Genomic DNA, 143,879 nt, shown 5'->3' on the forward strand with positions numbered 1-143,879 from the left:
ACAACGCGTTAATTTCATTTTTAGGAAAGAATAATTCTTAACATGCCAAAAATGCCAACTAATCTTTACAAAATGTCTGGCTGCACTGCTCAAGGTTCCCTTTCAAGAGGAAACTTTCAATCACTGAAGAAGTATGTTTCAGTATTACAGAAGTCAATGTATGTTGCATGAAGGAATTCTGGTGATTTGTTTGCAAGGCAGAAGAAGCAGGGATGTGCATTTAGTTTAATTTTCCTGAAAGGAAAGCAACCTTTCAGCAGTTTCGGCAATGTTCGGCTCATCTCATCAGAGATGTTGTGTTCAAGTACTTTGCCCTCAGAATTTATCTCCTGTGAACATCTGCTCACAGAGCATTACAGAAGTGGAACTTCTCTCTGAAGTCCTCTGACACTCTATAAAGGTTATACCCAGTTCTCAGAATGCATCAAACCCCTTGGCAACCAGACCCAGGATGTATTTCTCTCATTCCCCCCACTGATGCTGAACAACAGCCCTTTGTTTGGAGTGCTAGATGCAAGCATTTTGAGATGCCCTTCAGAAGGTTCCTTAACAGCTGACCTGTTACTTTGTATGCATTTCCTTTACTAGTGCTTAAGTAACAGACACTTTTTCGCTTCTACTAGAGCTTTGAAAATTGATTCATGTTACAGGGTGGCAAGAAAACACAGTCAGCAGTCCTGTCCACAGTGAGATATTATCCAGCTCTTTTGCATGGGGACACAACCATTGTGCCAGGGACACAATGGAGAACAAGCTTCCACATCTCCTGCACTGTGTGGAGAGTCTCCCGTCACAGCTGCACACAGTATTACATGAGCTCTGAAACAGAGAAGTAGACCTCGAAGGCAGAGCAAAGCACTCGGTCTTTCACTCGTGCTGCACCTCCAGACCTTACACAGAGGAGCACTTTGTCTCTTTCCGTCAGAAGAGCCCTTGCTGGGCCTCTCCCGTGAAACGCACTGTACGTGGCACACCCCAAGATCAGCAACGCAGCTCCCACCTGGGGAAACCTCCAGCCCTCACGATGACTGTCTGCCACTTCCAAAGTCAGAACAGGCGCATCCCAGTTACCTCCCCTGCCGCACACGGCGTTCTACCTGGCAATTTCACCTCAGCTCTTCTGCCCCTCAAAGCTGCCTCTACACGGAACCCCGGCCCCTCCAGCCGCCCAGCCCCGCCTCTCACACCGCACCCACCCAACTCCCCGGCCAGGCCCGCAGCCCGCCGGACGCCCCGCACTCGCGGCCCCGCGCGCGGGCGCCACCGGCCCCTCACGGCGACCGTTAAACGGCCGCGCTGTGGCCCCGCCCCAGCCGGCCCTCCTGCCCCGCCCCCACTATCGCCCGGCCGCAGCTGCCGCTCGGCGCTATCGCCCCGGCCCCACCGCCCCCGGGCAGCAGCGCCGCCGCCCGCCCCGGCCCCCGCGCGCAGCAGGCCAGCTCCAGGCACGGCACTGCGCGCCCGCCCCGATCCTGCGCCCGCCAGACCCCGCGCCCTCGTCCCGGGGCGGAGCAGAGCGGAGGGACAGCGGCGCCCAGCCCCGGCCCAGCCCAGCCCAGCCCAGCCCGGCCCGGCTCGGCCCAGCCCCGGCCCAGCCCAGCGCGGCACCGCCCCGCGCGGGGGCTTTGTTACCCCGCGTGCAGCGCCCGCCTGGAGGCGGCTGCTCCCGCCCGCCCCCGCCCCGGGCAGCGCTCGGCAGGCGGCGCGGCGGGGCCCCCCAGCGGCAGGCCCGCCCCGCGCGGTGCCCGCCGTCACTGCCGCTGGCGGCTGGGCCGCCGGCGCCTCCCCCGCCGCGGCGGCCTGATGCGGCAGCCGGCGCCGCCCCGCTTGGCTTCCCCGCTCCGTTTCCCCGAAACCCCTCCGCCTTGATATCTCTCGGGGCGAGGCGGGGACGGTGACGCCCCGTGCCCGGTGCGCCGGCCATGCGGGGCGCGGCCCCCGGCGGCCCGGCAGCGGGCGGCGGGCGCTGAGCGCGGGCGGCGGCGATGCCGATGCCGGGGGGCGGTGGGGCTGCGGCCGCCGCCAGGCGCCCTCTGGCCGGCGAGGCAGCGGCGGCGGCGCGGGAAGAGGAGCAGCAGGAGGAGGAGGGCGAGGAGGATCTCCGCGACGGAGGCGTCCCCTTCTTCGTCAACCGCGGCGGGCTGCCGGTGGACGAGCCCACCTGGGAGCGGATGTGGCGGCATGTGGGCAGGATCCACCCCGAGGGGGAGCGGGTGGCGCAGAGGATCCGGGGCGCCGCCGACCTGCCCAAGGTGAGAGCCCACACACACCCCCGGGCTGGTGCGGCGGAGCTCCCGGCGGGAGCGCCCAGGCCGGGCCGTCCTCTCTGGGGTGAACGAAGAGGGGAAACGGTGGCATCCCGCTCGTCTGCCCCGCTTGGAAGATGACGGCCCAGCTAGGGAGCGATCCCTCGGCATGAGGAGAGGTCCCCGGGAGTGCTCTCGCAGGAAGCAAAGCCAGGCTGTAACTAGAAGTGCGGGAGCGTGTCTGTGCAACTCTGCCCTGTCCTGGCGCTCCAGCAGCACCCTCTTCTTCTGAGGCCTTGCTGGAAAACAGTTCAGATGGGCACTGTGCGAGCCCCCTGGGAGGGAGATGGTTTGCCCTGAAGAGGCAGATTGGATAAATGATGAAAAGATGAGGAGTTAAATTTATAAGAGTCGAAATACTTTGAGGTACTGCAAGACCTGAAAAAGTCTGAGAGAGGATCTTATTAATAATGTTTACAAATATCTGAAGGATGGGTGTCAAGAAGAAGGGGCCAGTCTCTTCTCAGTGGTGCTCTGTGACAGACAAGGGGCAACGGACACAAACTGGAACACAGGAAGTTCCACCTCAGCGTGAGGAAAAACTTACTTACTATAATGGTTATGGAGCACTAGAACAGGCTGCCCAGAGAGGTTGTGGAGTCTCCTTCTCTGGAGACTTTCAAGACCCATCTGGATGCATTTCTGTGTGATCTGCCCTAGGTGATCCTGCTTTGGCAGGGGAGTTGGATTTGATAATCTCTAGAAGTCACTTCCAACCCCTAACATTCTGTGATTCTACGAGGTGGGAAGAGGTTAAGTGAGACAGGCAGAGGTGAGGCTTTGAACCAGAACAAACTAGATTTGGGTATAGTCTTCCACACCAAAAGGCATTCTTGGACAGAATGGTAGCTGTCCAAAAAGAGACTCTTGATGCCAAAGAGTTTTAAAGAGTTAGCAAATGCTTGTAGAGCTTGTTGCTTGTGTAGGGTCAGATGTGATTTCCAAGCGTGTTCCTGGCCTTGACTGCTTGTGCAGTACTGAAACATTTGAATTATTGTGATTGTTGCTATCCGTGTTGCACCTCAGCTGGAAAAGCGTCTCCCCCTTTCTTTGGCATCGTGTGAACAAAAGACACTGCAAACATTTGGTGTGTCACTCCATTGGCAGGTTATGAGAATATTCCCATCACTCTACTATTTTTGTATCTGAATTTTCTGTGTTAATTTTTTCTTCTCAGGCTTTTTTAGCAAGGACTTACATCCTTGGAAAGGTAATTTCAAGTGCAAGCACATGCTATTTTATCGTGTGCAGACAATCCATATGGTTTTCTATGGCGACCTCTGGAGAGGCATGTCATGTAACGTCCATTGTGCAGTGAAGTTATAGGCATCTGTGGCAACAACCAGAACAAATCTTGAACCCTGATTACAGTTCCTATTCTAACCCCACTAGACTTTTCCTTCCTTTTCAGATTTCCTTCCTCTCCTCTGACTTTGTCCTGAGCCCGGGTGAAGGCTGAAAACATGTTTCAGATTAATCAGAACACACACTACTTAATTTCCTGACTGAAAGGGCCGATTTGGCCAGGAGAGGTGAGGGAAATGAAGAAAGAAGTTTGCAAGCAAAGAGTCCAGTGCCTGAGGAGAGAGAAATACAGTGTTCAGTCTCTGGTTTTGATCTTATTGTGAAGTACTTCCCCTGTTTTCACGTTCTGGTCTTGGTGCTAAAGAGTTACAGTTAAGGGACACAAGTGGTATGAGCTCTTGCTTGTAACAGGTAAAATTAGGTTATTCATTTTTTGTGTGTTTGCTAGGGAACCAGATCTGTAAACTCTATTCAGCACTTCACAATCTAAGATCTTGTTCCCAAGCTCACCAGGCTTACAGCTGAGAGGATGCTGGGATGCAGGAAGCAGCAAGGATGGATGGGCTGTGTTTCTTTAGCTCCTTTTCCCCTCTAGGGATGTGGTTTTGTCTTTGAGGGCTGCTTATATCACCACCCATCTCCATGCCATCAAGTTTCTTCCAATGGTTGATGCAACAGATGAGAATTAGGGCAATGAGTGTTCTCCACAGAGCTAATTTTTTTGAAAAGCCAGATACTCTCCATCTCCTGGAGGGTGAATAGGCCATTTTAGGTGTTGGGAATTGGACAGTGCTTTGCCTACTTCAACATTTCTGGCTTTGAATCGTAGCCAGTATTGGGTGTTGGGGGAAACAGCTTTCAAAAAAGTTGTCCATAAACTAAACTTTACACTGTAAAATGATGACTGCAGGAGGCTGTGATCAGGCTTTATAAATAATGTTTGCAGATCAGCTTCAGGGGCTGTATCTTTCACAGGGATGTGAGAGCTCAGAGATCTCTGGTCTCCATTTCCTTCCAGTAGATTTGGGGTGAATAGGCCTTGAGTGAGCGGTGCCATGTTGGCAGGACATAGTTGATTGGCCATGCTTGCTAGGCTTGAGAGTGCCACCCTCCTGTAGGCTGTTTCTAGCAACAGGATGGAGTATTGCTTTGCTTGGAGCTGCTGGGAACATCAAATGGGTGGACACTGGAAATAGAAAGATGTGTGCTTGCCTCATTAAGAAATGATGGATTTTAAATGAGCTGGTTATGAGGGCAGAGACAGGAAGAGTTGCATCTAATGGGTTCATATAGAGAGAGGGAAAAAATCCTGTTTCCTTAGCCAGGCTAACAACTGGAATTGGTATTGCTCCTGTGTTGCTTGCAAAAGGAAGATTAGGGAGGGGCTTGGATACATATAAGCACCATAAAATAAATTGTTGCTAAGTAGGCTGGCCAAAAAAATACCTCTGTGATATGGACAAGGGTGAAGCTTTGTGCCTTGCTCCCATCTGTCTTCTCTCATGTACAGCATGGCCCACTTAGTACATGAAAATCTCTGTTGATCTCAGGATCCCCCTTTGAAAGCAAGACCCAATCCCATGCACATAGCCAGCCTGCTGGGGTGCATGAATCTAGGAGTGGGGTGATGCAGCCCCTCCACACAAGTGATGAGGAACCGAGGACATGTTCAGTCAGTTTGCTAAGCCTGGCAGAGGTACATGCTCTGGGAATTCTGGGCTCTCGTCCTAGCTCTCTCCAGCTTTCAGAATATCTAAAGGAAAAGTAAAATAGATCTGATTTTCTCTCTATTCTGTCACAAATAAATTCATTTCTGCTTTTTGGAAGATTGTGAAGACTGCCTAATATTTATAGCTGTTTTGAGATGTGTAGTGGATGATGCTGGGTAAGAACAAAGCATTAGATCTCCCATCCTGTCAGTGCTGGATTGAGGGGTGGAGACCTTATTCCTCTCCTCCTGCTTCTATTGCCCCATTAAAATGCTATAGACCTGATGCAAAAGAAGCTGTAGCCCAGTCTGGGCTGCAGGCCCAGATCTGAGAGAGAGAGTGCACACTGTACTTTCGTCAGTTTAATTACTTGAGGTGCAGGAGGCTGTTCTGCATTAACTAGTCCCCTGATGAATGGGTTGCTATTACCCTGTCTCAGTGTTGTACAGCCTTTTGAAGAAAAGGGGATCTAAGGATCTGTACTAGTAAAGAGAGGAGTTACTACCCAGAATCATTAGTCTGTGCTGTCAACATGTCCTTAATGCATCTGTCTTCACTCAAAAAGCACAAAAACATCCATGCTGAAGAAATTAAACAAAGTTAAACAGTCAGCCTGTCCTGGTTGTTACCTCTTTCATTGTTTCTGCCTGGAAATAGTTTCCTGTGACTCAGTATGTCAGCTTATAGCATCCAAACTGACTCAGCTTGTGCGGTTCCAGGGGTGGCTCCATCCCTCTGCTGCTCTCCAGAGCCTTCCCTGCTCCTGCTGTGGCTTAACAAACCCAGTTTCACTTCTGCTCCTGTGCCACCTCCTGCAAGTCAGCCAACAACTGCTTGCTCCAAGCAGGGCATGGAAACGAGGTGCTGGAGATGGCAGTTCGCAACTCCCAAGACGTGCTGGGAAAATGGGTACCAGTGGCTAAATGGTGCTACTTAGTTTTCAAAAACATGGGAGAGCAAATGGAAAGAGACAAAGTTTATCTCAGTGTTTACTTCCTGATAATGTTTGGAGTTAGACTGGAGATTATAATTTCCAGAGGCAGCAACAGCCCATCTCTCAAGGTTAACCAGTCTCAGGCCTGCCTCCTGTGCAGGCACAAGCAGAGTGTGACCATGTGGCAACCCAGGGCAGCAAACTGATCTGACTGAAAACCACCCATGCTCACTGGCTCAGCTTTCAGCTGGTCCAGGTGCCTGACCTGCTTCCCCAGTCGTTCGCACCAGCCCAGGGCAGAAGAAGGAGGAACAGAAATGAGCAGCCACAGAAATACACGTGGAAGGTGATGAGCGTCTTAAGCAGCGCTGCTGACTACAAAACCATGGCAAGCAGAGGCAGCTGTGCGCAGCAGAGTGGTTCTGACTCACTCTTTCTTAGCTGGGGATAGCCCAGCTCTGGGGGAATTCTGAGAAGGAACTTAAATGCTAAAAACCAAACTGCTGCAAAAAGCTGCAGTCTGGTATAAGAGGACTGTGTGCAAAGCGTGAGCTATCCTTCAACAGGAAAATGCTCTCCTGTTTCTCCAAGCATGTCAATCGCACCATATTTTTGTCTTCATTATATTTGTCCTGTGGACAGGACCCTTCTCTTTCCTTAGACATCTTAGCTGCTGACATGGCTGCAGTTATCCCCTGTGGGGCAAATGACTGGACCCATGAGGCTGAGGCCTCAGAATGCAACAGCAATCTGAACGGTGAACTTTCAGAAGTCATTCTCTGACCTTGTAATTCAAAACAACAGACACTGCAGCAGGGAGAGTCATGATGCTATCCAGCCCATGTCCTAGTCCATGCCAATTCACCTGAGATGCTGGGAGGCACTGAGGAACCTTTATATCCTTCCTTACAGGACTGTTCCATGCTCTGGTAACTTTGAGGAAACCCTCTGGTTTTGCCTCTCTCCTTATTTTTGTTTTGTGCCTTTCAGTTTTCATAATCAAATGAGGCCAAGCTCCTTAGGTGATAGCTTTCCTGTCTCACATCTTGCCTTGTCAGTTAATTTTATCTAATTCTACCGCTGTAACATAGCTTAAGTGCAGGACCCTTTCAAACAGTTTCTCTTGCAGCTCTGTGATGGTGCTTCATTCTGAATCCCTTCCCAGTTACCAGTGTCAGAACAGAGGAATATTCCTGGTGTGGTCAGTTTGGGCAGCAAAAAGGGGCTGGTTTCAGAGGAATGTGCTCCCTGTAGCTATGTGTCACTTGAGTTCAGCAAGAAGCTGGAGAGGTTTGGAAGCAATGACTTACATTCTGCTCCCCATTTCAGATTCCCATACCAAGTGTGCCTGTGTTCCAGCCGTCCACCACCATCCCTGAGCGCCTGGAAGCTGTGCAGCGCTACATCAGGGAGCTTCAGTATCCTTTACTGTTACCTTAGTCACTGGTGTGATAACCCAGGAAGAGGGAGCAAGGGGACTTGCTTTCCTTGTTAAGAACAGAAAAATCTCACTCTGTTGTAGCTGGAGGGGAACTGAAACTTGTTTTCTGAAAACAGGAAGCTGTACTTGGGATGATAGTTTCTTTTGCTGCTCTGTTTCTTTTCTGCCCAAGTTACCTTCTGATCCCGTTTGCTCCATGTAATAAATGGGCATGTTTCAAGGGGCTTTTCCCACTATCCACCCTTCTAGGTCAGTGGCTTTACAGTGCCATTTAATTAAAAACACACATACCTGAGACCCTGACAGCTAGGTCTCAGATGTACTACAAACTGTCACCTCACTGTTAAGGCACAGGTGAACTGTGAAGGTGAGAAAACTGCGTCTCTGTTCATCCTAGTTAAACACTCCTCTCTGTAGCTCTCTAAAGGACAGTCAGCAACCCTGCTTCTGTAAGGTGGCAGACCTTTTGGCACCTCTCATACATCTAAGGTGGTTGTGCTCTGGACTGGGTCCCAGTCAGGCTTGGAATCAGGCATTATGAATTTTACAATGTTCTGTGCGTTCTGTGCAGATGAGAACAGGCAGATAATTATCAAACTTTGTTCTGCCCTGGTAACTGGAAAGCTGAGCAGAGCATGTGCTGTCAGCATGAACCTTTTGAGAAATGGAGTGGAAACCTGTGTGGGTGCAGGAGGAAGAGAAGAATTGACAAGAGGGAAATACAGTGGATGTAATAAGAGGGGACACTTTCTTGCATTGCTGTTATATTTGTGGGATCATGACTTTGCTGTGAGAATAGTAAGTAACATGAAAGTTCTTCAGACAGGTTTTCTTCTAACTCTGCTTTCCAAGCTGCCAAGCCCTTAACTTCTTGCCTCCAGGTACAATCACACTGGGACACAATTTTTTGAGATTAAGAAGAGCAGACCTCTGACTGGGTAAGTGCTGACAGCCCTTACAGCATTTAAGTCTTGCTTTAAGATGTTTGGGCCATACTGTACTGACTGCTTCTTCCTCCATCCCCTGGCCAAGGTCTAGGTGGCACTCAGGGATTTCAGTACTGCAGCTCCATCCTACTTTAGGTGAATGTATTGTCTGTTGCCTGGGGCATGGCTGGGCAGAGCTGTGTCTGGCCTTTCTCAAGGACAAGAGCAGGTTTCATTGTCATGTATCAGTAATTCCAGTAAAATAAATGTATTTCAAAGATGTGCAGCTTCTGCCTACTTCTAATTGGAGTAATAATATGAACTTTGTAACAAGCTTTGTAAAAGCCAAGTATCTTTACAGGTTTAACTTCATAGCTTCTCTAAGTGCCTTTGCAGAATATAGGCTCACTAAGCTTTTGGTGTCTCATACTTTGAAGGAGAAGGGGGATTCTTTGTGTAGATTTTGGGAAGAGCTGTGCCCTGCAAGTTCCTGGAGATAAGCACCTGATGTTGACTCTCTTGGAGTGCATATTGAGAGTCTCCCAAGACTAGTGCCTTACTGTTGGTCTAGTCCATAGACTCATGTGACTGCAAATGTCTTGTGATCAGTGCAATGTCTCCTCCCCAGTATTAGTGGAACAGAGAGTAGGGTTAGTGCCAGAGAAGAAGGCTTCACTGTCCTCGAGCCTTGTGAGGCAAACATTGCTGTCTATTTGTCTTCTGATGCTTCTGCTTCTGTTCGCATTGGTGTCCATCCACTCACTGAGCCAAGTGCTGTGCTCCCCATGAAAACAGATGTTGGCCTAGTAAGCAGCTTTGCTGTAACTCACCGAAAGGAGTTCCTTGTAAGCAGCGAGAGCACATGGTAGAGACCTGGTTTGGATTTAATATCTTCCTAAAGAAGATATTTTATTCTGTTCCCTGTCCTAAGTGGGCCACCTTCTCTCCTGGAAACTTACATATATAGTGCAAAAGGGCTCAACCGGCCGTACATGCATAGCTCAAGCCCTCTAACTGTCCTCGTCTTTCCGTTGTCCCATTCTGCAGGTTGATGGACCTGGCCAAAGAAATGACCAAAGAGGCCCTGCCAATAAAATGCCTGGAAGCTGTGATCCTGGGAATGTATCTTTTCCTCTTGGAATTGTGCATGCCTGCCCATCCTTGTGTTTTCTCCTCTACACTCTTATGCTTTGTGGCTGCTGATAATATTGTCACCAAGCCCCACATCCCTCTGTTTTCTCTCCCCAGTTTTCCCAAAAAAAACCAGCAATGAAATCCAAATCCGAACAATTATTTGAAATATAAGAAGTAGTTCTTTGGAGCTGCTCCTCCTTCCCCAAGAAGGGTGGTTGTACTCTGGACAACTCTACAACTGAGGAAAAGATAAAAGGAAGGAACTAAGGAATATCGAAAGGAGGGCAAAAATACTAGGTAGAGTTGGGTCAGAAAGACCTTGGTGGATAACGTTGTTCTCTTACTGCAATGTTGCCTGCGTGTGCTCTACATTAAAATAAGTCAGGGATCTTCCCCAACTTCTGATTATGGTAGATGTCACTTTACTAGTATGTCTAACACTGCCTGCCAGCTTAGGCAATACCTTTATTACTTCTAGACATGTGTCATCTTTAATTACACATCTTTCCTAGCTATCTTCAAGGCTTACCCTATGTCACTCAGGCTACAGATTCTTGATGCACATGGGCAAAGCCACCTGGAGGGGCAGAGATGGCAAGTGAAGGTTCAGAAGTGTAGTCTGAAAAGTACTGTGTCCTGAAGGTTCCTCAGCTTCTATATGAAATAGTAGCTAGTACAACAGATTAAAACAAACTAACAAATACAGCATTTAACAGTTTGGAAGCTATGGCATCCAAGACATCTGAGGTGTTAGCATTGCAGCTTCTGCATCAGAACTCCCTCAAAATTAACTTCCCTTTGTTGATTGTCTTGTCGAAGAGGCCAAGTTTGGTTTCCCCATTATCCAGATGAAAATAGGGCAGCTTGCAGTGAGCTGGACTTTTTGATCTGGAGAAAAAATTTTGCCTGTGTGATGCCTTAATCAGTGGTGAGTCTGCTGAGCAGGGTGGTGGGAGGGTGTGGAGTAGAGAGGAAGTATCTTGTCAAGAAAATGGTATCACTGGTTGTTTCCTGAATAGTGGCTGCTGTCAGTTACCTCACCAACAACATGACCACGCTGGACCGTTTCCCCATCAGCTTCAAAACCCACTTCTCAGGGAACTACTTCCGACACATTGTGCTGGGGGTGAACTTTGGAGGCCGCTATGGGGCACTGGGCATCAGCCGACGTGAGGAGCTCATGTACAAAGCACCCGTCTTCCGCACACTGAGCGAACTCATCTTTGACTTTGAGGAGGCGTATCGCCGCTGCTGGCACACGCTTAAAAAGGTGAAGCTGGGCCACTGTGTGTCCCACGACCCACACAGCGTGGAGCAGATTGAGTGGAAGCACTCCATCCTGGATCTAGACAAGCTAACCCGGGAAGACTTTCGCAAAGAGCTTGAGAGACACGCCCGTGATATGAGGCTGAAGGTAAGCAGCAAGGTTGGAGAAGTAGATTGCTGCTGCAGCTGCTGTCTTGGCTGGTTGATGGTGTGCTGGGGTAATGAAGTGGTAGGAGGTTCTCCTAGGTGGTGGTGGAGCAGAGGGCGAACTGAAGGCTGGGGGCTCTTTTGCTTTGTATACAGACTGACCCCTAATGGATGCTTGTGCAGTACTGCAGTTGCAATTAGCTTGGGCTTTATACAGTCCTTGAAGCCATAGCTGTCACTGTACTTGTTCTTTCTGGCTTTTGCAATTTTGATGCACTGGCCTTGCCTTTGTGCCTTCTATTGCCATATAATTCATCATTGTTGGGCTTTGTTTCCTGGTTACTATTTGTATTGGTTTTCTGCTCATGTTGCTCTTACTTTAATTTTTCTGGCAGATTGGCAAAGGAACTGGGCCACCATCTCCCACCAAGGACAGAAAGAAAGATGTCTCCTCCCCACAAAGAGGTCAGGCCAGCCCCCATCGGCGCAACAGCCGTGGGGACCGACGGTGAGTGGGGCTGCTGGGCTGGAGACCTATCTAGACCATCACTGTTTTACTTGCAGACTCCACTTTGCTGTCTCGTTTTGGATCATTCTGGTGTCTTACTGGGGTTCTTTATAACAGGGAATACTTCTCTGACCTGCTGTAGCATTCTTCCATAGTCTGTGCTTTTTTATAATTGCTTAGGGAGTAGGAGGACAGATGGGTTGTTTGGTTTTTTTGTTTTGGCAGGGAGAAGGAAGGCAGCTCAAATACACAGGGATCTTGGTAGCTGATATTTAACCTTACACAAGGGTCTGAGCTCTGGTGTCTCACAGACCTGTGCCCCAAAGAGGTTCCAAAAATTACACTGCTGTCAGTGAGACTGTTTTCCTGAAACTGAGCTGGGGTACCAGAGTGGAATTCCTACTCTTCCTAACCTGCATTCTCTTCTGTGGAGATCACTGGGAGATTTACTGGAGGTTGCAGAATAATCCTTCCCTCAGTAGTGTAGGAGAAGTCTTTTCCTGTGCTGCCATCTCTACGTGCAGCACCTCCTGACTGAAAAAAAAAAGTTTCTGAATAGTTCCTACTATCTTCGTTCACAGGCCATCTGGTGAAAAGAAGCCCACTGATTCCAAAGCCATGCCAGACCTCAATGGGTACCAGATCCGGGTGTGAAGAGAGCTGTGCCTTGTGTGACTGGCTTCACAGACTTTTGGGGCCACAACTGGGACCTGGATCCATCTGCAGTGATTCTGGCAAAGGGGACAGGGGAGTGGGAGCAGAAAAGAGTGCTGATCTTGCCAGGTACTTCCTAGTGGGCTAATCCCAGACCTGGATCCCATGGGTCCCAGAGGATTCACCTGCCTGTTTCTGGGAGAGGTGTCCATCTTAATTCACTGAAACAAGTATTTAAAAAAAAAAATAGTCTGTATGTCGGTGGGAGTTTGCTGCAGGAAGAATATGAAGTCAGTAGAGTCAGCAGACTTGCTATCAATTTTTTTTTGTTGACAGCAAGTAGATGAAGCATCTTGTCAACAGTACTTCTTCCCTGTCTGTACAGAAGTCTTAACTCATGCAAGGCCTGAAAGTCTGAGGGAGAAGTGATGCCGAAATGAGATGGCCCCCACATCTTGTGCAAAAACTCCTGGTTTCATCATTATGAACACTTTGTTTAGCATTGTTCTTGTAAGAGACAGGGCTGAATTTGCTCAGCCTGATTTATTTATCATACAAGGGTTTCTCATCTGGAGAAACCACATCTTGTGTGTTTAGTCCTGCCTATTTCAAAGCATTTCATTGTCTCTGAGGGGTAGACGGTGGGATAATGATCCTCTTTACCCACTGCAAAGATGGGGAGCTGTTGCTGTAAGTCATTTTGTGGTTGAGTGGGTCCAGATGTACTTGTGCCATGTCCACATGAAAACAGTCACAGAGACCTCAGTTCTCCCAGCAGTGGAGGCAAGGGTAGGCAGGGGCTGGAGGGATGCCTGAACTTGAGTCATTTCTTTGTCAGCCTTCTATCCATTAACATCTAGTGACTGATACTGTGAAAGCTTGCAGAAGGCACTTCAGTCACTTAGGTATGAGTTTTAAGAGTAAATAGTTAAAGAAGGATTTAATTATGTGAACAGGTTTTTCAAGCATTTTTACTTTACGCAAGGGTTTTGTTCCCTCCTCACTGTAGTTTAGTGCTAGAGTTACAGACACCTGTTGGTGGGAAGCCCTGCATGAGGAGAGTGCAGCTGCTTTCCTGACAGCTCAGCCTGAAGCCTCTTGAAAGTAGTTCCCCAGCCCTGTCCCAGATAGCTGCCAGATTTCACAGCACCCCTCACGCTAGCCTTCCCCAAAGGGCCAGGCTGGGCTTACAGCCTTCACTGTTCCTGCACCTCTCTCAGAAGAGTGTTGTACTACTGGTTAAGCAGTGTGACGCTTGTCAGAAATACGGAACGTTGAGGCCTAGGGCCTGGCAACAGTGGGGTTGCCAGAAGTCAGAACAGCATGGCCTTGAAGTGATCTGGATGCATGCATCCAGGGGATGCAAAAATTGAGAGAAACTGAGACTTGTTTTATCACAGCACTGACAAGGAGCTAAACATTCTAAAATACTGCATCCTTAATTTTGATAAAATTTGGTTTATTCTTTCCTGTGAGCTTGTTAGAAACATGATGGAGCTTATCTCTACCAGGTTTTTTTGTTGCAGTATTTCTGTGCCATACCCTCATATAAGCAGTGCTATTTTGGTGGCAGAGAATAGGTTCTTATCCCCAAACAAATCCTTGAGGCACCACCCACAAGTGATTTAACTCGGGCCTTACAGGTTCCTAATTGTACATCCTTAACTGTGATGTAACTTACAAGGCATTATATCCATACCAGAGCAGTCTCTCCTTCCAAGCTCTTTGTAGTCTGTACTTTTCTGCTATGCTGTACGACCAGGAGGACAATCTGTAGGGGGTGACAGAACTTGCTGCTGATCCAAGATAAGGTGGATCCAGAAGAGGATGCCAGTTTCCACAGTGCAGTGCAACACCTGTCCCTTCCCTTGCTCTCCAGCCACATGCAACCATTTGAAATTAGACAGCAGTAGCAAGCCAAGCAACTCTGCTTAATTTTGTGGGGCTGTAAATTAACATATTTAGTGTCTGGATGCTAACAATTATGTTAGCTGTAAAGGTACCACAGTTACATATAAATAATATGGGTCACCTGGAAGCCACAAACTGCCTTTGCATAATGTTTGCTGTGCAAAAATTATGATTAGTTTGTTCGTTAATTCAGAGTAACTGGAAAGCTCTTAAGAATAACTGTTAGTTCATACAGAGCACATTCCATACCTGGACAGACTTGAGGCTTTTTAGGTGGAAAGAAGTGGAAATGTGTTGTGGGGAGGAAGACTTCAAACAGATGGGGCAAGTGAGGGATCAGCTGCAAGCTAATGATGCTTTCTTTAGAGCAGGGCAAAAGGGATGCTCAGCAGTGTTGGATCACCAGGGTAGAATAACTTAAAACAAAATGCTTTGTTTGACATGGTAATTAAGAGCTTTCCTGCAGGATGTAACAGAGGCCAATAGCTTAGAAAACCAAAGGAAGTGGATGTTTAAGGAATGAATGGCAGGTATCATTCAAGGTCTCAGCTGTAGCCAGACAAGAATATCCTCTTTCAAGATACAGTTGCACAATTATCTACATTAGGAGGCATTTAATTCTTATGTGTCTAATGTTGACGACTCCTCAAGATGGACACAGGAGCAGACACGAGCCCTCTACTTGAGTTACCATCACAGAATCACTATTTCAAGCCTTCTACTATTTTTTTCTGTGTGCTAGATTTCCTGCCTGTTACTCTTTCTGTATTTCCAGTTTAGCAGATGGTGCAAGAAACTGGAAAATGACCAAACAATTATCCCATTCTTGCTCTTGCTCCCTTCAACCATCAAGATGAATCACTTCAATACAAAGCTTAGCTTCCTTGCTAACAAACAAGACAGCATCTCCCTGTGACAAAAAGGATTAGTACAATCCAGTTGTATGCCATAAAAAATGTGAAGGCACAATGAAAGATGAACTTTTGCACTTCCACATCTTTCCTGTCTCATCCATATGCTCTGACTTCTGGCCTGTCTGCCTTTAACCAAAAGGGAAAAAAAGCTGGGAAGTAGTCATTTTCACTTTTGCAGTCTCTAGAACTACAGAGAAGGAATTAAAATAAGGAACTAGACTGTAACTTACACTCTTCAGTGCCTGCAGAACAAAAAAGATGCATCTTGAGGAGTCCTATTAATTATTTAATGTTAAATATTAGTATGATTGCTTTTGTAGCTGAGGTGTAAATTTCACTGCCCAGTAGGTCTCATGTCTGTTCTGCAGTACAAGTCCTTCTGAATTTGTGGAAAGGAACTGCATCCATAAACTAGGAATGGATAGACACTGCCTATGTGTTATGTCATGTATAGGTGAGCTTTGAAAGACTTGAACAAATGCTTACCTACTACTAGCAGAACTATTTTAAATTAAATGCAAACCTTGAAATAAGAGTTCTTCTTCATACTTTTATGTAAAAGTCCCTTGATACCTGGTCAACTGCAATTTTTTTAATGGATTAGCTGCAAAACTTTCTGCTACAGTGTCACTCTGATACAAACTTAATATCCTAAAGAGCAGGGTTGGGTGTCCATCACCCTGTGACACTCTAGCCTTTTTTTTAAACTCTGATATGATAAACTGAGTATTTAGGAACCCAAGGTATGTTAGCAAGTGTTTTAGGTGGGAGTGGAGTGCTTTTTTTCAGCTGATTATTTTAGCCATGTGTGGGTCAGTACAGGATATGATCTACTAGAATACATGACTCCAGAACCGTGGTAGAAACATAGTTTCTGTTGAAGCAGTAGCTGTATTGCTGTTACCAGATCTGTTTAACATGAATTTTTTTTTTTAAGTATTTCAGGTGAAAGCCTTAATCAGGTGCCTGCCCCTTAAGGCAGGCTCACATGTGGTGTTGTGGAGATTGAAACATGACTGTCCTTAAAACTGCAGAGTTTAAGAAACCATAATGAACAGAAGAATGTTCCTGTTGCCAAAGGGCAAGAGTCTGGATTAGATGGGCTTGACCTTGCTCCAGTGGCTCTGGCTAATCACTTCAGGTGGTTGCTTTTGCCACTTGCTCATTTTAAGTGAAGTATTTCAAGTGGCCCTGATTGTGATCAGACACTAGATCTAAGCAGGACATGCCCCGTGTCCCACACATACTGCGTGTGCAAGTCTGGCTGAAATAACACCGCATATTCCAGTGGTCTTGCACTGTTGTTCTGTGACCATTTAGATCTGCATTATAGATTTACAACTTAAGCTAATAAAGCAAGTGCTATTCTGGCTTGGAGTTTGCTCTATCAGAGCAAGGTGGAGATGGTCCCTCTACAGCCAAGCTGAACTCCTTAGGGAATTTAGTATTTTTGTCCATTTTCTGAGCAGATGTTTACTTGTGTCACAACCACTCTCCTTCAGTGGTGCCCTGGCCCTCTGCTCAAGAGCAACTCAACTTATGCCCAGAAGGCTACTGAATCCCCTGTAGTCTCTGCAGAGCAGAGTTTCCTTCCAGGTCAGGGCTGAGATGGTGCTAGTGGGACCAGAGTGGTCCCCCTCCATGCACATCAGTATTCTACTCTAGCACTGAAAGGGTGCTCCACAACCATTTACATCTTTATCACTGGTACAGCTCAGAACTAAGAAATTGAAGGTTTCTTTCTTTAAGAACAATATCATGTGTGTCTTTTTGTAATTAATCAGTGTGGTTCTGTGTTCTTATGTAGCCAACACAGAATCTGTATTTAGATTTAGTTCTTACTACATTTCCCATAGCCCTCATGTTGATACTTCTTCCTGCTTCCTTTGACACTTAGAGAATAAAATTCCCTCTGTACTGCTCTCAGCTTGTGCAGAGAAAACAAGATGTCTGTACTGTCTTTCTTTCCAATTTAAACCTTCCCATTGTCAGTCAGCTGAGAAGCCAAAGGACAATTGTGAGTGATGGTATCAGACAGATGATGTATAAACACCCTGTATTTGCAACACTGTGGACATGGAAGAACCCTTGTTCCCCTTCAATCATCTGAGTATGTCTGTACACACATAGGCAGCTGCCAGAGAGTAAGAAGTATGTATGTGCTGTCTTGCAAAGGCTAAAACTCAGATTTTCATCTTGAACTGCCACCCACCATGCTGGATGGGGGGAAAAAAGTGGATGCAGCAACAGAAATTTTGGTCTTGAAATACTGCAGGGGTTAACACAAGCCTCTGTTTGCACTCGTCTAGTCTGCAATGTGTGAGCCAGTCTCCCTTGCTGACTTGAAAAGCAATTCTGTTTAAGCTCTGCAGTTTAGCAGCCTTCCAGACTACTGACCTCACCAGGACTTCTGAAGACAAATGCTGGGTTAATAACGGACAGTCAGCTGCAAGATGCAGTTCATTTCCCCAGCAAGGGGGATCCAGCTATCATCTTTCAGGCATAACATATCCCTTCTCTCTAGGGAAATGAGTAATAGCTGGGACCAGGGCCAGGACGTAGGCAAGCCTACAGCATGTAGTGGAAAGGAATAAACATCCCCATACCAGTTACTCCAAAAAGAATGGCACATGCACTAGTCCCTCTTAGCTGAGTTAATTATATACCCTCGGGGGAAGTAATTGCCCAGCACCTAGTAAGTGGTATAAAGACACAAAAGTAAGTAGCTACTTCATAAGCCTGCAGGGCCTGTCCTCAACCCCAGCAATTGACAACGGACTTCAGCACCAGTCAAAGGTTTCTTGCTACCCTATTAAATACTTAAATGAATAATAACAGAAAAAAAAAAATCTAAAATGCCCTGACTTCTATAAATCTTTACTTAGATGCTTGCTTAAAAATGGCCTTTGTCCCACATTACAGATTTTGCAAAAAATCAGTTTAACTCCTTAACCTCCATAGATGGTCAAGACCTTCTGTACCCTCTTAAATCGGGACTTCCCTCTGCTAATTAGTTCCTGCAGTTCTAGGTTTTTCTATCAGTTGGAGATTACACTACTTGGACCCTAGTGAAAAACCTTAATGTGGAAAGGATACAAAACTCAGCAAAGCAGTAAATTAAAACCAAATTAAGACAAAGAAACCCAGCCAACTAAGCTGAGAAGCCCAAGACTACAGAAATTAAGGCTCTTGCATACCTAAAAGCATATAGAAATTCATTAGTGAGATAGTGAGACTGAGCCTTAGAGAGCATCATTCATGCAGAGATTGCAGGATTATGGAAGGCGAAGGCATATGACATGCTGTGCATAGCAGGTCATTGCAGACTTCAGTTAACTCAGCTGAGTTGGCTTTCCTAGATTATATTTTTACTTTAGTGGAGCAACTGCCATCCCATCTCCAACCTCATTCTGGGGGAGGAAGGAGGAGAGGAATAGTTTTAGGATAACTATTGCATTCACCTACCCCCAGTTCAGGAGCAGCTCCCAAAAGTGACCAATAAGTGAATCAAATAAAACTGCTGTGGAAGGATTTCCATCCAGAAAGAAAAGACTAAAAAAATGAAGAACACTGCTAAAGCATTGTCTTTTTTGTGTATAAAAGACTGGATGCAACAAATGCATCTTCTGTCGTAGTACATGCCAACATCTAGTCTAGTCCTTCTCCCATCTGCCACCTCAGCACCTTGAAAGCTGCTGTGTTTGTCTAACCAAAGGGGGGGGGGGGGGAAATCCAGCTTTATTATACAGCTTTCTTACTCCCTTAGAGCACAAGAACGCAGTCTAGATCTGAAATAAAATAAATACACTTTTAAATAAAGGAAAAGAGCTTCAAGACTAGAATGACATTTTCTGTGGAAGCTGGAGGATAACTTGCCTTGACAGGAGATGCCAAACTTGCACAGCTGACAAAAGGAAGGTGCTTGAGGCATGCCATCAGTTGTCTGTGGCAGGCGAGTTCTCTACAGAAGCTCAGTATCACACTTCACAACACGATGCAGCAGTGATCACATTTATGGCAGTGATCACGCAGCTTGAGCATTTCAGTGTGACTGCCACGGAAAGCCCTACGGGTCAGGGAGCTACAGCCTGGTAAGGAGCAGGTCAGAGCCAGCAATTCAATCAACCTGCAGGAGAGGAAGCCAACTGAAAAGAGATGGTGTCCCACTTAGGCTTGTGTGCTCCTCCTTTAATGAGCCACAAAAGGCTTCATCTGCATCTGGATGAACCATGGATATGTCTGCAACTTCCTAACGATGTCCAATAAACGTTCACCAGTGAGGTGGTAGCTATGGGAGGAGAAACTGCACTGTGGAAACACCGAACCCATCTGCCAGCACCACTCTCAAATATTATTAGAAGCAGGACACATATCTTGATTGGCTCTAAGATTCTCTCAGATATGCTGAACTGTTCTTAGAGACTGTAAGAGACTCCTCAGAGAAGAGGAACTAAGGTCAAGTCTATTTCAGAGTCCTATGCTTCACAGGTGGCACACAGGGCACTAATGATAAACTTTATATACACACACAAACACATATATATACATAAAACAAGAGCTTTTCCCATTTCAGTGTTCATTTCAGAGCTCCCACCACTACCAATTGACTCTTTAAGAAGAGAGGGAACCTGCTATCTTATGGCCTGACAGTTTATAGTAAGACTTAGACCTAAAGAATTCTACACGTACCTTTTAACTGAAGAAATACAGCTGCAGAAGAAAATAAAACACCAGCAACTCAGATAACTGGATATGACAGTCGTGGGAAAACAGCTGCTGGATGGATATCTCATAAGGAAAAGGCATGGAGAAAGAAGACCTCAAGCAGCAGCCAAGTCTCATTTACTGAGAAAAGGAAAGAAATTGGAGCAATTACATTGTTTACCACTCCTCCCATCCCATGTCATTGGGAAAACTGATTATAAGGGGCATCCTCCTGAAGTGCTGAGTTTAAAACTCTGAGAACATGAAGGAAATTCAACTTCTATCTAAATAGCATAACTAAATACAGCCTAGCGCTGTAGTGCAATCTAAGCTGTTGTCTAGCAAAGATACTTTGTCAAATACGTGTCTGCCTCTACAGCTGCAGGCTCCTGCAGCCTAGGAAACAGTGTATGTATACACATTGCCAGTGGTCTCTAGCATCCCTTCCCCTAAGCACCAGGCTCCCGAAGGGCTACATCGCTACTAAGATGATGTAGATGATCTTACCTCTGTGATACCTTCCCTTTCTGAGTATAGCAGATATTCCTGTTGTTCCACCTCCATAACCATTACCAATCCCTCTGTAATTCCTCAGAAAGCTGTCAGGAAACAGCGTTGAGAGCTACATCTAGAATCTTAAGTTCTGCATACCACCATGAGTTGCTCATTACCACAGCTTCTTATTATATCACTATGTGCTACTCTTAAAGAACCACAGAACACGTTATTTTCTCCCTAAAACTATATACTAGTTGCTATTTTAGAGGTAGGGCCTCTTTCCACCTACCCTGCCTCTAAACTTCTCCTATGGTCCTGCACAGCTAGAGGCATTCACAGGTCTCCAGATCCATTTGATGTTAACTCCAAAGTACTCTAGAACACAGGTATTTTTCTTTCCTGAAATAGGCCAGCTCTGCAGTGGTCTATATCAGAGCTTCAGGGTCAGTGGTCAAAACAACCACAGTGATGAACTCTTCAGTTCTGCCTTTGTGTGTCTGTATGCAGTCACTAGCAATGGTCTTGTATTTCTGCAGTAGTTTTCACCTATGAATGCCCAAGGAAGCATGTGTGAGCTGGGGCTTTGGGAGCTGCAGGTCCCTCTGGGAGCTTTCTAACCTTCAGAAAGAATAATCAGAGGACTTGCAGGCATTGTCCCAGGCTTTCTCAGCACATGTATCCATATTCAGTGTTCAACAACTTAAGCATTCCAAGTTCATGCCATGCTGTTTCATGTATTGAAAGAGAAATCATTAGCTTGACCTGTGGAACATTAGAGTTTCAAACAAAATATAGCTGGATCCTTAAAACCTCCCAAAGAAATTCCTTCATGCAAGTTACCCAAAAGGAAAGTCAAGTCTTTGGTTTAAATAAAATGGAAGAAGCACTCGTGATGCTGAAGCACGGCTCCTAAGTCCCAGCTACATGACAGGATTGGCGGGGTGCTTGGGCCAGTGCAGGGGTAACCAGTTCATCCATCAGTGTAGTTAGCACACCCATGGGTCTCACCTGGCGAGGCAGGAGGGTGGCTTTCACACAAACTCCCCCCCTCATCCACTGACCATCACACCGAGCCAATTGCAATGGAAGCAGACAGACAAGGTACCTGGTGGCAACACTATGTGTCACAGTTTTTATTTTGCTTGGGTTGGTTGTTTTTAAACCATTAGTGTCTTCCAAGTTTCTTATTAAAATGTTAGCAGCTGGTGGGAGTTACCTCCAACCAGGCTGCTTTCTGGCAACCTCTTTTCAAGCCTGGCAGAAAATAAAGCTCTCAGTTCACCCATTTCCCTTTCCTGCTCTCCCTTTCCAAATACAACCACTTAACAAAACCAGAATAAGAGTACTTGCAGAAATTAGTGCAACTGGCAGATAAACAGAGACATGGAAATACACAGCTCTGCATCCCTCCCCATGTATAAACACCAGTGCCACACCAGAACCATCACCTGGGAAACTAAGGGCAAAAAAGCCTCCCAGCTTATTCAGCCCCAGATTGCTGTTCACTTTATATAGACTTCTACATGTCATGCCACCTGGGGTAGCAAAAGCCATGCACACCACCAGGCAAATACCACACCATCTGGCAGAGGCAAGAAGGGAGTATGCAGTCCTTACACAAGCATATGGGCACAGAACACAACACCCCACACACACAGACACCAGATCTCTGTACAGTTTACAGAAGTAAAAGATTAGCAGCACTTGCTTTCTTTGGGAGGAGGGGAAAGGTTCCTGAATGCAAACCATTTTGCAAGACAAGCCATGTAAAAAACACCTATTGGATCTAGGAATGTGCTGGGAGACAACAGCTAGGTGCACTTCTTCCATTTCTTCAACCTGTTATTACTGTCTTATGTAGCTAATTTGTTGTCTCCTCTTTCACGTCCAGCAGCAAAGTCTTTCTAAGCAAGTTCTCAGAGGGTTCAGCTGCCAGGAGCACAAGGTGAAACAGTTACTTCATAGTTTTTTCTCAGATCAGAATTTTTTTTTTTTCAATAAAGCAAGTAATATTAAAAATATCAAAGTCCCTCAATATAACCCAGTAAGAGAGAACAATAAAGTCTTCTTGTAGCTTCCTACGAGAACGTGAGCTAGGACGACACTTCCCTGCCTCATTTGTGAACAGAAGATTGATGTTTCTGCCAATATTGCTCTCATCTCTCTTGAAAAAAAAAATGAAGCATCAAATGTCAGGCTGAACTGGGGAATCTGCCCTAGCAGCAGGTGCAGTTCTATTGTTTTTATATTGGCCAAGCCACTGCTGACAAAAGCACTGGTAGGACACCAAGGTACACTGAGATCCAAAGCACTGACAATCCAGCTCCATGTTACACAGCCTTCCCTACCCGCCCAGTGCCTATCAAGAGACAGGAGTCAAGTCCTACAGATCCTACCTACCTAAGGACAGCTGGCTCCAGAAGGCAGTGGCATGAACTTCAGTCTGGTGCAGGAGGATGCTACAGGGGCTATCTGACTCCTGGCAGGCTGAATGGAATAGGGAGGGCACAAAGAGTAAGGCAAGTGACAACTATCAGCGCTTCCATCTGATGGCTCTGCAGCCTCTCACATGCCTTCCATTTTCTTTTGGGACCTTCCAGAGTTATAGCCTCCTTGGGCTGTCACTCCTTACAGGATTACTCTTTCCACCTGATATTCACTGGGAGGATCATAAATATTTTTCCTACAATTGCCAAACTACGTACCATTTTGAGACTGCTATGAAGGAAGGGAGCCCTCCCCAAGGCCTCTAGGCTTTTGCTGCCGTTCCAGAGTTCCTGCAGGTGGCTCTGTAGAATGAACCCCTGGCTCCATTCCTGGCAATCCCATTTGCTAGTGCATTTTAGTCACAGCAGGCGACTTCTTGTAGACTGTTCAACTACACAAACCCTTCTGCCAGCAAGGCAGCCTTTATTAAGTAAAAGCCATTTCCAAGCAATTAGCAGAGCCAACACTCCCAAAAGCAACATGACAACTACTACTGGAAGGACCCATACTTCATAAACTATCACTGAGAAATTAAAAGAGCTGTTGTTTTGGTGTAAAATAATATTGGTGTGTACATCCCCTGCTCCTTGGTAGCAATAAAATAACCAGAAAAAGGCAGTTTTTCCCTGCCCTTTCCCAGCTCCTTGATGATCTCACACAGGGGCAGATAAACATGGGAGTTACATTGATTCCCACAGCACTAAAACATCTGCTAAACAAAGTAGTGGAACAAGGATCCCTTTAAGAGATGGTAATGCCTGAAAACAACTAGAAGCCCATTGGAAACACAGCTCAGGTTTGCAGAGACCAAAAAATACCAATGCAAAACATGCTCCAACTCCCAGTCCCTGCTTTTTGTGAGAGTGTGAGGGGAGAAAGGGACTTCAAGGGCATGACAAGGAATTGAGTTTTCTTGCAAGCAGGTTGTGCAATCCAGATCCTCAACAGCTGTATCCAGAACAGCTTTTCTTTAGGGAAAAGGAATCAACACTAACCCTCTCTGAGGCTGGAGATCTCCAACCCAAAACTAGCCAGCAGACAGAGATGATCAGATGAACAAAAAGGATTTGGTAAGCCATTTGCCAGCAACAGGACATCTTCAGAGAGAAGGGAAAGGCGGCCAAGCAGCTTCAGAGCTCCATCCTGGTATAGCCTGCGACCTGACAAAGCAAATGGAAATAAACATCAGCCAGAGACTGGTGCTATAGATTAACTCCCTATGCTGACAGAGGGATGCTTCTCAATGCTCTCCTACTCTTTCCCTGATGAACAAAGACCTGCACAAACGCTGCATGAACCTTTGAGATGTGAAAGCAATGTGCATCCTATAATACTGCTGTTCAATGGTTTCATATAATTGCAGAAACAGGAATCAAGTATACACTAAATCCACCAAGCAGTTGTTTACATGTGAAGTTCCTTTCACGGTACTGAGTCCTAGCAACAGCTTCAGATTCTCCCCTGAGGAGGAATTATTCTCTTCATTCCTAACATCCTCCCCAAAGTTGGTTCTGACATGATCTGAACCAGCTCAGAAATATTTCCTGGATGTATTTACATGCAGTCTTTCATCAACATAACTCCTGCTTCAGGTAGCAGAAAGGTGATACCATTATAAGGTAAACAGAGTGACCACCTTCTAAGACCAGTGTATGGTCTCACTCAGACCAGAAGTCTGACTTCACTTAAGACCCAGCACTGCCTGAAGCACAGGTAAGATACTTGCACAAAGACCTGAATCCACCCTGTTTTAGCTTCCCCAGAAGTCTATGTGAATCTAAGATAAGCAGCTTCTGTTTTTCTACAGCAAAGATAAAGTTCTTTTCATGAAAGCTGAACAAATGTTGCTTCAGCTTGGTGTATCATTTCAGTGAAAGTCACTACCTGTAGAACCACCCCAGCTTAATGAATGCAGTGCGCAACACTGAGCTGCACTCCAACATGCTTCACAGCCCTCTCTCAACAGGAGATCCCACAGTGATAAGCCCCACACTGCCACACTTACCCCCCTTATTCCCATTCTTCACAGGCTCTGCTGAGTAGAAGATATAATCAACAGTGGCTCCAAGCCCCATGGGCATTGTCGTGACTTCTGGGCGTCCTCTCTGTGGCAGGAAGTGGCTGTAGACAGAGGTCAGGTTGAGGCCATGCTGGATAACACCTGAAGACCTGCACATGAACAGCCAGCATTTACCACGGAATGAAACAGATTGATGCACTGTTCAATACTGCAGTCACAGCTGAAGTTGCATGCTCCCCTGCTGATGCAACAGTCCAATCTATTTCTACTTTGTGAACACATAAAAGACAATATTTCAGAATTTTTCGGTCCACTTACACCAAAGACAAAGTGTACTATGAAATTTCTTTGTCTCCAACGCCCAGGCCTGTCTATACCCTTCATTCTTGACCTCACCAACATAATGTTGACAGAACAGCACAGAGCTGCTGGGATAACCTTGGGTGGATCTGGCTCTTCCTGACAGTCCTCCTTACTGTCTTCCACCTTCACATTAATTTCATTCTTTACTTCAGCCAGATTTTCAGTGCTCAAAAAAATGAGACCAGTCTTGAAGAGTGGAGCCACTGAAGTTGCACCAAATTACCTTGGGATGAATGGCTGGGGATCAGGGTCTTTCACCAAGGCAGCAGGCTTGGGCCAGTGTGCAGGGCGGTCTGCAAAGAAGCAAAGAGATTCCAGCCAGACCTACATAGATCCTGGAACACACTGCTCATCCTAAGTCTGAGAAGCTTCTCCTGAGACCAGACACATCTTTTTGCCCAAAAAGAGCAGATAGCTTCCAGTCACAGGCACCTTGAAGAAAAACATTCAAAGGAAACCCCAGCTCTAAGATTAACAGGAACATCCTGAGAACAGATCAGTGCAAACAAGTGAAAAGTTATATCATGACCTGCTAAGGACTATGTCCTTAAAGCATTTTAGTATTACCAAAGCTTAGGGTACTTCAGCTTTTCCTCTCAAAAGACGTTAATTTGCCTTAGCCTACAGCTTACTCAAAGGGTATCTAGAAAGGCAGAACAGAAATGGAGAGTGCAGAACCAGCCATGACACAAGGTCCAGAGATGAAAGAGTGTGTATTGGGTATCAGCATACAGGGACACCTGTGTTATGGCGATTGTGAGATTGCAACTTCAGGTTTCTTTTCCCCCACCAAAAATCTTGAGGCAGAAAAAACCAAACATATACTTCACTTTATAAGAAACAGCCTCCAAAAGAGGCTGAATCTCAGTGCATCTCCAGGAACACAGTTTGTATGAGGGTGGTTAGACTGTACTCTGAGCTCTCATGGAATCCATTAGTAACCACACAGCCACAGAAGGCACCCTTCTGCCTTCTCCTTTTCTCACCAGCCATTTCCTTCACCTAATTTTTTAATCAAAAGCAAGCTAGGAGAGTCACAAGCTGAAAAAATCTCCCATTAATACCTGGTTTAGCATCTGTCACACCTTCCAAGAGGACCAGCTGCTGTGGTCGTTCACAGGCAACATCACAGAAACGGAACTGGAGCAGGAAGTCCCGGCTGTACTTACGTCTGTCTGCAGAGAAAAATACAAGTTAAAAGAAGAAACTAACTGCAGCAAAGTCACATCTACAGGGAGCATGTGCATAATCTTCAGACCTTTAGAGCTCTTAGGCCTCTTCAGTTTGAGAGAAGTTTTTGTGTCTAAGCATTCTGATTGTATGAGAATGGGAATCACTTAATAAGCTAAATGTTGAACAGAAAAGATGCGTAAACAGGGCACAGTTACTGCTATCCCTTTAGCTAATGCAACAGTCATGATCAGCACCTTGATGAAACAAATTAAGAATGTCCCCTCTGAGACACAACAAGCTCAAGGGACTTGTTATTGTGTTAATCGAGGAAATGCCTGCCAAAAAAGAATAAACAATTCTGGAGAAAAGGCTGACTACAAGTTCTGCATTCAAGATTTCAACAAAAGCTACTTAGTCTGGGCTCCTATTTTTAAGCCTCTCCAAAGATAGCAGAGAACAGTTGTGATTGCAACTGGAATCTCAGAAATCACTTCCAAATACTGGCATGCAAATACTGCTCAAAACCTTTCTCACAAACCCCTGCAGCTGAAAGCTGTGGCTGCTGAACATGGTTTAAAACTGCACGGAAGTGTAAGTCTGGGAATATGAAAGAGGTAAAGCAATGGTTACTGGAAGGGGAACATTCAGCTCCTGACTAGAGAAAGAAAATGGCAAAAACTGGGCTACAGCAATAGACTCCAGAAAAACTACATTTAATTCACATACTAAGGAAATGGATAGAAGAAGAAAATGTTTGCTGAGTGCCCCATGCAACACATGCCCAAGCTACTCAGTGAGATAGCAGGGCCCACAAACTGTCCATCCTCTGCAAACTCATGTTCTCAGTGCACACTGGAGCTCACCTAGTTTCTTTGGCTGGCACAGAGTGACATACTGGCATCTGTCTGTTACACCCAGTGAGCTCGGCCACAGTGGGGCCAGCAGTTTCCGTGAATAGTACTTTTCGGAAAAGTCTTCCTGACCAGACACCTGTAAGGAAGCCAGAAACAGGAGAGGCAACATCAGCAACATAGAGCAGGACATTTGCAAGCTATAGACAATGTACATATATACATTTGCCAAGAGCAAGACAGGAGAATGCCCTCATAGAAGAGCATGAACTAAGCCATTCAGAGTATGGTGTAGATATAATAAACCTTATGCTGTGCAGCATGGATGCAATTAACTAAAAGTCACCTGACAAGATACTTTGTGGGCATCTACTACCGAAATGGTGATTTAGCTTGAAAGCCAATGATGTATTTGATCATGGATACACAGTACTGGGTAACCACAAGAGACTCTAGTATAGGTCCTCGTTTCAAACTTTTTCAGATCAAACATCCACCATCAAATTTCAGTAAGTCCTGTACTCCCCTACACTCCCAGTCACCCAGGCACAAAAAATCCCATATCAAGGAAGAACCAGGACATGAAATTAAGTGGTTTATTATCACTGGTCTGCCTGAAACCAAACAAGCAGTGGTGAAAACAACATGCAGATATTTGTCCACTTCTTTTCCCCAGCAGAGCTGGGGGCACTGGGGAAGACTGATGAGTAATTCAATTAAATAGTCAGACTATTTTCTCATGAGACAAATAATGCAGCCATGCATCTCTCTAGCAGCATGCAGTAAAGAGATACCCAAACCCAGGTCTGGCTGGAACCTACCTTCCAGGCTGGCATCCCATGGTAGGAAAGTTCACCATTCCGGATGAATTTGTAGAGTGGAGAATCAGGGACTGAGTTCAAGTCTCCACACAAGATGACAGGACAGTAGCTGCCATCAGTAGTTCTTGCGATCTTGTCGATCTCTGCTAGAAGCAAGGCCATCTGGGCCAATTTGATATCTCCCCGGCGGGGGTTGAACAGCACATGAGTGTTGGCCACACACAAAGGACTGACTGCCTTCAGCTCTAAGCCCTTCGGGAGCAGAGGCTGTAACAGCAGCACCACACCCACGTTATCCCGATCGAGGACGTCCAGGCCGGGCCGGAAGTATTCTATGGGGCTGAGGCTGATCAGCTGGAACCTGCTGTGCTTATAGCACACGGCACAGCCGTCTGTCTTCGTCCCGGTTCTGCGCTTATAGACGCATGCAAAGCCTGAACAGAAACCAAAACCTATTAAAAGGTTTATCTGGCTACTACTTCAGGCTCTCCCCATCATCTGGGGAGTTCAGCAAGTCTGGGTAGCAGAAGAGGTTCCTGCTACATCTGGGTACAGAATTATAACCAGTTCTGTTCAAATAATCACAGTTTACCATTGAGGGTATTTTCTCTCTCCTTGTCCTTCTAGGACCCTCCCAGTTATGTTACTCTGATCTGTCAACTCTGAGAAGGATGAATAAGAAAAGAAAGGGTAAAGGTCTAGGCAGGCAGTTCAGAAGTAGATCCAACAGCCACTCGACAACCAGGAAGAGCTCTCTCAAGATCAACTGCTCTGAAGACATTAGGCAGGAAGCACTGCTTGGCCAGTCCCATGAGCTGGAGGTACAAACACACAAAAGCAGGACATACCCATCTCCTTGAATGTTGGTTCCAGCTGCTCCCAATAATGGTTCTCTTGCACCTCCTGGAGACACAGAACCTGGAAGGAAGGCAGAGACCTTGTTCACTCCAACAGTATTTTTGCTAGTTACCTTGCTTTGGGGAAGGAAGAAAGCAGAAAAGTGCACTCACATAATAACCCTGCATCCAGAAATCTCATCAACGCAACTCTCTCCTGTACTTTCCAGAAAGAGAGCACTAACTTTCTGGGTCCCATTAGCTTATTATTCAGTTTTACAGTGATGAGGTAGAAGATCCTTCATCGCACAAAGAGGACTCAAGGAACAGAGAAAGTAATGAAGTCCTCTTCAATACAGGCTTCTCATCCGTGCTGCCTTAGAAACCTGGTCCTTTCCTCCCCAGACACACATTATCTCTTCTTCCTCTGCTTCTGCTGTTTGAAGAAGTTAAGCCCTTCTATTAAAGTATGACTAGTTTCTACAGTAACACAATCAAAGCAAGATAGACACCAAAAGAATACAGGCACAAGCCCTCAAACACTGTCTAAGGAATCAGTGTCCAGTTACCACACAGGTCATATTGTCCTAGGATCTCGCCCCATCCCTTTTTTTTTTTTTTCTTTTTACCCCCCCATTTTTTTAATGCTGCTAGATCAAACAAGAAATTCAAATTCTGCTAACACTGATGTGGGAAGTCATACTCACATCAGGATCCCAGTGCTGGATCTCCTGCAAAAGGTTTGGAAGGCGGTAGTTCCAGCTCAGAATGTCTGGGTGACAGTGTAGATAGAGATCAAGACCCTGCTCCACCAGGTCCTGGGCAAGGATGTTGTAAGACATGACTCGAAATTCAAAGAGTGGGGTGTTTTTCGAGACCTGCTCTAGCACACAGGGCTGGACAGAAAGATCCTCCCACTCTCTCCATAAAATTTCTATATGCAAGAGACAAAAAGGCAAGTTAAAGCCATGCTGGGCACCCTGCTGATACTTTTGTTCCCCTGGGACCCAGAAAACAGCTATTCTCATTCTCTAAGCTAGGGTGTTCTAACCAGTGATCAAACTCTCACTCACTCTGATTTTCACGTGTTTTTTTGGATGCCTCTGGATATCTATCAATGGGGATGGCGTAAGAGAAGACCAGAGTCAAGCATACTGAAACACTTGACTAGCTTTTCGGTACTTTTTGTATTATAAAGCCAGCATTTGAGAATAGTTCCTGGCAAATGAACATATATTGAGGTTCAGACCAGATGGTCTAATAGCACAGAGACTACTAGCTGTGACCAGCCCTCCCTCAGCAAAAACTCACTTTACAGTTTTCACTAGCAGATTCTGCCAATTCTGCATGGATAGATACAATCAATGTCTTAGTGACAGCAAGTCCAGACACAATAACCTGACCACATTCCCTACAAATGCCAATCCCAAACCGAACATTAGATTCAGAGCTGTTACTACTGACCGTGGTAGGGTACCTCTGTCTGGAGAGGACAAAATTGTACTGTAGCTGGAACAGGCCAGGCTGAGGGCTCTGTTGGTCCTGCCTCTGCATCACGTGCTAAACCCCAGGCCAGCACAGCTGGGTCTTCATTCGGCACTTCTACATCAATGGTGGCACAGCCAGCTATCAGGTGATCCATCTGTGGCACCACAGCTGCCCAAGGGGCACTGCCTGCTACAGCCACTGGTTCCTTTGCTGGTAATTTTTTCAGTTCAGTCACTCCATGATCTTGCAATTCTGCAGAAGCCAAGGCATTCAGCTCTGTGAGCTGCTGACCAGCACACTGGATGACTTCTGGAGCCGAACTCAGGTCACTAAGCCTACTCATCAATAGCTCTGAACCTTCTAACCAGTCACTAGTGAGTGTAACTGATCCTGTCGCCACTGCTGGAGCACTCTCCCTGGCTGGCAGATTCGCTGCTCCTTCCTCCAGCCACTGCTGGAGAAGGGCTTCTTGCTCTTCTGGGACCAACCTTCCTCTGGTCGCAGCAAAGGCACCTTCTATCTGGGTGGGCGTGCTCTTCGCCAGAAGCACATTCTTTCGACAGGTAAAGAAAGCATCTGCCATTAAAAAAACAAACAAACCCAACATAAGACAGACGGAAATCCTTTCTCACTCACTCTTCTATTTTCCCTATGCATTTGCTGTAACACAGTGCAAGGCAATCATTCAGTATAGCAAGCCAAACTTCTCTGAAGAAAAACAGCTGCAGTCTGAATAACTTACCCTGCCTCTTCCTGAATGCTAGGTCACAGTCCCAGTTCTAGTTCTGTTAGTCAGTCACTGAAACTGTACAGGATGGCAATGGCTTTACCAACTATGGAATACAATTCTAACTTACTCAGCCCACAGTCAGTCAGCCAAGCTAACAGGCCTTAAGGAAACTATCAGCTCTCCACAACACATTGAGAAGTGCAGTCTGTGGAAGTTAGCTGACAGGGTACATGGAGCAAAACTCTTGTAGATGACCACCAGGAGTAAGTTTCTTTGCAGAGCTTGAGTAAGAAAGTAGTGCTCAGCTAAGAGGTTCAAAATATATCACAAGAATGTGTTGTAGAAGAAAAAACATTTTGTTATTAAAATATTAAAAAGAGAGAGGGACCAACATCTGCAGTTAAAAGCCTTATTAGAGATACAGGCGCTGAACTAGTCCTGGTAAGAATTACAGATCACCTGATGAATGGCATCTGTGATAAAAAAAAATAATGTAAAATAATAATTAATGTAACACTTGGGTATAGTAATATTGGTGGAGTAAAGCAGAAAAAGACCAGAACTCTTTTCACTTCTATCTATACGAGATCACAGCATTTACATTTTGCTATGCAATCTGCACTAACACTAGTCCCTACTGTTGACTAGCAATTTCTGTTGTCTACAAATCACTTCTTCTCTACTGTATCCCTACAACAGCCAGGGCAGTAACATACAGGAGTCAGCAACATCCATGGATGTGTTTACAGTATCTTTTGCATCAAAGCTTTCTGTATGTGTCAGGAATGGAGCTTCAGGAACCACACTCCTTGCTGTAGTTTTGTAACTAAGTTCGTGAATGTCAGAAGCACCAATGCACCAAGGTAATATCTTCTGCACACCACTAGCCCGGCACAGTGGTTACCAGAGCCTGTTATTACGGCATGGTAAGTGTGAGCACTCAGCTGGCTGCTCACTATACTCGACAGTGGCTGCTACAGGCCTGGGAGCAGGTTCAGGCAGGAGGATGGTTTTACATCAGCACAGTCACCAGGGACTGTGAAGAAGCAGCAGGATCTAGGGAACTAAATGAAATACTGATACACGCAAAGCAAGAGTCCCTCCAGGAGACAGCCGCGGGTCCCTGGGGAGCTGACCTCACAGCAGCCCATCTCCCAGCATCTCCCCACACCTGCAGCGCAGGTCCGGGCCAGGAGGCTCGGGCCTCAGCGCAGACAGAACCCGCCACCGCAGCATGGCAGCCGGCAGCAGCGTCCCCTGAAGACAGCCCTCCCGCGGGGGAGCAACCCCGGCCCGGCCCAAGCGCACACACCAGCCCTGGCAGCAGCCCGAGGCCCCACCGCCCGCCGCTCCTGCTGCCCAGGACGACGGTCTCGGAGAGCTACGGGGCAGCCGGGACGACAGGGGCTCCCGGCCGCCCAGGTGCCTCCGGCCTCCCCCCTCAGGCCGGGACGCGGGGAGGTGAGGAGCACCGGTACCCGCCCCTCCGGGCCCCGCCGCCGCCCGCCCGGGGCCGAGTTACCTCGGAGGGCCCGGACGAGCCGCGCCGCCGGCAGCAGCACGTAGCAGAGCACGGTGCCGATCATACCGCCCGGCACGGCCCGGCCGCATCGCCGCGACGCGACGCGCTGGCCCCGCCTCAGCAACGACCTGACGGCGCGGCCCGGCCCCGGCCCCGGCGCCGCGCAGGGACTCACCGCGCTGGGCCGCCCGCCGCGGGGCTGGGCGCCCGGCTCGGGCCTGGCCCTCCTGCCGCGCTGCCCCGGAGCCGCCCTCCCCGGCAGGACCGAGGCCGCCGCGCGGGACGGCCCCGCTGGGCGGCCCCTGCGGCCGTGCCCGCCCCGCTGTGGGGCAGGAGGGCTGCGGGGCCCGGGCGGGCCAGCCCAGGCCGCGGGGCCCGGCCCAGCGCTGCGGCCGGGCGGGCCAGGAGCGGTCGCCCCGAGCAGGGTGACGGCAGCTTTCTGGCCCCTCCAGACTCAAATTTGTGTTTTCAAACAAAAGTTTTGACGCCCCGTTCTCTGGAAATCCAAACAGAAGGGAAAATTTCCATTACTTTTTCCCTTGAAAGCTGCTGAGCACACACAGTCTGCTTGCTCCAGATGAGTTAACAGTGACACAGGGTTTGCAAACGCAGCTGATGATAGTCAAGGCTCTGCAGAGTGTCTGTGTGGACAAACGCCCTTGGGGGTTTGTAGCGGTGCCAGGAGCGGGTTCTCCCTTGGTGAGCTGGTCACAGGTCCCACAGCCCTGCAGAGACACCTGGCCCTGAGCGGGCTGTGCCTTGGCAAGCTGAGACCCATCCTGTGTTGAAACCAGACGGTTTCATATGAAAGACAAGTCCTGGTTGAAGTCCACATTTTTAATGTTTTGCTTCATTCCTCATTCAAATGTATGTAACATCTAAAGGCAGACACCTCTACAGCTTGTTACACCAAACACACGCTCCTAATGTAGGATCTCAGTAGCCTTCTTCCAAGCTCTCTGTAAGATGGGCACTTGCAAATGAACTCAAGACTCATGCCATCCCTGCTTTTTGTGCGGAGGAATGCTGCCAAACTGTTCCCTTGATGGTGACCAGCTGCTGTCTCACGGGTTAGACTTGGACAAAACACTTTTTGAGGTACAACCTGCCTCTTACCCTATTTGTGTATGGTGATTAGCACAACAGGTGTCCATGGCTAGGATCTGAGCTGATATTATAATGTATATAAATAATAATCCCACTGGTCTCATTTTTAGATCCCCAGTTATAAAACACTGTAGACCATAGAGAGAGTGACTTAGATCCCACAGATGTCTCTGGGAAAGCATAGAACTGGACTGTGGTCTCTCATATCCTGCTGCAATAAGCAAACCTCTGGAAACCATCATTGGTTTCTAGTCAGAAAATTGAGGTTGTTCTCCACAGGAAGAATCTGCAACTTTAAGGGCTGATGACTGGGACATTTAAAACAAGGCTGTTCTTTAACAGGAAAGATCCAAGAAAGTATTTTCAGACACAACCCACATCAGGATAATCAGACTGAAATGAGAGAAGAATGTTAGCCCGTGCCACAACCAATCAAGTATCCGGACGGCCACAGTTGTTTGGCCTATGCTAGCAAAAATATTTACAAACTTTGGCAATGAAATCAAAGCTGCCAGTGGTCATCTGCTTCAGGGTCAAACCTTCCCCTGGCTTTTGTGGCATTTTTTTTCTATGTTCAAATATAACCCTACCATGGTCTCTAATGACTGGACTACTTGAGAGGTTTATGTAGAGCCTAGGGAAATAAAACTGCTAAAAATACTCTCTCCTTGGGGAAACAGATTTTTTTCTTCCTCTCTGTATAGCCCATATTACACTGTGTAGGCTACATAAACTTAAAAATCTGTACAAGAGATTATGTTCACTGAGCATTGCCCATAATGGAGAGATTTCTAAGTGTATGCATTAGTTCTGCTCAAACTTTATCAGAAAGCCTCTTCTGTTATAGTTTTGGTTTTTGCACCTTATGAAAAATCACAAAGTCCTCAATATAAATGATGAAAAATAATAAATACTGAACCAATTTTGGCACCAATAGGAGTTGGTGAGATGAAAGAGTACTTGATTGGAGGCCCTATTAAGTGCTGACATGTTTACAAGCCACACTTTATTACCAAACATACCAGGAATTTGGCAGTAGGGAAGCCTGAATCAGTTCAAGACTAATAAGGTGAGTACATTCCTAACCTTATCTCCGTTAAGGCTATAACTGCTGCAGTCTGGCTTTCTCATGAAATCGTACAAACTGGAATACAAACTCAAAGAAGAGGAGAACTCTTACCAGCAGTCTGGCATGACTCTAATATGTTGAGGGGGGCTTCATATCAAAAAATGCAGCTATTCTCAGTTATCAGGAGCCGATTGGATCCCAGCACGATTTGAGTTTCCAGCACTGAATGTCACCCTTCGGAGCTGGAGGGTGCAGATGAGGTCACAGAAGGGCGTTGGTGGAAGAACAGGGGGCAGGGCAACCACAGGCTCCACAGGACTTTCTCATGACACCTGGCGAGCCCCTGCAAGAGAAAAATGGGATTGTCCTGTTTATAAACAATATACATCCAGAACACAGATCTTACATGTGGCACCGTTCCTCCTGGAGATGTTTTAATCATAGCCAAGCAGCTGTGCTTTTTGTGTGTGTGAGGAACTCACAGGTTCTAGGAGATGGCTGTGAACTCCTCATCTACAGAAGAGAAAAAGGAAATGGATCCTACACTCTCTGGTGGTGACATGAAGGACGAATCTGAGGACGCAGGTGTGGTGTTTAGTTCCTAGCAAACCCACTTCAGAAATAGTCAGAAGTGGCCAAAGGAAAATTTTCAGCAACCAAAAGGGACAGACAATTCCAGCTTCCAGGCAACTCCACCCAGCTGCCCCTAATGCCCACAGGAGATGTCAGAACTCAGCCCCTCAGGAGACCAGATCCTGTTTGAGCCCTCCATTGCCCAGGACAAGCAGGGCATGAGGGGCAGAAGAGTTTTCTGAACCTGCTGCTGTCAGGCTCTGCTTGTGCACAGCAGAGACAGGCTCTGGGTCTGCTTGCAGCATTTTGGTCTGACTTTCTAGCTTAGCACAGCAGTTCCTCTCAAGGTTCAAAGCTTCCTTTGGCCTATCACTTAGGCATTACAAACTAATTTCTTATTTTCCTTCATAATGCAATTACTGTCAGATAAGTAGCTCTGGGATTTTTTTCTGATCCAGAAATAATATTTATTGCCTGTTTGGAATTAGTGCCTTTAAGAAAGCTTTTCTGCAAACAAGGTTTCTGTTCTTGGCATAAACTCTTGAAATTTTAACTCAAGTGGGATCTGACAAAATTAATTACCTGCTATCAAGCCCAAATAATTAAATTAAAACTAGTATTTCTCATGGGTTTTTGACAGCATTAACTTAAAAAATATTATCATTAGGAAATACCTGATCAGTTAATAGTTGTTTACCATTTTCCTTACCTATCTGATTAAATAACTGTGGGTAAAATGCTGGCTGAATTTGACTGACAGTAGCAGCTAGGAGAATGATAATGTTACATTATTTGAGGCAAAATGTCAAAACATCTGGTTGTTTTGCTTTTTTCTTGGTCTAAAATATTTATATTAGGGTGGAGAATTTATTTATTTTTCCCATAAATATTTAACATATTTGTTTACAATTTCTTCAGAAGTCTTTTGATATCCACAGTGGCATGACTTAAAATTGGAGACAAAGATTTGAGACCCTTCACTAGATGACCAAGCTAAGGCACACAGTTTTTTCCAAACCACAGTAAACCTAACTTCTTAATTTTTCAATAAATGACAACATTTAGGATATTAATTCCTAAATACTTTGCTTAAATCCAAAACCTGTGTCCTCACAGATTCCTTCAATACTTAATACTTCCAAGTTAGTATAATCGTGTAGTATGACAAAACATGGAATTATATTTGAGTGTTTGAATTACTAGAATTTTGTTAGCATACTGCAAAATGCTATATTCCATTTTATGAGTTGCCCCAGTTGAACTGTTACACTGATACATTTCTTATGCCAGATGTTCAGAATGCAAGAAGTGAGGAAAACCTTGGTAGCTTCCTTTCCTGGCTGAAATTCTTTAGTATTTATCAATTCAACTTTATGCTGGCAGAGAAGAACTGTTTATTAAAATCTTCATCTGACCTTTATGTCCATCAGCAATGATTCTAAGAGAGACCATTTTATTAGTTTAGCCGCATGAAGTAGGACCTTGTTGCAATGCTAGGAAAAAGATAAGAAACATTTTCTCTGCTCCACAGAGCTATTGAAGTATAAATTGCCTGTGTGATTTATTGAATACTTGTACAACCGAAATGAGGGCACAACATAAAGCAATGTACCCAGAGAACAGGCACTGTTAACCTAGCATAAGTGACAGGTTTTTCAGTTATCCAGATGCATCCCTCACAAAGCTGCACATCCCACTGTGGAGTGAACTCCCTTCCTAGTTCCTGCTTTATGACTGATACAAGCCATGCATGAGGCAGGCTGACCAGAAAGCTGTGTCTGCAGCCCCAACACCTGAGGAAAGGAGATGGTGATAAAGGAGTCCCTATACCCATCAGTTTTTACTGCATTGGTTTTAAGATCAATAATCATGATTAAATGCTTTCCAAATTCCAGCTTGAACGGCAGTATTATAATCTGTATCAGTGCCAACTTCTACAGCTCCACAGGGGCATAGGGACTGCTTCTGAATCTACCTCAGAAGGCTCAGTCCACACACTGCAGGACTAGCTGACGTACTGGGCACATGGCAGCCATGTTATTGGGGGATGATACAGTGTGGATAGGCTTTGTACAGCTAGACAGTCTGTTTCCTGGAGTGGGAAGTTTATTTTTATCAGAATGTACAGCATTCTAGGGCCATTAAGCAAAGAGGATCAGTGGCCCCTGTCATAATGTCCCAAATCTTTAGTTCTACTTGTCTCATGAGTTCTTTACATAAGACTTCGACCTATTTTTACCCTTTCTTTTGTCTTTTGGTACTAAAGTAATGCAAGAAAACCCATCATTTGAACAAATGAAGTCTGGCAGAAGGAAAAGGTCTTAATGAAGGAGCTGCAGCTGCAGGGCTGGTTGAAATGTGGTGATGTGGGTGCCAGCTGGCCAGTCTTTCCCTCCCATAGGTCTGAATGAACAGCCAAACTGCAAGCTTCACGTCACACATCAATGCTAAGTGACTACTAAAGAAGGGTACAAAATTGCAGGTCAATAGCCTGAAGCTCTAAAGGGAAATAAGGAGTAAGGGAAGAAGGTAGTAAAAGGAGTGATAGAAAATGAAAAGGAAGATTCAGAGTAGGAAAAAAATATGTATTATGTAATTAGCCAGAAATTATTTTAGAAAAATTCCTTTCCTTTCCTTTCCTTTCCTTTCCTTTCCTTTCCTTTCCTTTCCTTTCCTTTCCTTTCCTTTCCTTTCCTTTCCTTTCCTGCCCTCTCTTTCCTGCCCTCTCTTTCCCTTCCCTTCTCTTCCCTTTTATTTTATTTTTCTCTCCTGCATTTAGTCCTCTTTAAAAGGATTTTTCCGAATTTTCTTTCTCGCTAACTATAAACTAAATTATGAATTGTAGGCAAGAGCAGCTGTATCACTTCCACTAGGTCTAGTTGCACTCAGTCCCAATATACAATAGCATTCAAACACACTCTCTTTTGTCATGCTTGAAGAGTACTACAAAGTATTCCCAGACTGATTGCAAAGTGAGAGAGCAGTGACCCATCCTGCCCTGCCTGGGGAAACGTGAGTCAGGTCAGGAGAGACAGGAGGAACTGGCATGGGTTTGGCTTGTAGGCTTGTGGGGAAATGGGATAGAGGGGAAATTTGCTTGGTGGGCTCAGAAAAACAAGAAGGGAGAGAAAGGCAGCTCACAAGGAAATGAAGACCTAATGCTGGAGAACTGAGTCCTCCACACATGGGTTGCAAAATTTGGGAAGGGCTCTTTCCAAAAGTTGCCAAGCCATGGCCAGTCTGCAGATCTGCAGCCCCAGAGTAAGCCTGTCTCCACACCAGCACCACATGCATCCAATGCACAGGGAGCGATGGCCCGAAGCAGGGCTAGGGAAGGAGTGCATCCACAGCATGTTGAAGAGGGGTGCAGGCTTCAGGGAGAGCAGTGGGAGGTCTATGCTGTCCAGAGAGCCCCATCTCTGCTGGGCCTGCATTAACAAAATTAATGCATTTGGTTTCATGACAGACCAGAATGAAGATACGTCCAAAACCAGTGAGTCTTCAGAGCCTGTGCCACTGGATGACGCCCCAGCAGAGAAGGCCACACAAGGCTCAGACAGTGACCTGGAGGCTGAAGGTATCTTCTAACCATCTACCCTCACTAGCCTTTCCCTTATAGTCAGAGCTGTACTTACCAACTGGTATGTGTCCAAAATGGAGACCAAGGACACAATGCTGCCAGAGTCCAGACAACCACATGTAATCTGGCAATTGATAAAGGCAGAAAGAGATTAATTTCCCTCTAAGACCTCTCCCTTTGATGTTAAGCATCTTCCCTAACTGCTTTCTATACACCATGCCTATTCCTTTGTTCCTTCTTCTCTCCTCTGTTCTTTAATAACCAACAGTACTAGACCAGCCCACAGCCTGGGCAGCAGGAGCAGCTAGATGAAACCAGGGATGGGACTGAGGCTCTCTTTGTATGTTCCTAATGAAACACTGTGCAGCGATTGTGATCTGCATATCAAAGGTCTGGTGTGATGATGCCAGTCTGACACAACTGTCCCAGACTTTTCTGGTGGCTCTCTTCTTATCTTCTGCCTAGTGAAGTCAGTTCTCTGGCTTAACAAATCTTGCACTCATTTTTGTAACAGCAGGATTTGTCCATAATTTGAGAACTTTTAAACTTGATATAAATGGAAGGAAAATAAAAAATTGTAAGAATGCAAGAACGAGGCTGTTTTGTTAGAGGACTCAGACTGAAGTAGAAAATGGCTTTCATGAGAGGGGAGTTTGTCTTGAGGTCAAACCATTGAATGCATATAACAACTTGGAGAAATATGAGCTCTAAATGTGGGGTTTGATGAAGGAATTCCAAATGACAGGTTTTTGTGGAAATACAGCCACCAGCTGCACTGATACATCTCACTGCAGCTGTGTCAACAACACCGAATGGCCAAAATGAGAATGCTGGGATTCTTTCTGCTGGTTGCAAGCCAAAATGTTCTGAGCTGTCCTAGCTCTGCTGGCAGTATCAGCTGTGTGCTTCAATTAAGATTAAAAAAAATAAAAAAATAAAAAAAATTGAAGTCTTTTTGCCTGATGTCAAGAATTCACAATTACATCAAGAAAGGTTTAGTCACATTGCAGACTGGCGAGAAGCTTCAGCAAGTCACTAGATGCCAAATGGAGAAGCAAGGGGTATACATTAACACTTGGAGGTCTAGGATAAAGGGATGGGGAGAATTAGGGGACGATAACCCTGTAAAAGTAAAACCCTACTGTTGATGCACAGTGCTACTTAATAAAATTAATTAAGTTACTTGATTTATTTTAAAGAGGAGGCAGTACACTGGATGCACCATTCATCAACATATTTTTTTCTCTGTAGATTCTGAGAAGGCCTTTGCAGGTATTACAGGCACAGAGCTGTATTTGGAAGCATGCAGGCTGATGGAGGTGGTGCCTGTCTCACACTTTATTCAGAACTTGGACAAGCCTTATATAAACCTGAACCACCATGGTCTAGGACCCAAAGGTGTCAAAGCTATTGCTATTGCTCTGGTGGTGAGTAGCCTGTAAGAATGCAGCTTCTGTTCTTAAGAATAACAGGCATTATAGGTGTCTCTCAGGCCTGGGAACCATCGCTGAGCACACAGTGCAGGAGAAAAAGTCATGTATCTTCCCCATAGGAGCTCTGAGCATCCCTATTGTTTCTAATGCCCTGCACAGGACAGTTTTGTGTGGCAACTGCTGGCCTTTGCAGGAGTTGCCCTCAGGAGTGAACTGATGGTCTTCAATGGGACACAAGTCCCCAGCACTCCTAATCCCTACAGGGCCAGAGGTAGGGCTGGAGGGATTGGTATCGCCCACTCTGGGGTTTGCATAGGGATGTGCTACACTCACCAATGGACGGGCCCAAGATGCCTGAACTCGAGCTTGGATCTGAACCTGGGTCTGCAGGCTGTCAGAAAGCAATGGGAAGTCCTAGTCACTCAAAATTTCTCCAAAAAAAGCATCTCGTTTGTATGCCAGTTCCCACTGCCATGGCTCTTGTCACATCTCCTGGTCACTGTCCTGCTCAGGTGCTGCAATACTTTCTGAGGTCTGGAGGACACATCCAGTGTCAGCTGAACTGAAGAAACTATCCCCTTCATTACCTTTTCAGCAGCTTTCTGTGTGTCTTTCTTTGTGTGTCTTCCCAGTCCAACACAACCACCACCCATCTAGAGCTGGAAGACAACGGCATTCTGGCAGAAGGAGCCATATGCATAGCAGAGATGCTACAAGAGAATTCCTCCCTTCAAGAACTGGTACCCAAGCTGAAGTAGTTTGTAGCCAAAATCATTGTTCATCAAGTTCAATCATCCAAAAGAAAACCAACTCATTCTATTACAATTTTTACCAAATAACCATTGTACCCATGCAAAAACATTCACATTCTGAAAGTCATGATATTTAATGCTGCTCTACTTTTAAAATATACAAGCTTCTGAAAAGCAGAAGTGTGCACATGATGGCAGTCTAGTCAGTCTGGAACAGTTCCCTTCATTAGCAGATGTGACAATAATTACCATAACAAAGTATTTCTAGTTCATGCTTAGCCAATGGAAAAAATGTTTTGGTGATGAATTTTCATTCTTCAATATGACATGGGAAAGCTTTTTTAAATAGATAAAGGAAATAATGCAAAACTTTCAGATATAAACTGTTAAGAATGTTCCTTCAATTTGAAACTGGGGTATACAAAATGCATTTTGATAGGCTATGAGTTCTGTGTTACACTGGAAGAAAAGATTCTTGGCTAAATGCCTCTTGGGTCACTGAAGACCAATACCCGTGTGAAACTGGTGACTCTAGGGCTTTATTTCTGTTGGGAAAGATACAGGGTTAAACACTCCTGTAACTCAGAGTTTAATTACCGTCTGGCTGACACTTCTTATATTGCTTGTCTTGCATTATTCCCTTGATATCTTGAGCATCAAGAAGACAATAACCTGATTCATTATTTGGACTCATCCTTCTTACCCTCCCTTCTTCCCTTCCAGAACATCTCCAATAACCACCTAGACACAGCAGGAGCTGAAGCCATTGCCAGTTTGCTTTTGGAGAACATGTCCCACGTCCGTGTTCTTAAGCTCTCAGGTGGGCTATATGCACCCAAACAGTGATGGCAGTAGAAGTGAAATAATACATGTTTTGTTCCAGTCTCTCATCCAGAGGATATTACTCAGAGTATGGGCAAAATCAATCTCACAGTTATGTCTCTGACAGGAACCAGAGTAACAGTGGAAATCTACATTTATAGTGATGTGATTAAATAGTTGGCCTGCTCAGCCTCCAGCACCTCAAAAAAACAGTCCCTTACGAGAAACTTAGATAATTGCTGGAGCATCTCCCACCTCTTGCAGTAGTTCTACTCTATGGAGTGAAATGGAATATTGACTAACTTCTTACAGTCAGATATGGGTCTTGATTAACTGGAGGTTCCACCTAAAAGCACAGCTTCCTGCAGACCCCAGCACAGCACCAAGGGAGAGATCAGTGCACTGTTAATATACTTTTCTTCCCCAGGAAACAACTTTGGAGAGGAGGCTGCATCATACTTTGCAGAGGCATTTATGGTGAGTTACCTGAAATTCAAGGTCATTTGCAGCCCTGGCTGTGTAACAGACTCTCCTCATCTTGAAGCTGCTACTCACTTGGCATGATTTCACTTGGCAATGCACAAATGATTTCCTGGCATAATTCTGCTAAGTGCCTCTTGCTTATTTCAGAAATGAGAGGGGCTGGGAGGACACTGAGCAGGATGGACTGTGTTAAAATTTTCTCAGGACAGCTGTGTGAGTCTGGCTGAGAAAAAAACCTTCAAGAACTGTGTAACAGAACAACAGAATGACACCTGGGTGACAAAAAAGTTCCAAGAAGCATAAGTAACACAACTTCATATCATCTTGCAATTCCTCAGTAAAAATAAGACACTTGACTTCTCTGCTTAGTTCGTGTCTCAAAGCTTCTACATCATTCAGTACCAGCAGAAGCTACCCTGAAGCAAGGCCTTGACCTGATACCAGAGAGTGCTCTTGGTCAAAGCACAATGGTGGGAGTGAAACAGGGGCATGAACAGAACTGCAGGATGTGTTGCAGGCCAGACATGAGCTGTGTGAGGGAAATTTGCACAATACAAAATCCTACTGCTTGTGCTGTTTTGGGAAGATAGTCACTGTGATGTTATATGCCTGACAAAGCTTTGTTTTGAGACACACAGTGCCACAATGTCCATGCTGATGATGTCCCATGAAAATCTCAGTGTGTCTGACATCCCTGTTTCATCCTCCTGCCTTGGCATGGCATCTGATTGCAGCTGGCTAGAAGATCATATTGTCTCTGCACATTTGTCTCTCTGCAGGGCAATTACCGAGTGAAGGAGCTGGACCTCAGCCACAATGAGTTCTCTGAGAAGGGAGGACAGCTCCTGGGACAGATGCTTGGTAACTTAATTTATTACTCCTGCAAAGCCAGGAGTACAGGCACTGGGGAACTTGATGGTGTCAGCACAATGAACATGCATTTTCTTCTCTAGCAAAAATGTCCCATGACCTGATGGTAGTACAAAAGACAGAGTGCTCAAATTTACAGATCACTCCTACTGCCACGGGTGACTCCAGCAACTATTACCAATGTCTCAGAACACAAATGCAGGATGAGAAATCAAGGAAACAGAGCAGTCTGTGTCAAAGAGGAGGGAGAGAAGTGCCTCAAGGAGTATAAACCAGAAAACTGCATTGTGCTAAAATCTAATAGGATCAGAACTATTGTTTGTTTTAAGCTTTTGATTACCAATTTCAGGAGTGATTTTAATTTCTTCTTAAGTAGCCCAGATCCTACTGGTTTTAGCCATTGCACAGCAAGCAACAAGGAGAACAGATTAGTAAGAAATAAAATTAAGCTGCCTAATTCATCTGTTGATTTAAAGTGAGAGTGCTAGTAGCCCTGGAGAGGGAAAACAAACAAAACAGTTACAGTCTTTCAGTAATCTCCCAGGTACTATTAGTGCACTGGGAAAGACCTGCATGAATTTCTGACAGCTCTTCCTCCCTCAGTATGTCCAACACGCCTGGCACCGTAATGGCCTAAGCACGTGCTATCAGCATCCAGCATTCCTTGAGCATTTCAGTAAAACAATGCCTTCAGTTTAATTGATTATTTCCTTCTCCTGGTTCAGTATTCGCACTGATATTTATCTCTTTCTAATTGCAGTCCATGTCTTTAAAAGATGGATCAATTAAAACTGCAGTGAGGACAAGGCAGTGTGCCCCTGCCTTGGACAAGCCTGCAGGCAATGTGAAGATCAGTACTAAAACCTGTGAGCTTCTTAGCCCAAAAAAATGCCTCTCCACAATTAAAAGTCTTACAGCTCTTCTCTCCTTGCAGCTCACTTGAGGCAGGAGAAGCAGAGATTAGTGCAGAATCAGTTACTTTTCTGTTTTGTTTTTTGGTGTGTTTTTTTTTTCTTAAAAGAATGTTTTTAAGTCAGCTAAACTCACCATCTGCCTCCATCCAACCTCCCATCCATGGAAAATCTGGATGAGACATTCTCTCTGAGAATGAGAAGTGAGTGTTGGCAGCAAGTCCTACCCCTCACAGTGTCACAGTAGACACACATGAATTCACACGTCCCCTGCTCTGAGTAGAACTTACACTGTGAGGTGTGCTATGCATGTGAATTGGCACTGGCACATGTACAGCTGGGCACAGCTACCATATGAAGCTGAATTCCTCTTTTCTGCTAAGCAAGCATACACAGAGTGTCTTGATATTTTAGATGCAGCAAGGAGAATCCAGCCATTTTTCAGTGAGTGTCTAGTAATGTAAGAAATCCTCCCTTTCTCTACCTTCCTCCTTCATAACATATTCTTTGATTATGCCAGAAAAAGAAACTGTGTTCCCTTTCTGCTTATGATCAACAGCCCATTCTCTGTTCTTTGGATACAGCAAAGACTCTATAAATACAAAATTCTACTGCAATTGATGAAAGCTGTTGCTGAACCCCCAGCAAACTTTCTCTTAGTCCCTAAGTGGGTCAGCAGCCATGTCCAGACCACTCTTCATGAGCTAACATCTCAGTTTCTCTCTCCTAGCCAGCAACACAACACTGGAGATTCTGGACCTCAGCTGGAACCACCTGAGGAGGAAGGGGACAGAAGCATTGGGCAAAGGTCTTAGGGTAAGAATGTCCCTGTTTTATGATACCCTTCATAGAGATTATTACCAGGAGCTGGCTGAAATACTGATTGGGAACTTACATCTCTGAGGTCTGAGCAGGATTCAGTAGCTTTATCAGGGCTCATCCTACTGACAGTAGCAGTCAGTGCCAGGAGAAAGGCTGAAGCAATAAGTAGGTCTGGTGACTTATGTAGGTGAAGAGACCCTGATGAAATTGTTATTGGAGAGTTTGGATTCATTGGGACTGCCTGAGTGGGACTTCAGGGATGCTCCTGTTTCAGCCAGACAAGAAAGAGTAGAGTGGTACAGAAGATGGGCATGCAGTTGCTAAGATCTCTCTCCTCTCCCTGGAGGGCAATGATGCACTGAAAAGACTCAACCTTTCTTGGAATGCCATTGGCAACGAAGGAGCACTGGCCCTAGGAGAAGCTCTCAGAGTCAATGACGTGCTGGTTCACCTGGACATCAGCAACAACCAGATCAATGACGAGGGAGCCAAGAAGCTCTGCAAGGGCCTTGAAGTCAATGGAAAACTCAAAACCCTGAAGGTAAAATAAAGCCCAGGCAGGGCTAGAGGAATAAACAGAGGGAGTAGAAAGATCTGAGTTAGGAGGGACAGAGGACAGAGATGAGCTGTCTGAGCTAGAACTGGAGGAAATTAGTATTGGTCTGGGTTGAAACTGAGTAGAGCAGAAGGAAAGTCAATCTTGTGAATTTCTTCCAGGGCAACTAAATTGCACTGTTCCCTCAAAAAAATCCCCCAGGGACTGACCTGGCAGAGCACCATACCCATTATCAGCTGAAGCAGTTGATTTCTGTCATGTCTAGTCTCAGTCAAGTGAGAACCTAGGCATTCAAAAGGTCTAGCAGAGAGCCTAGACATTCAACAGGCCTGCATATATACATAAAATGTAGTTGTGAAGGTACTTATGTACATGTAATATGCATTTCACCCTAAGGCAAAGGTTCATACTGAAGTTTGCAGGTGGGCAAGAGTGCACCTTTCTCAGTGTATTAATCATTCACTAAAAATGTACTCAAACACAAGGTACACTCTTATTGTCATGTCTCCTAACTAAAGGAGAGGAGTATTACCAATTCCTGGAAAAAGAAAGTCAAAATTGCCTTCTAGGAAGCAAGGGATCAATAATCCTGGAAAGGGCAAAACTGAATGAACAACCAAGTTGACTTCAGAGATTAGGGCTGAGAGCTAACATGTCTTCTTAATCCCACATCGATCTCCAGGGATTCAGCTCAGAAAAGTGAATTTGCTTATGAGCTGTGTTCTCATCTAGATCTAACATCACCATCCTGAAAGCCTGCAAATGGCAGTATGGTGGTTGAGGGGCCTGTTTAAAGCTGTTCATGTAGGCCTGTATTTGGACACCCTTGTCCTTGTAAATCACACCAGTCTTTGAGACTGCTGTTTAGATTATGTAAATAAGTATGTCTGTTTGCATGGCTCTTAACCTGGCTTGAGGCAAGGTCACTAGTTCACACCAAGGCATTCCTCTCTCTGTGTAGCTGCAAAGATTGTCTTTGGAGCTATTAACACAAAGAACTTAAAGGAGGACATGGCTTCTGCTGGCCAAGAAATTTTTATTTCAGATGGTGGGAGTGAGCACAAAGACCAAGGTGGGGGAGAGGTGAGGTTCACACCCTTAAAAGATGCCCGTGGCAATGCCAAACCAAGAACACCAGACAGCGAGGCCCTGTAGACTAGAGGCAGCCAATCAGCCTGAGCTCTGAGCTGCTGCACTGCCAAGAGGAGCCCAGGGTATGGGAAATGTCCTGAGGGGCATATCCCCTTCCAGAGAACCCCTCCTAGCAAGCACACATTAAAACGCAGCCCATTGCCTCAGCCTCTCCCCATCACATGATTGAACATATCCACACCACATACTTACATGATGGAAGAGACTTGATATGTGGAATTTCACACAAGAACAGAGAGAAGCTGAGAAGGCAACACCACTGGGAAGTTGTATTGCAGAGTTTTGTGGAGCAGAGACGAGATGGTGAGATAACAGACAAACCCATCAAAACGAACCACAGTTATTCTACAGCCCTGCTGAAAAGAAAAAGTCATCCTTGAGTTTACAGCATGCCTTCTGCCAGGCATGAGAACCTCATTCTCACTGTGTCTGAATCTATGTCTCTTCTACAGATGACCAGCAATCCACTGACCATGGAAGGTGCCACTGCACTAGTCATGTCTCTCAGAAAGAACACAAATTCTGTGATGGAGGAGATTGACATCTCAGTAAGAGTTTATGTGCTGGAAAACCTCCAGGATACTCCATATTTTTTAAGAACCGGGTGGATCACAGAGCTGCCCCTTTCCAAAACTGTTTTGAGACTTGCTGTTTTCTTCAGTTATGCATAGACATTAATAGAAAGTGGCTGCTATCTGACAGACCTTCTAGAGCCATATGGAAATTATAGATCTTTGGTCTAGCTCTGGAGAGAGATGCCTGTAGTATCACATTTCACTCCCTTCCATTTTACAATAGCAGAACAATAACACAGAGTTAATTCCCACTGGAGAATGAATTCTCTTCATCCTCTGAGCTGTCTCCCTCCAGGGCAGCCTAAGATGCTAGATACTCTGAAGTGCTTTGATACCCTGTTTGTATGTATGAGGAGTAGAAGATGGGTGCTTCAAGGCATTGAAGGCAAAGCAATTTTATAAAAAAATAATAATAAAAAATAAAAATAATTTTAAAAAAACAACCCACACAAAAAAAAAATGCAAAAGCTGGTGTGGAAGGGAAAAAAAATCAGAGGCTGAGTCTTAGAATGGTATTCCATAGCAAGTTGGAAGCACAACACATATTTTTGTAACCTTATGTGCTGCTTCTAAAATAGGAGACCCAGAAATGCTTCTGAGCTCTTGAGTGAGGCCAGGGGTTGCATTGCAAACCAACTCTGGGAAGAGACCTGAGCACACACCAGTCCGCTCCTAGTTCTCCCATCCGTGCATTGGTGCTTCATGGGAACAGTTGCCAAGGGCCTCAGGCCCCTCCACCCACCTTTGGGAACACTGTGATTAAAGGAAAGAGCATTTTCACAAAGATTAGGTTTGTGACTTGAAATATAAATAGTGTGTTCACATTTGAAACTAGGTAAAAAAAAAAAAATCATGGGCAGTTTTGGAGACTCATAATGGGTTGTATGTAAGTTACCTCTACATGTGTATCTTTGTCCTGTGGTTACAGTGCTAAAGAAAGAAACTAAACCAAAGCAGAATAAATAATATTAATCTATGGTCTTTCTTGAGAGCTTCAAGGGCTTTCAACAGAGATCGTCTGAAGAACAGGCGTTCCTCTAGGGCAGACAATTTTTCCTGCGTAAATTAAGATCAAAGAGAATTATTTGCCAAGTCTTCAAGGAGTCAGGCCTCACTCTGCAAAGGAAAACTAAAACAGGCTGTGTGGGAGTAAAGGGCTTCATTACAGTATGCATGGTTCTGCTAGTTTTATTTCTGAAAACCTAAAGAATTCATAAACTTGGAAAGACCAATATACTTTAGCTAAATTTTAAGAAATTACATTATTGAAATGCATTTATTTAAAAGGAGGCACTTGAGTAATTTTGAGGCAAGGAGTTAATTAACATGAAGAATCTTCAACCTAAATCTCACTATGAATTCCAGGTTTTTAGGGTTAACAGATGCTCTTTTCACTTCACCCTTCTAAAAGTCTAAATTAACTGACATTTCACAAGATAAATGGTAAATGGCATAAATTTACAATGACATTTCAGTATCCCAATCAAATGCTTATAGCAAACATCTAATCTATCTGACAGACTTCATCCCACCTGTGATGTAGGGAGTCTTGCATTTCAATTCAGAATATTTGCAAATAGACATCTCCAAAGATCTTACGCTGTCTTAAACCTTTAAGAAATTAGTAAAGGTTTTAATCTTTTGTAGGGCACTTAGGGAAGACATAAACAAAAGCCTCTTCTGACCCTTTTCCCAGTGATAAATGCTTATGTTGACTTTTAAAGAATGAACAATTAGTTTGTCTGTAAGAGGAATTTCAAATAAGGATCACGTGTAGGTCTGATAGCACTAACAAAGACAAAGCAATAGAAAGGCACCATTTTACCAAGCTTGTTGCTTCTGACAGCATGTCTAAGCATGACTCTTCCCCACATTCTTGTCATAATCTACTCTTCATAGGGTTTCAACTTGCAGATACTATCGAACATTTTATGGAAGTCATGAATCAAAATAGTCAGCATGTGCCCATCTTCACCATCACAGGACAAAAGAAAATACTGTCCCTTTTCAGCTGTCTGTGTGTTGTTTTCCTGGACTGTGAACTGCCTGTGTCAAACATGCAGAAAGGCGCCAGCTGGCTCACTCCAGGTGCCGCCCGACCCCAGCATGGTTTGTTAGGCCAGACACAGGGCTTTGGCTGTGCTGCTTCTGAGGCTGTACTGGTGGTCCATTGACTTTCCCATGGGGTCAGGCCCAGGCTGGTAAGACCTGGAGAGAGCTGGCAGCCAGCAGAGCCAGCTCGAGCTCTCCTATGCTGTGCTCCCAGGATTAGGACACTCTGGTAGTGTGCAGGGATGGCTGAATAGCTTCTTCAGAGTCACTCTGCATCCACAAAACTATTGGTGCCGAATGCAAGCTAGTAAACCCAGTCAGGCCCAGACTCATTCAAGACTTGTCTTCAAGAAGTAACATTTAAGAGCTCCCTGCATAGTAGATCATGAGCTTCTAGATGGATCTTAAGAGCAGTGGGTCTTAAGCTTCTAAAAAGAAGCTATAAGAATGCATTGGGAGACTTTGTATATAAACTTCTGGGGGAAAAGACAGTGCTTCATGCCATGGGAACCCATCACAATGATAGAAAACAGAAGTTTGTGTGGATTTCCTGAACTGCCTTGAAATTCCCAACAATTAAATATATAACTAAGGTAATACATGGACAATTTCCCTGTCATCATGGGTATGAACAAAATCATAATCATGTTTTTAAGAGATCAGTCAAGGCAAAGACAAATTTATCATAACTTAAATTTAGAAGAATAAATTACAGTGACATCAATAATATTTTCATTGATAGTTTATTTTCTAATATCCCAAATCAGGACACTGTGCTGCTGCCCATTCTGTAAGTGCTAAAACAGGAAACTCACGGTGTGAGCTCTGAAATGCTGAATTGTCACTACTCTGAAACTCTTAGGAAAAAACAAACATCAAGTCTTGTACTGCTGAGTGGAGCTTCCTATTAGGATTGCACAAAGAAACAGAGCTTTACCAATAGTTCTTTTCGCCTGGAGACACTCAGACTCTTCCCAGATAGGTGCATCTTTCTTGTGTGGGCTATAAAGATACATTGCTGGATATACCAATCCTTTAGGCCTTTTTTTCATTTTTTGCAGAACTCCATGGCACATTTTAGCCATTAACTGTTCAACTTGCAGTCTGCATCTTAACCAAATGGAGAGGAAACCCATGCAGAATTATCTCAGGGAGGAAACTTTGAATCATTTAAGAGGTCTTTGGTGTAGACATTTACTGGATGAACATCAACCTTAAGCTAATTTCTACATAAACCAGTAGACCCTTTTCTGTCTCAGATATGGCAAAAGAGAAAGAAGATTACTTACTTAGGATCAGGCCTTCATGGGATTGCTGGAAGTGAAGAGTAGAGATAGAAGGCACCACTCTTAGGAGAGAATGGTTAATGTTGGCTTTAGATGGGTCTGTGAAAACCAACAAATCTATGTTGTTCTTTGTGTTTCCACACTGATTGCAGTCTCCTTCCTCCTATGTACCAGAATGTGTTGGTGAATGAAACTTTCATCAAATTGCTGGATTTGGTGTATCAAATGCATCCGGAACTAGATGTCATCTATGGTGAGGTTGAAGGCTGTATCTGCAAGTTCCCCAAGCAGCATACAAATGCCATGAAAGTGATTCAGGTGAGCTACTGAATTTGGGTCCATAGCTCCCCTGTACACAGTAGAAATGCAGGAAGCACTTGGAGGAATGGAGGTTGGAAGGACAGGCTTTCTTCCAAATGGGAACTTCAGCCAAGTTCCTTCAGAAAAGTGTATTCACAAAGACGTTCACATATCTCAGCCCACGCAAACTGACTAAGCAAATCCTTTGATCTTCAGGAGAAACTATTGCCTTGGGATATAAGAGCACTGGGGGAAAAATAAAATAAACTGACTGTTTCCAGGTCTGATCCAAATGAGTGACCATCCTCATCACAAGCCCACCACAACAGCTGACTTTCATTGAACCCTTCACTGACAGTTGTGCTTTAGCAGGAAAATTAACGTTTCTTAAAAGTAGGATATGGTGTTACAAGCAAATACTGTCCTAAATAGAAATTACTTAGCTTTTCAAGGTCTGTAATTTCTAAGAATAGCAGCAGATGGTGCTGTCCTCCGTGCTGGAAGGCAATGCAAGCACTTGAGCATTGCTGAGGTAAGTAACGCTTTGCATCACCAACTTCACTGTTTCTTAGCAGATTTTTAGCTAAGTTGGTGAGACTTTGCTGTAGATATGGATTCAGATTAACTTAATCATTGTCGTGGTAGGATGAGGGGGAACAGTTTCAAACTGAAAGAAGGTAGATCTAGATTAGATATTAGAAAGAACTTGTTTACTGTGAGAGTGGTGAGATACTGGAAGACGTTGCTCAGAGGAGTTGTGGATGCCCTCTCCTTGGAACTGTTTGAGGCCAGGTTGGATGGGGCTTTGAGCAACCTGGTCTAGAGGAAGGTGTCCCTGCCCATGCAAGGGAGTTGGAACTACATGAACTTCCAAGTCCCTTCCAACCCAAATCATTCTATTCTATTCAATTTGATTTGATTCGATTGTATTTTTCTAAGCAAAAGTTTGGGCTTTTAGTTCACATCAAACAGTGCTGCTGTGCTTCTACAGCAGTGAATTGCTTTGCAATTTTTAACAGCAGATATGGTACTCAAATGTGTCCTCATTCAAACAAACCAGGATTCAGAGAAGAACAACTGAAGTGATCAGAGACCTGGGGAGAGGACTGTCTCTGGTTTAGACATCCTAGCCAAGCAGTGGCTGCTGGGATGAGGACCAAATAACCATATGCAATTATGAGGAGAAACAGGCTTATTACTGGTTCTCGTTTCAAGGTAGAGAGAAAAGGAAGTATAACTGAGAAGAATCGGATTAACCTGAACAAAAGGATGTTGTTCTGACAATACGGTGGCTGCACAAGGAGTTATGGACTCACATATCTCAGTGATAGGCTGAGTAAAGGGAGGGTGATAGGTGGAAGAATAAGGGGAGACCTGGAAGCAGGTATCAGTGGCTGTTTCATGATTGTGCCCATGTTTTCTCTCTGTTTCTTTTAGAACTATTTGAAAGACCACAACCTACAACTCTGGGACTTTTTTAGGAATATTGACAAGGATGGAAACATGAAGATCCCTGTGGCAGCCTTCCGGAGAGCCTTGTTGCAGGTGTGCCTTAGAAAACCCAGCCAGGATGCTCTTCTGCCAGCGTACTGCTCTGGGGAAGCTGCTCTGCTGCAGCACAGCCATCGTTCAACCTTGCTGGTGGCATTGTTTGGACTAAAACGCTAAAAATCACCTATTGCAAAAGGTGAACCCTGAACAAAAATTGAGACCAAACAGAAATCCTGTGCCATCCAATAAATACTGCAGGTGGCATGAGTAATAATGGATCAACTTCAGAATATCATGAGAACCTTGTAAAATCATAGTCACAAGATGCTACCTATAGGGTAAACAGGATCTTGATAGTTATGAGTTATTGCTATGGGAAAGTGAGAAAGAGGCATTCAATCCCTTCCCTCTGCACACTGAGTGGACAGGTCTCTTTCTGCCAAAACCACCATGGTGCCTGGGATCAGCAGCAATGGTCAGCCAGCCATTATGCTATTTTACAAGAAAATGCATAAAAATGTGGTTTTAATCCTAAAAGACTGAAAGTGCCTCCCCAGCACCACCCTGTGGATTTTTTACTTCCCGTCTTCCATGTACCAGGCCATCTGCTCACCTACTAAAAGATGATGGGTCCCACGTTTGTTAATAGTTATCTTACCCTCTTAGCAATCAAGCATCCCACTGGATCGAGACCAAATTGGGGAACTAGTGCGGAAGTTGGACCGGAATCGGACAGGGGTTGTGGACTACAGGTGAGTGACTCCACTTACTGTCCTGGCTTGTCTTTTTTTTTTTTTTTAATTTGGCTCAACACCAAATAAACATGCCCTTATTCACTTTAGAAGGTGAGGGGACATATGTTTTTGGCCAATCCATTACTTACCCAAGTAAAAAGTAGACAAAATAACACCTTGCATGCATAGAAGCCCTGTTGAGTCAAACAAGAAATCAGTCTGTTTCTTTCTGTTTCATAAATTTGCTGTGAGAATGCAAGGATCTCAGAGCTGAAAGGCATTTTCATTCATGCTCACAAGTCACAAATGAGAAGTGTCAGCTAAACACTATCATCCCCCTGAAGCGAGGCTAAGATTTGCAAAGGCAGTATACCTGTGCCTTCAGACCTTTTCTTCCATCCTCAGGGACTCTCAGGTTTTTTTCCTTCTCTCTGATCCTTCTTCTTAGGAGACCTAGTTTTCCCTGGAAACCCACCTTCAAACTACATAACTTTTCATTCTCTTGAAAGTGCCTCTTCCTTAGTGCCTCTAGCAATCATGTCTGAGTTCTGAGAGCCTGAGCAGTCAGCAGCAAGCTCCTTGGACGTTGTCAGTTGCTGCAGGCTGAACTGCTTGTCATTGGACCCAAAATTCCCCCTAGATTTCCCATCAGTTCTGACATGTGACTCATCAGCTGAAAGCCTTATTAATCATGGCCAAATATTCCTATCCCTCAGCACTTATTGATGGCTTTAAATATATGCTGCTGCCTAGTTTTAAGGCTAGAAGCAATGGGTCCATTTTGCAAATCTCTTCACCTTTTAGCTTCCTAATGTTTTCAAAGAGAAGTGAATTACTTTGTTAGATCTGGTCTTTTTTCCTTCACACACATCAGTGCCATACTAAAACCTCCATGGTTTTAGTATTTGGCCTGGTTAATCTTGTATCAGAGGTTACACAGGGTTCCCAAGTACTTTAGGCACAAATTAGAGACCGTGGATAAGTAGTAAGCAAATTAGGAACCATTAAAACCCCATGGTCAGCAAAGACTTCATTTGGTGCCATTAATGCTGCTGAGTTGATATGTGGGGGAAAATAAATACTAATATCTACTCCTTATCTAGCTGCTTTATGCATTTTAGAACTGTAGCATGTGTGTTAGTGGTAATATTCACCCTGTAGACAACTCAGATAAGTTGTGACCTTTGCTGTCTTTACTGTTCCAACCTCAGGCTGTTTCTTCAAGGTCCTCTCAGCAGCTTTAAGATACCTGACAGGGAAGGTTCACTTTACTAAATTAATACTAGCTCACCACTTTCTTTTCAATCAGTCACTTAGAAGAGCAGAAGCCAGAACAGAATCCTGGGGAAGGGGAAAACTGAGAAGGAAAATAAGAAAGTGCCATAAAAATGAAGCAAGGAAGCAGATCAGACAATGAAAGATCGTAGAAGAAATCCTGGAAGAAAGCTCAGAGTGGCCCTGGGCATGGGTAGGCCAAACACTGGGGGAGCTCTGATAGTCTAAGACACTGAATGTAGAAATAAAGTTGATGTTCCACTACACAGCAGGTCCCTATACAGTCTGGTGCTTTTGGTTAAGGGCAGAAGAGATTGGTCCTTTGGAGCTGGTTACCAAATCTGTCCCACTCTGCATGCTAATGATGCTGAACATCAAAACAAAAAGGGAGAATGGGGAAACCAAGAGAACTCATATTTTTACTGCTCCTTTTTGAGGGAGAGCAGATGGAGAAAGAAAGACTGAAGGAAGTGCAGTGCAGACAACCCATATGACACTTAGCGGTTCTGACAAAGGAACCTTTGCAAGAGGAGAATTAAATTCATAAGACACTGCAGCTAATGTTGCTCTAAAAGTTATGGGTAATAAAAATGGTATGAAATATCTCGGGGAAAAAATATGCTAGAAGGAGGTAAACTGTAACATTTTAAATAGCTCAACCTGCTCAGTGGTCATCCTCAATGCATGACTGACTGCCAGGCTTTACCTCCTTTCCCCACCAGGTCTGTGCTTTCTGATGTCTGTGACTCTTCTAGAATTTGCTTGCAATTGCAGCTGGTTTGCAATCGCATTCTTCACATACAGAATGCGTGGGGCTTTGAGATGAAGAATCAGAGCAGCAGAAAGCATTTGTGGTGTTTTGTAGTTTGCACTTGCAGCACCAATAACAACGTGGGGTTTTCTGTTCCTTTCCTAGTAATTTCTAAAATGAAATTAGCTTTTCTTGACTGTTCCTAAGCACTGAGTTATGTTTTCATAGAAGCTCTTCCTCCCAAACACGAAGCCTGGGAGCAGAGGAGAGCGGTCCCCGCCCGACGTTGCACAACCGGAGCTCACCGACTCCTAGGAAAGCCTTCCTGCCACACTCCTCCCCTGCCAGCAGCCGGGAGGCAGTGCCCGCGCTGGCCCCTGGGGGTCAGGCCAGCCCCAGCAGTGCCGGGCTGCGGCTGCGGGACGCGCTGCCACCCTTCCCTGCGGGGACCCAGGGTTTTTTAATCACAGGATTTACAGCATCCCAGATTTTCCTCAAAAACGAGCCTCTTGACTTTTTGTCAGGCAGATGTTCTACAGGTCAGTTCAGCAGATTCGGGGGGAGAAGTTTCTCATTTGTTTCCAGGCTGGTAAACATTTAGGAGGGAACAATGGCATCTCGGGGTACCTGATGGCAGAGAGCAAAGTCATGCTTCATTGTCCCTGCAGCACTGTGGTCTGCAGAAAAGAGCGAACTTCAGAGTGGAGGAGTAGCACATATATACTATTCAATATCTTCATCCTTTCCTCCCACAGCGTGTTTGGGTTGTGTTGCATTTGTTATCTCGTGCAGAGTGCTGTTGTGTATTAGTCATGCATTACTATTCCATTTAGGTTTGCACAGAATCGGCTGGCCAACTGAACTGGTTTATCCAATTACCAGCCTTAAGATTCTAGATTAGCTGCAGCCATCAAAAATCTTCTCTAAGAAAAGAACATAATCAAATAGAGACGGGTACTGGCCTGCGGCAGGTGTGGCTTTTACTTATTTGAGTGTCCACTTACACTCCAGACTCAACAATGATGTGGCAGCTCGATTGTACCTTTACGCCAGGAAAAAACCTACAGGGAGGTTGGATGGTTTCTCTCAGCTGAAGATTTCTGAGCCCAAATTTTCATTCTAGAAGGACTTGATAAATAAAAACTATGTAGTTTGCCAAACACAAAATCAAAAGATACTGTATTTCTGGGAAGGAACTAGATGGAACCTTCTGTCCTACTCTGTGGACTGATGCAGCTTAAGTACTAGCAAAAACTGGGAATGGTAGTGAAAATTTTACTTCTCCAAATTCACATGCAAGCAGTGTGGCAAAGGGATGTAGCTGCATTTTTTATTGTTGCACAGCCTCCCCGAGTACTCTCAGATCAATAAAGCTTTTTTAAGCTTGGTGGCAGCATTTGCCCCCTTTCTGGGAATTCAGGGATAAACCGTGATAGTTACTGAGCAGGGGTGGTCGGGGAGTGAACATGAATTGTTCTGCTGATCCCACACCTGTGAAATGGTGCAGAAGGAAATGGTTTGGCCAGCATAAATTAAGGCAGCTCTGAGACTCATCTGACATACCTCAGGAATTCAGCCTGCCAGCACAAAATTAGACAGTGCAGAAAACTGGCTAAACATAATCTCTGTATCTCCCATGGCTTGGGAGAGTGATAGAGCCAAGTGACGTTGTCAGATCTCTTCAATATTAGAAAGAAAATAACACTGTTTAAGTAACATGGTTTGAAAATACAGCATGCACACCAGGGTATTTAATGTGTTAGCTAGTTTAGATGAACCTTGCAAAGGGTATAATTTTTTTGCTGTGGATCTCATCCAGCAGAATGAGACCCAATCCAGACTGATTTCCTAGGCGCCACCGCAACACTTAGGATAACATATCATTGCATTTAAAAAGACATCGCTAGTCAGAATCTCTGGAAACCTCAGAGTAAGTATAAAGACTAAAGTTATATGCCAAACTATCTCAGCTTGTTCACACTGAAGATCTTTGATCTGTCTAGCTGAACTGGCCTAAAGGTTTTTGGCTTTACTTTCAAAGGAGAAATCTCACAGGCTGCCCAAGTGGGTACACTGATGCTAGTCTTCATCTTTTAAACTTGCATGAATAGTTCTTTGTTCCAGTGGCCTCCCATCCATATAATGAGTATATCAAAAAGCTTTCCGTGTGTATCAGTGGACATATGCCTTACACAAAGGGCATCCTGCAGCCATGCACCAAATCAGGCATCATGGGACTGGGAGCATGCCATGCACAATGTGCTGGTCAGTACAACTGAGACACTTAAGTCCTCTGTCCATTCATTCACTTAATAAAACCTCACCTGGATCTGTCATAGCAATGTTGTAGAATCTAAAGAGACAATGGAGTGAAAGTTGCTGAGGAAAAAATTTAATTCTTTCAGCATGAAGCAGAAGATTCGGGTTAGTTGACTGATGCTAATGGTTTATACAAGGCACTGGAAAAGGTCAAGATCATAATGGACATCTCAGTTCTTGAAAATATATGTTATAGTTGGTCTTTGCTTCTTATGTGGGTGACTCTTTACATAAAGCAATCCATAGTTCATTCCTTGCCACCCTCTTTCTTTCGTACCGGCTGCTGAGATGGCAGCCAGACACATGCTGCAGGCTGGACAGATTGCTCTGGTAGCCTCCTCTGTTCCAGACACTTCATGAGGACCTTAGTTCCTCCACTGACGTGCGGTGAGCTGTGCATTTCTCAAGAGAAATAGGCCAGTTTCCACAGCCTCATGGGAAGGGGCTGTCTGATCTTGCCACAGGAGGACAAGGAAATAATGTCATGCCATATAACCTAACTGCCAGGATCCTGCTTCCAGAAAATTGAGCATGTGCATTCCCCAGTGCTCTATGTTTGTATTTGGGCTCATAAGATAAAGTAGTCATATGATGGAGAAGGTCTCCAGGATATGGACTTCCAGAAGGGACTGAGGCCAGATCCTATCATGATACTCCCCAGTAATGGATGATCAAGCCATTTAAACAGCCGCCTTTGCCAGTAGCTTCTCCCCACCCCCTCTTTGTGGCGCTGGCATGGGAGCTGGCTCCTGAGAAGCCCAAGCAGGGCAGTTAGGAGCAGAGGCTTCCCGCAGCCCTACAACTCACAGCACAGCTACCACCCTCCCCTGGAGTCACCGTGCGGGCCCTGATGTGCTCAAGTACCGCGCACTGGCTCCTCTCAGCGCCAAGTGCCAAGCAGCCGCCGGGAACCCGCCCCTCCGCCCCGCAGCTGCCCCTTTTCCTGCTCTACATCCCGTCCCGCCGAGCAGAGGGCGCTCCGCGCTCAGAAGTGCGGCCCCGGCACGTTCCCGGGAGGGAGTTTAACCACTGGAAGGAAAAACTCCTGCACACACACACGCGCGCACACACACAGACACACACGACTACACGCCCTAGAAAACAAAAAACCCCTAGCTCAAAACAAACTGCGCGCTGAGAAAAGGTGTTGTTGTTGTTTTTTTTTAAAACCCTTGAAAATCCAGCCAGGCAACAGGACAGTGAGGCAGGGAGTGTGCGGGGGCCGGGGCGGGCGAGGCGCAGCGGGCGGGCAGCGCGGGGCCTGGGCAGCGCCGTTCCCGGGCAGAGGGCCCCGCACGGCCTGTCCCGGGCCCCGCACGGCCTGTCCCGCTCCGCCCCGCACGGCCTGTCCCGGGCCCCGCACGGCCTGTCCCGCCCCGCGCCCCGCGCTGTGCGGCGCGGCCGAGCAGCCACCGTGCGCGCTGCTCTCTGGGGGGTGGAGACAGACACAGGCGGAGTCAGGGCTCGAATTCTTGAACCTTTCACATCCTTTCTGTAATTTGAAACATACTTGTTCCCATTCCAGGACCGTTGTTTTTTGTTTTTTTTTTCTTTAACATTCCTTCCTTGAGGCTGTGGAAATACAAATGCTTTTTGCTTTCTTTTTTTTTTCGCCCAAGGAAAAAAAAAAAAAAAAGGGGGGGGGGGAAGAAAAGAAAGAGAAAGAGAAGAAAATGAAAGAAGAAAGAAAAGAAAGAAAAGAAAGAAAAAGAAAGAAAGAAAGAAAGAAAGAAAGAAAGAAAGAAAGAAAGAAAGAAAGAAAGAAAGAAAGAAAGAAAGAAAGAAAGAAAGAAAGAAAGAAAGAAAGAAAGAAAGAAAGAAAGAAAGAAAAGAAAGAAAGAAAGAAAGAAAGAAAGAAAGAAAGAAAGAAAGAAAGAAAGAAAGAAAGAAAGAAAGAAAGAAAGAAAGAAAGAAAGAAAGAAAGAAAGAAAGAAAGAAAGAAAGAAAGAAAGAAAGAAAGAAAAGAAAAAGAAAGAGAAAAGAGCCCGCTACTTCTCAGAGGCTCCAAAACAAAACACAGAAACGTGAGAGCGGAGCCCTCCCCAGCACAACTGCTCGCGGGCTCAGATTTCCCTTCAGAGGGTCATGGCTGCTGCAGTCACGGGTTTGGAACGCAGCTGGTCCTGCCTGCAACAAGGTAAAAAAACCCTGTCTCTTCTGCAAATGGCATTTGCCTCTCTTCTCTTCGCAAGCTCTTGGTATTCAGAGCAGAGGAAGCCATTTGCAAAATTGGGGCTCCGGTTTGAGCCCTCACCGGGTCGTCCTCAGTGAGTAATGGCCCCTCCCCACCCCCTTCCACCCACAGGCCATCAGAAAGCCCCTCTCCTGCACACTTCATTCAAGTCATACACGTATAAGCATTCCCATTTATCTCCTTCCACAAAACCAGCAGTAAGACAGCTACCATTTTTAGGATGGAGTGTACACATGGGAGAGGAAAACTGGCTAATGTGTACTCCGAAAGATTTTGAATGCCCCTAATCTCCCCAAAAAGCACGGAGCAGCACGGAGTGTTCTCTTGCATCAGCCAGGCCATCGTGCCCATTCTTTTATCCCTGGGTAAACCACAGCAGGTGAATGTGTTGCTGTAGCAGGACTTATTGTTTGCTTTGTGTAAGAAAGTAACAATTACCAGTGACACTAAACACCACCCCAGGAGTGACCTGAAGCTCTTGAATGTCATACAAGCAGTTGTAGTGCAGCTGCCTTGCCAATGCCTGGCCAGGCGGTGCTGGACTGCCAAGTTGTCAAAGGGAGCACCTACCACTCTTCCATCCACTCAGAGACTCATACCCAGGTCTTTCAATCCAGGAAAACAAGGATAAGAGGAGAAGCTTTCATTTTTTGTTGCCATTATCATGGGCCTCAACTGTGTTAATGTGGTATCATGCTGTTTACATGTGTATGTATATGGAGGGTATGAGCAACCCTTAAAGAAAGCATGAGGTTTTCCAGCAGAGGCTCCAGTGGGCACATGTGCATCACCTGAAGCAGCTGGATGACTGCCTCACCAAGAGTCACCTCTGCACATGGGGGGGAAATCATCCAGAGGGAAGGCTAGACATGGGCACAAGACATAGCCCTTACATGCTGTACTTGTTTCCTGCCACAGCCACTGCTCTGCACAACTGGGGCATGCTGGAGAAGCTGGAGAGCATTGTTTCCTTGGTGTTTAGCTAGAAAAGAAGGAGAAGCAGTACTCTCTAGAAGACAGAAATGGGACTGATATGTTTGTCTACTTGTTTTTTAGAAGGGACAGTGTGACATTTCTGGGTTTCCCCATAGCCAAGTCACGCCTTTCAGCCACCTGCCCTGTGTAGGACAGCAGCGAGGTTATGCCCACTGGGGAAATCCTCTCCTTAATCCAGCCCCTAGCACTACCAGTCCCCTCACTGATACTTTGCAGTTTGACAGAAAACAACACAAAGCCCATGTGTGTTTAAATATTTCAAGTCATGCAGCACAGGTTATTCTGGCTGCCTGCAACACTGCAGCATTTGGTGTCCCACCATCCAAGGAGATAAAGCATCCTGATAGCTTAGCCATGTTTATCAAGACACCCTCAAAACAGTCTCTGTCTGTGAAACTTGACATTTGGAGCTCACAGCACCTTCTGAATGTTGCCCTCAGATGAGAGACATTCTGTTTAGGGTACCCCCATCATCTCCCTGTGTCCATCAGCCTGGATTCCTGCTTTTTAGCCAATACAGCTGTAGCACGGTGCCTTGTTTATCACACTTCTATTATTTTTTTCAAATAAGCCTTGGCTACAAATACTAATACTCTGCTGAATTTTCTTAGGCATCTTGGATATTAAAAAGTTACTAGTTCTCTATTCAGGCCCATGTTGGCATTCCCCACCCTGCTCTAGATTGTCATGCAAGCCCAGTTGGAGCTGCTATTAAATCTGAGGCAAGATCTCAGTTAAACGTGCATTAAGTTAGTGACATCTGGGATGTTACCAACTTTCTAGAGATACCACATATTACTCACTGAACTAGATGACAGAGTAATAGGTTATTTCACCTGGTCTTATTTGTCAGAGCAGGTTTGTTCTGCTTTTCATACAGGGATTTGTCTCACAATTAACAAGCAGGCCAAGTGAAACCTATTCCTACCAACATTGCTCTCTGTATTGCTACTCTGTTCCAGTCCCACATACTTAATTTACACTCTGGTTAGCCAAAACAAAACAGTTCAGTCTCCTCTGATTCAAAGATTTTTGGAAGAAGGCACCTAGATTTCTTGGGGTCTTTGTTCAATGGACAAACTCTGTAGATGGGACTCCCATCCTAATCTAAATGGTGTGTTAAGAAGTGATGGAGAAAAATCAGCACTTGTCAGTTTTCCAGAGAAGAAAATATCCTGGAGCATGCTCTTCCTCACCATCTGCGTTCCTGTACCCATCACCACTGCTGGACACCATCTGTGGACCTCGACAGAGTTCACAATCTAAATCAAGCAGCATGCCAAAGGTAAGTGGGCCAGAGCCTTAGTTTGCAGCTTGTAATGTTGTGCATCTCTAAAGGGATATTAAGTCCCTCAAAAAGGTAGCTGAAAATTCTCCTTACATAGGGAAATCTCTGTGAGATGCCAGCTAAGAAAGGCATCCTGCCCATCTGGCTATACTGCAGAGACAGGTGGCATTTGGACACCAAGCCAAGAGTTCCTTAGCTGTTCAAACTGGGGACCTTCACATCTTCAAGACTGGAGGAAAGATAAGCTTTTTTGTGTCTTTGCCCCTATATCTGATATAGTCTTAGGGGTTGTGGCTGGGATAGACATGCTAATAGCTGCAGGCAGATAGAAACCTTCTGTTTTATAAACACGAACTTGTACCAACTGCCCTTTACATCCTAGGCTGGTTATTCATTGCTGAAGTGACTTAGAGGAAGGGAATAGACAGCAAGAGAAAACAGCCCACGGAGAGAAGCAGCAAAGAAGAAAGGACTAACATGACATGGAAGAAGAAAGCTGAGGTTCTCTGCTGACAGAACTTTGCAGGGGCTGAGAGACCAGTGGTGCTGGGAGATGGAGGGGTGCAAACATGCAAACATATGCTCTTCAATGACTTCAGTGTCTGTGCAAAGGAGTATGCACAGCTTCACGAGGGGTGAGTGCAGGGGACTGCTTTAGTAGCCTCCTTTTCTAACCTCTAGAAATGGGTTCCTTTTGCAGAGGTAAGAACACGTAGCCAGGCTTGAAATGAGAACAAGAATCCTGAGCTCAATGTGACTTCTAACCACTTGTCCCAGCCACAGACCAGGATTCTGTTTCAGGCTCTGGGAATCCCAAAGGAAGATTTAGCCACACAGGAGGGATCCTCCCGAATCCCCACACAAAAGAGAAGCAAGGTGGTCTCTTGGTGACAGTAGAGTGCAGGGAAGCAGGGATCCCTGAACATCAGCCTCCCTTTTGACACTGATTTGCAATGAAACATTTTGCCTCCTAAGTCTGTTTCTCCCTCTGATTTTATCTTCCCTCTTAGAAAATGGTGAAAATAAAGCTAAGCTGCCTTATAGTTTGTGGATGTCTGTACAATACTAAACAGCCCTCCAAGGAGAGGAGTAAAAGACGGGTAAAGGACTAATATGAGCCTTTGCAAAGACCTGCATCCATGCCAGAAAAGGGTGTGATCCACAGTCCTGTTCCGGTTTTATTCCCCAGCCTGTTCCAGTCAGCTGTGACTTTTGTTAATCCCCATCCTGGGGCTAGAAGAAAGCAAGACCAACAGTTCAGTTTGCTCTGACAGGACTGAACCCTGCTTGAAAATACTAGGAAACCTCCTGAGTCAGCAGCTCACTTGCTCCTACTCTTGGAATAGCTGAGATTCCCGGACACAGTAACTTGACTCTTCTCCTGGCTCAGGGCAGCCACTAGCTGAAAGGCAAAATAAAATCCCCTCCTGGCCCATTAACGAGGCCTATTCTGGGTTCAGGAGAAACCAGTCTGACTGATGAACTCCCCTGGCTCAGGGGCTCTGGCTGGGGCTGGGAGAGTTATTCTTTCCTTATTCAGCAGACAGGAGGATGTTAATGGAGAGCATATGGGAGGGGAGGGAGTACTGTGGATATTGCTGGAGGACAGCCAGACAGAATCAAAGCCCCAAGAAGCCTATTCTCCATCCGGGCAACACTAAAATAGGCTGTGGAGAGATGAGAAGTCCAGCTGTGATATGGGGGAGTTGGAAAAAAACCCCTCTGCCTTCCCCAGATTTTTCACTCCCACTCCAAATGAGACAATGGGGCAGTATTGTCACATAGTCCTGTAAGGCATGGTATTCACAGTGGAAGCCTTGCTGGGGAAGAGCGTGCCTGGGCCAGGCACCCCGTCCTGAGAGTGTTGCTATAGACTTGAGTGAAGCAAGAGCTGCCTCTGTACTTGTGAAGTGCTGTCTAATTTATGGTGCTATAGAAATGATGAATTACAACAGTCCTACAGACTAGAGATGGAAAAGCCCTGTTAACTCCTCCAGCCCGTCTCCCAGAGCTGATGCAGGACTGTTGCCTCTCGCACATTTCCTCAGTTTCTGTCAGTACATGTTTTGAACCAAGCAACTGAGGTTCATGTATCTTTCACTTCTCAATTCTACTTTAAAAATAAACGCCGATGTGACTAGTCTAGTATGGATTACCCAACTGCTTGGATATGTCAAGCAGGATGGAACTGGGTGCATCAAAGGCAGCCCACATCTGCCGTACCTTAAAGATAAAATGGAGGACTGACTCGTGAAGACTTGATTACAGTTTGAACTAAGAAGCTTCCCATTAAGTAGGAGGGCTGTTAGAATCTGCTCCGGTAAAAATAAGGTGTGTCCTTTTTGGCTCCTGATGATCTGTTAATGTAGCCCTGACTGCAGCAGATTTTGGGCATCCGCGATGCTTGGCCTTGCATCATTCACCAGAGCTTAATTAACTAAGGAGCCTGGCTTGTTTAGCCTAGCAAAGGGGGATATAATTGCAATCTATAAATAAATACTTCAGGGGGTGAACACATGGGGAGGAGGAAGAAGCTATTTAAAGATAAAGGACAATGCTGGCACAAGAACAAATGGGTATAAACTAGCCATGCATACATTTAGGCTAGGGATTGTCAGGTTTCTAATGCTGAGAGCACTGATGCTCTGTGAAGGCCTCCCAATGGGGTTTAGGAAGGCCGAAAAACAAGCTGGTTTTAAGAGGCAGTTAGGCACATTTAGTCAATGGATTATATGCAATGGCTGGCCGTGGAAGCTGCATTTGAGAAGTCCAAAAGTTCTGAGGTTCTCCAGGCTGCAGTGCATTCAGGAGGAGTTTTGGCTAACCAGCTGCAGGGCCTAGTTGGAACAAGGTGGGGATGAAATGGAAGATTAATAAAACCTGATAAATTTACTTCAGTAAAAGAAGTCTGTGATTTTGTGAAGATACAGGCAAGAGAAAAGAACAAAAGAAATAATGATTGGTTTTCCTGTGAGCAGGTTGAGGTTGTGTAGCCTATAGTTCTGTTTTGCCATTCTCAGAGACTAAAAGATCTCATGAGCCAGAAAACCTTCAGCTATGAGAGTATCTTGTCATGTTCTCCAGTGGAGTAACAGCTCAGTCTGACCTCAGGCTGAGACCAATACACGGTGCCCTTGCACACAGTAATCCTTCTCTTTGAAGTCCTTTGCCAAGCAGACAGTGGGTGTCTTTCCCTGTGGCTATCCTGCAAAACACTTAGAATAAGAGAGACCTTGACCTTTGACTAACGCATGCTGGAGAGGCAGATGTCCAAGTCTTAGCTGCCTTATCCAACTGGAAGCTATAATAATAAATCACATACTCCAGTTAACACCACCAGCACAAACAACAGGATGGACCTTATACCAGAGAAAGATCTGTTGTAATCCAACAGTTTGTTTCATCCCAGTCCTGCTGGGAGTAGAGGGATGAGGGACAGGCAGCAGAGACAAGACAGCTATACAACTGGCACAGACCGCCCTTGTATGGAGGGAATTTTCCTGTGGGAATCTCCTGCCTGTTTGAGTTCTATCTGTGCTCCATAACCAGTGCAAAGTAAATTTAGCAGAGACCAGAGGATCCATCTTAAAGTGCCTTAGGGGAGACAGAGAATATGGTATAAATGGAACTGCAGCAGTGTCTCTTCTAATTCTTGTAGTCTGTCACCTAGCTGCAGCACTGATGGGTGCTTTAGAAATCCACAGACAGTCAGAGTATGATTCAATCACATTAGTAGTGGCCCATGCATCAAGAGATTCAGAGGTTTTATTCAGAAAGGCATTAAAATAAAGATGGTTGTGCTTCCAAATCTCTTTTGTCTGGAAAGAGGATATCTCCTAAGGCTGGCTTTACTCCTGACCTTTCTCATTCTTTGCTTTCCTTACAGATCAGAAATATAATACAAAATGCCTTGTCTTGCTATTTTAATTGTTCTGCAGTCAGACTCAGCAGGAACCTGAGGCAATGAGGGTGGGAGGTGATGAGCTGAGTCAGGTCTGAAACATGGTGCCTTGCACTAAAGGACATAGATGGGGCTTCTGCTTAAGTCACAAGTTCAGGTCTTCCTGATGCTGAAAGGTGACTTCTGTTACACACTCTCTTGAAATGAAGTACAGGATTTCCATCCAGTTACTAGCTAACATTATGCAGTAGTCTAGGAAGATAAAAACTGCATGAATGAAAGGACCAACACCTTGGCTGGGGAACTGCACACAGGGGAGGCTTGTCCTGTCGCTACTTGCATTTTCCTGGCTGTTGTGAAGCTTAGAGATTTTTCGTCCTCTAGGTCTGAAGTTATTGGCCTGGTAACCTTCAGCGAGTTGAATCAACTTTAAAAACTAGGAGAGAAGATGAAGGAAAAAATTATATTCCTTTGAGGGGGCTTTTATTTGAGATGAAAACCAACAGATTTTTTTTCCTTCGACCTCCCCAAACTGAAGAGAATTTATTGGTCGTTTTCACATTTTTTAACTGACATCCTAGTTTTCTTCACAAAAAAAACGCCAACACTTCAAATGTAGAGAACCTCCATAAATCTCTGAAGCACACAGTTAAAAGTGTTCACACAGGCCATAAAATTATAACTCTGGATTTGTACAATTCATGCTTATGGTCAGTCATGTCAAGCTTTAAAGAATCTACCACTTCAGCCATTTCGAAACGGCAGTAAATCTACATTATGCATTGAAAGTGCATAGGGAGTCTGGGTATTTATACCAATGAAATGCCAAAATATTTTACTGACATGCTCCATTTTTTACATTCTTTTACTAGCAGTTAATTTTTTATGTGTGTATATATTTTTTTTTTTTTTTTTTTTTTTAATGCTGACGGTTATATTTTGGCTATTCTTAGTTTGCAACCGGCTAGGCCTCTTCTAGTCAAAACAGGAGTCTGAACAACTTCACACACATCGCACCCCAGGCAGAAGACAGTGGAAGCCTCATAGATATGTGCATGGCCTGGGCTGAAGATACTTATAGCTACATCTTTGAAAGCTCTGCAAATGTCACATGCAGAATTTCTGGCTGTCTCCTTAGGCATGATTCATTCTGGTGCTGCTGCCTAAGAGTCTGTGCCAGTCCCCAGTGTCCCCAAACAGGGCCAGAGCTGTGGCACTGTTGAAGTGAGAGGGGTGATTCAGTAGGGTGTATTTCTTCTGTGCCAGAAGCACTTTAAAGCACCCAAGGGATGTACACAGCTAGAAAGGTAAGCTGAAGTCTCTAAGAGGTGTCCACCATTTATTGCAGTTAAGAGATGTCCAAGTCAACCCAAGTACCCAAAGCAATGCAGTTGCATTAATGTAGCTCTCACTGAGCTCCTTACCCTCTTCTTTTACATTTATGCACCTAACATGCCTACATTTCTTCCCTAATCCAAATCAGTTCTCCTATCTAATTCTGAGCATTTCTGCATGGTATTATTGGTGCTACACAGGCATCACCCCAGCAGCTCTCTCTACTGGAAGGGTGCCAGTAGCACATTTTATTTACAGATGGAAATCACTTAAAAAAGGCCAAGTTCCTTCTGGATTGACAATGAAGTCACACAAAACTTGTGCATAAAATATTTTAAATGTAGTTAACTAATTCAGACCAAGATCACTTGGACTAAAGGAAGAGCAGGTGCATGCTTAGGGAGCTCAGATCCAGCTCCAGCCGCTTGGTGAAGCCAAGCCAGGCAAAAGGCATGAAGTTTCTGATACTGTTTCTAAACAGCCCACAGTGTTTTAATCCTGACTTTCAGGGCTCTGATACCCTCATCTGGAGCTCCCCCAACCCTGCCAATGGCCCAGGACACCATTTCAGTCCCCTCAGGGACATCAGTCCCCACAGCATTGACATCACAGGATGCCAGTATTCAGCTTTCCATGGGGGAGCCAACATCACAGCTCAGAGTTGGCCAGTCCCCATCCCCAGGGAGGTGCTCGATGCCCAGGGCTAGGGCTGCCCCAGTGCCTGTGGCTGGGCTGGTGCAAAAAGCCCAGGCTGGCTGGCCCTGCCCTGCTGCTCTGTGGGTCTCCCTGCAGCCCCTGCACCCCATCCCCAGGGAGCCACCAGCCCTTGCTTTGCCCTAGCACCAACTCCTCTACACTCGGTAGCTGCTGCCTGGCTCTTTCCTACAGGTCAGGATATTGAGAAGAAAGGACAAACTCCTACCAGCTAATGCCACCCATACTACATTGTAAAGGAAAAATTATCTAATGTTCATAACCATGGTCTCCCTCCTCCTCATAGCCCAGACTATGTACTCAAAGGCATAACTGAATATAACACACATATTTAATTCCTGGCAGAAACAGAAACTGCCTTTGGATTTGAAAGTTCAGGTACCCTTTCACCCCATGAGGAAGGTTTGGGTTTATTATATTGTCCATTCATTCCTCTGAATGGCTCTCACTTCCCTCTTTGTATCCTCTGGCAAGTCTCAATATGTTTCCTCCTTTCTATGAAGAGGATACCATGAACATGGTTCCTCCAAACTGTTCCTCAGCTCAGCTTTTGCTGTGGTGTCTCCATGAATTAGGTACCAACTCTAATGATTTAAAGACAGTGAAGCCACTATGTTTCTTTTTGCTTCTTACGTATTTACAAATATCTGGCATAGCAACTGAGACAAATTCAAACAAATGACATTCCCAGGTTTGATATGGTAGCTACAGATTACTTTACTCCATGCCCTAGGGAACAGTTTTGATATCAAGTAGTTTTGAAAATAAAACCTGAGAAGCTGAGAGATCAGAAAACATTAGAAAAGCCTGCTTCTGCTAGAGGCAGAAGAACATTACGGCACTAGAATACATGCAGTTAACCCTCCCTTGCTCTTCCTCCTTACCTGCTTACTTAAATCCAGGTTGCTGAAACGAACCAACAGATCAAATAGCAGATCACAACTGATGTGCATTCTCCAGGCAAAGAATGCACAGGCCAAGCCAGAAGCTGTACCAGTGAGGTTTAAGAGTAGGCTTCAGATTTGCCCTGAAGGTCTTTCCATACAATGCTGGGCTGTGGAAAATTATTTTGTCAGTCAAAAGCCAGAGGGACATTATGATCACTTACGTTACATATCAAAGCAGTGACACAGGTGGAAGACAACCAGTCATGTTCAAGACCTAGAGTATTACAGAAATGTTTGAATAGCAGCATCATGTGCTAATGACTGACAAAAAGAAGTCTACTCTGGCAGCAGCAGAGCCACTAACTCTTAGGTGCTGCAGTAACATTAACAACAACAGACTCGTCCTGTGAGGAGTATGCTTTCTCATGGCACTTCTAGTTGCCATTAAAAATAAATCTATACTGTAGCAATAGCATGGAACACAGGGGTGCTTGTAAAAGGATCTGTCTTTCTTTTCAAGCCATAGCCACATGTTCTGGGCCAATATGGATGGCACATATAGCCATGTGGAGGATTTCATTCTTTCCAGCTGCTCCTCATTACCATTTGCTTTCAGTAATTTCAAGGAATACTGTAGCTGCTTTTTCCAAGTCTCTGTCAGACTTTCTTCCAGACAGTGGGATTCAGGTGGCTTTAGTTGTTCCTTTTTTTTTTTTTTTCCAAAGAAATTGGAGTTCTTCTAATACAGTGTAATAAGGGCACTGTGTCCCCAGCAGGGACTAATTCCCATTTCCTGGCCCAATGCTGGAGGTAAGTCAGTTACAAAAACAACTGCAATCTGTGGCTACTGTAGCATGCTGGAACTGGCACTTCTAGGAGAAGGTTCAGAAATGAATTGCCTGTTTACAAAGGGAGCTCAGTGTAGTCAGGACTGGTTTGTTCCATAAGAAGTACAGCAGGACTCCCGCAGGACTACAAAAATAACAGGAAAAGAAGAGAGACTGCTACAGGAACGAGTTGTAGGCATCCAGAAAACCCAGAAGAGGCACTGATTTTGTCAACTGCACAGGGGCAGCTGTCACCTCCTCCCGCCAGCCATTCGGGGAGCAGACGGTGAGGGATGCACAGCCAGCCATCTTGTTTGCAGTCAGACTCAAAAATCCATGTTTGCCAAGTAAGAAGGAACAAAAAAAGTGTTGAGCAAAATATTTAATTTCCCAGTGTCTATGGGGAAATCAACAGACAATGGGAAGCAACATAAAAAACATATACATGAAAGCCTGTTATTTAAAACTAGTTGACATAGTCATTTGCAGTGGAATCTGGCTGGCTCTAGCCAGTATTTAATTCAAAAATTCCTCAGGAATGAAGGTCTTTCGCAGGCCAGCTTTATTTGGCCGGGGTTGGGCTTTGCTTTTTCCCACATCCCGCCTGCTGAAGTTAGAGGTTGATGGCAGGGAGCCTGATTCCTCTGCCTCTTCCTGTGCTGGACACAGCCAGCTAATATCACCTCTTTTTAAAAATTGTCTGCTGAAACTGCTGTATGCAACAGAAGCTGGAGGGGCACAGAGAATGAACACGATCATCTGCTGTCCCTTCTGAGAACAGAGCAAAGAATTACCTAAAGGACCAACCCATAAGAAATCAAAAGAAATTAAAGAAACCATGTGCAGTCCAGAATGGGCTCTGTGTGGTTCTATGGCAGTAACAGCTTTCCTGCCTGGTACCTCATAAGAGCTGCAAAAAGAGGCTTTATTGCAAAGCAACCAACAGCAGCAACACACCTGCTGTAGCACCAGACATAGAAAATGAAAATAATGACATATCTAAAGAACTTTTTAAAAGCGCTGACAAAAAAACATTAGATGATAATTTTTTACCCTCTGAGACGTGCAGTTGAACTAAGGGGATGTAGAAATGCTGGCTTTACAAATGAGCAACACATGTGGCGGGTAAAGAATAGGCAGCAGGGTGATGTGGTTGAGCTAATCCCATGGAAAGCCCCTCATATGACAGTAATACGGTAACCAACCCAAACCCACCCTTAAATCAAAAAAACACCCCAATCCACTGCTCTCTCTTGTATACCTCACTCGTTCTCATTCTGTCTCCTGGGATGTCCAGCCTTAAGCCTGCTAAAGTCAAGGTATCATCTCTTGTTGACTCTGGCAAGCTGGGGAGGGGGGCACAACTGATACAGCAACTCCAGATGTGCTTTTTCTATTCTTTGAAACCGTTCATCAGAAAAACAAAAAGCCCTGCGTTGCTATGGAGACGGTATCTCTGGCACTGATGTACCCAGTGGGCGGCAGCAGCTTCCTGGCTGTGGAGACGCCCAAGGCCTGGTACTTGTGCAAGCTTCTCACTGCTAGGCACACTCTGAAGCAGAGGGTTCAATGACAGGCAGGGCTTTCTGGAGGTGGCCAAAAAAATTAGAAAGTGGTGGATCCAAGGATCTGGGGATTTTACACCTGAAAAGAAATGTCAAAGTGAGACTAAGGTGAACTTGGAGGCAGGCAAAAGCAGTACAAACCCCTGAGAGGCAGTGCACAAAGGAAGCCAGTAGCCTCTTTGAGATGAAAACATTTTCAGAAGTTTGAATTATTGTATTTATAGAGATAATACTATGAACAGTGGAGAAACTGTGCAAGATCTTTTTGTAGAAGATCTTTTTTTTTTTTTTTTTCCAGGAAAGCAGTGGAAACTCCATCTTTTGAATCATTTAGAACTTATATCTGCACTTGGTAAAGGAAATGATCCTCTGTCGGTCCCCAGGAGACACATGAAATGAGTCCAATTAGGGCTTCTCTAGCTCTAAATACGAGGACTGTGCAAAGACATACTTTATCCTTATTATCTTTGAAAGTGAAAATGAATTGGGTGTGCCCCAGCTGAATTAAAACCAGGGCTTGCATTATGTAAAAAGCCAGAGTAGATGATCTGTTCTGTCCTTAAAATCTTTAAAAACATGAGCACAGGGTTACCAAATAGTCTGAAAATACCTGTTCATGAAGGCCAGTGTGAACAGTGTCCACTTGATGAAGCCTCAGAGGACAGTGAGAATAGCAGGTAATCCATCTGGCCAAGGGTATATTGAAGTAAACAATGAAAGAAATTTCCTTCAACTAGGGGAGTGATCCCTAAAACCTGAAACTTCTGTCTGTTTTAAATATATACTGTATTTATCATATCTGACCACCACTCCTTTCCCAGGCAGGTACTGCTAGGGATCGGAGATTATCCAAGCCCATTTCACAGCCCAGATCTAATAACCAGGACGCTTTCATTCCTGGAGTAAAATGGTGCATCCTACTCAAACTCATAGAAATCACTAGAATGGTAACATTACTCTGCCTCTTTGGCTCTGCAGGGGGCAGTAAGACAGGGATGCTCAAAGTGCACGGAGTAACCCCACTAATAAAGATTAGGCCACAGGAACGCTAGAAGAATCATGTTGTGGGTTGCCCTGTGGTGTAGATGTAGACGTGTGACCTTCTGGATATGCTCACAAGAATCCTGAGAAGGGTCTGGAATGTTGCCCACTCTCGTCTACGTTTTTCTCCCCAAAGCAGTTTTGCTTCATTACTGTTCAAGAAACTGAGAACGGCTGCTGACAGGAAGAATCCCTATTAGCAGAGACACCCTCCTGGAGGTGGTAAGGAACAGACATTAGGCTGCTGTCTAAACCATGCAGCAGTCCAGCTGGCTGGGGCTTATTCCTCCTGACATCTGCTTTCTGAGGTACTGCCATCCATATTAGATTCCGTCAAAAGCCATTTTGCCACCAAGCTGTGTAGCTTCCTGGGACATGTGTCGCTGCAGGGGGCCCACCATGCTCCATCCATCGTCCTGGAGAGATGACATCCACCCCAACAGCGGAGACTGGTGGGGGTTACAACACCTTTATTCAGAAGCATTGAAGATCATCCCCCTATGGAGATACTCTGCATTTGGCTGGCTAAAATAGAACAAACTCATAATTTGCTGTTGCAGAATTAGAAATGCAGACACTTATTACATTTGCTAAGAAGCAATCTATCTCAGGACAGTGTTCCTACTGGGGCTCAGAGGCAGAGGTGTCTGACTGCATGACACCTTCTCAGAGGGGTCCAAGGTAAATAGGTGCTACAGGATGGGGTGCTGAGAGGTAAGCAGGTGGTGAGGAGTGATCCCACCAACCAGTGCTGCGTTGGGCATGTGGTATAGCTAGAAGACTCATCTTGTTTTGAAAACTGAAATTCCTTTCCTGGCTGTGAAATAACACACGGCTGTGATGAAGAACCGTGGTGTTAATTAGTATTCCAATATGACCAATTTCATTTAGCTTCCTAAATTTTCCATGTCATAGATGGCTGGATACAGCATCCTGCTACTTCAAATGTTCCATAGTGTTGCTATGTTCTGTTAAATAACTTCCTTCTTCCTTACCAGAAATAGCTACATTTCAATAGCAAGTGAAGAGATACTGGTATTTATAGTTTCTATAGCTTTGAGTTGGGAGCACTGAGATGTATAAACATAAAACTACAGTTTGATTTTGCATTCTGGAGAATTCTGCCCAACCACTCTCTCCTCAACCCGTTCCACTGATCTTTGTATCCAAGTGGCCTGACATAGACTGCTGTGGAGCCTGAAGAAGATGGGACACTTCACTAGTGCTGTTGTAAACTATGTCTTAGACTCTGACAGAATATTGAGTTGGTTTAGACCTTTGGCAGGCTGATGGTATTCCCCTTCCTCAGGAGCCAGCCCACTAAACAATAACAGAAGCAAAGAGACCAGTCAGAGTTGCTGGCAGGGCTCCTGGGATGGCATTGCTGCTGGCAGGAGTGTCTGGGGAGGTGGATGTACCTACCCAGCAAGCCAGTGAGCTGTGTTCACTCAGCCAAGGGCTGATTTACCTCAGAGGTGGTACATGAGACCTTGGCCCCTCTCCAGCTCTAGCCTTCCCCCTTCTCTCAGGAACAGTGGCATAGGTTAAATGCAGAAGGACTGAAGAAAGCACAGCCTTATTTAACCATACATAGAAATAAATAAATGTCTACAGCAATATGGGGAATCAGGGGAGAGGAGGTGAAAGGAAGGAGGGAGATAGGAAAAGAGGGAGGGAAGGAGAGGATGGCAGGGCATCCTTTCCAGCCCTGCTTACAAGGTGCTGGATCATTCATGGCTCTTGTTTACACTGCTCCAGACCACATCACAGACATTGCCAGTTAATGGCTTCCATCTGGAGCAGCCATGTGCAGCCCAGCCTCCCCCTCGCCACTCTGAGGTCCCAACCAGCAGAGGAGTGCCTCCCTCCAGATGTTCCCACCCTCCTGCCTCTCACACACTGCTGTCACCAAGAAGACTGAAGCATGCACAATCTCACCCTGTAATATTACTGTCAAGTTTCCATGACCCAAGATAAGGGGGCTGGGATATACCTCAGACAGCGGAAAGCCCCATTAGTGTGGGGCCCACAGGATGTGCTGGAAAAGAGATGCAGGGACACCCAGTCTTTCTGCACAAGCTCAGCCTGAGTCCAGCAGGGATTATTAGCTCTGGCTCAGCATCAACCCTGCTGGACTTGGGTTGCTTCCCAACAGGACCACTCAAGTGTCTCCACATTGTGCGTCCCAGCACTCTGGGTTTGGGAGGGTTTATTAGCTTGGGCATGATGCCAGGCATGAGCTGCCTTTCTGCAATTATATAGTGCTTGAACTAAGAGAGTTTCACTGTGCTCAGAGCACAGTGGAAAGACACCTGCTTGGCTCTAAGGGAGCCCAGGTCTGGCCAGGTTGGTGCTAAGCCAGGATTAACAGGCCCTGCTGGATGCAGCAAGATTTGTGCAAAATCTCTCTGGTGTCTTTGCACCATAGTTCCCAGCCCTTGCAGCTCCAGGAGTGTGGTCCTGAAACCACCTCACTGGTTCTGCCCAGGCCTGGTTTGTTAGGTTAAGATCTGCATTTTGTGAAAGTGGCAAAGCCACTCAGAGACCTGAACTGGTTCTGGAAGCAGCACAGCTATAGTCTCCTGGTGCAACACAAAGCCTCTGTTTCTGAGTCCTGCCAGACCTGGCCTGGCTTAACTTTCTCTGCATTGTGGCAAGCATGGAAGTGCAGAGGCAGAGAGCTGTGCGTGGGCTCCAGGACCAGAACAACAAGGATGCTGAGGATAAAGGTACACAGTGGAAGTGGAATGGCCAGAGGAGACAGTAGCAAGGAGGAACTGCTGCAGGTCTGTTTAAGGTGCATCCATAAGAACCAGCCCTCAGCTGGTCCAGAGGACAACAAACAGGGCCCGAAAACTGAATTAGACTGTTGTGACATGCAGGCTTACCAGGGCAGTTAAAGCTAATTTATTCATTCTGAGTGTCCTACAAGGTCTTGGAGATGTGTTCATGGGTTAAAGGGAGAGACGCTGGGAGAAGAGCTCCTCACTCTGCTCCCTTTGTTTCTGTCATAGTCTCTCTTGCAGTCTCTCTCTCAGCTAAGCAATACATTCCCATCATCTGTCGTGTCTCATCTGCTCTGAGCTCCAATGAGAGACAGGCGAGGAGCTGAGATGGGAATGAAACAGATTCCCGGTCCGTCACGAGGCGCTGAGACTCCTCACCGTGCCCCACGCGGGTTGCCCTGTCATAAATCATCGTTTGTCAGATTCAATAAGCATCTTTAACAGAAAAATGACGCTATCTCCTGGGAGCCCCAAGTGCCTGAAATTCTGCATAGATGTGGAGACACCAGAATATGAGGGACGGGGGGAGGACAAAGAGGGAGAAGGAAGTAGGAGAGATTTTGCATGGCAGAAAGGGCATTCTTCTCTACCCTCTGCTCCCTCCCCTTCCCCTCACCCCCCACACCACCACCACACATGCAGCCGTCTTCCTGGGAACGCTGCATATCTGGCCCCTGGCACATGTTTTGCAGCCTCTAAAAGGAGGAAGCAGGCTGTGTGCACAACATTGAAAAGACATCCACTTTGGGGGTCCCAAGCCTACCACAAAGAGCCCTCCTGCTAGCCCAGGGACACAGGGACAGGAGGAGGCCCCTGGGGAATGGCTTTCTGCTTTGGACAGAACAGGTCATGGGGTATATTTCATTAGAAATCATGCTGCTGCTGTTTCCACTCCCCCACCAGCAACATGAGAGCTGAAGTCTCGGTTAAACACCCCATCCCTTATTGTGCAACGACAGCAGGCAGGAGAATAGAGCCACCTCAGGGGGTTCAGCTGTGAAACCTCACTCCTCACTGGAATGTGCTGCACACTGGCCAGAGCCGGGGACCAGCACTATTGTAAAGAAAAGGCTGAGTGCGTGCTGCTGTGCACACTGGAGCTGAAAGCAGGCTCCATTCATGCATGTACAGGTTGCATTGCACTGTATGTTATCTATACCTAAAACATAATGTATAAATAGGGATATATGCAAATACCCAGGCAGCCATTTTGTCTCCCCCTCGGGACTACGGTGCCTGTCTGCAAAACGTAAAATGTGAGTCTCTGAAGCTGCGTGAGCTGAAGTACCAGACAGAGGAGAGAGACCAGCGTCCTCTGCAGATCAGTCACCCAGGGGACATGGATCACAACGCGCCGTTGCAGCCAGCTGAAGCTCAGCACAGCTACTCGAGATGCATCCCAGATGAGGTCCGGTTTACGTGACACCCACCAGCCTGGCTGACACCTGGACTAGGGAGGATAAACAGCCACACTCCGGGGCTCTTGCAAGCAGGGTTTGGGCACAGGGGCATGGCACAGTGCTCCCCAGCCAATGGCAGGCTCACAGGCAGGCTGAGCTGTGTGGCTTTCCCTGCACCCATTCACACACACCCCTGTTGTCAATGAATCATTCAGGTCACTGCAGAAAAACCTCTAACCACCTATCACCATTTATTTATTCTAAGATATGTGAGATACAGAGCAGCCATTTTATAAAGAGTGTGAAGCTTTATGACACCTTTTACAGTAGCTATTTTGAATCCCTCTGCCTACTGAGCCACACAGATACCCTGGTACCACACACCAACTTGCTGAATTTGCAGTGGGGCAGTATAAAAACACATTAAAATTCCAAATAAGTATAAAAAAAATCTTCAGTAGATAAATATGCCTTGACTTTGAAGGTCAGAGTATTGATCCATCTGACGGCTAGAAGCAAGTACTTTGTGTTGCACTTGTGATCCTCCTCTTGCTGTTATTATCATTATTGGCATTATTGTCGCACTAGCTACTCCTCAAGGGCCTACTCATGATCCAGAGGCCATTACACTGGGGACACTGAATTCAAATGAAGAGATGTGTGAACAGTGTGATTCAAAACAAAACCAGACCTATACATGACAAAGCAAGCACAGCAAATCCTTGTGAGCCACTGCCACTGCAGCCATAGTGCTCCCAGCACCCAAGACAGGCCATCAGAGGGGCTGTAGGATCTTGCCACTGTATTGCAGTCATGCCAGGCAAACGCCTTTCTGCCTAGAGAAACGCAAAAGGCCTAATTTTAACCTAGCGAGCACAGGGAGGAGGATGAGGGAAGTGTGGCAGGACGGGTTGCGGCAGACGCAGTGGGAATTCCTGGGAGCCAGGTAGTTGTTGAGGCAGCTACCTATGGATCACATTTCTCCAGCACCAGAGGGTTAACCTGAATTAACCCAAGAAAAGTTAGCTTGGGTGTGCCTCTGTGTTCTGCAAATACACTCCACAAATCCAGTTAGGAGAATACGCCCAGAGAAAAGTGGGGAAAGACAGACTATGGTATTATACAGGTCAGTTATTTCAGACATGAAAATAATTATCTGAAACTGGAGTGAGGGGAGGTAGTCTTAAAGAAATAAATCAACTCCTTCCCCCACCATAATTCCTTGGCAATAGCTTTCCAATGGGATAAAGCTGTCTTTTTTGTTGTTGTTGTTTTTTCATTGCAGGGTGATACCAGACTCAAAGACTGCTGATGTCACGGGTCTGAATCTTGCCTAACTTCAGTCTTAGACCAAGTAGATTCTATTGGTGAGGTAAGTAAATATTCTTCTTTAGACTACCTTCCCTAGGAAAGAACGCTTATGTGAGTGTGCTTGCTGCCTACACGACTCTCTCCCTTGTTACCTTTTTAACACCGTGAAGTTATAGTCCAATTTTCAGAATTGTTAGGCAGTTAAAACCCAGGAAAAAATCTCTGCAATGAGTTCTATTAAAAGGAATGGCTGGATAAAGTAATGCAACCCAAATTAGAGGCTCCACAGACAGGAAGGGGGGCAGAATATAACTGTGGTACGCTCTGGTAGCAGCCAGCTGGCCAGTCAGCATGCCTGTACTGGTGCCCAGTCAGCATACAGGCAACTTGTATATATGTGCAGTTTCCTACCCAAACAGTGAGTTGTAAAGATGCAGAGAAGACATGGGTGACTGTATGATTTAGGGAGAAGGGTATGAGTCTACAGGAGACAAAGCATCACTCACTTAGGAAAGATTCTGTCTGCAGCACCTGTTCAAAGCTGCTTGAGGGTCTGTGCTGCCAGAGGCAATCTTGATAAAGACTAATTGCTAAGCTCCTCAGTGTCCTTAACTCTGAAATTAATGCAGGATGGGAAAGAAAAAGATATAGGTAAATATTTTTAGCATGTGGTTCCACAATTAGTGGGCAAGATAGTCCTATCATACACATACCCATATATCTGCTCATATCCTTCATTTCTCCTAAACCTCTAGGATACCAGTAGTAGAAATTCACAAACACAAAGCAAAGGTCATGATTCTGACAAGGTATCTTTATTGCTAGACAACTCCCCAACCCACCCATGATAAATTAAGGCCCTTACTCCTGCTTAACCCATAACCTTTGTAGTAGACCCTAAAGGTCAGCCATTGCAAGTTTTCCAACCTGGATACGAGGGCAGGTATGAGATCCACATTCAAAGGTACCTCCTGATGCACAGATGAGTTCCCATAGCCTCAGCAGTACATCCGTACCCACACACACACAGCACAGACACACAGAATACTTGCACAAACGCACTGCAGTGGAGATAAAGCTAATAGTTTGCATGCAAACACAAGCCCAGACACGTTCCTTCCTGGAGATGCCCCCTCCCCCTTGTGCTTTACGCATTATATAAGAATTTCATTCTATAGCATGCTCTGAGGAAGGCAGCATTTTGCCAGATTTCAAAATGGCCTCATTTATCACCTAAATCCCCTGTGAAAGCTAGGGAATAAGGTTTGTAAAACAGCTCAGATTAATGAGGCTGCAGCTACATCTTAATAGCTTTTGTGTGCACAGTACTTCAATCTGTGCTTGTAAGCAGTGTGTATTTTTGTGGTTTATAGACTCTCTTTCTTCATCTTACCTGGTATATCTGCATGTGCTTGTGTTTCTGTCTAACTATGTGTGTGCACTGCTTGCACCCAGCACATAAAACCTCCTTCTGTGACTGTAGCTGGTTATGCCACATGCAGGTTAAATTCTCCCTTGGAGTATGTCCTGTTTTGCAAATGTGGTCTGTATAGGGAACCTATTTATGCTGGGGTTCTGATACCAGTTGGTATCCTTTTGTGCATGTTCAAGTCACCACTTCAGTGCCAGCTCCATAGGCAACAGAGGCCTATACTTCTTCCCTGTGTTGGGGGAATTTCATTTTGATGCTACATGTAAGAATTCTGGTGAAGTAATTAACAGAAGCCTCCAGAGGTCTGGTTATGAAAACAAGGCTCCACGTGCCAGCTTCAGAGGAACCTTGTACTCCTTGCAAACTCCTTCAGGCAAGGAAGATATTGCAGATGCAAAGAGAACATAACCCAGGGCAGGGAACAGAGCACTGAGGAGGTTCTTTTCTCAGTTCTTGAAAACAGCTTTAGCAAAATACTGGAAAATGCAGCAAATTAGTAAAGAAGGTTCCAGATGGGATCACAAAAGAAAAGGGCATTGGTTCCATCAACAGTGAAGATTATTTTTTAAATTACACCAAAAAAACCCTCCACAAGCTTTTGGCCTTTGTCAGTCTAGTGGCTCCAATAATCTCTTATGTGGGACAGAGGGAATACTTGGAAATTCCCCTTGCAGAGTTTCCCCTACAGCTCTTTCTTAGCTGATTCTCCTTGGATTTCTTTCATCCTTTCCTTACTCATTTCTCCTTCCATCTGTTTGATGAGGAACTGCTGCTGCTGCTGCTGCTCCTTTTCTCCCCTTCCCTCCCCCTGTCTGCTGTTAGCCATTTCACTTGTCTTTCTGCTCTTGTATTCACCAGAGCTGAATTCAGTGACAACCCCCTGGCAATTTCCCTTTGCTGGTGACTCAGGTAATTGGATCTGGTGCCTTGGGGAGCTGCCAGGAATGATGTCACAGCTCTGCAGAAAAAAATACCCTTGATACACTAGCTAATGTCTCATCCCGGTGGAGGGAGGTACTCTGAGTTTGGGGGTTGCCAGGATTTCAGAGACTCAGGACTCTGTGGTCGAGGTGAATAAAGAATTATCTTTGTTTTTTGTTTACACAGGCTCTCACTTGTTTACTAGGTGCTCATTAACTGTCCCTTGAGCAGGGAGTCTTTATCTTCATAATAAATACTGCAGTCCCTTTATGAAAAGGGAAGGACTGTGAACCTTCCACTAAACAAAAGAAAATAGGAATGAAACATCAATACAACACAAGAATGAACAGCTCTACACACAGTGGTGTAACCCTGCATCAGGATTTGTTCTGCCCTTTAACAACATTTGCCTAACAGCATTTAAATGCACCTGGATCCTTCAATTCTTCCAAGATTGCAGGAAGGCATCTCTCTTTTCCTAGCTGTGAGGATCTGGAGGACAGGCGAGGGATGAGAAGGGGTCAGCGTTAGTCTCAGGGTAGACATCAGAGTGTATCTGAAATCCATTAACTACAGCAGCAAGATGAGAATGAGCTAATGGGTGATTCTTGCTAACATACTAATAAAATGGATCTGAAGGTTCCATTTTCTGCCTCTTCCCTGCACTGCCCCATCTTGTTTGGAAAAGAAACTCTCAGGGGTCCAGTATTCAGAAGAAGCTGACTGTTCCAAGTTCTGCTTTTCAGATGTTTTATGTTGATTTTTCTTCTTTTGTAGACTTAATGAGTCCAGCCAGCAAGGATCTGGCAGGGTGAGATGTTTGGGCCTCAGCTCTTTTCCCACAGTTCATCTGCAAGGCTGAAACCATTGCTAGAGGTACTGATTGTTTTGCCAAGAGTAGGGGATGGAAGTACAAGAATTCAGAAAGGAAATCTTTGGTTGTCTTCACTTTAGGACACATTTTCCCTAGCAAAATGGGACCTGGATATACCAAGGTCCTTGCAAATGCCTCAAAAGACCTCACATGAAAATTGAAGCCTTGTGTCAGATATGACCAGCTCTGGAACTCCAAAGTGAACAGATGGGTTTGCTGGAAGAGTGTTTTTGTCCTTTCCACTGCTGCAGCTGAAGTGATGTTGGAAAACTCAGCAAGTCCTGAGAAACTATCAATCACTTTTTGATAGGTCACATTCCTCTAGAAGAGATCCGTCCTGACTTTCCACCATGCTCTCTCCAATTCAGCAGATTATAATAACCATTCCACTGGGCTGGTTCTCACACAAGCACAAATATCATATTTCTCAGCTCTCTGTCATAGCTGTTTGTTCAGGCAGGTCACCAAAAGCTGGATTAGGTCTCTTGCCATATTGTCTAACACCCTTGTATTTCCAATCCTGCTAGTCCAGGCCATCCCCTGGTCTCCTGTGGCTTTGATGAAGGGATGAAGTTTCCAGCTTTCCTGCCTCAGTCCAACCCTCCTGGAGTGAGTCACTACTTTAGTTTCCTCATTAGATGTTAGACCTGTGCAGTACTCAGGCTGTTCTGCATGGCTCAGAAATTATTTTGACAGAGTCTGGAATAAAGGCAAGAAGGTTTCCATTTTTCCAGATGCTTACCTCCTCACACTTAGCCTCCTGATGGCATGCTAGTATGTAGGGATCTAAACTGTACCACAGCTGCAGAAACCTTCCAAGCCAACAGCACCACGCCACTTCTGAAGAAAACATTAGAGGTTTTGCTGGGGAGAAGAGGCCACACCTATCTCTGGCCTCTCTTTAGGACATCAGATATCCACGTTATTTTTAGCTGGCTTGTCCCAGTGACTCTACTCCGACCCTGTCAGTACAGCTGGTATCAGAAGGGTACAGTTCAGCTACCTAGCAGAATAGTTAGGTGGGAGCTTCTTCAGTTGTTGGGGGACCAGTAATGGCCTTAGAATTATTTTTTAAAAGGTTAAAAAAGGGAGAGGGAAAGGCCAATAATCCACCCATTCTCTCTGTCCTTAGGATTTTCATCACTTCTGTTATTACGGGAATTTAAGTCCTATGTGGAGTAGCAGTTTGCTCCAGAGAAGCCATTTGCTCAGGGTCTGGGGAATGTCCTTCTGTCCCTCAAGGCTGCGCGGGGAGCTCATACAATCTCTACTGACATTTCCAGGACTGCACATACAATTTTCCCTAGTAGTGTATCCCCCAAATAATAGACAAGCATCTATGATTTGTGACATGAAACATGGATCCATACCATTTTATCCTCTCATATTTCCTCTTCAGATCACCTGAGGAGTTCAGGCTAGTCATTCAGAGATATTTATTGTTTCTGATTTCTCCCCTTGAAATCCCCAGTCAATCAACAGAAGTTGTGTATGGATATAAGGACTTGGAAGTAACAAGTGATCCATGAATAATCCACATACTTATCAGTGTAAAAATACTGTTAGATCATGACAAAGCAGCAGCACAATAGAGAAATTTGAACACTTTATTTGGGAGCTGGTGTGAGCACTGTGAAAGGTATCACTAGTAGAGCATACAAGGGAATACACGCTACTCCTAATGGAAGGAGTGAATCCAAGGACAGCCTGGCCAGCTGCCTTCAAAACCACTTCAGGAGGCTCCAGTCTGCCAGTCTGAAGGCAGGGTCAGCATATAGGAGGGGGCACCTAGATCAAACCACGGGATAGCCAAAGAAGCAACCTGACTACACACTCAGCCCTAGGGCAAAGAACAATTGCAGCAGCTGACTGTCTCAGCAAGCCCAGAGATCAAAGAACAAAGCCTTTTTAATTACTGCCATTATAATCATTAGCATAGTACTCAGTAGTCCTGGTCATGGACCAGTACCCCACTGTGTTAGCCATCGTGCAAACACAGAAGAAAAGAATGGGCCTTGCCCAAGGAACCTGGAGATTAAATATTAAATGTGAGATGGCTCCAGTGGGAATGGAGAGGACAAAGAAACGAGTGTCACAGGCAGAGGCAAGCTGCTAGAAATACAGACCATGAACTGATGGCTGCCACCAGAACACCTTTATGTGAGAATGAGGTTTGCTTGAAGGTCTTTATGATAAACTCTTGTTCTTTTAATTCAGTAAGATGGTTCATACAGGTGCCAGATACCCATGGTTTGTCTCTTGAAACACAGCAGCTGAAGGCATGATTAGTTCATGCAAGATGGAGGGTGGAAATGGATGTCCACCTGGAACAATGCTAGTTGAACTCTAGAAATTGCAGGTCCTATGTGATGTCCTCACCACACTTTCCAGCAAGTATTGCCTGTTCTACCACTGCCCAGGAGGGCAAAGACCAGGGCCCATGTGTCCCTGCTGACCAGGGAAAATGTAGTACTGCCTATTCTCAGTGTAGTTCATGCAGTTCCCACCTTCCAAAAGCCACATGACCCCTGGCACTTCTTCTCAAAGGAGCAATCCAAGGCTGAATAAGCTGTTCATCCTCAGCTGGCTTGAGGACTGGTCTGAGACACAGCTGGAGATGACAACTGTTTCTGTCCCTGCTTTATGGAAAAAGATATCAGATACCTCTTGCCAATACTGAACTCTGCAGGGATAAGACAGGTGATATGACCCTGCACCAGAACAACTTGTCCCTGTGTCACTTCTCTGTCTTCCATCAATGACAACATTCATTCTATTTTTAAAACAACAACAGAGAGTTCATGTTCTTCCAAATTCTTCTAGTCAATGTTATGACGAACAAATGGTGGTATGTTTGATCTTCCTCTCATATATCCTGACGAAGAGCTTACAATGTTTCAGACATTAATTAATATAAACTCTGTTTCCAGTCTCTCCCTGTCAGGCTCCTCTTACTCCTGTCACCAACAGAGAGGATGGTACCTCATGAACAGCATGACTTACTCAGAGCCACACAGCCAGTCAGTGGTGACACTGGAATTGGAAAGCAGAAAAGACATGACTGTCCACACTGGGTCTTCCAGCTCTGGGCAGAATTCTCCCACTCCCATGTGATTCCCTTCTAACCAAATCTGTGAAAATGTCGTGCTTAAAGCTTCCTTTTAATCTTTCTTCTGACGTCTCCACATTCTTATTTTGTAGTCGTCATGCTCAGTTTGCTCATTTTCCCATTTCCTCAGATGGCGATTTTTTTTTTCCCTTTAAGAAGTTTCCAGCCACTTCTTGGAAATCTCTTTATTTTCTATATCTATAGGTCAAATAGTTGGATAGAGCCTATTCCTCAGTATCTGAACATCTCATAATCTTTAAAATATTTATAATAACAATGTCCCATGAAGGAGGAGGATTGAAGTTTTCTGCATTTTAAAGTTTGGAAGCAAAGGTCCAGAGGGACTAATCATGGCCACAAGTTGATGCTAAGCATTCATACACAAAAGTCAAGGACTAAAATAATGAGACATTTTCAAATACTAATGTTGCTGTTAATTTTCTAAGATTGATTTCTGAAATTGTCATGGGGTCAGTACTTCCATCTTTTTTCTGCTGTCATGAGGGTGTGCTCATGTAATGAATCCTGGAAGTGCAGTCTCATGACTCCAGGAACAACAGCTTGAAGAACAACTGCACAAAAAGAGAGTTTCCTGTGCTTTCCAAAATGTCCACAGGAAGATATCCCAACAGCAAGTAGGAAGGCAACTGCCTCAGCAGTTCCCTCCCCAGGGTGGTCCACAAGGAACTGGATTTGGTTAATAAGGGCAACAATGATTTGTATAATACCTCTTTTTATCAAATACTCATGTGTTTTCCCTAAATACAGCCTCTAGTTGGCACTAATGGTGGGCCATTAGTCTGACTCAGTAGGACATGTCTTACACTGTTATATGGGTTTGGAAAACTGCAAAAACCCTTTGTGTTTATTAAATCCATTGCTATTGGGTTTGGGTAACCACAGAAATTGAAATCCAGATTAAAGGACGTGTCTTTTTTTGAAATAGCAATCCATGAAACCTCAACTTGTTTGTAACTATTCTTTATCCCTTTACCTTTTGCTTTATACTGTACTGGAATAATTTTCACTGTGCTTCCTTTAACATCCTGATGCTGCCATTGGTAACATGTTGGCCTATGCCATAGGATGTATACAGACCACAGGTCTGCAGCCAATCATTGTATGACCCAAATGAAGGGCCATATAATCTCCTTCCTTCGGTCATAGGCTGCAGGTTCTGCCCCTAAGTGGTCAACTGCCTTTCTGGGACACCAAGATATGTCAGCAGAAGAATGTAACAAAGACATACCAGTGCATCTGGGTTAGTTTATGGGATAAAAATGAGAAACTGGATGCCTAGCTAAGGAAGTATTTAGAGCCCACACGGTCTGGTCATATGAGTAAAAATTATTATGCCTGTCTAGGAACAAGACTATTAAGAGAAGGAATGAGGAAATTTCTGAGGCTGGCAAGCATCTCAACTGACCAGCCACCCAAAAGATGAAATCAAGTGCTCACCTTGCATTTCATAGTCAAAGAAACAGAACAGCACCCCAAAGGACATTTCATCCTCTGGCATTTAATCTCACCTACGCAGAAATATACTTTGCAAGCTGGCAAGCTGCCCTCTTAACACAGACTGTGGAAGGTGCCTAGGTGACTAATCAACAAAAGGTCCTAGGGTTTAGAAAGCTAATGCTAGGTGAGGTGTATGCCACCGAGTCTTTAATTTTGAATTTTGTTTAATAAAATTCAGAATACTAAGACAAATCTAGTGCATTGGAGAAAAATAACCTGGTGTGTGCAAATATTTACAAAGCTAAATAATGTGCTGTGTGGCTTCTGGGCCGCTTAGCCTGGCATTAGTTCTGTGAACTTGGGAAGTAGTTAGTAAAGTACAAAAAGGTGGCATGATTCATACCAAACAATGTGACAATACAGAACATCTTATCTCACCAAAAACCTTAATATATATTTTTGGTGCATTTACAAATTTGGTTGATAAAGTTACTGGTACTGATATTTAGGATTTTATAAGGCAGCTGACTTTGTCTTTTCTGGCATTTGATGAAAAATAGCACTACACAAATTCAATTCCCAATCAACTGATATATCATAAAAAAGTAATTGTAAATGGGGAATGATCATTATATGTTAGTTATTCTACTAAGCACCTAAGAAATCTGTTTAAGGCACAAAGCCACTCAGTATCTCTAACAATTAACTAAAAGAAAAATAGATAATCCATTTACGTGACAGAAGAATTGGCAGATAAATAAATAATGATGAGTAGTTATAAATAGTGATGGTAGTTTGTAAGGTGGGCTTATCCAAACAAAATGTGTATTACTATAGTCAAGTGCAAAGTCATATATCTAGCACAAGAGCTTCCCAAATGGGAGTGTCTCCAGGACTGCAGGGATCTGAAAAAGTAGTTAGAGATGATGAGGGAAAACAAGATACACTCATCTAAAGAAAGGATGCTTATCAGCTGGAAAGGGTTCTGAAGCAAGCTACGGGAGTAATATGAGAGCCGTAAAACATATTCCTCCATCACAGATCGAGAGGTTTAATCTGTTTTTCTAAGGTAGTTTGTTTACAGTCTCTAAGTGGTTATATAGAAAACAATTCTGATAGTACTTGACAATAGCATTCTTAAGAAAAAGGCATATCAGTATTTGGTGGTTTGGATCAGGCACAAGGCAGATTTAGATAAACACACACACACAAAAAAAAAGCTTAACAATGAGGTCAATTATCTTGTCCAGGATGCAGGAGAATTTCTGCTGCTGTTTGAGGTCATTAACTTTTGAGAGAACTGAAAAATATGCTCCCACTCAGCCCTGGATCATCTCTCATACAACAGGTCCAGAAACACCAGCTCAGGATCTATGGTGTATGCTACACCCAGCACAAAATGACCTCTATAATCTTTTATGTTCTTCAGCTGATTAATTGTGGGACAGTTAGTATTAAAGGACATGGGGAGAGGGTGGGAGCTGGGTATCCTCACACCACCACTTCTTTAAGTTGAACAAGGATTCAGAATAGAGCAGTACCCAGTTCAAGAGGTTCAACATGGTCAGAAAACTCCTTCTCCCTCTTTCGGCTTCACCACACAATGCCTCTGTAACCTGATTAAGGCCTTCCTATCCTAAGCCACCATCACAACCCAGCCTTGCCCATCCCAGGCCTTGGATGGGATGGAGATGCAAAGCAGAGCAACACCCAACTCAATCCCTTACCCACACTGGCTCACCAGAGTAGGCAATCATGTCCATCAGTAAAGTCACTAGGAATAACTCTGTTCAGTAGCAAGAGAGAATTTTACAAAGTAATTTTTGTGAATCTTTTAATAGGAGCGTCTGGAGTAAGAGAAAAATGACCATTATTTTAGGGCAGTAAACTATTGCAATCCTGTCCCATGCCAAAGACAACATTTTTTCCGAGACGTGTAAAGTGAAAGTGTTCAAAGGCAGGCTGGATGGGGCTTTGAGCAATATGGTCCAGTGGGAGGTGTCCCTGCCCACGCAGGAGTGTTGGAGTTAGGTGATCTTTAAAGCCCTTTCCAACCACAACAATTCTATGATACTATGAAACATTAATTTAGTACCCTCACGTTAGATCACAAATACTGACCATAATTATCTGAAATATGGATTTTTCAAACTTTAATAAATCAACAGCTCTTTCAGAGCTTTTCAGAAGGCACAGTTCCTATCTACTTGAAGCATCTGTGCTAGAACCAGGCCCTGAGTGCTCATGACTGTGCACAATTTGACTGGGCAAGAAGCTGGCAGAACTGCAAAGCCTCCGACTTGTGGCTTGTTCACAGCTAGGACTTGTGCCTTTACTCACTGGAAGGATGACACAGTAAGACCTGAGGCTGTGGAGTCACAGGGAGGCTACTGAGGAGGGAAAATAATAAAACTGTTATATGGATATGCATCAGACTTTTGAAGTAAGTCTGTATGGGGGGAGGAGGTGGTGTTGGTTGAGGGTGTTAGCAGTTCTTTACTTGTGTCCATGGGAGAATATTTGCATATAATTGTGTCTCTTTCCTCTCTGAATACCTCATGAGTGTGTGAATGAAGTGTGTGTACATCCAGGGATTTCTTCTGTTACTGTTATGTTTTTTAGAACCTGGCTATGACAGCTGTGACTGCTGATTTGAAATGACCCAAAGTCAGACCCCACGCAGATGAAATGAATTCATCTTTGCATCATTCTGATTCTGTGATTTTATAGAGTCTGGGTTTTTTCAGTTGTTATCACCGTTGCTGTCACAAGCTCCAGTGAACATACTTCAGTTTAGTCTCCACGCTCTGTGTGACATGTGACAATCAAAATGATAAGTGTGTGGCTACAGGTTTTGCCAAAGAGAATCTGGGACACACATAAAGGCAAGCATCAAGTCTTTCATCCCTAAGTCTGGCTGCAGCAGAAGACTTGATAGCTGCTGGTTCCTGTGTACTTAATCCTTTTACCCTGAAGACTTCTTGACCCATCTTCCCTTCAGCTGCCCAAACTCCTGTCTTACACTTATGCTATACACAATATAAGGTTTAAAAATCTAGTGCCATAGAAAAAAATACATATTCCCTCTTCCAGAGATATTATGTTTGCATACCAAAATCAGTTCACGTATACAATTTATTACACATTTTCTTGGGCTAGAGACACAGAGTAGGAAAGGCAAAGCTTGAGGCACAAATCTCACCATAGTACCTGCACAGAAGTAGGCAGCTCAGGAGTTTGGAAGCCTGTGCAAGCTCCATCCTGGCCTGCATGCATACAAAAGCATGAGTCACCCTCTGGTCAAACCAGGAGAGGGGCTATATTTTGAGAGACAAATCAACAATCCCAGCTTAACTTACTCATGTGCCCCTACTCAGAGGCTGTTGAAGAAATTAGGTAGGGCTTTTGAAAACAGCCCTAAAAAATTGTTGCATAAAAACATTAATCAGAAAAGTCTCATTTCAGTCAAATAGAAAGTAAATAGAAAGTGAAGACACGCAGGGCTGGAGGGGCTCTCAGAGACCGCTCTTGTTCTAAGGCAGTGTATCTTAACAAGTGCTCTCACAGCTCTGTCTAATCTATGCTGACACAAAGAAAGGGATGACACTTGCCTCCACTAACCAGAACTTTACAAATTCTGATCTCTGACTAGGACCAACTAGGACCAACATAGACCTGTATGGAGGCTCCTTTTTAAATACTAGCCACCAATCTGACAGCAAACTACTTACTGAAAACTCTTCCTTAAAAAATATGTCTCCAAAAATTGTGCTCCTATTTCATAATGACTTAATTTACATCACATTTCTGCCGTATGCTTAGACAAAGGTCAGATGAGACATTGTGGAAATACTTGCTGAAATCCAGACATAAATACCTATTATTTTGCCATTCACTGTTAGGCGGTTACACTGTCAAAAAGGGATTTAGATTGCTTTGACATTATTTGTTCTTAACAAATGAACCCAGGTTGTCCTAGATTACCTTGATATCCTCTAGTGCTTATGAATTGATTATTCGATAATTTATGCTGGTGTTCTTTCAGATACTGAAGCTAGCTGACTTGCTTACAATGTCAAAGTCTGCTTTGGTACCTTTTTAAGCTGGATGCTTCTCTGCCCTCTATTAATTCTCTTTAACCTCTCCATACATGTATTAATGCTGAGCAAGTGATTAAGTTCTCTGCTCAACAGTGATGTTGCAATCAACCAGTATCTCACTCTCCACTGTGAGGCATCACTTGTTAATACATTCCTGACTTAGAGCCCTGTTGTATCGTACTGAACCCTGTGAGTTGCTATGCCTTCAGAAACATCTTTTGCTCATTTATTTCAGAGCAACAGTTAAGGTTTTGTTTCAAATTTCTCTCTAAATGTAGTGCAATATGGTCTATAAAATGAGATCTTGCTCACATTAAAATTCAGCAAAGCCTTTTGCAACTGAATGCTTGCTGAGGAATGGGGATGCACCATGATTTTGCAAGTGGACTCCTATATATATGGAAGCGGGAAAGAAGTTTTAGGTGGACTATAATACAGAACAGAAAAAATAAAAACAGATCGTCCCACCACAGGTGAAATAAAACCTGCTAATAGCTTATGCAAAGAAAATCAGGAAAAGTATTTTGTTAATTGGTAAGGCCAAAGGGCTACAAACAGCACTGTCAGGCTTGCACTGTGTCAGAAGAAGGCTGGACAAGGCAATGGAAGCAGCCACTGAGCTACTGTTAATTTAATGATCAGCCCTGTAAAATGCTGGTGGATACATGCATTTTATTTAATTTTTATGTTTTAATTTTAATTGATATTGTGTTTCAGTATCATGAACCAATTAATGATTAAAACCCCTTTTTAAAACCTTTATGACGCTGACACTAAAGCAGTGCTATGACACTTGCAAGAATTACACTGTGATTCTGTTTCAATCTTATTAAGTCTCTTAGACTAAAGGCTTGTGGGCCCTCATACGGATGCACATGGGAGTGAAGATCTCTCTCCCCATGTCAGACTACTTACGCCGCCATTGATTTAATCTCACAGTGGCCCTGAGATCTGCCCAGTATCGGTAGATATCAGAGTTGTTTCATACTGGTACACTGAGAGCTGTGGCATGACCTTCGAAAGAGTATAGCACTACAGCACTGCTGGAGAAAACATGATTTTAAAGCTGCAGGATGGAAACATGAGAAAGGCTAAATATTGCATAACATAAAAGTCTTGTGATTTGGGGTGCAATGCCACATAGATCCTTGCTGCCATCAGGTCAAATGTTCTTGTGAATGACATTAGAAAACAGCTGGGAACCCTGTGACACAGGACTTAATTTTGTTTATATATTTGACTGAAAGTCTGCAGAGAGCTAAACTGGCCTAAGCAGCATAAGCAGGGACATAACCTATATAAGCATCTCTATATGTACTGCATGAAATTCCTCTCTCCATGTGCTCATAAACTCTCCCTCTACAGTACCTGAGAGCAGAGCAATGCATGGCACCCCACTGGGCTGATTTTCCTTTTCCCACGTATCAGGAAAGGTAAAACCGTTTTCTTCACTGTAACTCATTTAATTGTAATTTTCAAGCTGTTTCTTTCCTCACTCCCCCCTCTCACTGCTTTAGCTCTTTTCACTCACTTTCTTTTTATCTTTTTTTCTTTCACCTTCTTGTTTTCTCTTTGCTGTTTTCAGCTCTCTCTTCAGTAAAGGCAGAGAAAGGAGATTTATATCTTCAAGCTGAGTGATCTGTAATGCCATGACCCTGATGTAGAGAATGCCTTGTCTTTTATTATCCCTGGGTTCAGAGGAACAGTGCTATCAACATGCAAAGAAAGAGGCTTTTCTAAGACATTCTTGTATAGTTCCACAGAAGGCCTTGAAAACAAATGTCAAGACCTAGAATTTATGTAGAAAGTATTGGGGAGAAGGCTGAAGCCTTCTGGGGCTCTTCACATGACTTCTTTGAAGGCAGAGGAAGCTGCTATCCATGATGAACTCATTAACACAAACAGAAAGGATCCCATTTCACAGGCTCTCTGACTATCACTGGTGACTGGGGTAAGAAAGTTTTGCTGAGACTAGCTGGCACTGCATGAAGACCCAGAAAAATGAATAACAGAAGTCCTCTCCCTATCTGCGGGTTTGAAGGAGGTCATTTGTCTGTGCTGCCAGCACCCTCCATACCATGACCAAGACTGAACCTCTGATGAGGACTGTCCAAGATTGCAGTGATAGATAGATGAACAGCTGAATATGGGATGTTTGACATCAAGTAGTAGTTTGGAAGATCTCATTGCTCCAGACACAGTATTGGTAGGACTGGCTGCACAGCAGTAGGGCTCAAAGTGGGGAGCAGAGCTTGACCTCTTCTTCAAAGGCAGTGTCAACATTTCCTGTCAGCTGCAGCCTAAGCTGCTCTTAGGCATCCTTTACCAGCTGTCCTAACCATAGCAGACATTGGTCTGAAATACAAATTGCGACTGATGCTTTACAACACATCTAAGGCCTCTTGTGATACCAAAATGCCCTAAATTAGAGAATGGGGGGTGTTGTGTAGTATCTTCAGTTCAGAGTGTACTTTCTTCACCGTTTTGTTGATGGTGAGCTTCTGCAAATGCTAGCCAACAAAGTTTCCTGTAATATGAAGAGCAAGTCATTCTAGGGATACAAAACACTCCCAGTTAACAAAAAAGCATGATTCAGATGATACAGCTGCAAAATTTTTTAAGGACAGCATGCCTGTAGCTGCACGGAGTGGAGAGGATGAGCCTCACCATACATGGCTTTCCCCATCCACACAGGCACACTGTCAGAGCATTATGATGTCCTACTACCAGCCAAATGCAGCTTCCGAATCTGCACATGCAAGTAATTAGAAATTTAGTGTGTGTAGTGCTTTCCCCCCCTATTTCTACAATACCTAAAACATTGTATAAATTAAAGTTAGAAAAAACATATCTGATCCCATTTAATCTCTTCCTTTACAGTCAGTACAGTGGCTTCTTCCAGTGAAGTCCCAGACCACTTTTTCTCTAGTGCTTTTTCTGTGTCCCTTAGGCTTTTCTTACAGTTGGTGTGGTGGAGATTGCCCACATCGATAACAAGCAACTTAAAATGTACTTATTTCTGTATTGGTATGTATAGGATTTCTTACCAGCTTTCTCAAATCACTTAGAACTTAAGTTTACCATGTCTGCATTTGCCTATACCTACATTTGTCTACATAAACAGATTTCCTATGCCAAGAAACTAGTTCTGTGCTGATTTGGCCAGAAGTGGACTTAAATGTGCAACTGACCTTATGCAATACTTAAAGCTCCTTTTGGCAAATTGCCACAGGTGCTGCTTCTCTCCTGCAAAAGGAGCTACTGAGTTGAAAACTGTATTTTTTAGGATCTCAGAGGATCCCTCCTTCTTGACCTCAATTTGTCCTAAAATTCAGTTGGTTTGCTTGTTTGTGAAGACCACCTCCTGCCACACTGGCCAAAACCAATCCCCTGCCTGCTGGGCCTCCCCTGTCCATCTCTGCCTATTGCTTGTCTCTTCTTTTAGACTGTGAACACTTTGGGGCAGAGACCCTTTTTCAGCATTATGGTATACAATGACCTTGGTCCATGGTTAGGAATCTGTGACCATGAAACTCAAGTGCTCTAAAACCTCATTTGGCAATTTGTAATTCTGAGCTTGGCGACTCAACAGACACTTACTAAAGAGGAGTGGGGAGACTGGGCTCAGGAATTATTATTAAATGTTTATTAAATTTATTTTATTTATTTATTCGATTTATTTATTATACTTATTTGTATTTATATTTATTTATAATCATGCTAACATTTAATAATAAATGTTCCTTTGGAATCACTGATATGTCTAATGTCAGAGAGAGAAGACAGATCCCACACCCTAAGGCTCTAACTACCTAGATATGAGTGGAGAGATCTAAAAGCTTGAGTACATCTAGTTTGTCAAGTGTCAAACGTGGAGCAAGAAACAAGGGTAAATGCAGCATCTGAGGCAGGCGAGTACCTGAGGCAGATAAAAGGCAGACAAATAAAAATACTTAAAAGACTAAAAAGATTGAATTGGACAAAGGAAACTGCAGGATGCAAACAAAGAAGTTCCTTGTGCAATGTGTAAGGCTACAGAATCACAGAATCACAGAATTACCAAGGCTGGAAAAGACCTTTATGATCATCAAATCCAGCCTGTGACCAACATGTTGGCTAGACCACGGCACATCCAGCCTTTCCTTGAACACATCCAGGGATGGTGCCTCCACGACTTCCCTGGGAAGTCCATTCCAATGTCTAATCTACCCTCTCTGTGAGAAAGTACTTCCTAATATCCAACTGAAACCTCCCCTGGAGCAGCTTAAGGCCATGCCCTCTCATCTTTTCACTAGTTGCCTAGGAGAAGAGCCCAGCCCCATCTGACTACAACCTCCCTTCAGGTAGTTGAAGAGAGAGATAAGGTCCCCCCTGAGTCTCCTCTTCTCCAGGCTAAACAACCCCAGCTCCCTCAGCCTATCCCTAGAAGACTTTCCCTCTAGTCCCATCACCAGCCTTGTTGCTCTCCTCTGGACCTGCTCCAGCACCTCAGTATCCTTCTTGAGGTGAGGGACCCAGAACTGGACACAGTACTTGAGGTGAGGCTTCACCAGTGCTGAGTACAGGGGGAGAATTACATCCCTACTCCTGCTGGCCACACTGCTCCTGATACAAGCCAGGATGTCATTGGCCTTCCAGGCCACCTGGGCACACTGCTGGCTCATGTTTAACTGGCTGTCAACCAGCACTCCCAGGTCCCTCTCTGCAGGGCTGCTCTCCAGCCATTCTTCCCCTAGTCTGCAGCTCTGCTTGGGGTTATTGTGGCCAAAGTGCAGGACCCTCCACTTGGTCTTGTTGAATTTCTGGTCACTGGCCTCGGCCCATTGACCCAGCCTGTGCAGGTCCTCCTGCAGCTTCTTCCTACCCTCCAGCAGATCGACACTCCCCCCCAGCTTGGTGTCATCTGCGAACTTACTGAGGGTGGACTCAATCCCCACATCCAGGTGATCAATAAAGATGTTGAATAGGACTGGGCCCAGTACTGATCCCTAGGGAACACTGCTGATCACCAGACGCCAGCTGGATGCAGCTCCATTCCCCATCACTCTCTGGGCCCAGTCATACAACCAGTTTTTGGCCCTGTGAAGGGTGCACCTGTCAAAGCCATGGATTGCTAGCTTCTCCAGGAGGATGCTGTGGAACACTGTTTCAAAGGCCTTGCTGAAGTCGAGGTAGAGCACATCCACAGGCTCCCCCTCATCCACTAGGCTGGTCACCCAGTCACAGAAGATGAGATTAGTCAGGCAAGACCTTCCTTTCCTAAACTCATGTTGGCTGGACCTGATCCCTGGTTATCTTCTACATGCTGCTTGATGGCACTCAGGATGATCTGTTCCATAATCTTGCCAGGCACCAAGGTCAGAATACTCTCAAACTTGACAGGGCTTAATAAGAAACGTGATTCATTTTAAGTTCTGAGCCTCAGAACCGGGAAGTGCTCACTTCACTTGCCTGCTGATGGAATGTATTTATGTATTGTATGAAGGGAATGAGCCAACGCTGGCCCTGCAAGGAAAGCAATGCATAGATTTAAAGCACGTTCCTACATCTAAATGTCTCTGGCTCTGATCTAAACCATACGTGATGAAATGTGCAAGTACAAAGAGAAAGAAAACTTTGTACGGAACCACTGCCTGAACTGTTCACCTTTTGAAACACCTCCATGAGCGGGTGACAGGAAAAGCAACCTGGGAGTGAGGTAGCTTGAGCCCTGCACAAGGAGCCCAGAGCTACACCCAGCAGTTCCTGCGGGCACAGCCGGCCCTGTTGGCGCACCCGCACAGCCACGGCTCTGGCTGCTCATCACCAGCAGGCTGTGTTCTCGCGCCGAGCTGGCCCCAGCTGCAGTTCCTCGCTCCTTTGACGTGTATGTGTGTGTGTTACATGACTATAGAAGGAGCAATCAGTCAGCTCCCAGGAATCTTAGCAACAGCCGCGTCCCCAGAAAAGGCTTGCAGCAGCTGGAGCGGTGATGACTCAGCAGCATGGTCTCTCTGGCCTCTTGCTGATCCTTGGCAAGGACTGCAGGCCAAGTTCTGGCTGCCTTGTTTGGGTCAGTGCTTTCTTGCTGGCACCAGTACATGAATTCCTGGATCCTGCTGGTTTTGGTGTTAGAAGGCAACCAAAAATGAGCTGATAGCTGCAGCCAAAAAAGTTTTTGTTCTCTTTTTTCTTTAATGACAAATTTAAAAAAAAAAAAACAACAAACAACAACAACCTAACAACAACAAAAAAAAACCCAAAACACCAGAATGGAACAAAACCTGCAGAATCCTGTTAGTTCGTTAGAACAGAAGAGACAAAAGCCAGAGTTCAGCCATGGCAGATGTGTAGGGGAAGATAGCTGCAAGCCAGAAGACCCAGGTCCCTACCGCCCCTTGGGGAATGAGGCATATTGGTGGGGTCAGGGCTGGGCTGGAGACGATACAAAACATCACTGGAAGGTTTGTTTATTTTATGTAACGAGTTTGGGAATGTGATGTTGAGTAACTGTCGACATTTCACCTAGTTTAAGTTACTAATGCAACGAATCTGTTTGGCCTCGAGTTGTTTTCGCCTCCGCGGATAGTATGTTTATATCACACGGTCTCCCCACCCTCCTGCAGATGAGTGAGAAGAGAGATTGGGATTAAGGAGTCATGGTTCAGGGCTGCAGCGTGTCTGCGCCTGGCGGGAGAACCTGGCACCGGGGCGGCGAGGGGAGGCCAGGGCACTGCAGGGTGGAGGGGCAGCGAGTGCAGCGCTGCGGGCCGGAGTGGGGCCCTTGCAGAGCCCGGGGGGGGAAGGAGCGGGCAAGAAGGGGCGGCGGAAGGCGGGGAGGCAGGGGGGAGCTGTACGTCTGGATTTTTTTGGCGAAGGGCTGACGGGAAGCTTGCTGGTCCTGTGCCAGGCTCCAGTGAGCTCCGCTTAGTCCCTCCCTTTCACGAGCACTAAAATTCACCCTGAAACAAAAACATCCGCGTGTGTGTGTGTGTGTGTGTGTGTGTGTGTGTGTGTGTGTGTGTGACAATCTGCCTTCTCAGCAGCACCGCCGCCACCCCGGCATCGCTGGCCTCATTGCTGGGAGCAGGAAATGAGTAAAACATAAATGCCTTGGGAGGAGGCAGGAGGGGCCAGCCCGCTCCCCGGCCATGGCCGCCTCTCCTCGCCGTGCGGCGGCGGGGGTGCGGGGAGCTGGCTGCGCCTGCTGCAGATGTCGGGGACCTCAAATGTCTCCGGAAATTACAGCTCATGTCGGGCGGGGGGAGACGCGCGTTTCCCCGGCTGGGGAGCCCAGCGGGAGCCCCTTCCCCCCGCCCCAGAGCTGGGGACGGCAGCCTCGGCCCTCGCCAAACCCAAACCCAGCTCGTAAATCAGTTCAGCAGGAGAAAAATGCACGTAGGAAAATGTCTCGGGGCAGGAAAAAAAAAAATAAAATAAAATAAAACCACCACAAAACAACCAAACCCCACCACCCACCACCAAGCAAGCAAGCAAGCCTGGCGCAGCGCGGTTGCGGGAGGGCCGGAGCCGCTGGTGCGGGCCGGGCGGGCGGGCAGCGCCTCCGCCCCGCAGCACCTGGGGCGGGGGCGGCAGCGGCGGGGAGGGGCGTGGGGCTGCCCCCGAGCAGGCAGCGGAGCCGCGGGGCAGGCTGCGCTCCCCCCTCCCGGTAACTAGCCCCGAGCCTTTCCAAAATAAATGCCGTACAGCCCCTTCAGGCTGGGGGCGAGGGAGGGAGGCGAGGACGGACGGAGGGACCCAGCCAGCCAGCCGAGCAGCGGCTGCGGCAGGAGCTGCTGCAGCACAGGGAAGGGTCCCGCACTGCGAGCTCCACGCCGTGGCGCCGTCCTGGCCTCCTGCCAGAGGGAAGCGAATGTGCTTTAGACCTGCAGTCTTCGGGGTGGCGAACCCCGGCAAAATGTTGGGAACGTGGGAAAATGATCTGGGTATGCAGTGAAACAGGTTACAGGAGGGTGTTTTCAAGTGTAGGAGAGCATAAGAGCGTTTGGATGCCCTGAGGAATGTCTGCCTGAATAGCAAGAGAAGCACCTCAAATGCCTTGGAAAAGCAAAGAGCAGGGTGCCACATGGTGCGATTCCAGCATTACTCACCCCAAGGATGAGGCGCTTCCCCACCCAGTTACATATGACCGGGAAATTATAGCCTGTGCTGCTCCCCGCCTGGCTGGCTGGCTGGCTGCCATATCATATGATACACACCAGAGTGGCGTGTCTGATGAAACAACAGAGCAATGTGTTTGTACTGAACCTCTTGGAGCTTTGTGGAATAGACAGGCTTGGCTGGGTCAGACTGTCATTTGGTATCCTGAATGCATGCTCCTTCTTGCACATCTTGCCATTAATTAAAATTCTGGATAAAAATGAAATCCTAATCTTTCTTTACAGTCGCTCTTCACTGCTTTCCTTTACACACAGTAGAGTACAGCCAGCTCCTGTGTGGCTTAGACATTACTATTCTTCACTCTTCTTTTATTCCATCTACCCCATCTGTCAAATGACTTTAATTTTTCTTCAGACTTAGTATTCACAAGACCTTTCTCCTATGGACATCATACTAAGGGCTCTGCATCTCTGATCTTTATTACTATAACATTCATATTCCAGGTTGGATGTGCCCCTTTTCTCCCTGCAGTACGTGGCAAATGGAGCTACAAAGGTCATCGCTGCAGCACACAGTATCATCTCATTCCTGTCTTGAATTTATCCACTACTTTGTACTTAACATTGAGTTTAAGGAACTTGTTATAATGAAAGCCACCTGTGCCAGACTGTACATTCATATTTTCCAGTATGTTTCTCCTTGTCCCTCCACTAATAATGTGAGTTCTCACCAGCCCTGCCAGTCTCCTCACACGCCTTCATGCCACCTCTCCAATACTGTCTTTTTGCTCCATCTTTTGCAGCTGCCTCTCTACCCAGGTCAGCTCTCTGCAGCTAAGGTAGTCTGATTGCCTACAGACTTGTTTTATTGACTCTAAGCACCAGTTAAAACCTTTTCTTCTAATTGGGTGTTTTTAAGGACTGCAACTCATTACTTTCTGAAGTCTGAGAAAATACATATTCCTACTGCAACCTTCTTCTGAGCTGAAGAAGAGACGCTTCTCTTGGCTTTTAATTTTAATGAAAGTAAGTATATCTGAGCCAGCTTCCCATCCATCCAATTTGCTTTTAGTTGACCGATGCATCAAAAATAATACATGCATCTGACAGACATATGATCTCATACATCCTTCCCTGCCAAAGATCTTGTGATCACATAAACTTTCTTTCTGTGCAAAACTAGACATAAATTTTAACTGCAAAACCATGTGCTTCTTCTCATTACATGCCTTCTGCTCTATGTTAATTGTTTTTCTTTCACCATTCTTCTATGTTTGCCATTTTAGACCTTCTACTCCTGAGGGCAGGGACTGGGCTCTCTCGCTGTGCCTGGAAAGTGTTAAGTGCCTTATGGGCATAACAAAAATTTAATTAGTTAATAAGTACTAACAATTTGCATTACTGTCATGCTTCCTGCCATGTCACATCAGACCACTGCTCCAGCCAGTCAAACATATCCCTCTTTCTTGTACAGCTCTGAATTAATTGTCTGCCAGTGAGGCCAGGGCCCCATGTGCAATGGTGGCTGCACTGCCAACCCCAGTCTCATTTTGCAGAGTCTGTCCAAGGCTTGCTTGTTCTGAATGAATCCATCTCCTGGCCAATCTCAGATCTGAGCTCCTGCTGTATAAAGAGATACTACAGGCTAATTGAGCTTGGTAACCTATCTGATGGAGTGAGATTTGCCAAACTGCTCAGAGGAAGGGATGGTAGCTCTGTAATACTCCCAGCACAGTGCTGTTCTAGGCAAAATAAAAGGATGAAGCAGGACTCCTCACAGACCCCACTCCTCACGTGCCTCCCAGCACTGGGGGTTGAAACTTTCCTGCACCCAATTGCTAGTGCCTTTCTCTTTCTTAGAGATGTCTGTTTCCTCTTCAAAATGTAGTATTTGCCTCTGTAATATCATGCAGTAGCAAATTCCACAGTTTATCCTGTAGCTTTCTGCTTCAAGGAGGAATAATATGTATTTGATAACATCAAGTGGTCTTTTACATCCTGTATCAATCATACTGAAATATAAGGAAAACTAGGGAGTCTTCTGAAAGGGTCTGATAGTCTTACTATGGAAAGAATCAGGAATGTGAAACTTGGGTGAAGAATTTAAATTAAAAGGAAGCCAGGAAGACCTTTGAGAAAATATGGATACCTGTATTATATTTTAAGAGATAGCTTTTATTTGTATGTCTTATATTCCATACCCTTGCACAAAGCCTCTTTGTCTTAATATTTCAGCAGAGAATCCTACACTAAGAATCTGCAAATGGAAGATTCAGCACAACAAATACAACATTCAGGAAAGGGGAGATGGGTTACTCCCTAAATATTGTTCCTTTATCTGCTGTTTGGTCTTTGTAACGTCTGTCATTCTGCCGAGGAAAGGGAAGGCAATTTCAGGCAGTGGAAGCAGAAGGAGGAAAGAGATGGAACAAGACGGCACCAGCAGCTGGGAAGATGGAAAGCACTCTATAACTGGGTGAAGCCAGAAACTGGACCACTTGGCATATGCAGGTGGAAGCCATGGTGAACATACTGGAAAGACCTTCTATTGAGAGGTGACACCAGGCCTGCTCCACTGCTGCTTCCACAGCAGCTGGCCTTGGTTGGAGGCAGTGCAATCAAAATAAGTTACAAGGGTGGCTGAAGACCTGAAAGAAAGTCTGGTCCACCCAGTGGTTATGTTATACTGCTTCAGAGGTTATGTGAGATTCACAGTTGGTAAATGATGGCATACCTGGAGTAAGTTCTCTGTTGTCACTCTAGGGCAATATATAAGAAGAAAATGTGGGTCTTACCACAGGCACAGCAAAACCATATGAAGGAGACCTGTTTTGGAATGACAGGTCCCCCTCCATGACTGGACTGGAGCATGACCTATTTGGTGACTGAGATATCTGTTGTTTATAGGCAATAATTCCTCACAAAACAAATCAACTAAATGAACAAACTGGGTGATAAAGTAGAGCCAAGAACTGCACTGTCCTCATTGGGAGTCATAAAAACTCATCCCTTTTACAGCTGCTGAGTGCTTTGCCAATACCATGCCAAGGTGAGAGCAGAGAGGGGAAGGGGAAGATATTGAAAAGGAAGATAAATGGGCCAGGTAAACAGTGCTGCTGCTGCTGCAGCAGCCGTGGTTGTCATGGCAACCGGGGTGAAGAAGAGGAGGAGGAGGAGGAGGGAGGTGGATTGATCAATAGTCCTGTGCTGGCTCATCTGGCTTCTATCCACGTGCTGCTACAGAGGGAGAGAAAATCAAAGAGCCACACGCAGGGCAGCCAGGGCTCCAATTCGATACATGGCAGCTGCTCGATCAATAGCTTGTTGGAAGGTGGGTAATTGACTCCCCTTCTACCTATGAGAAAGTGGTGCAGAGACAGAGATATGTTCGTTAGCTACTGATTCTCAGCTCTACTTTATCACCCAGTTCATTCATTTAGTTGATTTGTTTGCTTGCTTGAGATCCCCTCTTCAGTCTGATTTTTCCCTGTACCTGTTAAAGGTGAGCACAAGCTGCTGGAGCAGAGCCAGGACTGCCCTCAAGTTTCTGAGTTGCTTTCCCTCTCCTCTGCTTTCTTTGGTTATAACTGGCTTTTTTAATCTCACACTGGCAGAAGTTTTGATGGGGGCATCTGGAAAAAAGGACAGCCTTTTCTTATGGGATTTCTAGAGCTTCCTTTTCTGCCTGGTCAGGAGAAACATAAATACCGTTCATCTGAATGCAGTGAGAACAGCAGCCCCGAGAAAATTAAACAGTTACGTCTGGTTTTGCACGTCACAAACCAAGTGGATTATAGGGAGTGTTTACACTGTTCTTTTTTGTAAGTCTGCTGTTCTCCAGAGGAGTTCTCCACAGAGGGTGACCAGATGATGCTATCAAAAAAGACCAAAAAAAAGAACATCAACCAAAACAGGAGAGGCAGCAGAGGAAAGGGCAGGAAATCAGGGCATGCTGAGGAAGATGCAGAAAAAGAGATCTTTCTGAGGAAAGCATGTACTTATGGAGCACTGAAATAGCATAGGCTAATTCTTCATTTCTACCTAGACTTGGGCAGGGAGCCCTGGCACAAGGTATTGTCTTGACCATCACACAGGCAATGCTGCATTTTATAAACAAGTCTGTATGATACAACCAAGTTCACACTCATGCTGAATAAGCTTCTGTAGACATTTTTCAACAAAACATCATGGAATCTGGATGGAAAACCAGGGCTTAATATTTTATATCTTCTCTCAAAGCAAGCAGCCCAAACTTCCCTATCACCTCCCTGGGGCACTAAGCACATAATTGACTTCAAAAGGGGGAAAAAAGCTGCTCTGTGGTGCAACACTCATCAGCAAACTCTTGAGTATAAAATAAAAAATCTAGACTCTTGAGATGCTCTGGGAGGCAAAGACCATGTGTTTGCTCTGTACTTCTCTATTGTCCAGCTTGCTGGAGTCATGATCTACAAATGAGCATTTAGGCATATAGTAATAATAAAAGCAGTAGTGTCCATTGCTGGATAATTGATACTGCTTTGTGGAGTAACTAGCAACTTAGGGTACAGCTAAGAGGTAGATACACCAGAAGTATGATTTCCTTCTGTTCCCTGGATTTTTCTTGGAGCTATCCCACTCATACGTGCTGCAGTTCAGTTTTATTTAGCTTCTGAATTAAAAATGAATACTCATTTGCTTGGAATTCTGTTTCTCTTAAGTTAGTTGGCTGCAGTCCAGCTCTTGGGGCTTGCACTTTTAGGGTCTGATCCAAATCCCAGAGAAGTCGCTGAAAATCACTTCACTGATTTTAATGAGTCAAACCACTGTGTGAGGAGTAAGCTATCATCTCTCAAGGCCTTTTTTTATTATTTCCTTTTCATGCTTTGAAGCACTAGCAGGTGTATCTCGCAGACGTTGGATGTAAATCACAGCAGGAAGAGGGGGCTGTGTGAGCACAACTGCTCCCTGTTGCATAACCTAGAAGATGCAGGTTATATCAGGCAATACTAACAGGGTAGGGACTACCACTCTTTTCACTCCCCAGTATATTTGCCTCTGGTAATATTTACAAACCACCCAAAGATGCCTCTGTGCCCTGCAGAATATTTAAGCCTCAAAGGAATAAGGTAGTTTCTTCTAGTCATAAAAGAACAAAAAGTGTTTGCAGCACCTGCAGGCTGCTTCCTCTCTAGAAGGAAGCCAGAAGGTTGGACGAAGTATTAAATAGACAATGGAACAGCCTGTAGGCAAAGTTGCACTCGGGCAAAATAAATAAATAAAATGGCATATAATATTCAACGTTGCTATGAAGCTAAATGCCTGAACTGCCTGCCAACAAGAAGCATGTCTATTTGCTGAAGCATTATGCCTGACACAGTATGCCTGACACGGTATGTGGAAGACCTAGAAAGGGCAGGATGTATCTCTTACACAGCAGTAGGGCTCTGAAGAATCAGCTCAGTGAGTCTTGCTGTTTTCAAGGACCTGACTACTGAAATGTAGACTGAACTCAGGAAAGAATGAGGCAATCTCAGTGCTCTGTGAGCGAATCTGCAAGGAGAATGATGTAATGCTCAAACAGCCTATGTCTTTCTCAAAAAGGACCTTCTTTAAAGGTTTCTCTGAGGCTACCTGGGAGCTCTAAAAGGGGATATCTCAGCTGCTTCTGGACTAGAGCACTTTCACAGATGTATCAGGGGCCTCGAAGGCAGTGTCCGGTCAAAATTCTGGTCACTTGCTAAATGCCACTTTCTGGGAATTTGTGCAGGAGCCTTCCTGACAGTGGATCAACTCCTTCCCAAAGCAAGAGCAGTAGGGGTAAATCAAGCTCTGTCAATGGTAAGGCACAGGATTATGATAATACAAAGGATCCTATATCCTAAAAAGTAAGAAAAACAACTGCAGTGCCATTCTAGATTAAAGGTCTAGCTGATGTGGTCATGTTGGTCATAGGCTGGACTTGATGATCATAAAGGTCTTTTCCAGCCTTGGTAATTCTGTGATTCTGTGATTCTGTATCAATGCAGCAGTTCTGTAGTGCATACCATAATGCTTACCCAAGGCCTTGAAATAAGCATCATAAAGCAAATCTGGGAGTGTCAAGCACTGAGTTGTCTGACTGGTGGTTTATGGGCTGGGATCAGGCCTTGACATTTTCCTTTGAACATCATCTTGGCAACAGAAGAGCCAGGCAATGGTGATTAAGGAAGCCCTTGAAGGCCATTTGTTTGTGCACTCCTGCAGACTGTAGCCACAGGCTATGCAATTGCTTTTGTGTCCAGTTAGGAGGGGGAGGACTGACAGAGAGGTTGCTTCTGATTGTGCCTGCAGGTCATCCACAAGGCATGTGAGAGAAGACACTACTGACTCTGGGTCCTTTAGCACTGGAAAAACTGGATACCTTGGTAACATAACAAATGGTTCTTGGGAGAACAAAGACTGCATAGGAAGATCATCTGCTTTTAGAAAAGCAGCCAGTGGACATGACAGATCTTGGGCTTTGTAAGGACCTGCTATAACTGATGTAGATCAGGACAATTCTTGGGAGGGCCATTGCTGCTCTCAGATCCCCTTCAAATCCGGGAAGTGGACAGTGGCTTATTTCCCTTTTTGTTAGTCCCAAGGGTGACCAGGAGCACTCAGCATATTTAGCTGAAAGTGTGTTAATGTGGTTTAACAAGCAGCTGTCCAAATGCTGGGTGTCCTACATTACACTCAAAATGTGCATGAAGTCTGAGCTATCTATCTTGACCTTAGAGCACCCTCAGCCTGAGAAGCCAGGCCTATGCCCACCAGTAATGTAACTTGAATTCTAAGCTCTGATGCTGCAGAGATGCATTGCTGTATGATTAATGTATGTCATTAAACCAGAGAGCCTCTTCAGCCAGCAATGAAAAGTCAAGAGAAATACCAGACAGTCAGCTACAGCCAAGGGGGCTAAACAAAAAGTAACTAGATAGATAGATAGATAGATAGATAGATAGATAGATAGATAGATAGATAGATAAAAAATGCTTGTGGATTAAGAAAACTGACTTTCAGTCTCCTTTTGAGATTGCTCCATTCTAAATTGTTAATTCACATTGATCCACTTTAAAGAAATTGATAGGGCTGCCTTGTGACTTTGCAGCTCCCCAGAAACTCCTGTTTCTGGTGGGAAGGCAAAACCTGGACACTTTTCCGACACTACCTCAGGTTCTTTTAAATGTAAGTGATTAAACAGAGAGATTGATACAAAGAAGAGGAATGTAATGATATTGGTACAGCCAGTAATAACTTCAGCTATGTTAGTACACCTGCTCCACTTCTGATGGAATCCTACACATTAAGGGATTTGCAGTAAGTGAGCCAAGCAAAGTTAGCTTCTACTTGTAAACAAAAATGCACTTTAGTTAGCTCACCTGTAGTTAGCTCACCTGAAGCAAATGCTAGTGATTATTTGGAGTTTTACAACACAGATAACCTGATCACTAGTCACAGATGCTTAAGTCAAAACCTATACTTGAATATAGACAATAACTACTATATATGCCTTTGGGGTATTGCACAGAACAAAGTGAAAATTGTGCTTACTGAGCAACTAAACTTCCAGTTACTTGTGAATTTGAACCCTTTTTTGGGGGTTTGCATTCAATCATCTTTCATTCACACCAGCAATAATCCCGAGCCAGGGAGGATGTGGCAGACAGAAGAGCCTGGGGAGAGGGCAAAAATGTACCTCAAAGTGTGGGGATCCCAGAGAAAAGCAGAAGCAGGTATCAGAAGTGAGTGAGGAAGATGCACCGCTAAGCAGTCAGGATTGCAGATGCCTCCATCCCTGCACTGCCACATGGATGCTTTTAAAGCAGAGCCAGTTTCCATAGCAACAGCACCTGCCAGAGTCACTAACTGTCGAGCTCCAGCTTCAGAGGAAAGTAAAGAGCAAGGCTGACATCCTGCACTAACACAGCCAGCAGCACAAAGCTCTGTCCCAGGCTAGCTGTGTGGCTCCCAGGCTACTTCTTTCCCCATAAGCAGGAAGGCCAAGAGCTCTTCATCTGAATCCCCAGTAAAAGTTGGATCAACTGAACAGCAACTCCTGATCTGACACACACCCTAGCAGATTTTTGGATTTCCAGGAAATAAAGAGATGCAGAGATAAACTTCATGGTGTTGCAGGACAGGTCAGAGCACAGGGGAACATGCAAGAGCATCCTTGGCAGAAGGGAACAGAGGGATCCCCAATTTCTGACATATCACAAGTGCTTTTCCTTCCCCTTGCACCTGCCTTCTGGCTTGTTTTTTACCGACTACTGCTTCTCTGCTGATGATTTTTGTTCTTACCCTCCTTCCAGTGCTCCAGCAAAATCTGCTTTATAGGCATGATGCCAATGAAAACTGAGGTTTACCAGTACTAGCAGCAGTTTCTTTTCTTGCTTGCACAGTTCATGCTTTCTCCCAGAGAGAAAGAAGTTGTGGAAGTGGGAGGCTGCAGGATTGAATGTCAGACACCTGAGCGAGCTGACACTAAAGAAATAATGTTACAGTTCTATGTGAACAGGTGACTGTATCATAAAAGCCCTTATACTTGATGCTACCCAGCCCCACTCTGGCAGTCTTGGTAGAAAGGCCCGGAGCCAAATGGGACAGACCTAGTATCTCTCATGTCATGAGGGCTTCTTCTAGGGCTGGGATGAAGTGTGCTACAATGGCTGAGTGCAGGCTCTCACCTCTGCCTGCTTCTCTTCCTTCTCTATTGTCCTGTTATCAGGGCTGTGAATCTCATCTCTTCCAGCAGAATAGAGTTCATCTTACATCGAATACAAGGAATAAAAATACAGGGAGATTGTTAGGGTCTGATAAATAAACATTTTCAGGAACAATTTCATCTTACTGACTGTGGAAATTTGTGACAGATCTGAGCTCAGGCAAATCAAGTGGACTGCTCATTCTGCTATTGTGAGAGAAAGCAGCAGCAGCCAGAGAAAATGAAAGATCGACAGTTAATTGGAAATGTTACATCTGCTGTTTATGCAAAAGGCATAAATATTTATATCCTGAAGGCTGACTTTTGAGTTCATTCCTCAGCAGGAAGAGATTTACATTTTGAATAAAGACTTTTTTCTTTCTCCTTCTCAGTAAACGTGAGCAGTTTATTATTCCCTTAAACAGGAATCTTTAACTAAGCCCTCCAGTCTTGTTAGTTACATGCATGCAGATTTCCCTTGCCTTCAAGAGAAATTACAGGTATGTGCAGACTGCACCATCCATAACCCTTTTTTATAGATAGAAAGAGAAACTGAAACAAAAGGGCAGGCACTGTGACCACAAAAGGCAGAAAATGCAGTGATAATTCAAAGGCATCTGACATGCTGAACCGCTTTTCTGTTTTCTTTCAGTAAGAAAATACTGAAAATTTTGCACCTTGAAAGTGTGGAAAGATTTGATAACATTAGCTGTTGATGCAGAGCAAGGAATTACTTGGAAAATTTAAGTACCACACTATAGTGGATTAAGCAGCCCTCACCACAGTGTGATGCATGAACCAGCTAACATAGGTATTTACATATGCAGTAATTCTTGAAAAGTCAAGGAAATCTTCTGAAATACAGCAATATTACAAACAACAACAGGAAATGTCTTACCCTACAAACCATCTTGTGCCCTACCTGGCCTCCGCACCTCCTGCTTCTCTTCACCTTTCCTTGCCCCTGTACTTACTGAGCCAGGCTTCATTTCCCTCCCTGTCCTGTCCCATACTGTTGTGCCAACTGTGGTGTCCCAGCTTGCTTACCCTATCCTGTAGTCTGCCATCCTGCTTCACTCAGTCCTGTCATCTCTGCCTGCTTCCATCCTTGTCCTCTGCCTCAGGCTTCACCAATTCTCCTGCTTACATTCTCATTGCTTTTCATTTTACCACACATACTCACCTCCAGCATCTGCCCTCATCCCTGTCATTTCCCAATTTGAGGCTCTCCTGCCTCACCTTCCCCTATTACTCCATATATTCCTGTCATCTTCTCCCTTTATCTGCTCTCTTCTCTTGCCCCACTCCCAGTCTCAGCCTTTGTGTTTGCCCTATTACATTCTCAGGAGACTCCAAATCCACACATCTCTGTGTGGATGCGGAAACTGTTTGCCTTCCTCTCTTCTACAGCATCATTCATTTCTCATTTTAATAATTCTGTCTGATTGACTATAACATTAAAGCTAAAAAAATCCCAACAAAAAACAAACCACCAAAAGCGTTACAGATAAACAATAACAAAACACCCCAATGTGAGATAGGATGTTGTGTATTCCTCTCTCTGCTACCTACCAAACAGACTGGCCCATCCCTGAAGGCCAGAGTGCTGCCAGGCATCCAGCTGTTGCCTGAGACTCCCACACTTAAGCCTTGGACATCTCAAACAGTGCTTCTTGCCCCCTATTTAATGATAAAAACTATGCCTTTTGCAGAGACCAAAGAGACTCCAAAGATATATAATCTCATTATTTGAAAGCATTTGTATGGAGAACAGTTAGCTTCATAGCAGGAGAGCCTGCTGTGAACGAGAGGGATACCTGACTGGAGTACTGATTTGTGCCTCCATGGCACAGAGTTGTCAGGGCAGAACATTTGCGTTCCCACAGGGTCAGCAGACGGGGCCAAAAGTATGGTGGAGTTTACTTTCACCTCCTTTCTAGCAATTACTGGATCACTTCCAATGACTTCTTCCTTATCTCTCAAAAATGTTAAAAAGGAATGCACTGAGATCCTGAGAGGGTGTCTGTATTCTCCTCTGGTTTGCCCCTTGTTTCTGAGGCCCTAGAATTTCAAAGCAAGATTTTATTTTAGTTTAAGGGAATTATTTGTGTGTGTTTTAAAATGGTTTGTCCTCTGGGACTGTTTTTCCTCGCTCCCATCATTTCTGTTTCCATGGCAACTACAGCTGGCTCAGATGTGCTGTTGCCATGGCAACTGTCTGGTCCTCCTTTCAAACGATGCGGTGAAACAGAATGATATTTGCATCCCCAATGCAGTATGGAACAAATCTCACCACTCATGGGGAAGACATAAGACAACTGTATAAAATCAGCACAAAAACCAATCTAAATCTTCTCAGAGAGGGTTTCAGACAGCTGGTGATATGAGAGAATTGCAAAGAAATGGGGCTTTTCCATTCATGGGCTTAGGGGGGGACTGACACTTGACTGGCATTTTCAAAGTCTGTTATGGGCAAAGCAGTGTGCTTGGAAATAGCCACATGGGAAGAACACAAGATTTACCAGGAACAGCTAATTCACATAAGGCTATCACAGTTTGTTTTCCCTAAGAGCTTAAGATTGTGTCTTAAGAACATGTGGTATGATATACCTCAGTAATTCATCCTAAAGAAAAGATCAAAGTTTGCATGACTCAAGATTGTACCCTAGGATATGGCCAACAGGAAGTGCCTGGGTCCCTCTTAGATGTGTACTGCTACAGATTCACAGATTAATCATGCTTTAATTGTCCATCTTACATCCCCCTTTCTGCATCTGTACCCCACTATATATGGTGGAAGAGGTGCCACACAGATACGTGGTGACAAACCACAAGATGCTATAACTCTGCCTGCTCATCACAAGACATGATACCAGAGGTGTGTTTCTTTTCTGTGACATGGGGCAAAAAAGTGACAATTTATTGTGTGGGATGTTTGAGAGCTTTATTATTTAATTTAACTTCCTTGTGTCATCTACATGTGCCTGACTGGGTTTTGTTCTTCTGTCTTTTTGTTTGGTTTTCTTTTCTCTATCTTGTTGCTACAGCTGAGACAAATTGGGAGGAAAGGCATACACAGGCCTCTCTGCAAGGCTCCTCTGGTTCTGTCCTCTTCACTTGTCTTCTGCAGCTTCCCTAAGGATTATGGTGTTCATAACAGGTAACAAAAGACAACAACTACATTGGAGCCCTGTGGGAAAAATTAGTATATTTCCTTGGGGAAGCAGGGAGTTAGCACCTCTCTTTTTTACCACCAGCAGCTGTACCTGCTCTGTCTTGGATTTGTCATGCTGCTGGGCTGAACTTGACCTCCTGGAGGGGTGCAGTTGAATCAGAATGTTTTGCTTTGCTGATGACCACTGTCCCTGCTGCCGCACTTCCAACAGTTACAGTCAGAAAGACTGAATTCCTGAAAATATAGAATATACTTTATTTTTTAGTCATTTTGCCCTATAACACTCCATCCACTTCCACTGTTATCTCCAGAACTTACTTAGTCCTGTTAGTCAGCAGAACATTGTAGACAGTCAGGAATAAATCTTTTCTATGACACAATGTCAGAGGAAGATAATTATCCTTACTAGGCAGATGAGACACATAAAAGCCAGGAAATGTGCCTAAATGTAGGTGGCCTACATAAACACAAGGACTGGAACTCAGGAGGCCTTAACACTTTATTTTGTGCCCAGTGCTTTTAAACAGTAACACATCTCTGCCATCCAAACACAATAAAAGCCTCAACATGCAAATAACAGATCAAAAAGAGTTTTTTTGTAACATGCTAAGTTCTGTGTGGCTTTTCTTCCTTATTTTGGGGATATTCAACAAAACACCTTTCTCTTCAAGAATGATGAAATCAATATGCTTTGCCATCATTTATGGTGGAAGGAGGACCATAATACAGCGCTTGTTCAATTACAGAACATGGAATCAATACATTTCACCTCCATTTATGTGGTTAAGGTCTAAGTCAGCATGGCCCACCATTTATTTATGGGGGTGGCTTCAATACAGCTCACCTTCATTTAATGGGGAGGAACTAATATGTCTTCCTTTCATTTATGAGTGGTGGGAAGGAGAGAATCAATACAGCCACCATCATTTATTGGGAGGGATCTATAGATCTCACCTTGATTTACTGGGAAGATCAATATCTCAACTTTCATTAAAGTGGGTGACATGTTGAACTAAATAATGTTCATCTGCTTTTAGAGCAAATTGGCAGAATTTGGCTCTCCATGTATGTGGAGATGATTCAGCATGGCCTTCATATATCATAGGATCATAGAATCATAGAATGTCTTGTGTTGGGAGACACCTCTAAAGGTCATCTAGTCCAACCCCCATACAATAAGCAGGGACATCTCACACTAGAACAGATTGCCCAGAGTCCCATCAAGCCTGACCTTGAATGTTTCCATGAGGTGCCCACCACCTCTCTAGACAACCCGTTCCAGTGATCCACTACCCTCATATTAAAGAACTTTTTCCTAATGTCCAACCTAAATCTACCCTTCTTTAGCTTGAAACCATTACCTCTTGTCCTATCATTACATGCCCTAGTGAGCAGGTCTTCCCCAGCCTTCCTGTAGGCTCCTTTCAGGTACTGGAAGGTCACTATAAGGTCCCCTGGGAGTCTTCTCAAGGCTGAACAATCCCAGCTTTCTCAGCCTGTCTTCATAGGAGAGATGCTCTAGCCCTCTGATCATTTTTGTTGCCCTCCTCTGGACACACTCTAACAGGTCCATATCCTTCTTGTGTTGGGGGCTCCAGCTCTGGACACAGTACTCCAGGTGAGGTCTCACCAGGGCAGAGTAGAGAGGCAGAGTCACCTCTCTCAATTTGCTGGCAACACTTCTTTCAATGCAGCCCAGGATTTGTTGGCCTTCTGGGATGCAATTGCACATTGGTGGCTCATGTCCAGCTTTTCATCCACTGGTATCCCAGGTCTTTTTCCACAGGGCTGCTCTCTAGCATGTCTTCCCCCAGCCTGCATTCGTATCTCTGGTTTTCCTGGCCCAGGTAAAGGACCCTGCACTTGGCCTTGTTGAACCTCATGAGCCTGGGCCCACTTCTCCAGCTTGTCCAGGTCCCTCTGGATGGCATTCCATCCCTCTGGCATACTGACTGCACCACCCAGCTTGGTGTCATCAGCAAACTTGCTGAGGGTGCTCTCAATGCCACTGTCAATGAAGATATTAAGCAACACTGGCCCCAGTGCAGATCCCTGAGGGACACTACTTGTCAATGTTTTCCATCTGGACATCGAGCCATTGACCATGACCCTCTGGATGCAACCATCCAGCCAATTCCATATCCACTGAACAGTCCACCCATCAAACCCATACAGTTCACCAGCTAGCACAGGGATGCATGCAGTTCAGCTCAACATTAGCACTGGAAAGACAAGGGCAGGTTCAATACATGGGAACTGTGGACTCTGCATGGTAGATTTGCGTGACTGAGAAGTCTGGCCATGCTTTCCCATTTATGAGAGATGTAGATTCAATTTGACTTTCAGTGTGTGGATGCCCCTGGATTCAGTGTTACACATCTTCTTGTACAGGAGACCGTCTCAAGGCAGTTCTTCATTTAAGCAAAGGTAGATTTGGTGGTGTTCTCCCTCATTTACAAAAGCTGCATTTACCGTTCCTCATTGTGCTCTATATGGAGCTAATAGGAGCTGAAAATTAATTGTAGGAGTAGAGAAAAGGGTACAATGTATTCCAGGACCACAATGTTGTGGCAGCCTATCTCAAGGAAGTGCTTTTTTACAGCTACTGAGAGCACAGTGAAGCAAAGGTAGTGTGTATATTGCTATGAAGAAAGGGAAGATGGCATGAGATCCCAAACAACTTCTACACCAGGTCTGCTACTGGCATGATTTTTCTTTGCAGCATCACACAGTCTGTAGAAATAGCTGATCTCACTGCATTTGAAAGCCACTAATTCAGGCCTAAAGCTTGCTGTCTTTGTCTCAAAAAAGACACTAATCACCATCCTTCATGTCATCCTTCCTCAAAAGAGCTAAAAGCCCAGCTAAAAAGAGTGCAACCTGTCCTCTCATCACCTATTAAATATTTCCTCCCCAGGACTGTTTGTAGTGCTGTACACACCGCAGCAGAGAGCCTTTCAGATTTAGGCTACTGATTTGATGGGAGCTCAGATTATCAGTGACCAGAATTAAATGCTAGGTGATGCAGCCAGGGGGGATGCACAATATGAGTTAGGGGGCATCAGTACAATTCCTGAAGGAGTTATGTCAAAATAACCCAAGTGCCCACCTTCCTGGGTTTCTCAGCAGGGAGCCTATGGACTGAAAGGACCCCAGAGATTGAACTGCCCTGTCACTTTTCATTATGTGCAATAGTTAAACAGCATAAAAACACCTGCAGCTCCCATTTCAAGGTAAAAAGATAAAAAGCAAATAGAGGACACTTTAATATCACCATAGAAATACAGAGTATTGAAAACATTGTAATCTCTGCTGGCCTCTGCTTTTTCCCAAGCACCACAGTGAAACAGGCAAGATGAGGTGAGGAAGCAAAAGCAGACTCACTGCCTCTTTTGGCTAATGAAAGGCTGCAGCTGATTTCTAGGAGGCAGAAGGTGGAATGTGCTTCTCCACCCCTGAAGTAGCAGGCAGGTTTATTTTCATCACTGCATTGCATCAGCATCACTGCTTCTCCATGCTGGCTGCTTGTAGTGCTGTACTTAAACTGTGCATGTCTCTGTGTGCTGGAGGGCTTTTCACAGTCTGCCCTTCTGTATGATGCTGGGTTAGCTATGTAGACAGGCTGGATGTGAGAATGCCCATTTGCACACAAATAGGATAATTCCACAAAGAGTTTTCTTCTCTTCCAAGGCTGTCATGTCTCCTACACTTTGTCCTCAAAGACCCTGCCTTTTTGCTCTTTCTTTTAAAGCCAAAATTTAATATCAATATTTCGTAATCTGCCTTGCTTTATGCCCTAGTGTCCTGGCTTTGCCTGCTACCTTCCTTCTCTTTCTCCCTGGAGTCTTTCTTTAAGATGCTATTCATTAGACCTCCAGGTAAGCTTTTCTGTATAGTCAAAAAACATGAACATCCTCCAGTCACCTCCATAAACCTGTGTAATGTTGTATTATATCTCTTGCTAGTCTAATAATAGCAATACATTGGCGAAAGAGTCACTCAGCAGGTCAGCCTTTTTTCTTAAAGGTTTCTGCAAAATCTTCAGCAGCTATGGATGACTGTGTGAGTTCTGCTGCTACTGAATTCTTGAGGCACACAATACAACCAGAGTCTCCCATCACTGCTCAGATGAACTCATGGATTGTGATTTGGAAAAGGACCAGACATGTGGAGAGGGTACAACAGGCTACCTCGGAAATTATTGCAAATTCCATCCAGAAGTGGTATAAAGCAAGGGAAGGAATAAGAATACCCTCCTTAGGGCAGAAGTGTGCCTTAATTACAGAATTCAAGAGACCACACGGTATGATGATGGGCTTCTTAGAAAAATCAGAATTAATATCCAGCTCTTACATGCTGGTTTTTGTTAGAAGATTTCAAAGTGCTTCACCAGTGGCACAAAAATGATGATGTTAGGCCAAAACCAGCCAGTGGCAGGACCACAAATGGAAACCAGCTGTCCCAAACATCCTGGGAGAGTGCTCTAGTTCCTACCCATACTTTCTCCCATAAAAGGAATAAGAAATGAGTTCAGCTTCTTGCCCACACCAATTGTAAATATGCAGAAGGGCAGGTATGAATTCTTTCATGGGTCACTTTCATTAAAAAATCTGTTTTATGTAGTGCTACAGACCCTTCTCCCAGGCATGCATGGTAAAGGCTGCATGGCCGAGCTACTCAGGGTGTGTTTTTCCACTGGGTTTCTGCCTTACTCTACTACAGCAGCCTCTGCAGCTTGAGCACAGCTAACCTAAGCCTAACCTGCACAGGAGGCATTCCACTCGTTTCTAACTTAAAGCACCACCAACTCCTCTTCTTTGTCTTGGTGTGAGCAGATGAGTGAATTTGGTGCAGTGATTGAGAGGTGCTATTTTGTGATCCACAATGTATTTTAACACCTTTTCAGCATGAGATGACCATACAGGCTTTTTGCACTCTTTCCATATCTATTTGATTGTGCTTTCAGAAGCTGTAAACAGGGACACAATAAGAGTCTTCCGTCTGCACGGAGCCTTGCTCTGCATTATTCATACATTTCCTTCCTGTTTCACACACTTATGTCAGTCCTCATTCAAGCAAAATTCATGTTAAATGATTCACACTCTTTCTCTATATGTGTCTTTTCTTTTTCTCTGAAATAGGAATGAGAGAAAAAAAATATTAAAAAAAGAACCTGTGATTAGACTTGTCTCTTCTTTTTTCCTTCTTCTCCCCTCAGTCAGACCTCAGTTCTCAATGACATCTATATCTGCTCCCTTGATTTCAGTGGGTCTGATGCATATAATGGAGCACAGGAGCCATCACTGTTCAAAAATCTTATCAGTATTGTCCTGTTAAGCATTGATTAATCCTAATTTCTGAGATTAAAGAAAGCAAGCCCCCATCTGTGTATCCTCTTTGCTCCCTTGTCAGAGATCTGTACCAGCTTCTCTTTCTCCTTTCCCTGCTCTGCCCTTAGGATGTTTTCCTGGAGAAGCTTCCACACCTATCTTAGGAGCATCCGAAGAATATTAGTGGCAATTCCTCCAGGGCTTTTCACATGCTGGGTGCTATGCTGTTCTGTCTTGCTGCTTTCATTACTTGATATTCATATAGGATTAATAGAAGAGCCAGCAAGAAGGCATGACTTGTGGCATTCTGTATACAGGGATGAATCCCAGCTTTGTGGTTAGTCTTTTTCGATTTGCATATGATACAGCTGAATGCTTTAACTCACAGTTGCCTGACTGTAACTCTCCAACATTACATCAAGAGCTGACTGAGGTACTGATGACAGGTTGAATGAAGCAACCAAGGAGAATGGCAGGGGTGGCATGAGTCTCTTTGATTGCCAGGGCCTGTCTTCACTGGCACATCAGGTTGCCCTATAGGGAAGCTATTAAAGCCCAGGATGATTTTAGATTACCATATGTGCCAGCGTCCAGGACTGCATTTTTCTATCTTGATATGTCTGAAAGGTTACAAGCATTCTTCTTGGAGCAGAAATCCCTACTGTCATCTATGAATTACATCATGCTCAACGCTCTCTAAAGCACTGCATCAGGAGATGAACTCTAAATACACGAAGAAACTGAAGCTACCGCAGAAAGCAGATGACTGCCAGCTAAATAGACTTCCTCACTGGGAACTACCCGTGCTTGCCAAACTGCAGTGTGTGGCCATTGCTTTTGTTGAGGAATGTGAAATGTTTGTTTGGCTGATGGAGTCCTGAGTGGGACCTGTGTAACTGAGAGATACCTACCACCCACCACGATCCTGCAGCATCGTCATCAGCAGAGGCACTTCTGCTCATGCCCTGCTTGTACAGACGTGACGTGGGGCCTGTGTTCTTCTGGCAGGGCAACTCCCCTAAAAGAGTCTGAGTTTAGGGATTTTTTTTCTCCTTCTGGTCCTGAAATATATTTGTATTTTGCATTTCATCTGTTGCGTTTTAGGCTCTGCTACAAAAGCCACCTACTTTACTGAACTTCTGGATCTGGAACTCTCCTGCTGGAACCAGCCAGTTTAGTCTGATTATTCTGTTACCTTTTCTCTGAAACTGGCCCATGTCATGCATGGCCCATGCTTAGAAATTATCCATTGTAAGAATTTTCAGTATATCTACTTGTTACCTAGGAATGGTGTGACTTTTTGCATTGAGAAAATTAGGGAATAAAGCAAGCAAAGAAGACTGATTTGAATTTTTTTTTCTGATAGATAGTAAATGCTCTTTCAACTTTCTCATATTCTTCCTGCTTAAAGCCTTTTGAAACACTGTGAACATTTCCTTTGTCACGTTTACAATTTAGACATCTGTAAGTACATCACAGCACTTTTCCACAGTAGCCAGTGTTTCTAGCAGCAGCAGCCAAAGGAAGTCATCTGGTGCCAAGGAAGCTGTATAATTGTGAAACTGTGAAGCAAGACATACCAAGAGGAATGTGAATTGTTTTATCCCTTCACACACCAAGAGGAATGTGAATTGTTTTATCCCTTCCCAACACTGCCCCATTTTGTGCAACTTCATTTTCAGAGCAGTGATTATCCTGATGGCTAGGTAAACTCACTTGGGCTTGCCTTTGCTGAACTATATCAAGTAGTCCTAATCTCTGTTGCTCATTATACACATTTCTGAGTGCCTTCTTGGTTCAGTTCAGATGTGGGATCCTCTTTTATCGGTTTAGGACCAGCTTCATCCTGGCCTCCAGCAATGGGTGGAATTGTTCTCTGTCCCTGCCTGTCTCTGCAATCCCTACACCTGGCTGTTTCTTTGGGGTGAGGAGGAATGCTGACATTTTTGGTGCTTTGTCTCCCCCCCCACCCCCTTTCCTTTTTTGCATTCAGAAGCCCTTCCGGGGGGACTGCAGCCTGATTTCCAGGGGGACTGCACAGCTCATCAAAGTGACTGTATCCAGGCAACCCGCTTCCCCTGCCTGAGACAAGCACACACAGCTGGGACTGTGGAAACTAGAAAGAAGCTACTGTAAATAGTGGGCTACAGGGAGGAGGAGGTGGGGATATGATGCAGGGGGGGAGACATGTTATTTTGAGCAGGTTATTTCTGTCCTGGCATCAGCGTGGCTCTGGGCCCAGCAACAGTAGCCAGTGGAACCACCCGGATGCTCTTTGCCATGTCTTCACTGAGAAAAGGGAAAGGGAGCAGCTCGTTCATCCTCCCATAGGACTGGGATGGGGGCAGGCTTGCCCTGCTATTCCCCAGCTCCTGTGAAAAGAGGAGGAGACTGCACTGTAACCCTGCCTGCCAGGGCACAATGAGAAGAAATCCTGTATTGTTTGGAAAGCTCAAATCCTGCACATTTTAAGGGCCAAAACCATAAATACATGGACATACAAATTGACACATGCAGGCAAAGGTGCCACAAGCTCTTGGAGTGCCCCATGCTCAGGTCCTCAGCAGCCAAGTACCTCAGGAGTTGGTACTTCATTTATTGCCTGGGTGATAGCTGCATCACTTTCTACTGGCACCAGGTGCAGGTGAGTTTTAGATCCTGCACTCCTGCTCTGACCAAGGTCCTAGGATTTGGGCCCAGCTTCAGATCTCATCTGATATTTTACCAACCAGGAGCTGGGGTGAGCTGCTGGCAGCTCTGCAAAGCACAGGAAAAGCCTTCTGATGGTGGCTGTCTCAACTCTCTCCCTAAAGGCTCTCTCCCGGACACATCACCCTCCCATTGGCCAGCTGTTCACCCTTCACTGGCAACTCCCATCCAGGAAGGTAAGAGGTGTGTCTGACATGCCTTCTCCTGATGTCTGCAGGCCTGGCTTTGAAGTGTAGGGGCTCCCCAGGGGAAGCCCACGGGCCCTTGGGTGAGAGATCCTCTAGGCTTTCCTTCTGAGGGAAGTAAAATTGCTCTCTGATCCTCTTTCCTTTTTCTTAGTCATGCTCCAACAGAGTACATTCTCCTTCAGCTTAGCCCCCTTTGTATACCACAACTCTCATCCTACCTTCCCATCGCTTCCTGCTCTTCCTTTACCCTCTCCTCTTTCCTCCTCTGCCTCATTCACATGCTCTTTCAGATCTGAGCCCGATCACCCTGTCTTGCATGAGCTTGCAAGCCTGCTTAATAAGCAGAGCTAGGTTAGGAGGGGCTCCTACCCACAGCCCAGGCACTTCCTGACCTTTCAAGTGCCTCTCTCAGAGGAGAACCTCAGTTGCCTGCCCTTTGACATTCTTCAGTGCTTTCTAACCTGTGACTGAGTAGCTCACAAAGTGCCGTTTGCCCAGAGGAGAGAAATAAACTCCGGGAGGGGGGATGGGGAGGAGGGGGGCTTGGGAGGAGCATTAAGACGCTAAAAATAACCTTGGGTCAACTCCGAATGAGCCTGAGGCACTTCTCCTCCCCCCAATCCAGCCCGCAGCTGATGCTGCAGCCAAAGAGAGGACAAGCAGCCATGAAGAATTTTGTCTGTCTTCACCAGGAGCTCCTCTCCCTTCCCTCTGGGCATTCCTGCTGCCAGGATGGGGATTGCCACACTGCTATAGAAAGAGGAAAACAAAACAAATGAAAAGTAATCTGCCCCAAAATAACCCCTCTGCCTTCTGGCATCACATCAGCCACAGAAAGTTTTGAGAATCAGACATGTGAGGCAGGAAAAGACCTATTAGTTCCTATCAATCCTCCAACCAGGGGAGTGGGAGAAAGAGAGGTTAGTGCCAGACTATCCCCTCTAGCCTGTTTCTGTCAAGTATATTCAGATAGGAAATTCTCCTTAGACCCAAAGGACAGAGAGACAGTTCTGACAGCCTTCACTTTGAACACAGTAGCAGTGAGTTCTGCCACCCCTTCAGGGATCCATCCAGGTCTGATTCAGAATGGCATATAGGTGTGAAACAACAAAGATTACAAAGCACTATGACATAACAACTGGTGTTTGGTAAGATCTAACTAAGAAATAAAAAAGACAGATAAAGACTCCATGTATTTTTATTGTTCTAACCCATGACTTGCATTAGTAGCACTTTTGCCAGCTTGCATGAGCATTAAGGAGTAAGAAACACAAAGCAGAGGAAGGTGTTTGTAAAGTGGCCAAGGAAATGACAGTCATTCTACTAATTGAAATACATTACAAATAGAATTTTAAAAGCATACATTAAAGGGTAAAGATTTCAGAGGCCAGTACTCAAAAATAAAATAGGTGAGAAATGCATGTGTAACAATCTGGTCTTTCACTGTAGTTTCCCTTCCCTCTGATTCCTGCTTATTCAGTATAAGAGGCATCCTGAAGTGTTCAGCGAACAAGGACATCATAAACTTTCCTTCCAGCCCAGTGAATTGACCCAAACTCAGATTTCAATGTCTACTTTCCCTTTCCAGTCTTCCTACAGCCTGAGTTTATGGACAAGGGATTTAGTACCATTAGAAGGCTTGATGCTTTTTCAAATGCATGTACTACTAGAGACAGTGATGCACACCTTGCCAGCGGATTTCACAGCTGTAAGCTGACAGAGGAGAAATGTCAGCATGCAGAAATAACAAATTTGATCCAGATTCCATAGGAGAGTGCTTCTCTGATTGCATATGCTTTTCCCAGCTTCATCAGTGTTCCTGTGACCCTTCTGCTGTCACTTGCCTACTTCTCCATCCCTTTTGCTATCTTCCACATGGTCTTCTTTCCTGTCCCTGCCATCCAGCTGCTCCACCTCTCGTGCTCTGAAACCTTATAGAGAGAGCTTAAGGCAGGAACCAAAGGATATCAGCCAGGTGGGGAGGCTGGAGGCAATAGTGATGTGTATGGTGCTGCCTGCTGGGATTCATTTCAAGGTTTGGGGAGCTTTGTTTCTGTAACTATTTATATTATGAAACAAAAATAGATCAGCAGCTCTGCAGTGGGGAGGGGAAGTGGGTGACTTCCTTACAATTTTCGTGAATTCCCGTCCCCTTGGCAGTAAAATGAGAAAGAATAAAATTGGCTGCAGAACCGGCCACTTCCCGTGTGTCATCAGCCTGCTGAGCACTGTACAGTCACAGAGGAAAACAGTCTCTGCAGAGAAAGTTCAGACAAGCTGAGACTTCCCAGCTCTGGAAGTAAGGACATACCCACTATGTTCCCTGAACTCTTCCTTAATGGCCCTGCTGACACCTGTGCACATCCACTGATGTAAAGGTGAGGGAAACTGGACCAAGTACATACCTGGACTTATGGACAGACAACCCACCTAGTACAGCTCTTCAGGCAGGGCCAGCTCACAGAGAGCACGGAGAAGGGAAAAAATGGCCCAATAATCATGGTGAGGGAGATGATAGGCTGTTATGATAAACAGGCATCAAGAGAAGGATGTGAAGTCTCCCATCAGAAAGCCTCAGGAACAGCTCAGCTAACATTTGCCAGGGATGCTGTCCTGCTGGGAATAAGGGAATTAACTGAATTATCTTCTGCCTTCCAATCCTGTGACCAACCTGACTAAACTCAGGCACCAGCTTGAAAGGTAGTCTGCAGGATGCTCTTACAAGATGCTTCCTGAATTTATTTTCTCTTCAGTTTTAAATAAAGTCTTCTAGCCTTAAAAAAATACTGATTGACAGGGCTGGGGAAATGCAGAGCTGAAGCCAAGTCTCTGAGAAAAACCTTATTCAGCAGCAACTTCATTTTCAGTTCCCAGCACCTGAAACTGGAATGCTTCCGTTCTCCTCTAATCCCAGAGCACAAGCCAGACCAGCCTTTTCCCACTACCAACTCCATTAGGATACCAGCCTGGCCTTTTTTTCAGGAAGACAACCTGAAATGTATCAATGACCAGTCTGGTGTCAAGCAAAAAAGTGTGAATCATTCTTTCTTTGTCACAGGCACAAAAAACCACGATAGGACATGTTGCCCCTGATGGCAAGGGACAGGAGAGGATGACCCAGCAGGTCATCCTAGAAAAGCCTTTCTTCCAGTCCTGTGTTCCTTGACCAGTGAAACTGAGAGAGGAAAAATATTTTCAAAGTTGAAAGGATCAAGAGACTTGAATTTGTCCCTGCCTTGCCACTGATTCTGAAGGGTTTAATGTATCCCTTCTATTAGTTTACCTGTAAAACACGAACAGTAAAATGCATTAAACACAAGAAAAGTGTATAATTCAATGAATGGATAATTGTGTATCTCAGGAACAAAGTACACATTTCTAATTAACGGAAGGGATCATTCTTTATTACCACCAGCCTTTGTAAAGCACTTCAATTGCTCAGAAAGAAACATATGACACACAGTTAGCAGTACACATCATTAAATTATTAATTCATCCTACTATTCTATATGCCAGCATATTTATAATGTGCCAGTTGCTTTGGTTTCTAGATGAGGAATGCACAGTATTGAACTCAAATTAATTAAATAAAATACTTTACACTACATACTTCTAAGTAGAAAAGCTACAGATTATTTCCAGAATGATATTGTTAACAAAACAACATATGGCGTGTCTTGTTCACAAGCTTTTCAGTACTGCAGTTGGTGATATAGTTTGCCTTGGGATCCCTAAGACAAAAGATGTTACATAAATATCAGTGCAAAAGTATTTCAACAGTTTCACCAACGAACCCCTAAGGCTTGCTGTATACTTAGCATACTTGTTTATTTATTACAATTACTATTTTTATTATAACTGTTTTTAAAAAGTCACATAATACAACATATGAATGATGATTACAGATTCTCTGATCTATTTCCTTTAAGACAGGAACTGAATCCAAATCACTGCCTCTCAGTCTGGGTAAGTAATTTCTACCTTCTCTCACTTCCTCTCTAGTTTCAGCTGGATATGATCTGAACCCTCCCTTCCTTAAAAGATTATGAAAGTGCTGCTATGTACTATTAAATAATTGTGATGTTCAGCCCTAAGAATTACTGGATTTCAGCAACGGGATAAGCAATTTCTATATTCTACTCATAAACACTTGGCATATTTCAAAATAAAATGGTTACCTAAAGAGTAATTTTTCAAATATTTGCACTTAGTGATCCTTATCCCTTCTCTTTCCATTTCTTTCTGGTCCAGATCACCTGGTCTAACAGGGAGGAAGTGTTATGCGACCCAAAAGTGGCTTTAAGATACTTAAACACTTCAGTAATTCTGAAGCTAGTGGAGCGTCAGTTTAGCTCCTGGGCACTGTGCCAGTGGCATCACCCACCCAGGACAATGTGGAGCAAGGAGATGGGACCTGCAGATCTGATACTCCATGAGCCAGAGGAAAAGAAATCATCCACCAAACTAAGACTGGGAAGCACATTTGCAGGATAAAAGGGCAGCAGTACTAAGAACTGAAGATTGCTGGAGGCACTTTTTAACTGCTGGTTTGAGAATTGGCTGTGATTTCCACAGCCACATCCACCAAACTGGACTGAACCACCTTCAACAGAGAAAAAGCCTCAGGGAGGAGATGAAAAATGTAATTAATTAATGCTTGTAAAATGCTTTGAGACCCTCAGATGGAACACACTAGAGAAGTAGAAAGATTTAATTATTTTTACCATTGATACTATGGAGGGGGTTAACTTCTTATTGAGATACTATAGTCCTTTCATCCTTTTTGAGTTGGATCTGCTCTGCATATGGTGTCTGAGACCAAAGAACAGCTGGAGAGAAAAGGTGAAATGATAATCTCAAGGATTTGGTTTGTAAAAACATCTTTTCAGGGATATTTGCTCAATGCAGTTTGACAACATTATGTCAGACCTGCTGTTACACAGGAATTGGGCTATGGCATGAGCACACCTTAAACCCGACACTGAATTGTGCCTTTTTCTCCTGTCATGGCAGTTCTTTTCCCTTTATTTCTCTTTACATTATTTTGCAATGGGAAATGTATTTATCAGCTAAATGGCAGCAAAATATTCATACTGACATTATCAGAGCTAACCCACTGAATAAGCACAAGTAGATATTGGCTAGCTTAGCAGGTCAGGAAAACAGACTCCAGATCCTTTTACCTCCATGTCACCAGGTCCAGCCCAATCTAGACTGATAGTTGTGAAAGTGCCATTTGACAGCTTTTTGGCACTTTGGACAAAATTAACTGGGCAAGGGAAGGATGGAAAAATCACAGCCTGAGGGAAAAATCACTGGGACAAGTATCAACACTACAAATGGCACTGCTTGCCAGCTCAGAAAAGAGGCTGTTTCATTCCTTAGGCCCATTACTTCCAGGAGGGCAGAAGGAATAATGTCAGGGCCATGTTAAAGAAACTTGCCCTGTCCTGCATGTACTTTTTGGTCTTTGAAATTAACTGTGTGCCTTCCATCAGAAAAATAGCCACTTTAAAAAGCAGAGGAGACAGTGGGTATCAGCCAGACAGGGAGAGTGTTATTTGTAGGCAGCTTCCTGAAAATAGCTGCTTTTAGGAGTGTGCCTCAGGAAATAAATAGGAATTACTGCTAGTAACAATCTCTTGTAATTCAGTGCTACTAAAATACTTCCCCTCCCCAGCAATGTATCTATATCTATTTTGTTTGCTACATGAAGTATAGCATTTGGAATAAAATATAGCTAGACAGGGGAAGCTGACTTATAGTTACAGTATCTTAGACACACTTGTGTCCTTCCTCACCTCCCTCACCTGGGCACTATCTTGTTCTTGACATATTTTTCCTTATGATACCCTGATGAGGTGCTCCTTTAGGTGTTCTTTCAAGTGCTGCAGTCAGCATGGATCTTGGTGCAGCTGCACATGTACCTTATGTGAACAAGTCTTGATGTTTTAAACTGTGTTTGGCATGGCCATGCATGAACTGTGTGGTTCTGGTACTCAGAAGTAGGGGAGAAAAAGCAGAGCAGCTGAAACTTTTTCTGTTCCCTCACAGTCTGATGGCTGTGTTGTGTGAACAGTCACAAGGCCCATGCAACATATAGTATCTCAAAGAACAACATTATCACGGGGGTATGTTACTTTTTCTGCTTCTGATGGGACTACAGAGCTGGCTCAGAAGATTGAGAAGCAGTATTGCTGGTATCACTCAGACATTGGGGTACTTCCCTCCCAAAGCTCTGGCAGCTAGGTCCAAGGCATAATGCTGAGAAAAGGTGAGATTTCCCATGAACCAAGAATCTAAACAGCAGTATGTCCTTCAAGCACATAGTCTGGCCCCTTTCTCCTCCTGTTCAATTGTGCTATTAGACAAAGAGATCACTGAGATCTGTTACTGAAATAGCGCTGTTAAGTATTGCAAAATGATGGCACTAAAATGAAGGGCCTGAATTTATAGTGAAGCTGTCCTGAACTTTATCACTTGCAATGAAGTGATAATCCACTTTCTGATATCTACCAGGAAGGTTAAATTGGTGGACACAGAGAGAATTCAGAATATATATTTGTCCGTGGTTTCTTATGGGATCCATATCTGATAAATTATGTGTGATATGTGGGCTAGACAGCCCTGGTTTTTCTACACAGGATAAGACCACAGCAGCAAGGCCTCTCTGTAGTTTCTTGGTACTGCAGAAGTCTGAACCCAAGCATTTCAGGACTCACTATTTCCTTGCATTTGTAGTAGTCTGAGTCCTGGATGAAATGGATTTACTCCTTGTAGACTGACAGGATGGCAAAATTCAAAGGTTAACGTTTTGAAGCTCAAGCACAGTGGCAATGGTCAGGCATAACCAAAGTTCTGTCTAACCACTGCCATGTCAAAAGGGGCAGAAGGAAGGACCCAGCCACACGCCTTGATGGGAGCACAGGAGCACCTGGGTGGCCACAGCTTCTCCACAGCCACATTCACATGCAGGCATACAACCCTGACTCAAGCCCAAACTACAGTTAGACCCTTTTATTAGATGAAGAACTGAATCAAGGAGTAAGAGAGACCCATATTCAAAAGCTATTTAGACACCTAATGATGCAGATAGATGCCAGCTGGTATTTTCAGAAAACGCTGTTTGTCAGCTAAGAGATAAGTAAAAATCTGCCCTAAATCAAGCCTACAGCCGAGCAGAAAATCAGAGGGGTCAAATATGAGGGGAGGTCACCGTGGGAACAGCAAGCTGCTGGGTGTCAGCTGCTCCACAAGAAGCACCCCAGTACATGCTCCTCTCCTTTGGTAAACATGAGGTAGTGTGAAGCAGCTTGTCCATCAACAGAAGGGGAATGCACTGTCTCAAGTTTGGCATGGCATAAAGGAGTGTAAATGGATATTGTGCTGCTAGACTCTGGATACAAAGACAACTTACCAGCAGAGCATTACAGTTCCTAGAAAGAAACCCAACAAACTAGGAAAATTCTGACCTAGTTTCACCTCCATTAACCTACTCCTTCCTTAAAAGCTTAAGTAGATAAAATCACTTGTTGCTAGGCGCTGCAGCAGCACGATTGGAAGTCCAGAGATTCCAGTTACAGTCCACAAAGGAGCGTGTTGTTGTACCCTGAATACGAAGACCATGTTTCTCACCCCCACCCTTGCAAACAGGAGGACTCACAGCTTGAATCCCTCTGCTGCACTCAGTTGAGCTCAGCATTTGTGAAAGCCTGTAAGCATAGAGACACATCTCTGAACACCCAGCACAAAGCCCACTAAACCTTCACAGGTCACAGCTAGGCCTTTCAGAGTTGGGGGCACTAATGAACTTCGGCTAAATCAGACTGACCAGCTCATCAGGAATGAGGATGATAATATGGTAGTGTCTGACTTACCAGGGAGACAGATATGCAGAGGATGAAGGTGAGGCTAAAAAAGCAGATGTACTTGACCTCTCTTTCAGGGTCCTCTGAGAAATTTTAACTCACACCTTGTCTGAGAGCACTGGTGACCTGGCCTCGGAGACGAGAAGGCAACAGGGGATGCACAGGATTTTAACAACAAAGTGTGTTTGTAGTTCCATAGAGCTGAATCCAGGAAATGTCATTGTTTGCAGCATGGGCCACGACCCCTGCAGCCTGCTTTGGAGGCAGTGACCTCTGCCAAACGGTGACAGAACTCAGCTCTTACAGTTCAGCTTAATCCTGACCTGAAGCTCCACCTTTTAGACCCCAGCTTCCCAGATTGCTTTGACGAAACAATGAACTCCTGACCTACAAAATCCCCCTTTATTCCAGTCCTGTCTCCATCTATCATTTCATCACTCTGAGTTCTGCCAAAGCCACTCACTCTGGACCTGTGACACCCTTCTTATTCTAACGCTGAATATAAGTATTAGCAATACCATCCTCACCAATAAACTTCTCTGCCTGACCATTGCTGACACTTCTCAGCCCCAATAATACCTGGTTTTGTTAGTCACACCAACGGGTTAAACTACACCCCTCTCAATCCAAAATGCCTCTGCTACTGCAATCCAAGGCCTGCCCTTCCTCCAGCTGTGCTGATGCACCTCCCTCCTAAGAGGCTCAGCATACTTTATTCATAACTGCTACAGCCTGCAAAGATGCTGAAACAGGAAGCCAAATGACTGCTGCGCGACCTTGGGAATGCAAATTCCATGTGTTTTCCGAGTCAAAGCAAGCAATTTCCTTCCCCAGTCCCTCCTCCCTCTGCAGGCGTGCAAGCCACAGCTAATGGGAAAACACACAGGCACACACAAAGCTTTGTCGATGCTAATTGCCAGGAGCTGAGGCCCAGTCATCCTGTTGACTAATTTGTCAGCCGCTGCTGACTCAGCAATCTGGGGGGACAGTTTCTCTCAAGCACTCAAGTGCATTGGGAAGTAAATGGCTCTTTTTGTTCTTTACTTCCCTTCACTCCCATGTCTGTATTTGTGGACAATTCCTGCCCTAGGCTTGACCTTGGCTGAAGCAGTGACTGGAAGGCTGGGATTGCCGTCGCTGGTGGGCCTCTCGTTAAAAATAGTGGAAGGAACAGGCTCAATGGTGGTAGGAGAGATGGGGGAACATGTGACCTCATCTGGAAGTAGCATGTGCACGAGCAGACCAGGGCAGAGACAAGAGGGCTGACCTGAATTATGTGTGTTGCGTGGGATAAAGACAAGTGAGATCAACAAGTCAGGCACTGTTTGGAACAAATGTCCCTAAACCTGCCTGAAATATGCAGGACTTCCACACTAAGCACTGCCTCTGCCCTTTGCTTAAACAACAGATCTGGGCATGAGCCCAGGCAAAAGTCCTCTGGCCAAAAGAAAAAACTGCTGCTGGTGAACTGTGATGACAGGGGAAGAGATGCAGGCGGCCCCAGGCCAGCGCTGCAGGCAGGAGGGCAGACACCTTCAGCTGCTCCACACAGTTCTCTGCAGTCGTGCAACAGGCATCACACACCCTGGCAATGTAAAGACTTGTTTGTGGAAAAGGTTACCAGAAAATGAGACAGAGAAAGTAGAGGAAGAGACCAGAGAAAGGGCTCTGTGGAATTCCTTTTCCCCCAAATGGTTCACGGAGAACGTGAACAGGTGGGACAGCCCATAAAGTGCATGCACATCTACCCCAACATGCAGCGGCCAAAAACGTATGTGTTCACTCATGGCATCACAGCTGCATGAGCCCTTCCACACTTCTATAGAGCACACATCTACATGGAGGGAGAAACACTGCCATGCACTAACAGGTATTCCATATGCACCCATGGGCCTTCTGTATTGGAATACTGATGTGGTGCCTCTCTTTCCCAAGCATGCCCAGCTTTGCCCACCAGCCTGACTCAGTCCATCCCTCACTGAGTACTTCTATCAGTACTGTGGAACTTGGACTCAGCTGAGAGTAGCAGAGCACTGGAACAGGCTGCCCAGAGAGGTTGTGGAGTCTCCTTTGCTGGAGACATTCAAAACCTGCCTGGACAAGTTCATGTGTGATGTGCTCTAGGTGACCCTGCTCTGGCAGGGGGGTTGGACTAGATGATCTTTTGAGGTCCCTTCCAACCCCTAGGATTCTGTGATTCTGTGATTCTGTGAATCCTTTCTTGGAGACTGGCAAACAGAGCACATTTCTGCAGTCACTGTGGAAGGAGTGCTCTGCATGCATAATACTTGTTGGCAGAACAGTAGAGCCAGGGATTCTGTTGGAGTTGCATCTGGAGCCAACTAAATAATTCATTATCAATAATATTATGAATTTTGGCAATATTTTCACTGAATAAATATTCATAAATACACTTCCATTATTTAGCCAGGTTTGGCTGTATCCCATTCCATTTAATATGCAGCTCTATCAGACTTTGCTCCCAGGTAGGAATATAAACTGGATCCTGTAATACACCTGAATCCCAGTAAGTTTTAGCCAGTTTGCAATCAGCAGGTGGCATTTATCCAATTGTCTCTTTGCAAGAAAGAGCTTTGCTATTGAATGTATCTCTAAGCAGTCTGGGAATCCAAAAGATGTTTATTAAGAGACCTAGGCATTTACAGTATGTACAGCTTCTGTCTGTGCATTTTCTTTAAATTCTTTGGTTTGTAGCTTCTCAGAAATAGTGATTTTGCTTTTTTCACTTTGACCTGTATGCCCTGCTGGTTGTAAACAGGCTATTTTGAACAAACTACTCTTTTGGAGAGTATCAATAACATAAGTGATTCCTCTGAAGACAGCAGGCATGTTTCTTTCAGGGTGACTATTTTGAGAAAGCCCTAGAAAACAAACCTTGTTCTATCTTTCTGCTACTGCCAAACCAGATATGAAATAAAACTTGGCAGGACAGTCCTGTGCTTTCTTTTTTTCCATGCACGAATACAGGTTGGGAGGAGTAAGGATTGAGGACAGCCCAGAGGAGAAGGACTTGGGGGTAGTGGTGGACCAGAAGTTTAACATGAGCCATCAATGTGCACTTGCAGCTCAGAAAGCCAACCATGTCCTGGGCTGCATCAAAAGCAGCATAGCCAGCTGGTCGAGAGAGGTGATTCTCCCCCTCTACTCTGCTCTGGTGAGACCCCACCTGGAGTACTGTGTCCTGTTCTGAAGTCCCCAACACAAGAAGGACATAGAACTCCTCGAGCGTGTCCAGAGGAGAGCACCAAGATGATCAGAGGGCTGGAGCACCTCCCTTATGAAGATAGGCTGAGGAAGTTGGGGTTGTTCAGCCTAGAGAAGAGGAAGCTCCATGGTGACCTTATAGCAACTTTCCAACATCTGAAGGGGGCCTACAAGAAAGCTGGGGTGGGGCTTTTTACATGGGTATGTAGTGAGAGGACATGGGGCAATGGTTTGAAGCTTAAAGAAGGGAGATTCAGGTTGGACATTAGGAAAAAGTTCTTTCCTGTGAGGGTGGTGAGATGCTGGAACAGGTTGCCCAGGGAAGCTGTGGATGCTTCCTCCCTGGAGGTTCAAGGCCAGGTTGGATAGGGCCTTGAGCAACCTGGTCTAGTGGGAGGTGTCCCTGCCCATGCAGGGGGGATGGAACTAGATGATCTTTAAGGTCCCTTCCAACCCTAGCCATTCTATGATTCTAAACATCCTCAGTATAGCCTGTTGTATTCCTGACTTGCAGGAGTCTGAATTGTTAGGCTGTTAAAGAATTTGCTTCTCTTCAGATGTGCTGAAGTTTACCTCCTCCATCTCTTTCTGACCATCTCAGTTTAGTTACAAATCTCTCTCTTCCTGGGCATTTCTCTGCTCTGCTAGTGAGTCTACATCCTTTTATATAGTTCATAAAGAGCTCATGGACTCTTGAGAGCTTCAAAAGTCTATAATGAATAACTCAAAAAATAATCATTCGGCCACATAAAAATATGAGAGGCTCTAATTTCTGTTGAGGACAAATCACACAAGTGGCTCTTCTATGCCAAACCCATTTTGAAATAGGATGTTCCAACAAATTACTGGAGGACTTTTTCAGAGATAAAAGCCTTCTCATATTCCAGACATCTCCTTTATTAAATGTCTCATCCAGATCATTGCAATCTCTCCATATTAGGCAGAATACCAAACACTAAAATATATCAGGTAGAGAGAAAGACGAAAGTGATGAAGTTGGGATCTGAATTGTCATAGCAAATTACTTGTTAATGTTAAATTTGACTCATGGCCACAGTCCCACAAAAGTACATATTTATCACAGAGAGACAGACCCTTGAACTTGGAAATGACCTATGTATGTATTAAGTCCAAGGAAAGAGGTGGCCTTAAACCACCTTTGGTGCCACCAGTCATGGGGTGCTGTGTCCTCTGATGTAAAGTAGAGCTTCCCAGTGAATCTCACTAAAGGGGCTTGATTTTCTCCAGAGAAAAAATAATCAGTCACATACAGGTGTAGAGCCAAGTCCCTTTACCTTGGATGGTTCACACAGCCTGGCAGTAAGACATGGGTCACAGCACTTCTCTCTGTCTGAAGAAGTAAGATCCTCCAGAACTCAGTGTAGGACCTAGGCTAGGGACCCATCTATTCACCGCTACAGAATTGCAACCTGCATCTGCTTGGCCAGCTTCAGAGAGTGGAAGCAATAAGCTTCTTGGACTGTTCTGTAAATCAAGAGTTAGAGCAGACCAGACTTTGACTATCTTTTATTCCTACAGCAAAACATGTTTCAGTTTTCCAAACAAATGTTAGCTTTTGCTTCCTTTCCTGAAAAGTTTCTCTAATGCATGAATAACTCATGAAAAAGGAAAATTCTGCTTCTTTTATATTAATGTAGTCACTTTAATTTTATCTGTGAAAGAAAATAATTTCTTCAACCATCAGCTTCTCATGTGGAAATGATGATTGCTGTCAAAAATTCGAAGCCAAACAGAAAGAGATGAGAACATGACCCTTAAATACTATAGTCTCTTTCTCCGTCTCTCTTTGGTTTTTCTTCCCTTTTCCTCTGCCTCTTCATCAAGCATTCTCTTAACTTTCTCTTTAATAGGAATCAAGGAGTTCAGTAACACACCAAAGACATCTTCTGTAAAAGCTGGGTAGTTTGTATCCAGGGCTGTCCACCTCCCACTTAGCTTCTATTTTAGTTACTGCTGACATATCCTTCAGTCTCAGCATAGGATTAAGCACACAGGTCACCAGACAATTCTGTCCACTCAGTATAAAACTGCATCACTGGGTTCCCATCCTTTTTCTTCCACTTGAGTGAGTTGCAGCCTTTTCCTCCTCCTTTTTCCACTTGTGATTACTTATCCAAAAAGAGTTAAGTAGTGCATTGTCCCCTTCCCCCTGCTAAGGAATGAGTTTGCTAAGTTACATTCATAGGTCCCATTCTGCTCTGTGACTGTGTAAAATTAAAGGCCTAGGTGCCTAGGAAAGTCTTGGGAAGCACATGCAACAGCAAACCAGGCCCAACTCTGTGTAAGGGACTTTTCTGAAGGAGGAAAGAGGAGCCAGTGCAACTCCTGCAGATTTAGAAGACAAGGAAGCAGCTTCTCATGAAGGAAAACAAGCAATTTCACTGGAAGCTTTAAGGGCATAAGTCTTCACAGTTCCCTTTTCAGTATCTTGGCTGGAGCAGAGAATCCCTCAGTGTCTCCTGTCACTTCCCAAAGGGGCTCCAATGAATCTCTGAAGAGCAACACAAGATACTTCTCCTTTGGGTGACCATGCTCTGGTAGTGCAACACTGGGGAAGGCTGAAGAGTCAGTAGGGAAGCTCCTGTGTGGCCCCACTTGTGGGTGGCAGTGCTGAAGCAGGGACAGCCAAACTGCACTGCAGAATGGATTCATTTGTTCTACACCACCAACCAGCAGCATTTTGGAGGAACTCATCTAGGAACAGTATGTAGGCACAAAAACATTACAACATGGGCTACATTGGTCCTTAGAGCCCCTCTTCCCTTCGGTTTCCTCCTGATTTGTCTTCCTTTCTTGCTCTCCCCCAGTGTTTCCATCTGGCCTGCTCTCTATGCTACCTTGGACACCCACTGCCTCTGGTTTGCCATCTGGGGTTAGAAACTACATCCTCCATCCCACTGGGATGGGCTTGTGGGGGTGATACTTGGTGAATTTTTGTCCACAAGCACTTGGAGGTCTTCTTATAGCCTTGCTAGAGAATAGGATATTATTTTTTTGATTGCTGCTTTCTCTCCCACAGGACACCTTTCAGGCTTGGGTCAGCATCACACCCTGCCTAAGGCTCTCATGCCCTTTATACAGGGATGTGATGGTGCCTTCCTCACCCAGGTTATTTCTATATCGAGTTGATGCACACTAGGCTCCCTAAATCCGATGCAATCCAGGAAAAGGTGATTCCTCCTCTGCCTGCCCTGCTCACAGCAGGTTGTCACCTACTTCATGAACACAGCCAGACGCTGTGCTGCAGCTCTGCTCTTACTTGGGGAATTATATGTTAAGATGGTTCCTCCTTCCCCTCCCCCATATCTTCAGCCTCAAAAACAAGAAAATGCTTGTGAGCTAATCCTGCGCAGAGACTTTATTAAATAAACACAACAGGTACTGGTGGCTTGTTTGTTTGGGGTTGCTTTTTTTTGCATTTGCTATCTTTGGAAAGCTAATCCTCTGGAGTTCACCCAGCGATTTCAGTCACCTCCAAATAACACTTACTAATAATCTTAATAAATCCATCTCCTAAGCAGCAGCCACCATTGCCTGACACTGAAGCACACAGAACACATCAGCAGCTCTGCTTCAGCTGACACCCTTGTTTATCTTGATTGTACATGCAAAGGAGCACTTGCTCCATACATTTCCAAATCTCCCCAGTGGCTCCTTTGGGCAGTGTGACTAAACACATCAGTGAAGGGGAAGGTGGTCAGGGCAGGAGGATGTGACTCGCAGACCTCCTTCCTTCTTCTGCCCCAGTCCCAAGCCAGCTGCTGAGCACTTCTCACAAAAGTGCTCACATCTGGGGTAAGAAAGCCATATTAGAAGCATGTCTAGCCATAAGCACAGAGAAACTGCTTGATTTCTTTGCAAGAAGATTAAAGCTCCTGATCAAAATAATGGTCCTAATGAAAGCAGGGGAACATGGGGTCATATTCTCCACATTTTCAGTGCCCAATCTGGTGCTCATGGCAAGAGATGGGGTGTCAGGAGGTAGAGATTCTGTTCTCCCCTATTTCATTGACTTTTTGTGTGAAGCTGGGACAAGTAACAAAAGCAGAGAGATCCATCAGGCACCAACAGCGAACTGTAAGCATTGCATATGTCCTAGTTCACAACTGTAAACCTAACTCTTCCTAGGTTCTGCAGCCTAATTTATGAACCCTGAAAGCTATGCAGAGCTCTTGTTTTTAACATTGTTAAAAAGCAAGCACTGCTCTGCTTAAGTATTATTAACCCCTGGTATTACCAATGGTAAAATTAAAAATCAGTGTGAAATAATTAGTTTAAAGCACACAGACCAGGTACCAAGGTGGAAAAAGGACTGGAAATTTCTTATGTGTAGACCCTCAGTCTGCCCTTTGAAGTTCTTTAGTTTAATGATTTAATCACAGATTATTATATGCTCTGAAATATCTGGATGATAGACATTATGCATATTGCCACTTTAACTTGTCTGTATGCCTTATTTAGAGCGGCTGACACCAGAGGCAGCTTCCTTATTGTGCCACTGGTGGAATCCAATGCTTGCTACAGTCTGGCTCCACTTTTTCTGACTGGTTTTCAGTATTCTCTGTTTCACAGGATGGGGGAAGCTCTCTGGAAAGATGCCAGGGTCTTGGCCTTGATTACACTAACTGAGAAATGAGGCAACTCCAAACCTCCACTGGCAGAACCTGAGAGGTAAGTTTGTACCACTGATGCTCTGTAATACTGGAATTGGCATGGCAGGGGCTGGGCAGAAAGAGAGAATCCTATTTCTATAGAAGCTCATCCTTACTTACTGCCATCTCTTCAGAGTCAAGGCAAGGTTAAGCCAAACACTAAGAGAATTAAGAGGTTTGCCGTTTTTATCCTACATTAACCATTTGGCCTCACTCCTCCAAGCACCCAATTAGGATTTTATCAGCTAAACCTTCTTCCAAGATCCCTGTGAACCACAGGGGAACTACAGATTTTGGGGAGCTTATTTTTGTTCTGCTTACCTGTGTTGTGCTTTCTCAGATTATGAGGGCTATAGGCAGGGGCCAAATGAAGGGGAGACACAATAAACCAAACTGCCCACTGGCATTTGCACTGTTGAGACCCACTGTGAGGTTAAAAAAAAAAAAAAAAAAAAAAAAAGAGAAGACTGTACAAGAATCACGCTGTGAAAAGGGACATGACTGTATGTGCAGACAGAATAGACTACATTTAAAACATTTGTTATGGGAGGAAGAGTTTGCAGTTTGATGGGGGAAAGATAGGGAAAATAAAAGAAATTACTAGGAAGAGAAGACAAGACTGTAGATGAGAGAGAGGAAGGAAAATAAATAGTTTCAGTCTCTTCATATTTCTGAATTGTGAAGCCCATTGTCAAGCAAGACATAAATGTAATCCAAGCTATCCTTACATTTCCTTTCCCCTTAGTGTATAGTAAAGGAAGATTCATCTATGCACAGAAGGAAATGCAACCCCTACACTTAAAAGGAAAAAGACTAAATGCAGACACAGAATGACAGATAAATATGGAGACACGCAGATACATACGGGCATGCAGCCACAGACACGCAATGCACACAGACATGAAAAAGAAACAACACGATACCCATGTGCATGCAACAGACCCCCCCAGGCCCCGCGAATAAAAGCAGCAAGAAAATCTTTCTGTTACTAGTATTTTGCACTACCAGACTGGCTTCACTGTAAAGCAAACAAAAAGCTTCTCGTTGTCAGAGCTGCTCTCCCTGTGCCTGCCAGCCCGGCATGGCAGCGCGCAAAGGCTGCCACGGCTCTCACTCCTGTATCAGCCCCAAGCACAGACACCCAGCTCGGCCGAGGTCTGTCTTTGCTGTCAGAACTTTTTAGGCGGTACTAAAAAACTCAGCAAGTTTCATATGGTTAAAAAAGCTGAAATCACTGCCTCTGACTAATCTTCATGTTCTATTTAAGCTCTCCTTCCCACTCCCCCCTTTCTGATTGCACGCTGATTACGTGCAGCATTGCAAGGCACAAAAGCGAACTGTATTTTAACTATGTGTACATGACTGTACAATCTCCCGACCAGACAAACATGTACTTTTCTCGATGACAGCAGAGAAAAAAAAATTCTGAGTGTTGGGTGGCAAAAGCTGCAGCCAGTTTTCCATAAGTCTATTTCTGGTGCAATGCAAGTGCATGAGCATGGAGCTGGATGTATATTTAACTCCACATGTTTTAATCCAAAGAGGTCAGGAAATAGGAGCATGAATGCTCTTGTTGTGGCAGATGGGAATGTGTTGGATTGCCCACATTGTCAGGCAAGGGGCCCTGGGCCTGGAGGTAGTGCTGACATCATTGTCTCTCTCTGGGTTTTGCCTGGAGCTGCAGACAGAGAAAGCTGTGCAGGCAGTAACCCTTTCCTGCCTGAACTCCCAGCTAGCAAGCTCTTCCACAATCTCTTTGTCACTCTTTCTGCAGTCCCAGCGAACCCAACCTTCAAATAAAATTGCTTTGGGGCTGCTTAGATTCTGATATTTCCCTTCCAAAAGAAACAAATTGTTTCAGCTCTTGGGGGAGAAGGTTAAACATAATGAGAGTGTGTCACCTAAGCAGTGGAAAAACACAAGCCCCAAAAGAAAGCCTTGGCATTTATCATTCAAATACAGAGATAGGAGTGCACAAGGACACAAGCCTCCTGCTATAAACACTCAAACCTAAGTAAATTTAGGATCTATATAAAAACTTGACATTTAATTACCCTTCACTCAAGGCAATTGTATAAACCTGGGAAAAGGAACAGGCTCCAGCCACTGCATCTTCAGTGCTTCCAGTGTTTTTTGGACCTCTAGGTAATGGCTGAGGTGCAACCGACCCAGTTACTGCTCTGCTCTGCCCCACGGGCACCCCTGTTTCTGACCTCCTCGTGCTCTCCTTTCCCCACCCACACAACCTGTCCCCAAGCACCTCAGCAGGTACCCACACTGTCACAAGAGTTAGACAGCAACAGCTCCCATGGGCCTTGGAAGGATGCAGGATGGAGTGTTAGGTTTGCAGAGAGGCTCTGGAAATGCCAGGGGAGTATGCAAAATAAATCCTATAAATCCAAAAGGTCAGAGCACACATAAATGTTACTGTGCTTCCATGTAGTGCTCCATGGCTTTCACAGGCTTTCTGACAGTTTATCTCTACCATCCCAACTGATGTAACAGCAGTTTGGATAATGTGAACCAGTAACACCAGAACACATTCAGTAGCTCTTGGGAATCTTTAAAAGCCACTTTTACTTGTTCATCAACCCTTTTCTTCACCATTCTTCTCTGTGGTGACATGGAAACAAGCCATGAAAAAAAGGATTTTGCAGGAAAACAATTTGGTTCTGCATTTGCACTTTTCCACAGACAGCAATCCCCTAATGATTTGGGGTCATTTTGTCTTGCCTATACCTTTTTTCTTCTAGCAACATAAGAAAGATCCTTAAAAAAATATTTGCTCACTGTTCAAATAATAGAGAGGGACTAACTCCCCTTGCCTCAGTAATGCCAGAGAATCCCACAAAGCACAATGACCTCTCCTTCACTCCCCCTTTTCTGACCAGGGAATACAGCAGTCTCAATACAGGCTTGTCCATGCATGGACTGTGATTCCCAACCACTGCAAGATCTTTTATTAATGTAATTTCACCCTTATCCACATTTCCTGACTTCTCTGGATTCCTATCAGACTTTTGATGTAAAACTAACCAACACTGTTAACTCTTTAGAGCAGGAATTTTGTGTTTTTACCTATCTGTAGATTAACCTAGAGTAATACTGTGTTATAAAAGAAGTAATAATTTGGTGTTGTGTGCTTGTCTGTGCATTGAACTGCAGAGGAGAGTGCAAGTAAGAAGACAACAGTGGTTTGAAATACAACATATTTAGGATTTTGGATCATGATTTGTGACACTGGGAAATGTGACAGATACTCAGTTTCACCTACAGCTCTTCTGCAGTATAAATTAACCACTGCCCAAACACAGGGCTACATATTTATGCTTCACACACATATCCTCCTCAGCTCCATGTGGGAAGAAGGGCAAAGGCAGAGCATATGCTGCTACCTGCTCTCCTGGCAGCATTGCTGCTGGGACTGCGGCAACAAACACTGCTCAGACATAGTGCATTGCTTTGGCTCCTCCTGCTCTCCTGGCATCCACATTAGCCCACAGGTAGGTCAGAAAGAGAGGCACAAAAAGTTGGGGGCCACTTTCTGCCATGGTTCTCCTAAGCTGCAGCAAATGCAGATTCAGGTAGTCTTTAACTCTATTCCCATCTGTTTAATTTACTGTAGAGCGACATTTATACAACTGTATCCAATGAATTAATCCAATATGTTCTGTGTAACACCCAGTTTGGTGACATAAATGTACATGTCAGATGCTTGTATGGATGTTTACACATAGACAATATTTGTGCATTCATCATGGTTTTGGTCTGAATGTATAGTAAAGACAGGTACAGGATCCCCAGGTGTCTTCTCCAGTGCATGAGACAGCTCCAAGGCCTCTGATGGTTACAGGGTCCATAAGCTAAGAGGGAGTTCAGCACTATACTAGGACCAGAGGTCTGTCTGCTGCTTAGCAACACCCATTTGAGCATCTTGTGCCTGCACATCCTCTGGCTGAAGCACAGCATCATGGCCTCTCCCTACACCCTGTACCAAGCACAGCCCCAGAAGATAACTATTGATTGTCCACATTCAGTGCCTCAGGTGATGGAATGGAAGACAGACCATTAGATGTTAGGAGTGCCTCACAAAATAATGCCACGCAGGAAACAACAGTGTTAGCCTTGGTAGGTCTCCATTAAGTGGCATTGGCAAATCCTTGTAAACCTTAGGAATCCACTGTCAGCTATAAAAAAAAAAAAAAAAAAAAAGCTCTCTGGTGACAGTGAACTCAAAAGTCTTCCTCTCTAAGGCCCTGTCTTATTCACAAAAGGTAATCTGACAAACACCACTCCACACACCTTGGATGTAGACTCCAGCCCAGGCCAGCCCAATTCAGTTCCCTTCCTTCACCTGCTGCCACTGGAGCAGTTAAACCTGTTCCCCAGGACTCGGGGCAGAGGGCGATCAGCCACAGAGGGCTGGTGAGTGAGTCAGCAGTCACGGAAACCCGACATGTGACATGTCGGGAGTCTGCCCCGCTCTGGGGTACAAGAAGAAACCCACCACTCCCCGCGGCCTGGGTGTGCATAAGCGGGGGCTTGTATGAGCGTTTCCGTAGTTCGCCTTAATTTACACGGTGCCGGTTTGTTTGTGTGTGAATCTACACACGTAAGAGCAAGGAGCAGTTTCTGCTGGATTAATCTTGGAGATTTTTTTGCTAGGAAAGGGTTAACTGTAGTGCCCTTGCTGAGCTCCGTGTCTCCTTGCATTCCAGGGTAAATGGTGTTTTGCAGAACCCGGTTACCTATGGCAACAGCGGGGAGGAATATTGCAGGCGAATCTTCTGAATCACAGGATTTACAGCCCATATGTTTATTCTGCAGTGAAACACTTCCAGCCCTGCTTCTGATGTGATCTGGGAACCGCGAGAGGGCTTTGCAGAGTCATTTAAAAGGCGATGTGAGCTGGAAGCGAGGCATTTTTAATCAAAGGCCAGGTTCAGAAAAGAAAAACACAGCAGAATCAGAGGAGCCTCCAGAATGAGGTCTACAGTCGCAGAGCATACCTGTAGTCTACACGCCGCCGCCATTAATATCTCCACACTATTTCGTGGCTGCATAATAAATAATTCCCTGAATTTCTACTCTCGGACTTGGCTCTTGTACAGCCACCCGGGCAAATCAGCAGCACAAGGTGGTTCTGAAGCTGGCACTGCCATAGTACTGTCCCCTTGGCTAGAACGGGCTCTTCAGAGTCTAAAGGCATCTTGCTCCCTCTTGAGCAATACCTGGACTGGGTACTGTCCTGTGGGCAGCACATGTAAAGTATCTGCTTTCTGATGTGTGCATATGTTACTGACATACAGATCACTGTGTGGATGCTTTTCATTATGGCTCTATAAAAATTTGAATAGGATTTTTTAAAATTATCTCTACTGGAGAGAGTGCTTTAAGCCCGTGAAGTATCAGGCTTATTTATGGCATCATTTGAAAAACAAGAGAACAAATACATGCTTTTACATAAAATTTTGAAATGCCAATGGCTTTGCTGAACTAACTGTATATCATTCCTTCTGAGAAAATAAGCAGTTCCAGGCCTGGCTAAGCTGTGGTGGGGAGATCATCTGGGAATTCAGGAAGCTAACGGCACAAGCCAAGGAGCTGTGGTTGAATGCTTGAGCAAAGATTCATTTCACCTAACACTAACCCTCTAAGTCAGGAATCTGGTCTCGGCTCCCTCTGTAGTCAGCAGAAATAAATTAGAATTGTTCAAAGACAACTCATCACACCTACAAGAAAAACCTGTGCAGCTGAGCATGCTTGCAGGTGCATCTTGCAGTACTGGAGACAGTAATGTGATCCCAGAACAGGCTGAGGGCAGGTCACTGTAAACAAAACTAGACAGACACATCAGAGTCAATTCCTCTCCAATTTATACTCTTCTCTTTGGAGCTTGAATGTTCCCATATGTTGCTACTTCTTTGGTAAGAAATTTGCAGTGTATGCTACATATTAATCTAGCTAGCTCAAAGCTTGGGAGGAAAACACTATCCTAGCTGAATGAGAAACTGGATATTTTGCAGGAGTCTGCTACTCATTTTTGAAAGTGCAGAGGCAGGTCATTGCAAACTGTACTTGCTGTAACCTAGTAGGAATTTGCCATGCTGATAAATATTAAACAGTCACTAAGGACTGATCTACAATGCCTTGTATGGACACCCTTTCAATGGGTTCAAAGCAGTACACACCATTTTTCAGGGCTGCAGTTCCAAATACTCATTTGTTTTGTTTTGTTTTGTTTTTCAGAAAGGGAAAAAGGAACAGGAAAAATAAAATATAAAACAGCTGAATCACAGGCTTCTGTGTGAGCCTTCAGAATTCAGAAATGGACACATCTGTTCAGCTCGGATTTTTGTTCCATTTGGCTAAAAAGAAAACATGTATTTCTTTTTACTATTTTTCTTTCCCTCATTTTAGAAAAGAAAACAGAATCTGAGTTTATTGATCCAGTGAAATTTATTTGGGAAATTGCTTTGAAGCTGTGGACTAAGATAAACAGTAATTCATAATATATGTAGCAAAAGATCATGCAAATCACAGAAAAGGAGAAAGAGGAGGAGAGTGGGAGGAAGAATTCATCTCCTAGACAGAAAATGAATGGGTATTTAAAACAAGAGAACTGACAGGGTATCTGCCTATCTTTGTGTTGCTTTTTTAATGCACCCATCTATTGTATAAAAGCATCAAATACAAAATTAAAACTTGAATTTTGTTTGTCTATTCAACATTCCCAGGTTCAGCTTGTTTGCTTGTTTGTTCTGGGGGTTGTATTCAAGCTGTTACAGTAGGGAGATCTGAGAGGCAGTCAGGTTTACATTATGCAGTGAAATCGCTCAGACTTCAGATTATTTTGGTCAAATGAAGAAAAGGGATCTTTCTTTTTCCTTAAAAATCAATTCCGGAATTTGCGTCGCTGCTAGCTGAGGTTGTGAGCTTTTAGGAAAAGAATCAGAGATTCTGCTAGCAGGAGGAACTTCGCATGGTTGAAGGATGGAGAGTAAACGCGATCTTTCCCGCAAATGTGTGTGCACACGAGTGCTAGTTTCTCATTCCCCACCATTTCCTGAAAACAGGGCTTAGGGAAAAAGCACACAGACACATAACATTTTTCCATTAGCAGAGCAAGCGGGGGAAGGTAATGGGTTGGGGGGAGGGGGTGGTAATCAGAGATCTGCTTAGTCTTCATAGAGAGAAAAATGCCTGGGCGCCTGCTTTGCCATAAATTGCATCTGGTGGTCGGAGGTACAGCAAGTTATTAAAGCGACTGCATTAAAGTCATAATTCAGCAGGTCAGCAGCATGCTCTGCAACCCCTCCTCCATCATCCCTTCCAGCCCCGTTTTCTGAAAGGACCACGCACCGGTGGCCTGAATCAGCTCCTGCAGCTGCACCCGGTGGCTTTTCTTCCCTGGGAGGGGAGGGAGAGGAAGAGTAGACAAGCTCACGCTACTGAGGTAATTTGCTTCGCAGAGTCACGGGGAGATGGTGCTGCCCACCCAGGCCTGGCGATACAGGAGAAATCCCCCTTCCCAAGTTTAGGTTTCCCCAGACAGCAGCAGGGTGACTCCCTGGCTCCAGGCCCCCTTGCGCTCTGTAAATCGTTCTCCCGGCTTCCCCGGCGGGCTGGGACAGGCGGGGGGTGTGGGGAGGGGGTGTGGGGAGCGAGATGTCAGTGTGCCTCACGGAGGGGGTTGAAGGCAGAAGAATATGTGCAGCTTGTGCCTGATCTGACGGAGGGATGGGAATGGAAACTATGCCACAAACCCCAAGATGGACGCCGGAGCTGTACACTGCCAGCTTAGAAGAGAGCTCTCACCACCGAATTAAGAAGCTGGCTTGGAGGAGGCAACATTTGTCTCGCATTTTGTGTTAAGATAGTTGAGCTGCTCTCTGCCTCACTGCTACAAATGAAGCTCCGTTCGGATATGAGCTTCCATTTTGTTTTCCTCTATAAAAAAACAGGCACACACAACATGAGTGCTAAAAGGTTCAGGAGTCCCCAACAGCTTTCTGACAAGCAGCTTGCATATATGTGATTCAAAAAAGACTTGTAGGGGAAAAAAATCCCACAAACCTCAAAACCAAAGGGAAAGCAGATTTTCACCTCAGCAACCCAGAATCCTCTAAAAGCAGGGATTTATTTAAGACTAATAAAAAGGAAAAAAAAAAGAAAAAAAATAAAGAAAGAAAAAGGAAGAAAAAGGAAAAAAAAGGAAATCAACTTGCAAAGATTCTCCTAAACACCCTCAATGTGGAAGGTCACTGTGATTGGGGTTTGGTCACTTTTTGTAGATGTGACCCATTTCTCCTCTTGCCAAGGGGACAAAAGTGCCCTGGAATCACCCTTGCACCCTTGGAAAGCACTCTGGGGCTCTGTTTTTACTGGCGTGGCTGCGGGGAGCAGAACAGGCCACAGGGCGCCTTCCTTTCTCTGGATGCTAAATATTTTCTTAATGAATCTAAGAAGCAACACTGAAGCTGAAACTGCTGAAATGACAAATAGGTACATGAGGTCACCCAGTGCTACCAGCTAAAGAAAAATGCCAGGTTTTCAATGCATGTCTGTGGACTTGGGCCTAGAAAACAGTATGCAAGAGGGAAAAAGCACTCACAGCACTATTCTCTGAGCAGTAAAGATTCCTTGCTTAAATAAGACTTGCAAATGTGTATTTTTTTCCTCAAGATTACATGTGTTAGAGACACTCCGTTTTTTCCTTCTGTTTTTCACTAGCAGCATAAATATACCTTGCAGAGACTCCAGCAGAACACGGGGGGATGGGTTTCTTCTGCTACCCAGGCTCCACAAAATTGTCACACAGCTCCCTTGATTCACAGCCACACTTACACTCACAAGCATGGAGTACAAGTAGAACACACCACCAGCAGCTTCTGAGTCAGAGGTTTTTTTCCCCATTGAGATTTTATTATAGGCTTGGGATCCTCAGAGAATTAAATCTGCTGCTTGTCTACAGAATAGATAATGGCAGGGCAAGCTTCCCACATCACTGCCTCCTGCCAATGCAGCTCAGCCCTGACCTGGCTACCATTCATAACTGGACAGAGTAGAGTTCATTCTCTGCATCCCATTCATAGCCACTGGCCTTTGCAAACAAGGAGGAATTTAAAATCCAATTTGGTTATTTCTTTCAGGAAAGAGACCAACCAGCAAACTAAGCAGGATCTGAGCTGGGAGCCACTGAAATAATTTCAAATAGATTTCTTGTATACAATGTAGATGGCAACAACTTTTGAGCACTAGTGACCCAAGGAAAGAAAAGAATGAATAACACAAAATTTAAATGCAAGCTGTCCCCTGCCCACACAGAGCTGCTCCAAGCTTTGTGTGTGTGGCATTTTGTGGGGCTGCTTTGGGAAGGAAACACGCCTGTCACTGCAGCAACACTCTAGCATTTACTAGAGCAGTAGATTTTTGTAGCTGTGGTGACCTAGACACAGAATAAAAGTAAGCATGTGGTGGGAGACCCTGTGTGGCTGAAAGCTCATCTATATTTTGCAAGACTAAAAAGTTGAAAAAAAGTATTGCCTCTGCCTACAAACCTCGCTCCTGTATAGTTAACTCCTCATTTGTGTTTGTGCTTCCGAGAATGCAGCAGTTCAGACAAACGCGAGGCATTACAGCTGCAATTGCTCTATTTATTATTCCGGATACCACAACAATGAGACAGACATTCCTATGTGAGGTCTACGATTTTCCCCAAAATGAGATAATATTATCAAGCTCACATCACAACGTGACCATAGCAGTCCGCCGTGTTCCCGATGTTATTTCCAGCAACAAGGGGGCAGCAGGGCGCCTCAAGCAGAGCTCGGAACCCAGCAAGAGCAGGCGGGCTGCAATGCCTTCTTTCCAGCCTCCTTCAGGCAGTGATGGAGGAGAGCCCACTCCATGAGGAGTGTGGTACAGCTAAAGTCCAGGGGAAATACATGGGGTCTTACCGTGTTTCTCAACTAGACAGGCCTGCTAGGTCTCTTCCGTATATCTCATACTAGTTTCTAAAAATCTGGCAGTACACATCATCTTCCTTCATCTAGCATTTATGCTGTTTCGCCAGACTCATAAGGGACAAGCTAGGCTCCTCAGGTCTTAGATCGTCAATAAGTCAGTTTCTGATCTTTCATATACAGAAATTTAATTTGCAAATGTTCTGGGTCTCACAATGCAAGTAGGTTTTGGGGTAGAAT

General features: G+C 44.8%; 3 protein-coding genes across 4 annotated transcripts; 2 read left to right on the forward strand and 1 right to left on the reverse strand.

The window, feature by feature from the left end:
• Window positions 1-1,680: 1,680 nt before the first annotated feature.
• VASH1 (vasohibin 1) lies at window positions 1,681-17,100 on the forward strand. Its single transcript, XM_051620412.1, has 7 exons — window positions 1,681-2,252; window positions 7,584-7,672; window positions 8,577-8,633; window positions 9,669-9,743; window positions 10,788-11,169; window positions 11,564-11,676; window positions 12,258-17,100. The coding sequence occupies exons 1-7, from the start codon at window positions 1,986-1,988 to the stop codon at window positions 12,328-12,330; spliced, it is 1,056 nt and encodes a 351-aa protein (XP_051476372.1). The 5' UTR covers window positions 1,681-1,985; the 3' UTR covers window positions 12,331-17,100.
• A 4,363-nt stretch (window positions 17,101-21,463) lies between these two features.
• Window positions 21,464-32,925, reverse strand: ANGEL1 (angel homolog 1). 2 transcript variants are annotated; one of them, XM_051620411.1, is made up of 10 exons: window positions 32,824-32,925; window positions 30,373-30,972; window positions 29,616-29,842; window positions 28,921-28,990; window positions 28,073-28,506; window positions 27,264-27,390; window positions 26,292-26,402; window positions 25,451-25,520; window positions 24,850-25,013; window positions 21,464-24,004 (listed from the first exon to the last, which is right to left on the reverse strand). In XM_051620411.1, the coding sequence occupies exons 2-10, from the start codon at window positions 30,737-30,739 to the stop codon at window positions 23,835-23,837; spliced, it is 1,740 nt and encodes a 579-aa protein (XP_051476371.1). In that variant the 5' UTR covers window positions 30,740-30,972; window positions 32,824-32,925; the 3' UTR covers window positions 21,464-23,834. The 2 variants fall into 2 exon arrangements, with proteins under 2 accessions (XP_051476371.1, XP_051476370.1); XM_051620410.1 differs by lacking the exon at window positions 32,824-32,925 and adding an exon at window positions 32,649-32,757.
• A 2,432-nt stretch (window positions 32,926-35,357) lies between these two features.
• Window positions 35,358-54,577, forward strand: LRRC74A (leucine rich repeat containing 74A). The gene is made up of 14 exons (XM_051621721.1): window positions 35,358-35,409; window positions 38,864-38,974; window positions 40,229-40,404; window positions 41,043-41,150; window positions 41,886-41,982; window positions 42,412-42,461; window positions 43,247-43,328; window positions 44,979-45,064; window positions 45,417-45,611; window positions 47,231-47,326; window positions 50,866-51,009; window positions 52,429-52,536; window positions 53,149-53,234; window positions 54,526-54,577. Exons 1-14 carry the CDS (start codon window positions 35,358-35,360, stop codon window positions 54,575-54,577), a joined length of 1,443 nt encoding a protein of 480 aa, XP_051477681.1.
• The last annotated feature ends 89,302 nt before the right edge of the window (window positions 54,578-143,879 follow it).

The sequence above is a fragment of the Apus apus genome, chromosome 5, assembly GCF_020740795.1.
Source record: "Apus apus isolate bApuApu2 chromosome 5, bApuApu2.pri.cur, whole genome shotgun sequence".
Classification (NCBI taxonomy): Eukaryota; Metazoa; Chordata; class Aves; order Apodiformes; family Apodidae; genus Apus; species Apus apus.

Coding starts and splice junctions, on each gene's coding strand:
- VASH1 (XM_051620412.1), top strand. CDS start 1,986: ATGCCGATGCCGGGGGGCGGTGGGGCTGCGGCCGCCGCCAGGCGCCCT. Junction 2,253..7,583: donor GCGCCGCCGACCTGCCCAAG/GTGAGAGCCCAC, acceptor TCCCCATTTCAG/ATTCCCATACCAAGTGTGCC. Junction 8,634..9,668: donor AAGAGCAGACCTCTGACTGG/GTAAGTGCTGAC, acceptor CCCATTCTGCAG/GTTGATGGACCTGGCCAAAG.
- ANGEL1 (XM_051620410.1), bottom strand. CDS start 32,712: ATGATCGGCACCGTGCTCTGCTACGTGCTGCTGCCGGCGGCGCGGCTC. Junction 29,843..30,372: donor GACAGAGGTACCCTACCACG/GTCAGTAGTAAC, acceptor TCTTGCATATAG/AAATTTTATGGAGAGAGTGG. Junction 27,391..28,072: donor ATGGGATGCCAGCCTGGAAG/GTAGGTTCCAGC, acceptor GCTTCCTTACAG/GTGTCTGGTCAGGAAGACTT.
- LRRC74A (XM_051621721.1), top strand. CDS start 35,358: ATGGATCCTACACTCTCTGGTGGTGACATGAAGGACGAATCTGAGGAC. Junction 43,329..44,978: donor GCTCCTGGGACAGATGCTTG/GTAACTTAATTT, acceptor TCTCTCTCCTAG/CCAGCAACACAACACTGGAG. Junction 52,537..53,148: donor TCCGGAGAGCCTTGTTGCAG/GTGTGCCTTAGA, acceptor TTACCCTCTTAG/CAATCAAGCATCCCACTGGA.